At 36.8% G+C, this 143537-nt stretch overlaps 1 protein-coding gene across 2 annotated transcripts; it reads left to right on the plus strand.

Annotated features, from left to right (window-relative positions):
- The first annotated feature begins 282 nt into the window (after nt 1-282).
- On the plus strand, nt 283-62725 carry cntn3b (contactin 3b). Of its 2 annotated transcripts, none has more exons than XM_079882528.1 (23): nt 283-739; nt 13009-13146; nt 17164-17299; nt 25272-25447; nt 29062-29157; nt 34382-34585; nt 36550-36652; nt 38235-38419; nt 41373-41509; nt 42973-43102; nt 43565-43715; nt 43798-43925; nt 46322-46497; nt 50507-50624; nt 51280-51438; nt 52067-52216; nt 52557-52627; nt 54212-54446; nt 55892-56001; nt 58194-58380; nt 60089-60201; nt 61135-61300; nt 62308-62725. In XM_079882528.1, the coding sequence occupies exons 2-23, from the start codon at nt 13092-13094 to the stop codon at nt 62400-62402; spliced, it is 3081 nt and encodes a 1026-aa protein (XP_079738654.1). In that variant the 5' UTR covers nt 283-739; nt 13009-13091; the 3' UTR covers nt 62403-62725. The 2 variants fall into 2 exon arrangements, with proteins under 2 accessions (XP_079738654.1, XP_079738653.1); XM_079882527.1 differs by lacking the exon at nt 283-739 and adding an exon at nt 1730-1783 and having other exon boundaries at nt 62308-62513.
- The last annotated feature ends 80812 nt before the right edge of the window (nt 62726-143537 follow it).

Here is a 143537-nt window from a genome sequence, read left to right on the forward strand (position 1 = left end):
TTTATCCTGAGCTGCCCTTGCCATATCTGAGCATAGCACACATAGATAAGCTTTATGCAAATGTAAGTGGAATTAAAGCAGAGCCATTATGCTATTACAGTTCTAATATTGCAAATGAAATTCTTTAGGGTCCAGTCTATGACATTCCAATTTTTTAATTACAATATCACAAACCACAAATGGCACTGAGAGGTCAGGCGTTAGACAAGTGATGCAAATGATCACTATCACATACAAATCTTCCCTTTGAGGCACTTTGCTCACTGAATTTGGGGCGTGCTTACAGAGACACTCTGTTGTATGTTAGGTACCACAACTGCGCATTTCATCCACTGAGAGACTGCCGGAGGAGGGGATACGCATCATATATACCTAACCAACCGTCTTGTGGATCACTCTGCTGGTCGGAACCGATCACAGGGCACGCGTGTGCGGTGGATACGCCAGAGCGCTGTGATTCGTGGACTAATTGCGGGGCGCTTGCGGGAATACGAGGAGCATTTCTGTGCGCGAGAGGGAATAAATCTCGTTCTCCTGACCGTCTCCACACAGTCTTCGATTTAGAGGGCATTTATTTTGTACTAAAAGTGAGAGAACGATATCAGGAAAGATGTTGCCGACGACATTATGGGGTTAGAGGTGCCGAGATTCATCCCATCACTGAATATGGAGTAAATTCCCACGTCTTCTCTAATTTTGACTCGGAATACAGTGAACGGGAGCGCATCACGGTGACTCGGTGAGTTGATTCATAGCTAGTATGCACTGCAAGATTATTCAAAGTTAAACTGTTAGCCCAAGTTTTATTCGAGATGCCAAATAATGTAAATTATACATTATCGATTATTAATGAATAATAAAGTAGGCTATTAAATACGAAAATCAAGAGCAGTTTTACACATGGAAACGACCCCTATGATTTCTAGAATGCAATGAACTGATAATTAATGGGAAAGAATTCAACGTTTTTGAGTCTGACAAACCTTAACGATTCCACTAGCAATCTTTAAGTCTACTTTTAAAGAAGGCATATGAGGAAATAAAAAGAAATGAGATTCTTAATGAATTTAGCCTATATACTCTGCAGTCGTTGCAATCATTGATTTCAAAAGAACAGATCGTATACTATTTAAACAGAATTCTTTCAAAAGGCGTTTAAACAGACTTTACAGACTTTTTTTTTAGAGTAGGCTATTAATAGCCTACCAAATAATAATAATAATAAAAAAAAACACACAATGTGACATTCCATTCATTCAGTAAGTCATTTGATGCATACACTTCATGTGTAGCCTATCAACAACACTGACATTTGAGTCTCAAGAGCTGTACAACATAGACTTGCAGTTCCTGGTTTGTTTAGCGGACATAAAACGAATAACTTGCGATTCAGCGATTAGTTCAACTCACAACAAAATAATCAGATCATTAGAGTCGTTAATCGTTGGGGAATCGGGCTACCCTGGTGCATTTTATTCACTGAAAAGAATCGGATCACAAAAATGAATCGATTTTTTTTTTTTTTTTACTATAAAAAGAGAATCAGGAATCGTACAAAGATCATCGCAGGTTTTTTGATTCGCTAATCATAAACGCATCGTTCGGGAATCAATCAGACTAAACTGATCTAAACAAACTGATTGTGTGTGTGTGTAGCGCAGTAGAATAGCCGGGGAATTTACTGCAGGAAAATCTATCTCCGAAACCTCGTAGGCCTACTTTCAAAGCACTGAATTTAAGTCAGGACTTACTTCTTGATCGTTGATGGACGTTCTTACTTCAGGTATGCAGGTGTATGGTAGCGATAGCCCGTGAGTACTAGTAGCTAAATCCGCCATCTTGGCATGATGACCCTTATGTTCTTTGACCTATGATATATCAAAAACAGTGCAAAACAATTTAATCAGCTGTTGTTAAACAAATTTATACAGCTTTCTTTGGGGGAAATTAAACACTTAAAACAAGCGTATTTTGCGGCCATTTTTAATTTTCAAATTATATGTGGATTCTGACAGAGCCTTATGCTTTTGTAGCAGCTGCACGTGTGATTTATTAGGTGAACTGCATACTGATCTCAGTCATGTAGGGCAGAAGATCACATGGGGCACACACATCACTCTTACTGCAGATAACCTCACATTTCCTCAGACTCAAGAGACAATGTATAAGGGATAAAAATAAAAACTGGCAGGTGCTGTTCTTCAGCATCTCCATTCTGATACTAGTCGCCCGTAACACAATTCTCTTATAATGCATGTGGAATTCCATGAAGAGAAATTTCAAGGAATACTTCCATGCCCAGCCCATTTGCTCTGTTCTAAATATATAATTGGTTAGATATTGTTCTTTTTTTAAAAAAAAATTGAATATTACTTGTCTGCATGAAAAATCATTCTGTCTTTTGATGGCCCTGTTGAAGCCAATTGTACACTAGTTGTTTAATCTAATTCCATACAGTAACCAGGAATGTCTGGAAACACCATGGAAATTAATTTGTCAAAAAAATCTGAGAACCCCACAATTGTCAGTGAGAGGGTAAAACACATACTTGTGCAATACTTTTATGATAGTGATCTGATCTGGGTTGGTTGCTTTTGAAGTAAACCCTCAAACAAGTGTTAGGTGGATCAATAAACTATCAGCCTCTCCTCAGATCAGCCAACACTCCTTCTATCGCCTGGTTTATAATCTCACAAAGGTGTGACTAAGCTTTGAGAACTTTAGTGCCATTATGTATTGCAGGAGAGAGACGGAGAGAGGAAGGACTCACAGGAGAAAATACATTCGGCTCTCTATCCGCACCACATCTGCTATTCAAATAGGAATGGGATCCTTCTCTTGTGTGTTCATGTTTATTTATGGATGCATCTGGGATGCATGTCTCATCTCATTTTGTTGCTAACAAGCACAGCCAAATTAGAGGTGAGAACACTGGGAAGCAGCAATGTGCAGAATTCAGTCGAACCACTCCACAGCACAGCTTGGCTTCCTCCGAGACTATTTATTTCTCTCATTGTGGCGTATAAAGTTTATTTAAAGACAGACTAAAGATAAATTTAAACATGTGGGAGGAATTCATTAGAGATGAAAGTAATGTTAGTTTATATAACAGAGTTTTTTCCCCCCCTCTTTCTTAATATCCATCTTTCGAATTCGCTTTTTGCAGTCTGGATCACAAACTTTTTTTTCTCTCCTGTTATCTTTATGTGTTTTCCCTATCTTTTTATTATTTTAAATCTTTCATTGAGGCCTAAAGGAAAAGTTCACCCCAAAATGAAAAATTTGTCATCATGTTCTCTAAACCCATGACTTCCATACACTTCTTTGGAAGGGAAACAGAGAAGAAAGTCCATGGAGGAATTTACTTGGTGACGCTGTATTTTAAGTCTTCTGAATTCAAGTTGGTCATTTTTCACCAATAATCTTCCCCTCCAGTGAACTGTTAACTGATCAAATCATTGAGTTAGGTGGTTTATCTTGAGAACCGGATCAGTCTGATTCATAAATGAATCTTTCTGAGTGATTTAATGTAACAGATCAAGCAATTAACTGACCATTTGCCTCAAAAGAGCAATTTGTTCACAATTTCACATGAATGCATATCGGTACCTACCAAATCAGTTATCTGCCAATATTAGATTTTCAATTTTTATTTATTATAATTATCAGTATTGTTGGTGTTGCAAATTTAAGTGTTCATTTACAAATCTTTAGCCAACACAGTAATCTGTAGCCAATCTCAAAATAAATGTTTCACACTGTACATTATAAGGTTATGATGCTTAAATTCGCATGATTTTCATTTTTAGTGTTTTATTTTTAATGTACTTTAAAAAAATTGTGAATAATTGTAATATCAGCATTTGTATCAGCCATAATATAAAAATAATAATTTAGCATACTTTCTGAAGCTTGAAAGTTTGAGACCCCATTCATTGTTGCACAAAAAGAGAGGGATGGATCGCTGGCTGCCATCTTACTGTTAAGTGCACTTCCTCTCCTTGCCCCTCAACACTAGTGGTGGAAAGAGTAATGGAAATGTTTACTTAAGTAAAAGCATTGCTACTTAAGAAACAATTCACTTGTTTCATGACTCATGACTCAAAAAACATCACTCAAGTAAGAGTAAATAAGTAGTATGTTAAAAAGCTACTCAAGTTACTACATTATAGTACTTAATGTGATTATAAAGTGAAAGAAGACGTGAAAGGGAATTCAATTTGTCACTTGTGCGCTTTTTTTGTGCTGTGCACACATCCAAAGCGAGTACAGAGAGATGCCTCTCATATAGTGCACAAATGCTGAATTGATCATAAATATGCACAAAATAATGTCAAAATATCCTCGTATACACAGTCAGTTTTGTCTTTAGTGAAGGTGAACAGTTGGGAAAGAAAACGCGTGTACCAGTATACTGGATCCGTGCATTTGGCCTTAAAATGACAGCAGTCTAATTTATAAATGAAAACTATGCAGTGTTATTTTACATTTGATTACATTTGATTTCAGTTTCTGTACCTGAACTTTGTTCAGTAGCATTTATTTGTGCTATTGATACTTTTTTATTTGTTCTTATTTTATTACTGTTTACTTGTCTTTAATTATGTTTAGTGTAGTTGTATTTTTCTGGGTAGTTTTGGTAAAACCGTAGGCAACAGTTCCTCATGTAAGTGTTCTGAAGGCTGCTGATTTGTGTTCATGATATTCAGCTGCAACAAAAACATTTTTTACAAAAAGACACAATACATATGTTTGATATCTAAACAGCATGCTATGTTTTGGAAATGTCAAAAGTAAAATCTACAGAAAACAACCTTATCAATGAATCTCAAATTTATTTAATACAAATATACTGTATGTAACTTCAGGTTTAGTGAAAGAAAAAGATTGAGAAGCTCAATGATGTACTGCAGACTATGAAAAAGATCAGTATTATACATAAAACATATTAGATACAAAAGTAACTTGAACATATTTAAAAATAGGTTTTGTTAGTTATTCAAAGAATAAAGATTAAGACCGCCCCCACTTAGCCCGTCCCAACAAAAAACACCATAGTGATACATTGAACAACTGTTTAGAGTGAATGTTAAAAGAAAATGTGAGCAACATGCATGATGATGGTACAAACAGTACCTGAAGTGCTGTCAGGTTATCCTTCCTCTTTCAATGATTTGGGTGTCAGATGTCCACAAAGTCTTGAATCTTGACAAAAGAATGGGAGCTGCGATAAGCTCAGGGTCATCCATCATTTTCCCAAATCTCTTCTGGAGTCATTCTTGTAATGCTTGCATCAGTGACAAACATAATTTACTGGAGGCCTCCAGTCTCTTCAGTTTTGCCCTTAGTGGAACACAGTTGGGAGCAAACATCCCATGTGGATGTTGCTCCCAGACTGTAAGACAGTTTCGACAGCCAGGTGTAGTGAACACCACTGAGTTTGGTTTGTCTTATAAACTGCAGGTGGCACTCAGCGTCTACTAGCTCAGAAGCTGCTGAAGATCTTGCAGTTTTGTTCCATATAGCATTGCACTTAGAAAAAGCAGAGCATTATGCTTTCTGTAGATCACATTCTGAGTTTCAACTGCAGAAGCATAGCTATTGCCACTAGGTTTAACAGTTGGCATGCACATTGCTGGTGTTTTGGAAGATGATATTCTAAAACAGAATCAGCTGCCAAAATGATACTCTACTTCCTCTTCATGTTCAGTGCCATCATCAGTGTCATCATCAGCCTCAGTGTCAGCTACTGTCACGTCAGTCTCTTCAAAAAATTAGACCCACTGTCTGTAGTTGTTCTTGTCACGGATGCGAGATTGGCTGTGGATATAATCAAGGGTAGATGCAAGTATATCGAATGTGTGGCTCCCTCTGAGACGTTTGCAAGCTAAAGCAGCAGATCTCCGGTCTACTGTCTCATCAATCCAGTGAGCAGTGACCCTGATGTAGCTTCTCTGCCTCACACTCCGACAGTCTGTTGTTGTTGACACAATCTCCACGTTTCTAAGCGTAGCTGTTATGGCTTTTCTGACATGCAAGCTTCTTGAATTCTCAAACGCACCAGTTAACCAGGGTCTTGAAGGCAGGTTGTTCAACTACTGAGAATGACTGAAGGCCTTCACAAATAAAGCTGATGACCAGCTTATCTAGCGTGGTCCGATAATAAAACGATCTGGTCAATTCTGCAGTGCTTGCTTGAAGATGTTGAAGATGGAGTCTCTTTTTTTTTTTTTTTTTATTCGCTGAGCAATGCAGTTTTCATAACCTTTCATTTTCTGTGGGTGCTTTCTCTGTAATGACATATTTAACTTCATTAAATATTATTATGTACATTTTATAGCATTTTTCTCAATTAAACTGATAATTTACAGGGAAACATTTAAAATCTAGCCTACTTGTTGAAAGTTTTATTCCTCTGATTGATAACTAATACTAGTGCAGGATAGGCAGTTGCTTAAACTCTGCTAGCTATGTAGTTTTTTCAAGGCTTTTTTTCATGACGATGAAATGTAATTAAAAAGCCCTATTTCAGCTTTCACAAAATTAGTACTTTAGAGTAATGCATGCCCTGTTTCATTTTGCCCTACAGGCTCTAGGTGAAGTGGCACATACTGTCCAGTAAGCGCGGCAAAGTCGCACTAAGTCATGTTGGATTTGTCAATGTCATGTTTCACTGCAGGACAACCCCTGACAAAGAGTGTTTATAAGCAATTAACAAATAAACGGGTTCGGATCTACCAATTTTACAAATATAATTTACAGATAATGAAATTAATTCAATTAATTTTGGCTAACTTACTAACTTATTCTGCATATTTAACTTCAGCTTGCCAGTTTGCTAGTGACTTACCTCAATGGTTTGCGCAATTTCAGAGAGGAGTTGTGAAAGGCTGATATTTCCACATGAGTTTGCAGCTCATGAGAAAGCTTTTATCCTTACTGCCTCGGAAACTGAATAGCGGAGAAAGATGTGGCCAGGGATGCTTATCATCATCATAGGATCTGTTGGTCTCCTCTGCAGACATAGCCATTTCGCTGTATCTTTTTTCTCTTTTTTTTTTTTTTTTTTGCCAAGCCATACCTTATCGTTGGCTAGTGCCATTATTGGCTCATGAATCTTACAAACTTTACTGTTTCACTGAGTAGGATTAGAACAATGATGGATGTTTGGGGGTTTTTTTGTACTTTGTACTTTTGGTGAGAAATAAATGTGGCAAAGTTGAATACTTAGCTAGATTATTTCATGTTCATAGTCACCCTGGTGTGCTATTTTTTTTTTTTTTTTTTATATTAATGGGAATATACTTCAGAGATATTTTACTCATAAACAATTCTAGGGGTGCCAATAATTGTGGCCAACGTGTTTTGGAGATCCCATTTCATTTCAAAAAAAGGTTAGATTTTTGCTAATTTTTTGAATGGAAGATTAAAAGGATAAACAATGCAAATTTATTTTTACAGCCATCTTTGATCATATTTATCAGGGGTGCCAATAATTGACCTATCAGTAAGCCCCTCCCCTCGAATGCAGATGAGCCAATGCCAGTTGAATATCAGTTGCACAGGGACCGGAACTCGGACATCTTTAGGTTTCAGCGCCATAGAGAAACATTGGAAGATCCGATGCTCTCATCATTTTGATGGTATTTATACTACAAAAATTGTAAAACGATGTGCCTGGGGTACTTGTAACACTGATTCCAGGTATCCTGAGAGGATGGGCATGGGTATTCATGTTTTGAATCACCGTTCTGTGTGCGTGTTCACCAGCGCGTTTCAAAAGTCTAAAAGCCTACATCTCCGCAATGCTTTATTCAGACCAAAAATTATAATGAAATTTAAATACAAATAGCTTTTCATTCATTTTGGCTATTGTAATAAAACTGGTCTTAATAGATTCCTTTGGTCATGCTGAGAACACAGATACTAATTATGCCATATCGGCTGAACTTCCTGTCCACCATTTTGATTTTCTTTAAAATGATATATTTTTACAAACTCTTCCTAGACCATTTGTCCAATTTTCACCAAATTCGAGTCAGATCATCTTCAAACCATGCTGGCAGCAGATGGTCTTTCTACCTTGAATTGCTATGGTTTGATGCATGGAACATGATTTATTACCATTGGCTAAAAGACAATACAGTCAACTTCAGCACATTGTTACAAAAGCTGATGATTTATTGCATGAGTATGAAACCAGCTCCTACACCAAATGTTACTACCAAGCCGTTGATCTACAATAATTATGATTAAAAGTACACATAATGCTAAGGTTCAACTGACACTTTTTCCCAAAGCATCTTTAAGCACACTTATTAAAGAGAAAATCCCCCTGGAGTAACCTATAGGGTTAAGTGGCTTGCTCAAGAGCATGGCAGGATGGTTTTAGGGGCTGTTCCCTGTAGAACTTCAGCTTGTCAAGAGATGACTGAGTTTGCCAAGTAGGATGTGTTCATTAATCAACATTAGTTTTTGGTTTTGGAACAACAATCCAGCCAAAAACCATTGTTTTTCAGGGCTGTCTTGATGGGAACTCAACAGATGAGAACCATTAGCCTACACCTAACCCTAAAATCTAATTGACTAAAATTAATTTGGTTTATAAAAAATATGATGTTGATCTAGGAACACATTAGGGCTTGCATAGACTAGTTGGGTAGTCGATTACTTCAACCACTAGTCAGCGCTGTCGGAAGACATTGAGTACTTGAGCACGCAATAACCATTCTGCATCCTTGACATGTTGACAAGCTTGTTTTTCTTAACGCAAACCACTGAGCCATGACAACGACCTAAGAGAGTATGTGGCAGGAGGACGATGACAGCAATTAGACTACATGGATTTTGTCTTATTCTATTATGAACTATTTTGAACCGGTTGAGTGAAGATCTGATGAGAGTACAGATCCATTATTCTTATACTGAAGACCTGTGAAATGTTATTTTTTTACAATACATGTAAGAGAAATAATTGGGGCAAATATTGGGCTGACAATTAATAAACACTTGTTGACACAAACTTTTACTTTTTATGTCTTTTTTTAAACGCTAACATAAACCATGAGTACTGGGGTATTGTTTTGATAAGTAATCTACCGGTACTAACTGAGGAATCATTCAGTAGACGTCCTATACTTGACAAAATTGCCTAACAATGTTAGAATTAGATTGAAATGTAGGATTTATTGCATAACCAACCACAAAATCACCATCTATTGTGGAATCTATTTGATAGCTTCAAGTGGGAGATTTACTCAACGATTGGCTCAATATATAGTTTTCATCATCAACCAGTGGGCTGCTGGCCTATCATGCACCATAATGAGACCAACAGTGCTTGGCATGTTGATCATCTATGTAATACATTGTGTTAGTGGATTATAATTACATATAGACCTCATGTTGCATGTTGGTCTAGTCCTCAGATCTTGACATGTATGTAGAAATCAGCATGAATACCCACCTTTGATCCTTAACAATAATTTCTTGGGGCAATACATATGCCTAACCACTTCTTATATTAAATATGCCAAAACAATGCTCATGCTAACCAAGTAGTGATCTCATTTACTGGTGCAATAGAAGCATGCAATGGTGCATAGCACTGTTGCTGAGGTGATGCCGCATTGCCTCATTATATTTGCCAGTCAAATGCTCATAATTTTGCTTTATAAGTTGGTTGAAAGCTGGTGGAAAAATCACACCCCAGCTGATTTTTTTGGGAGGATCATGAGAGATTAATTGTAATTGCAATTCATGCCCTGTCTCTCGTGTTGCTGGATGTGACATGCAAGCTATTTGAAAACTACATCTATTTTTGTTAACCCACATTTTTTCAACAGAAATCTGCCCTTGAAAACCTTGCCGTGGGGTGTGAGTTGTCCTTTATTTTGTTGATGTGCCTGTCAGTGTACTTTTTGGGGGGTTGCATGCAAGCACCCCACCACTTTTTTTGCCATGGGTTGATATTGTCCCAACCACTTTTTTTAAACATCTCGCAGCACTGAAGTACATAATACAAAATAAACATCTCTAGTTGATTAGCAATTTGTTCGTTAGTGTTAAATAATAGGCGCTCTGGCGGTGGAATGTTTTGTTTTTGAAATCATGCTGAGTGCTTGTTGCCGCTGTTATCAGTGGCGGAAGGCAACAGTGTTCTCTTGGCACTCATGAAATGCATGTCTTCACACAGATGAGCGTTTCAATATATCGCTTAACTCTCTATTCATTCTGGTGAAATCACAAAGCAAAATGCACAAAACGCGATGAACATCTTTGGTTTTAATGAGAACAAATGTGACAACAGAACCTCTGGCACTCTTAACAAAAATGCAACCACCAGTCCAAACAAATCTATAATCTACATATTTACTAATGTAAATACTCTCGAGACTAACAATATATTGTATTATAGTAGTAGATATAAGGATGAAACTATGACATTAAACATGGGTTTTATGTCAATAAATTAAACTGAATGTACTACTGAAATTGAGTTTAATTTATTGTCATGGAAAAAATCCCCCCCTCCGCACACACACACACTCCTGTCCCACCGACTTTTTAAAACAAAGTTACGCCACTGCATGCAGGTTACATACAGAGGTCACAATGAGAAACAATGACAACTGAAATGCTTTTCATGGGAGGACTGTAGCTACACTTCCTCTTCCCTCTTGTCCTGTGTGAAAAGACGAGCTGTGTAATCCAATCTGACAGAGTTTCCTGCGGCATAATGCTTCCCCAAACTTAAAAGACGCCAGGCAAATCCTCCCAGAGACCCCCTGTCCCTGCAATTATGACAGACACCCAGCAGTTATCCCCACTAGGATACAGCGCTAAACAAGGGGCTCCTCTGAAGATTATGCAATTATAATGCAAAGATAGCAGATTACCCTTCCTCTAAGCCTTCATGCGTTTATTGATTTAAAGGGCCAGTATACCAGAAATGAGTAAGCTTTATGAATCTGAACTGAGAAAAGAGTGTATACAAATGGTTTTAAACCTCAGGGTGTTAAAAAAGGCTGACTAACTGGCTCTGTAGACAGAAAAAAAAAATCATATTGCCTCAGGCCATAGAGCTGGAACTGTGACAGTTAGGGATTTTCAAAGCAAAATCAAGCAAATAAAAATCTCAAATACTAACAGGAGCGAGCTCCTCATGAAATGTTATAAAAAATCCCAAAGTGCATTCCAGTCTGTCAAGAAAACATCTGAGTATTAATTAAATACAGTAAATGTAGCTTTTTGATCCAGATGCCCATATGATAGCATATAAAAGAGCATCGCTACTATATAGTGAATAATAAGTGAAATAGATGGTCTATCAATATACATTCTTAAATATAAAGGTTCTTTAGGCATCTGTGGTTGCATATAGAACCTTTAACATCCTGGAACCTTTCCATTTTACAGAGAGATCTCTATAGAGGAAAAAGGTTCTTTTCTTTAGAAATTAAAATGTTCTTCACACTAAGAAAAAATGGTTCTAAGAGCTGTTCACTGAAAGGTTATTTGGGGAACCAAAAATGGTTCTTCTATGGCATTGCTGTGAAAACTGATAATTCACTAAGGCTCTGTTATTAGGCCCTGGTATTAAGATGCGTTTTGGTCTATTATATCACAAGTGGCTTGTCCACTTTCGAACACTTTCAGAGGTAGTCGAAAATGCGTTTCGACCAGATTGCTTTCGTAGTGTAAAAGCTTGCGTGGTCAAAAGCGTTCGAATAGCCACAAAAGACTAATGCGAGGAACATCCAACATGGTAGCTCGCTAGCCAGATGGGATTTAAACTTGGGGCTCAAGCTGAAGACCCAAATTTGGTTTGACAAAAAACATAGCAAGCACAATGTTCTCTCACCATTCCTGATTTCTAACACACACTCAGAGCGTTCTTCATGGTCTTGAGGCTATCAGAGCAGAAACAAAAGCTGATGCCCTCAATATGTTTTTCCATCGTCCCTGGGCTCGTTCATATGTAATTTGCACAATTATTTATTTGCACTTATTATGTCCATTAGATCGAAAGATCTGGGAAAAAAAACATACATTTACCCACCCATAGACCCTCCTAGAAGAAATGAATGACAGATGAAAAGAGATGGATTAAAATACCAGGTGTAAATGGGTATTTTGAGGATGTGTTAAGTTTAAAGTATTTCAACTTTAATAATAATAAAAAAAAAAACTTTGAGGCCCCATTTCGAATGCAAGAATATTTCCTGCAAGATGGCATCACTTTGTAATTGAAATATGCATAAACCTCATATGTAAATGGCTGCATTTCTGGTAATCAAAATGAAAGGTCCTCTGAGAAGTCATTGCGAATTATTGTGTCAGATTCAACCCTACGCAGGGCCTCCGAAGATGTCATTTTGTCTGTATATGTGGGTGGAATTCTATGTGCTAGTGAAAGCGACTAACAGTATTTAGGTTGGCTTCTAGCTCCTATTAATAGTCAAGAGAAAGTAGCTTTTGAGGTCAACAAATTCCAGCCCCCTGAATTCTCTGATGTTGCAGGTTTCTGTTTGTTTCTTTGGTATTGTGAATAATAATGCATAATTTAGACTGCATCAGGCTTCACAACAAAAGCAGAAATTCTCAAAAGCAGTTGTTACTTTCTTTTAAATGTGCAATGAATATTTTTAAGGAGTTAACAGTTGGGGGATTCTAGCTGTCTGCTTTCTTGTTTTATTCTTCCATCGAAGCGACACTTCCATCTGTCATTTACACTCAAAATATCATTGCATTGATTTGCACATTTTTGACTCAGGGCTTTTGTTTGCAGTGCTTTAATATTTTAGTTGCCGTCACATTGAAAACAACTCGGTTGTTAACTTTCTCTTTGATCCAACAACATTTCAGCAGCATTTGTCCCTACAGTCAAGGTGATCACTTTTAAACATGAGTGTAATCTTTCAGATCTGTCGATAGAAGCAGCCTGTCTGTCATATATGATTCAAAATGTCTTATTTTAATTATTTCTGTAATTACTTTCCCCCACAGATTATACTTCTCACATTCAAGGGAGAAATCATTCTATTCACAAGCAATTGGATGAGAGTCGTACTTGCCCTTGGCAACTAAAGATGACGTTACTATGGAAACGACTTGTGGTGCTATCAATCATTGGCTGCCTCACAGGTAAATTATTGTCCTGCTGTTTTTTTTTCTTCTTTTTTTCTGAATGTGTTGCAATGGACTGTCATGCAAGAAATAATTTCATTATGATCTTAAGCCTTCGATTCATTCAGTCCTCGGTGGAGGTTTGAGACAAGGTGTGATGAGCTGATACACGCATTCATCTTGAGAATATTGTTGTTTTGAATATCGTTGAATTGAATTATCATATTATATCCAGAAAATATTGAGGAAGTAATTCTTTATTTTTAAGTATACTAAACTTTAACAGGATATTACCACTCACACACAATATGAATAAATAACACCTAACCCTAATTTTGAGCCTCAAGTTATTTTTAATTTATATATATATACACTCACCTAAAGGATTATTAGGAACACCATACTAATACTGTGTTTGACCCCCTTTCGCCTTCAGAACTGCCTTAATTCTACGTGGCATTGATTCAACAAGGTGCTGAAAGCATTCTTTAGAAATGTTGGCCCATATTGATAGGATAGCATCTTGCAGTTGATGGAGATTTGTGGGATGCACATCCAGGGCACGAAGCTCCCGTTCCACCACATCCCAAAGATGCTCTATTGGGTTGAGATCTGGCCATTTTAATACAGTGAACTCATTGTCATGTTCAAGAAACCAATTTGAAATGATTCGAGCTTTGTGACATGGTGCATTATCCTGCTGGAAGTAGCCATCAGAGGATGGGTACATGGTGGTCATAAAGGGATGGACATGGTCAGAAACAATGCTCAGGTAGGCCGTGGCATTTAAACGATGCCCAATTGGCACTAAGGGGCCTAAAGTGTGCCAAGAAAACATCCCCCACACCATTGCACCACCACCACCAGCCTGCACAGTGGTAACAAGGCATGATGGATCCATGTTCTCATTCTGTTTACGCCAAATTCTGACTCTACCATCTGAATGTCTCAACAGAAATCGAGACTCATCAGACCAGGCAACATTTTTCCAGTCTTCAACTGTCCAATTTTGGTGAGCTCATGCAAATTGTAGCCTCTTTTTCCTATTTGTAGTGGAGATGAGTGGTACCCGAGTGGTGTCTCACAAGTGGTCTTCTGCTGTTGTAGCCCATCCGCCTCAAGGTTGTGCGTGTTGTGGCTTCACAAATGCTTTGCTGCATACCTCGGTTGTAACGAGTGGTTATTTCAGTCAAAGTTGCTCTTCTATCAGCTTGAATCAGTCGGCCCATTCTCCTCTGACCTCTAGCATCAACAAGGCATTTTCGCCCACAGGACTGCCGCATACTGGATGTTTTTCCCTTTTCACACCATTCTTTGTAAACCCTACAAATGGTTGTGCGTGAAAATCCCAGTAACTGAGCAGATTGTGAAATACTCAGACCGGCCCGTCTGGCACCAACAACCATGCCACTCTCAAAATTGCTTAAATCACCTTTCTTTCCCATTCTGACATTCAGTTTGGAGTTCAGGAGATTGTCTTGACCAGGACCACACCCCTAAATGCATTGAAGCAACTGCCATGTGATTGGTTGATTAGATAATTGCATTAATGAGAAATTGAACAGGTGTTCCTAATAATCCTTTAGGTGAGTGTGTATATATATATATATATATATATATATATATTTTTTTTTTTATATATATATATATATATATATATATATACATATATATATAGTACTGTTCAAAAGTTTGGGGTTGTTAAGAAATGTATTGTTTTTGTCTCTTTTTCTCACTTATTTAACTAAACATACAGTGATAACAGTAATATTGAGAACATTTTTTACCACTTAAAGTCGCTGTTTTTTTTAAATACTGTAATGAGGAGTCAGAGGAGTGAGAATCCATCTGCAGCTTTATTTTGGTCAGAGTCAAACAATACCGCAGGTATTGTCAGAGTCAAACAATACAGCAGGAGCAATGGAGAAGGCAATACAGAATTGTAAACAGGGACAGGCTTAGGTCGAGACAGGCAGAAAACATACATATTTCAAAAGGACAGGCAAGTGGTCTGGGCAGGCGGCTGACAATCACAATCCAATTGACAGGCAATGATTAAGGCGGGCTAAAGAGAATCAAATGCAGAATAGCAGTCCATCAGAATTGACAACCTTAGCAAATCAAGACTTCGCAATGGTGGTGTGTGTTGTGTGATGTGCTTAAATAGTGTGTGTGAGATGAACTGCAGGTGTGTGTGCAATCAGTCCCAGGTCTGAGGGCCTATGGGAATTGTAGTCCGAATAGCAACAGTCAATATTCTGGTGAGAGCTCCCTCTGGTGATCCGGAGGAAGCGGAGAGGAAGCCTCACATGTAACAAATACATTTGAAAATGCAATTTATTCCTATGATAGCTAAACTGAATGTTCAGTAGCCATTACTCCAGTCTTCAGTATCACATGCTCCTTTAGAAATCATTAATTATTCCTCAGAAATCAAACATTATTATCAATGCTGAAAACAGTTGTGCTGCTGCTTATGAATAATGTGACAAAATCCGAAACAAAGAAGTTGGTTTCAATAAAAGCTGTTTTTTGAGTTTCAGGATGTTTTTATAGTACAATGACCTCTTACATGTCAAAATATTTAGTTTGTATTTAGTTATAATTTTATTTCTCAATTCAGGACCCTTTTAATTTCTTTCAAAAAGCGAAATCTTACTGAACACAAACATGCGAACAGTAGGTTATATATAATATATTTTTTCTTTATCCAGTCCTTTTATACGTCTATTTATGGTTGATCTCCACAAAGGCAGGTAGGCTGTGGCCCAATACCCGTGTTTGTCAAAGATGATTATGGGGTGGGATGGAGGCTTGTCTGTATCTTATTATAAACTGCTGCCTCTTCCTGCCTCTCTGGATGCAATGGATTACAAATGGAACACAGAGGTCACTTATTTTTGTTCATTGTTGGCAGTATTTATAACAGAAGTAACATTTGATTAATGAGAGTGCAGATGCTATTATGTGGAGAAATAAAGACTTAATCATTTTCTTTTCATCTTGTATTCATGAAACCAAAACACAGAACAATTATAACCAGTACATGCATCAAATAACGTATAGTAATGGTGTGTAATTTCAGAAATGAAACGCACAACTTTTTTCTGTTGATATTTCCACAACAGCAGCTGACACAGGAGTGTATTTTCCTGTAGTGAGGGGTTTCAGCATGTTTGCAGAATTCTCTGGCTGTCTCACAAATATGGCTGCAGGGTGTATCCCTGTATAATGTTAATGAATACAGAGAATATAATGGCTGCAAGTGTTTTGAATTTATTTAGATAAAATTCTTACAAATGGAGCTGCAAAAGATGTGTAAATAATGGCATTTACTGTAGTTCTGGATATGTTCAACTTTCTCAAATGAAAGCAGCTGTCAAAGCATGCACACTATAATCAAACAATATTGCCGTTTTGCATCATGTACATTTTTTATACATCTATTATAGCACTATATTTTATAATACAAGCACTATACTCTTTTGTAATAATGCTTTGATCCCTGTTTTGTCTTTGTGGTTAAAGACTTATCGCAACAAACACCAGATTTGGATATTGAATGGATCATTGAGATACATTTATGCATCCAATCCTTTGAGTTTCCTTAAAGGGATAGTTCACCCAAAAATGAAAATCTGTCATAATTTACTCACCCTAATGCTGTTTCAAACCTGTATTAATGTCCTTCTTCTGTGGAACGCAAAAGAAGATATTTTGAAGAAAATGGGTAACCAAAAAGTTAATGGGCCCCATTGACTTCCATAGTATGGAAAAAATAATACTATGGTAGTCAATGAGGCCCATTAACTGTTTGGTTACCCATATTCTTCAAAATATCTTCTTTTGTGTTCAGCAGAAGAAAGAAAGTCTTACAGGTTTGGAACAACTTAAAGGTGAGTAAATGATGACTATCCCTAACTATCCCTATACTGTAGATGTATAAATAATACAAAATAATAAACTTTGTAATAAACAATACAGTTCGACATTGGGTTCTAAAAAAAATGTTTTTTACTTCCTCTGTCTCATCAGCACAAGCAGAAGACACAAAGTTTATTGGTCCAAGCTGGAAAACAGAACCAGAGGACCTGATACTGCCCATCCATTCCCCTGAGCAGGAGGCTGTTTTAACCTGTGAGGCATCTGGAGTCCCTTCCCCTCAGTACAGGTAGGAATGCTAGCAGTTTATGCATCCTTTCATTGCTATTACAAACCATTTAAGCAGTTGGTTTTGGCAAATTGGCAGCTTACTCCCATAAGGATCAACTTGAAAAGGATTGGCACTGATTGCTATTGATTTCCAGGTGAGAGGCAATTTATCTGTCCTTCGGGTTTGCCATTGCATAAATCCAGTAAACTACTGTATTCCTAGCAGCCTATATCCCAGTGGTATTGACTGTGACCCATTTTCATTTGTGTTCCAGAGTTTCACCAGTGTCAACAATTTTAAATGTGCATCAACTAGCTTCGCTAAAGACTGATCTAAAAAAATTACAAAAAGGCAATTTAGCCTACTTCCGAAGATATGTTCAACAATCCATTACTCTGTGTACACATCTCAGCAAGAGCTTTAGGGATTAGCATTCCAAATTTATCTTTCTGAGAGGGGTATGCATGCTACTGTAAGGACGGAAATTGGCTTTGAAATTGGGAGGGATCTAAATGACTAATTTGTGCTAGAGATTCTAAGATACTGTCCCGCATATTCCCTGGTGAGGCGTCTGCTCTGAAAATAGCAGTGCGCTCTAGCTCTGTGGTATATTGTGTTTCGTAGCTTGGGTCAGCATCATGTAAATGCTCAGGCAAGCACTAGGGAGGGAAATAATAACCTTGTGAGTGACATTCGATTTAAACGCTTACATTTCCTTTTAGTGCATCTTTGCGGAAAACAACAATTTAACTGAACATTACGAGAGTATCAATGTTCAAAAAGAAGAAGAGCACACTGACAGTTTAAGTCATGATGCTACCTTTACTTTTGAACAAACAATACAGCTAGAGTCTCCAAGGTCGAATAAGTTTGACTTTCGACCCAGATCCTGTTTTCTTTTATGCAGATATGTAACCATAAATAAACTCTGGTGGAAAGGAAATGAAGAGGCTTATGCATATATTCAACAACATGCAAAATAGTCATTTCCAGCTTTGTCACACTGAAATACACTGCACTCCCTTAATTCTTTAATTCCCTTCTCACAGATATTAAGTATATTTGGTTTTGGATTGTCATAAAAATCATTTTCCTGAACCAGCTGAGTGTGTGATTGCTTTTAAATATTTTGTTTCATTTTTGTACAGTAAAAGAGAGGAAACTGTCTATCAACCATGAAGCAGCTAAAAGTAGTGGTAATATAGTGCTGCTAACTACATTTGTCAGTAGCATGACAGTAGGTCAGTTGTTGAATGAGTAATAATGTTGCATGACCAAACAGCCCTTTCTGATGGAAAATTCGATGTATTCGAAAATTCGAAGTATTGGAAAGTTGTAATGAATTAGTTCATACAGTTCTTGTAAATGAAAAAAAAAAAAAAAACATCGCAGATTTTCTGTGCACAATTTTAATTCTTTAATTCTTCATTTAATTAATTAATTATTTAAGTTTTTTAATAAAAATGTAAATGTATTTTCTTAATAAATCCTCAATATAATTATTTATAATTTTGTACATTGCTATCTTTTCAACTCTCTCTTTTTAGTTGCATCTGTTCAAGTGTCACATTTAAAAAAAAATCTGTACTTAGAGTAAATGTATCTGTTCAAGTTTAACATGTCACCCTAATTGACATTTTTTGGTGCCATGTTTTGATAATATTATAAATTGTCATTTGATAGTTATATATTTTTAGTAGTTTGTATAACTGATATTAAAAAAAAAAAAAAAAAAAAAAACTTCAACTACTGTACTTATTATGAAAATGTACTCTATTAATATTTTGGTAAGCTACAGTTTCAAAGAAGTTTCCCCAACATGCACCAGCTGTGTATTGTCTTGCTTTCTGGGAACATTTTCTCTTTCTGTGTGTCTGATAAAACCTACACCATTCATTCAATGAACTTTACAACAATACACCCAGACACTGATAAGATTGAAGACACTCTAAAGATAATTTCTTGACCTTAAAAAAGAAATTTGCTGAGTTCTCTCTGACATTAAATTCTTCAAGGCTTGTCTTATAACATCCAATCTGGTCAAGAGGCACCCGAAAAGTTCAGTCCTCCCCAGCAGTCATTTCAAGTGTGTTAGCAAAGAACAGTTGAGCCAGCTAATGTTGTCTGAAGGTTGTCCAATTCTGCTTCAAAACAGTAAGAGGAAGAAGACTCTCCAATGAGAATCCCGCTACTTTCTTTGTCAAAAGAAATAGTCAGTGTTCCAACAGAGACTGGTGGTATTTCAGTGTCTGCAGGGGCCAGTGTGAACTTTGAGAACACAACGCGCCAGGCTATTTTGCATCTCAGTTTCAGATTCCATAGAAAAGTAACTCAGAGCTGAGTCAGAGAAGTGCACTTGGCTGGCTTCGGCTCTTATCTCATGAAAGCTTTTTAAAGAAAATTGAGTTGCTGTAGTCTTTTGCACTTATAGGATTATATAAAAACCAAGAAATTATATACCAACATTTTTTTAAGAATTCCTTTATGCTCACCAAGGTTGCATTTATTTGATCAAAAATACAGTAAAAAATTAAGTAATAATGTTACAATTTTAAAAAAAAAAATACAGAAAAAAAAATCTGGCAAAGCCGCATTTTCAGCATCATTACTCCAGTCTTCAGTCTCACACTAATCAGTAATCATTCTAATATGCTTATTAGATGCTCAAGAAACATTTCTTCTTATTATTATTATCAATGTTAAAAACAGTTGTGCTGCTTAATATTTTTGTTTAAATCAATTCTTTGATGACTAAAAAGAACTGAAATAAAAAAGTTTGCAACAGTGTAAAAGTCTTCACTGTCACTTTTGATAATTTTATAGCTTTGAAAAAATCTTACCGAACCCAAAGTTTTGTACGGTAAGTGTATATTAGTGTATGTTAATTAAGTTAAATCTAGTTCCGACTGGACCCTTGACTAGACCACAACTGACTTTGCTTCTAATGAAAATGTATGTTTTCCTGAAGGCCAAAAAGCCTTCCTCCTAAATATCACAGTTGTAGAATCACAGATGTAATAAAAATTAAATAGATTTCCTCCTCCTCCTAATAGACATTTCTGTGAAAATAGCCCGGCTACTGTTACTAAGGTTTAACCATGATAAGTTGTTGTAAGGGTGGTGATGTGTAGTTTGAAAAGCCTTAATTTCTGTTGGTGTTTCTCCCCTTTTTGTCAATGCTGTTTGCTAAGGCTGTCTAGCTGTTTAAGGTGTTTAGCAGAGTTGTTTGACTTCCCCAGTAACGCTTTAAAGATAAAAAGTTTTGTTTCCTGTGATGTTTTTCTAAAGCGATAATATTTTAGCATATCTACAGAACATGCTGCTGTGCTTTATGTGACCCTTGCATGCAACAAGGCTTCATTCGCCCCACTTAGATAATTGCTCCGCGCTGTGAAGAACATTTAGCGCTTATCATATAAGAGCACAGAGCAAAAGCATGCCAACATTTAGCCGAAAATGTACAATGCAGTAAAAACCCTGACCTTTGTATCTCTCTAGTATTCTGTGGTTTGTTCTTTTTGGTCCAGCAAAAGTGAAGTTGCATTAATGTGGTAGTCTCGGTCCACAGGGAGGGATAAGGCAAGCTGTGAGGCAAATTGAGGCCATAGGACAGCCATGACTCCATGACACAATCCTTTGTGTGCTCTTGTGGTCGACAAGCACTCATACAGCAGGAATTTACATGCAAGTTTTACATTAGTTTTAACTACTTGCATTCAGGCTATATTCCTAGGGAATCAAACCCATGACCTTGGCGTTGTTAGCGATGAAAAGTTCTGTTTTACTCACTTTAATCCTCCCTTTGGTGCTGTTTTAAATCCTTTGAAAAAGCCAAGAATCTGTTTTCCCAACCTACACTTAACCTGACAGGTTTTTCAACCTGCCTAGCATGCTTTTGAGATTGTAAGGATATGAAACCTGGTCCATGGAGCAGGCAGTCATCAGAGACGAGAATGTGAAGGAGAGCTGGTTAAAATGCAGAGATTACACTGAGCAAGTCAGAGGTGCTCCTGTGTCGGCCCTCATTAGCTCGGCTCTACCGTGATCTTTGTTGAATGCTGGTTGCTTTCCCGGTTGTAAGAAGAAGTGCGGAGCATTCTTTTGGAAAGATAATTGGAGCTGACTGTTTTTATTTTGTGCACTTTTCACATCCATTTTTCGTGATACTTTTTTCTAATGACCAGGGGCCTCATTTATAACCGTTGCGTACGCACAAAACAGGCCCTGAAAAAGGCGTACGCCACTTCCGACGCATAAGTTTTGGAGACGGAGCAGTTTGGCGGCACCGGTGGTGAGCTGGAGTTAATGGCTTTTTGATCACTTTTAGACAGAAAATGTCAAGAAAATTATACATATATAGTAAGATAATGCAAATATAATTTCACTCACCAAGCCTATCACATGAGGCAAACATCCATCCCTTCTTAAATGTCCGCGCTAGCAAGCGCGTTGGGCTGTTTAGTGAAACTGACTGCATGTAGCATAGCCTATATCTAACTGCAGATGAAGGAAAACCGTAAATCTTCATTATGAGTCCTAATCATAAATACAGTGTATGTTCACAATAACAGTTTAAATAAATAAAATAATGTTTAAACTATGTTTTACATCTGATATAAACATTTAAATGAAATATGCCATTCTCATTAATGGAGTTAACACTTAAATTACATGAAATCATTACTGGGAAGTTACAAAAAAATATATATATTCTAATAAATATAAATATGTAGTAGATGCAATGCTTTCGAACACTTTTCCTGTGGCATTCTGTGTTTTAATGTTTAACTACAGAGAGAACTGCTTATCATGTTAATAGCAGATTGTCCGAGAAAATATTTTCGTGCAAACAATGCACAATAAGGCCTATCTGTTTCCATTAAAAATATAAAGCTATTAAAAATACTATTTGGCTAGTGGAAAAGACTGAAAAAAACTTTCTCTGAAATGTATTTGATATGATTTGATATTATATTATTATATTATTTATTCAAAAACAAGGCAAGGATAGGCTACTAAATTATTTTTATCAATGTAATGTGACAGCACATCCATATCTCATATTTTCCTAATGTCTTGTACCATTAAACATGGTATCAGATGAATATGCATATGCAAATGATATGTAAGATCCATATATGGTTATTTCGGGGAGGAGACTCATATGCGCACAATCTTCCGTTGACTGGGATTTATAAAGGGAATTTAGCGCAGGTCCTGGCGTACGCACGGTTTTATAAGTCTGAATATTTTTTACCGTATGCCATTTTTGGCTATCGGGCGTACGCACGCTTTTAGTAAGGATCCTACGCACAGTTTTATAAATGAGACCCCAGGTGTAGGCTTTGTCTCTGGGCAGTTTGTTAATGTAGTCTGAAATAACAGAGATTATAATGATAATTATGATGAGGTGACGTTAATAGTGACTGTAATAATAGCTGTGAGGATCATAACGACAGTGATGCTGATGGAGGCTTGGACAGTCTGCTGTGCGGGGGCAGCATAATTGTCCATTAAACTTCTCAGAGAACTTTTTTATACTCATTATCTGAAAATACTTTGGCTCCCTGTCACTACTAAGCCTTTTTGATTCTTGTTAAGGGGCTCCTTGGAGACTGGATTGTTTGTAATTCTTTGTCTAGCCTTTAAAAACGATCATTCATGCACCAATTACCATCAGGCTGAATTCTGTTACTTTAACCTACCACTGTTAGATGGCCAGATTAAACAAAAAACAAAAACAAATATATATATATATGTGTACAGGTAATGTTAACATGCAACTGTTAGTCTCCAAAAGTGTTCGAATCAGGTAAACAGCCAATAGGAGCACGGATGAAGCTATAGGTGTCATCGTGGAAACGGATATATGCACCATTAAAGTACTAATATGTACCCTTTATAGATAGATATGAGGGTACTGCCCCAGTAACAAGGTATTGCACCCTTAAAGTCTATTTTCCAAATGCATGTTATTGATTTTATTGTAACTTTTTATTATTACTATTCATCCATGCATTTTTTTTTTTACCTTAATCTTCATTGAGAAATGTATTTTTTCTGTAATGTACAGTATGTTGAACTTACATTTTGCAGTATGTTGAACTTACTACTCTACTTGCATTGCATTGCGACTTTAAAGATACTATTTTTTACTAGTAAACCCCCCCCCCCCCCCCCATAGAAAATATATAGTTAATAAAATTTGTTGCACTTTTGAAAAAAGATTTATTTGTATGAACACTTGCATAAGACAAAGAGAAAGGGGTATGAAAGAAAGGTTGGAAGAGGTCTGTGGATGTTCTGGTTTGATTAAAGTTGCCTAAATTGTTTGAGAACCAAAGAAATAGATGACAACATTATTTTGTGCTGGCGAATATGTACCAACACAGATGATATTATTTTCTTTCAGGATAATAGACTGGTTATTTCATTCATTTTATATATACACAAGACCCCACCGTATGTTAGATGTAGGAGCTTTGTTGATTTATCACGCTATTGAAAGTGTAATGGAAAAGTAGATTAGTGTGATGTTGTAATATAATATTTGACTACTTTGTGAGAACACAAATATTGTCTGTATTTACAGCAAGCAGCCTCGCAGTAATCAACTGTGTAACCCTGCAGGCCGAATGTCACAGTAAATGATATCAAATACAGTGGCTGGCTATGATATTAGACTCACAAATGATGACTAAAGGAGTCAGATTAACTTGACTGCCACACTGAGATCAATAAATAATGCAGTAGAAATGGGCTTCGAAGAGCTGCAGTAGATCTACGCTTTGTTGTCTGTCAGATCTGGGAGAAACCACGTCGTCCACCCCGCTCATTTGTTTTTCTTCACACAAGTGGAATAATGTAGATCCTGCCAACACCTTTTCCCCCATTGTTTCTGTCAATTCTAAGGTCTTCTGCCAAGTTTTGACTGTCTCAAACAACAAATGCCTGATTTAGCACAACAATTTTTAAGGTCAATTCTTAATTCTAGATATTGAATAACTTGAAAAGGTACAAATTTATTCAAATTTATTCAAGTTGGTATACATTTTATGATTGCACTAATTGATTATGTTGGTTTTCTGATGGAAAATGTTCCTCTTTGTAATATGAATTTCCTACTGTTTAAGTAGAAAACAAAATAAACCCACAAATTACAGCCTTCTTGGATGTACAGTGGCCCAGAAAGTAGGAATGTTCATTGCATTAGATAACAAATTATTAAACCAAATGGCACTTATTTTAAAGAAAGACAGCTCAAGCACACGTTTTAAGCATATTATCTTATAAAAAGAAGTTGAACATAAATGAACAAAATCAAAATTAACATAAACTGTATTTGTACATTTTTGTTTTCTGAATGTTATATGTCCATAGTCCATCATGTCTGCTACAATTGAGGGTGAACTAGCTTTATACTTCCTTTAATAGGTGGGATCAGATGTTCATACATTTTATATAAAATGAAATATATATATATATACATATATATATATATCATTTAGCAACCAGCAATGATTACTGCATTCCGAATATTCTTAAGATATCACATTATTTTTTGTCAAGCAGTCCGATTTGCTAATTTGCTCTTTTTCTTCACATTCCATGTTGAAAAGTTTGTATATTACACATGCAAGTGTAGCTACATAACTGAAAAATAATGAACCTTTCATAGTTGAGTGTGAAAGCTTTATTTTATATTTAGAAAGTAAAACCAACTCACAACTACACATTGCACATATTCAGGGTCAATAAATAATTAGGCATTTCTGATTCTTGAGAGCTGTTTTGCTTGCTTTCATCAGTTGTTAGTCAGGCTGTACTGCAGAAGAACAAAGAAGGAAAACAAATGTCAGCAATGAGCTTTGTTTTATGCTGAATCTGGCTGTATAATGAAGCTGGCTTCATCAGATCGATGCATGTGATGAATATTGGTTAGTTAGCTTCTCTGGAGACCACACTCCTGATTGTGTTTGCGTCTCTCCAGATGGTCTCTAAACGGAACGTTCATTGATCTTCATGGTGACGAGAGGCGTCGCCTGTCTGGAGGTAACCTGATCATTACTGGCCTGGATCGAGACCAAGACAGTGGTGTCTACCAATGCACTGCCTCCAATGCCCGGGGAACCATTCTCAGCAAGAGAGCCACACTACAATTTGCATGTGAGTAATGTAAATGCATACATTTTTAAAGATGTCAGTTTATGTATTCAACAATGCATTTTTCCAAAGCCACAATACATACATACATACACTTACATAGACTACCATTCAAAAGATTGGGGTCAGTGTTTTTTTATTTTTTTTAAAGAATTAAACCTTTTATATTGAGCAAAAGTGAATAAATGCTGATAAATATATTCATCAAGGAATCCTGAGAAAAATGCATCACAGTTTCCAGTAAAAATGTAAGCACCACAACTGTTTTCAAATGTTTCTTCATGATTTCTGAAGGATCATGTGACTGAAGACTGGAGTAATGATGCTGAAAATTCAGCTTTGCCATCACACGAATATATTAAAATACTTCATATTAGTACTGTTTTTACTGTATTTTTGATCAAATAAATTCATCCTTATTGGGCTTATAGGGCTTTCAAAAACTTTTCAAACCCAACCCTTTGAATAGTAGTTTATAGCCCCTTTCACACAGCAATCCCAGTAATTACCATAAAATTACCAGAATGACTTTTCCGGAAAATACACAAGCGCGCTGTAAAGCGCTTTTTACCAGAAATATACCATTCATGCCAACTGTACTTTCCCTTACAGAAAAAACACATGAACTTCACATGTGATAACAACATGTGAAAATCATGTGGTTTTTCTGTAAGGGTTACCAGTAATTTACCAGTAAAGACTGTATGTGTGAAAGGGCTTATGTGTGTATATACATTAGCTCAACCAATGCCATTGAGTTTGGGGCGGGATTCAAAATTTGTCCAATCAATGCATGTGGGAGGAGCGCTTGGATGTATATAAGCGACATTGTAAAAGCACCAGCTTTGGTATTTGGTATTCACATGGCATTGCTTAAGAAAGAGCAATCAAACGAGCTGTCAAATGTGACAATTTCACAGGGTGAAGCACCATTTCATCGACTTCAAACTCCATCACTCATTCTCATTACTCACCAGCTTCAACAGGATCTTTGTATGCTACGAATTGACTCGCAATATTAATACCCGTACTGTCTGCTCCTCAAAGTAAACTGCCAAGTATGAGAATAGCCATCTATCCACCTGGCCTCTGTGCCTTTGATTTAAAATGCTGTCCTTGTGCATGCTTAAAGAAATCAGATGCTCAAATCATCTTTTCTCAAAGACGGGATTGTTTGAGAAGAGAACACACCTGGCCACGGACTTCTTTTGTCTGTCGCGAAGACTCCTCACTCTCTTGCCGTCTACCTATTGATCCACACAGAGCATCATACGTCCCCCCTAGGAGACAGATTATCATCTTTATGGGTGGGATAATGAATCTCACTTTAGGGGATTGGTTAACAGGACTTGCTTGACATTTATTTCCTATATTGATCATTGGTTAGTCAAAGGGGAATTATGATTTTAATAAGATGATAATGCCGCTGGCTTTGATAATATGTCATTGTGGCATTTCTTATCTTTCAGACAGCTGTTGAAAACTGCATCCCATTGCGTTTGCAAGCCAGTGTGAAATACATGCTGTAAAATTTGTCATTGGGAGATTTATTCCATGGTGGCTTTCTATTGGCTGTGTATTGGGGTAATCCTCTCCTGGGGCGAGTTTGAAATGAGTACCTTTCTCAAGGGTGCAATAGCAGCAGAGCAGATTTGTGACCTGACAAACCGTGGCTCACGCAAGCGCTCTAGAATTCAAAGCCTAGTTGCGACAACTGGGATTAGTCGGATCATTAACCAGTAGACTCTCATATATATTGTGATGGGGTGGTCATATGCATGTTTAATTTGTGTTTTTGTATATTATCACCCCTCAATACCACAGCATCCACCCAGAAAACCTAGCAATGCACTAGCCACTCCACTTATCAATCGCATAATAATGATTAGAACAGCAACCACAATACCCTAGCAACTATGGTTATTATTGGTTTAATCTATTTCAATTTAATTCATTATTATTATTTTTTTACAACTTGCCATTTCAATTTATTTTTCGTTAGTTTCCAATTTATCATTGTTTGTTTAGTTTTCTCATAACATACATTGTACATCATGAGTCTGAAAACGGTTAGATTGAAGATTCAGTCTCTCTAAACTCCTTTCCACGACTCTACTCTGCTCTGATTGGTCAGACGGCCCAGTCTGTTGTGATTGGCCTACCGTTTGCTGTTCGTGTTGGAAAAAAAACGTCCGTTACCATATGTAAATTTCAGCTCCAGAAGCTTCCCGGGGCTCGATAACAGAGTTATACTAATGACGGCGTCGATTTTACTGTATCAATTCCAGCACAAGTACTTAACCTTTTGAAGTGCATGCAAAGTGGATTTACAGCACTGAAAACAGCATGTTCTCGACATGTCGACAACACGAACCGAACTCTTCCAGGCCTTTAGCTACAACTACAGCGTTTGAGGGCTGGTCAGAGTAGACATCTTTCATGGGCAGCCAATAAAGACCATAGGCTGGCGTTATGCAAATTTGTTACATTGTTACAACCGGAATTACTGATGACTCATTTCCGCATTTAATTCCTTTTAGGAGATAATAACTTTATTTGCCGTGAACTTTGATCTTTAAAACTTTGCAAACTTTGTACATTCACAAACAGCTATATTACACACTGCATGAAAGGTAATATTCGAAAAAGCATAAATGGGGGCAATTTAACAGCTAGGATCTTGAAGTTGAAGTTTCTGCAATCTCATTAGAAAGTATCAATAAAAGTTATCAGAATTAATCCATAAAACGCTCACATCTTGACCCTTACATATGAATGTTTTCCATTTATGAAGCAACGGCATTCACTGTGAAGATGTTTGACTTACCACCCAGTCTACAGCCTTCACATGAGTCCAACCTTATAGATTTTAACACAAGAGACCATTAATCAGCATCTGTGGCTCTGCCGCTCAGGCTCTAAAGCCATTCATCCTGTTACAGTACCATGAGCCGAGCAAGTCCTGCTCTTTCCAATTCCACCACGGCTCCGTACTGTGTGGGACTTATTTTCAGTCAGGACTCGGCAGGGAATCTCTCATTAATCTTTCCCACTGTTTTCCACCACCTCTCCCTAATCCTGATGTTTTCTTCTGCTTGTTTTGTTTTTCAGTTTTTTTCCCCGCTACTCTGTAATTTGTCTTATCGGTCACATTGACTCTATATTCTTTGTGTTGGGGAGCCTGGCTCTTGGCTTGTTTGCTTAAGGGTGTGGAATTGGCACAGCAGGCCACAGTTACAGAAGGCCCTCTCTGTCACGATACAAGGACGAGGTTTTTATCATGCCAGGTATACGAGCAGGCTGCCAACTTCCTCTCCTCCTGTTAATTTGCGAGGATGAATCGTGTGGACATGTATTGACAGGGAAGCTGCTGGCTCAGTGGGTGAGATTTAGATATCTCTGGTAATGATGCTGGTAGATGGAGGCAACGTTAGCATTCCTTTTTCCATACAGCCTCATATTGTTTCACTAGACTGCATTGTCAGACACCCACTGTATGCTTTGGACTTTTGATTCCGTTTCTTTCTTTGTACTTTCTCACATGTCAGCGCTACTAAACGATTGCAGTTAACATTGCTTTTTCATTCCTTACTTTTTTCACATTTAATCTGTTACAGATCTGGAAAACTTCAAAACGCAGACAAGAAGTGCTGTCAATGTCAGGAAAGGCCAAGGGGTTGTTTTGTTATGTGGCACACCTTTGCATTCTGGAGGTAAGTCTGTATATCTCGCCATTTAAAGCAATTTGAACAATTTGTCATATAGTGAATAATTAATTGGTTAGTCAAGCAAAAGATCTGTTTTCATAATCTTTAATCAAAATGCTCTTCCTTTTGCAATCACATTGATTTTCCTTTGATGCCACTTTTAGCATTACATACTATAATAATATTTATCCATATTTTCAATTACTTTATAGTTTTGTTTTTTCAGTTTTGATTTTATGTACAATTTTAGTAATTTTGTTATCAGTTTCTGATATTTTTTATTTTTTTGTATTACTTTGTAGCTTTGTCAAGGGAACTATATTTTATTTTATTTTATTTTATTTCAGCTTCATTTCAATCACTGAAAATTATTTTAAATGTTTAGTTTGTTTTAGTTAATAATAACAACACTGGGTTGCACAAGTTGTTAAATAATGTTAACCAATAGCCAAATAGATATTTATGCTATTGTTTTGTGAACTTTTTTATTCAGTCTGGCTACACTCTGGTAGGGACACACACTTCTCACAATTTTCTTGTTTAATAACCTGCTTTACTTGAAAATGTCAAATTATGGAAGTAAAATGGGTTTCAAATGGCGATTCACTTTTGACTTAAAAGTAGTTAGATTCTGTGAAGTGCTGCAAACATACATGCACTTGCTCTTAAAACCATAAAATGCTTCCTTTTATCCCATTGCATAACATGAAACCATTTTTTTTCCTTGTTTCATCATCCCTAGGAAATTATATGAAACTTGCAAAGAGCTTTTTTAGATGAAATGTTAGTGATAAATTGTAAAAAAACAACAAAAACAACAACAACAAAAAAAACACCAGCAACAACAACAAAACAATTGTTCATGTTGCCTCCATTAAAACTACTATTTGAGAAGTATAATAAAGAACACTCCAATGTTGTTTCCAGGGGCGGATCTACCGGGGATGGCATTCTAAGAAAAAGCATTGTCGCCTCATCTGCTACCTCAGCTTTATCCCAGTATAAAATATAAATGTAAACAGTGTTTTCTGTACTCCATCTTTAGCAGCTGCGCTTTAATGTGATGACATAAAAAAAGATGTACTCTGTAAAAATGGCATGAAAACACGTCTGCTCCATGGCTGCTCACGATGTGTGTAGTCAACTTCATTGACTCTTATGAACGGGTAATTTTTGTGAGTCAAAAACACACAGCACAACCAGTGTAGCTCAATTCACGAACAAATTTACTGTTTTTCCATTTGTTCGTGAATCCAATCCCGTTCGTATAGTCTGGTATTGCGGTATTATTTTGTGCAACGCTTCTCGCTATATTTTGACTTTGTTGTTACTGTGAGATGTTACTAGTTGAAAGTCTCAGAAGTCTCATATCTGCTTTGATGTTTTTGCCGTTCTTTTTTTCTAGCGAATTAAAAGTTTTTGTAGCTCTTAAACTTGATGCACTAAAACTTGATTTTTATGTCATCCAAGTAGCCTACATAATTTTAGTAAACTCTTCTAATTCTAATTCTAATCTATCAGCCATTTCAACTGAAAGATGAACAGGATAAGGAATCTTTTAAGCCACATTTTCTATAATTTGTCATTCCTTTGAATGAAAATAAATGCATTGATCTAGTTCATTTGTATAACTATTGCGTATATAATTAGTGTACATAGAAATATGTGAAATGCTTATAGATCATTAAATATTTAACTTTTATTGACAGACATGATTACGTCTTTTTCAAGATAATATTATAGCCTACATTTTCTATAAAGACACTTATTTTCTATTGTGGAATAATAAAGGAAACACTTAAACTGCAAGACTACACATATTATAGAAATAAATTAGATGAAATGGTGCTTAAGTAAGTCTTAAAAAATGCTTCAAGATTCTGAGCTACAAATGATATGAAATTGTTCTGTGACATCCTATGACATGTGATTAATCTAATTTTAAATGTTGATACACATACACCACATCTATTAAGATGACAGTAAACAGTTTTATACTGGGTTTGGGTTTCTTTTTTTTTCTTTTTTTTTTTTACTTCTCTTTTAATCTAACAGTAAGAGGAAGTGATTTCTTTTTAAATTCAGTTGCCCCTTTAGACACCAGTATATATATATGATATATGCTATATATGCTGTTGCCTAACTTTCTTTGAAGATTCGAGATGGACTTTTCCCACTTGAATCAAACCACATCATAAGATAAATTTCAATGGGATCATTAATCATTTACATGGGACATTGGTGCTTGCACCCCGATGATTGCCGCTCGCGGCTGAATTTTGCTTTTAATTATAGTATAGATGTAGCATATGATATAGATTGAGTATCGATGATTGAATGCTTGCTTGCTTTCGTGTTTCTCCCCCCACTCTCTCACAGTCCTCATGTCACCCCCATAAATAATTTTCTAGATCCACCCCTGGTTGTTTCACAGGCTGGAACCAGGAGTGGCGGAAATGCATGTTCGCATGGTAATTGTGCTTCTCTTAGGCAAATATGCGCCTATCCTTAGACAAGACTGAGGTTGTAATTCAACCATCTGTAATTGGACAGAAGTCATTAGACCCCAAGTGCAAACAAGAACCAGGCAGTGAGAAACATCAATATCAATTAGAGGTCGTGACTATTACTGCGACAAATGAGATGTCAGAAATTAGAAGATGTGAATTTGTTTGATAGGCTGGCAATTATAGTTTGCTGAGATAAATCTGTAATTAACCATTTGTTTAATTAGAGAACCCAGAAGAGGAGCATTTCATATGAGAATACTCTAATGTTTGGCTTTAATGTCACAAGCGATTGAAAACGTAGGCTAACTATGACTAAAAAGCCAGAAATAAATAATTCAAAAAAGCTCGAGAAGGCAGAAATTTAATCAAAATGCTTTGTTGTGAAGCAGACCCGTTTCTGAGCAACTGATGGTCATTTTACTTGGAGTAAGCATGCTGGTTAGCATTAGACCTTCTAAAGAAACTCATTTACTGTGGATCACAGATCCTGCCATCGTTTGTTTGGCTTCAATTTGTTTTCTCATTTGGATCACTTTCTTTCCAATCAGACCTGAATCTGGAGGCAAATGAAAATAAAGACCTGAAATTGAAATCTCAACCCAATTAGTAGGAAATATGTTTTTTTTTTTTTTTTTTTTTAATAGACAAATGCTTTTTTTTTTTTTTTTGTGCTGAGTAGGTAATCAATTGTTTATCACTGAAGAATGCAAACAAGAATGCTAAGCTTTGCAAATTTCGAACTGATTCTATTATAAAAGTTTTTGCTGTGCATAAGTTGAAGAATTACTATATTGCTTTTTATCTGTTTAGATTTAGGCTGCATATTGAACTCAAAAGACAAATGGGTTATTATTACCAACCTGTTTTATTGTGGAAGAAGCTATATTGTTTTACACTAGTAATATTTAAAACATCTAAGCTATTTTCCCTAAGAGCATTGCTGAAGATTTTCATTGTTGTAAAACTGCATGTGATCAAACATTTTAAAAGCAAGTTTTCTCTGCTCCACATTTGCAGTTTCCTGCTAGATCAAAATGTCTTGTTATCTTGGTACCCATGATCTAGCTGTCTATTGAGATTGCTGAACTCAAAAACAAATTGGTTATTATTACCAACCTGTTTTGTCATAGTGGAGGAAGCTATATTATTCTACACTAGTAATATTTAAATCACTTTTTCCCAGGGCAACTGTTTTATCTGTTGAAAATATAATGTGTTATCAAACCATTTTCTCTGCTCTACATCTGCTAAATCAAATGGCACAGTATCAATCCACATACACTAACGTTCAAATGCTCAAGATCAGTACGTTTTTGCTTAAAGAAATTGATCATTTATTCAACAATTGATCAAAAGTGGCCGTGAAAACAATGTAAGATTTTTATTTCAAATAAATGCTAACCTTTGGGGGTGGGAAAACTATCATGGTTTCCACAGACAACTGTTGGAACTGTTTTCTACATTGATAATAATAATAATCATTTCTTGAGCATCAAATCAGCATATTGGAATGATTTGTAAAGGATCGTGATCATGTGACACTGAAGACTGGAGAAATGATACTGAAAATTCAGCTTGGCCATCACAGCCGTAAATTGCATTTTAAAATATATTCACATTGAAAACAGTAATATTCTAAAATATTACTTTTCTTACTGTATATTTGATCAAATAAATTCAGCCTTCTTTCCAAAAGCATTCTTACCTACGCCAAACTTTTGAATGTAGCATTCGATTTAGCTATTTAAGACTTAGAGTAGGTAGGATTTTGTGGCTCTTTTTGTTTGCTGAATATATTTTTAATGAATTACGTGTATAGACATTCATATTTTGAATGAATTGTAGAGCATTCAGAGCATTTATCTCTTGACTTTGACCTTGTCTGTCAGTATTTTAAAGCTGTAGGCCATTTTGCATCACTTCCTTACATTGCCAGAATAGAGCATCAATACAGCTCTTATTATCACAATAACGAGGACATGTCATGTACTTTTCCAGTGGTGGCCTCTTTCATTGTAGTTCTGAACAGCAGGTTTGTTAGTGTTTTCAGGAAAAATTCTCTCTTTTCGATTGTTCGACGATCAGCACCGACGATTTGACAAAGAGCTCTGATGCAAGGGTTCCTGGGCCAACCTGATCATAAAGAATTGCTCTTAACTTCACGACATCCAGCCTGCCAGCGTGTTTCCCTGTCTTTTGATAGGCGGCCCGTTCTCGGGGGACACTTTTTGAGTGGCAGCCATCCTGTACACCTTTCCAACAGTTGCATCATGTGCACGAGCCTCTCTTTCCCATTCCCTTCCCCCTCTTAGTCTCCTGTAGTTGACATGCTAATGCACTGTGGCAGGGCCTTCGGTCTTCTCTGGTTCAGCCTTTTTCAGTAAGAGCCAGCCATGCATGAATGACGCCAGCAGAGAAGCCTTCGTCCCTAGCCACGGTGAAGCCGGACAGGGCATGTGTCATAAGAGTGCCAGTGAGGCGCTTTAATCTAGTTTGTTTCGCTCCCTTTCCTGCCGCCTCACAAAGGAAGAGTCACTCTGTTTACTGAACCTCACCTGCCCTAAGGAGGTCAGCCCGAGGCAAAGCGAGTGGTGTAATACAGACACTTTGTACGCTTTCTAGCTGAGATTATAGTTTACCAAACAAAGTGACTCTACACCTTTCTGAAAATATAAATGTCTGTGTCAGAATATAACTCTCTGTTTCTGACATCTTTCTAGACCTCACATTCACCTGGGTCTTCAACGAGTACCCTCACTTCGTCCTGCAAGACAGCCGGCGCTTTGTGTCCCAGGAGACGGGGAATCTCTACATAGCTAAAGTGGAACCATCTGACGTAGGGAATTACACCTGCGTGGTTAATAACACTATTACCAAGGAGAGGGTCTTCAGTTCGCCGACACCTTTAGTGCTGAGAAACGATGGTAAGAGGGTTGTCTGTCAAATACTGTACAGTTTATGAACCATATAGGAGCGTACACTGTAAAAAAGATTTTTAAAGATAAAAGACTGTAAAAATTATACTCGAAAAACCTGTTACTTGGTTAACGGGAAAGGCCCTGATATACTTCAAACGATATCTACAAACTGAAGTCATTACGAACAAAATCAGGCAAAAACGAAGGACGTTTGGAGTTGCCAAAGCAACCTTTTTAATAAAAGTTTGCTTGTTTGTTTTGTACTACCATTGGTCCGTGGCGATTACGTAACCGGTGTGCGATGAGGCTCTGCCCTTCTTTGACGTGGATATCTTCTGTGTTTCATTTGTTCTGTGAGGTTGTACATCCTGCTTTATACAAGAGCTGCTTTATAGTAGAAAATAAAGTCGTAATTCTAATTGAAAGCGACACTGTCACTGTTTATCATGTTTAATATTGTAAAGCTGCTTGCTTTAAAGCAATATATTGTATAAAGTGCTATACAAGTAAATGTGACGTGATGCTAAATTGCAGAGCTGGTGCATATACTGTATATTCACATCGCTATGTTCAGATGTTTTCTGAACTCTTATTTTCTCACTGCTGTCATTTTTGTTGTCTGTTAATTTTGTTGTTGGGAGGAAAGCGCGCAGCACGTATTAACATATTCATCTAAATGGCGCTCTCAGCAGCTTGGGCAGCATCAGGATGTTCATTAACAGTATACCACTGCTCATATATGTGACCCTGGATCACAAAACCAGTCACATGTCACACGGGTATATTTGTGGCAATAGCCAACAATACATTGTTTGGGTCAAAATGATAACTATATTTATTTTATGCCAAAAACCATTAGAATATTAAGTAAAGATCATGTTTCATGAAGATATTTTGTAAAATTTTTTGCCGTTAATGTATAATACATTTATTTTTGTGAGTGAATGCAGCACAATCGCGAACAGAAATGGACAACTTTAAAGGCGATTTTTCTCAATGTTTAGATTTTTTTTTGCATCCTCAGATTACATATTTTCAAATAGTTGTAACTCGGTTAAATATTGTCCTATCCTAACAAACCATACATCAAGATGATGTATGAATCTCAATTTCAAACAATTGACCCATGTGACTGGTTTTGTGGTCCAGGGTCACATATTTCTTTTTAACCCTCAGCAAAAAACGAAGACGACATATCCATTATGTATCGGGGCCTTATGCAACCTTACTCTATATTGTGAAAAACTGTAATAGATATAATGGGACATTTCATGTAATTTTACAGTAAAATACAGTTAAATCTACAGTTTTTGGAAGTGAAAAATCGTAAATAGACTTTTCCAGAATTCTCGGTGTGACAGCTCACGTTTTTTCAATGAAATATCTGTTTCTTCTTAGTTTTAGTTATGTACATTAAGGTTTTATGTTACATCTTATGCTGTTAAATTAATGTTTATTACATTATTTTAGTGTGTTACCATGATGGTGGTTTGTTTTAGATTGTGTGACTTTAGATTTTTTTTTGTATTTATATAGGCTACTAAAATATAAATATTTGGTATATCAACATTTTTTCAGTTTTCACATATATTTTTCAGTTGGGTCAAAAGAGCATGTGCCATTTTTCAGAGATCTTCATTCGTAAATGTCAGAGATGTATTTATGCAGCTGTCTTGAAAGCTAAACTGCCTCTTTTAAGAACACTAACCTGCACTCTTGACAATGTCTCAAAGGAGGCCGCATTTCCATTTGAGATGGATCCTGTTTTTATTATGTGTGTTCCATAAATCTTTAATAACGTGTCTCTGTATTTTTGGCACAATCTTCTCGGTTCCCCAGCTCATTGACAGGTCTTTGTGTTTTGCCATTTGTTGTTGTTTTGCTTGTATTCTGGAGTACAAAGCTTGTATGTTGTAAATCATGAATGACAAAGCCGTTTGCATCTGTGGTGTATTGTCTGCCCATGGCAGGAGCGATGGGAGAGTACGAGCCCAAAATAGAGCTTCATTTCCCAGACACCATTCCAGCTGCTAAAGGATCCACACTGAAGCTAGAATGCTTCGCCCTGGGAAAGTAAGTCCGACATGCACACACCTGGGTCTGTCTGCGTCCTCTATTTACAAACTGTTGCCCGAGTTCACACCCTTGCTTAGCTCTGTTTCATTTTTATCCTGCGTTATAAAATACACCAAATTTGTGATCAGCACTTCAGGTTCTTTCTTAATGCGATTTGCAATCTGTCACGGAAGCTTTTTACAGACGCCTTTTCACTATAATGGCCTGCTTTGCAGAGAGCAATGACCTGCAAGATTTCCTCCTTAAATAGTGTGGAAATAGAGCTGCAAGCTTCTTTTCAAAAGAAGAGCAGAAGGGTTGTCGTTTAGAAAGGGGGAAATGCAGGTTTTCAAAAAGCGGGAGATGGTGGCTTTTCAAACTATACATGGAGTGTGTCACCATAGATTCAATTCTGAATAAGATTCATTCACGCTCAGATTTTCTTAATGGGGTATATATTTGAAGAAATAAGGGGGAAATGGATTTTCTTTTGCCAAACATTATGGTATTTCAGTTCCTCAGTCAACGTTCCTGTAGATCGTTCTAGAAACTCTGCTGTCATGGATTTGATTCCTGAAATACATGAACTGATCAAATTGAATGAAATTTCAATCAATTTGGATAAAAGCATCAACCAAATGTATTATGTACACTACCACTTTAAAAAGTTTGGGTTCTGTAAGATCTGTTAACATTTCTTGAAAGAAGTCTCTAGAAACCATAATATTGTGCAATTTTATTACAATTTAAATTAATTGCTTTCTATTTTAATATATTTTAAAATGTAGTTTATTCCTGTGATGGCAAAGCTGAAAATTCCTTCAGAAATCATTGTAATATGCTGATTTTTTGCTTAAGAGATTTTGTGCTGCATTTTGTGGAAACCATGATACATTTGTTTTTGGATTATTTGATGATAGTTCAAAATAACATAATCTATTATAAACAGAACTATTTTATAACAATACACAAGTCTTTACTGTTACTTTTGATCAACTGAATGCATCCTTGCTGAATAAAAGTATACATTTAAAAAAAAAAAAAAAAAATCTTACTGACCCTGAACTTATAAAATGATAATAATTATTAACAATAATTAAAAATGATCAATGCATAGTTAGAATTAATTGTATGACACTTTAGATAAAAGCATCTGCTAAATGGATTTCCACTCACCAAACATTACATTTAACCATAATTCATGAACTAGACCATGTAATTCCTCAAATGGAATTGTGTGCATGAAAAAAATTGTGTTCCTTTAGCTGGTAGAAAATGAAGCTCGCAATGCCAAGGCCGTATATTTGATTCCTACAGAATACATTAATGATTAAAAACCTTGAATGCTTTGAATAAAAGTTTTTTCCAAATGCATAAATGTAAATGCATAATGTAATAAAATGCATATATTGGATGCAATGTATGTTGCTTTGGATAAAAGCGCTTGTCAAACATTTCTACCGTAGCAAAGCCAAGGTCATGGATTTGTTTTCCAGGCAATTAACATATTAATTAAAAAAGTATATTTGCTTTATAGGTGAAAGTATCTTTCATATGAATTTGTCTAACTACTAATGGTGGCTTTGCTTCGGTTTCACAGCCCAGTTCCTAAGATCAGCTGGAGAAGAACCAGTGACGTTTCATTCCCAAACAAGGTCAAACTGAAAAATTCTAACGCCATCCTGGAGATTCCGAGTTTTCAACAAGAGGACACAGGGACGTATGAGTGCATAGCGGAAAACAGTCGTGGAAAGAATGCTGCAAGGGGTCGCGTGTCTTTCCATGGTGAGTTGTTCTAACACTAACCCTTGATTTCTAGGTTATTTTCTTATATGTATTTGTCATTTAATACCTCTTTCTCTTTCCATCTTATATCATAAACACCTTTGTCAACATCATTTTCCCTAAATGTATTGTTTTTTGTGTATTTTTTCTACCTTTTGAATTTGTTATTTGATAAGTATAAATAGAAGCTTCTGTTGAGAGATCAACTTTAGATTTACAGTAATTTGAAAAAATATGTCTGTTGCCATATGGCAGTTCTGTCCCGCCTTGAAACTGGAGTAATAAATCAGTAGACAGTGGCATCAGTTATACTGCAGTTATGTATTCATTTGGAGGTGTTTTATAGAAATATAATTATATTTTTGCTGTAAGAACATTATGATTTATGTTTCATCTTTTGAGAAAAATGAACACAGGATGAATTATTATGGTTGACTTAATTTGAGTTTGTAGGAGATCCAACTGCCTCCATATAAATGTATTAAAAAGACATGCATTTAATCAATAAAAACATTTTATATTAAGACAGCACAGAATGCCACTTTATATTGTTCATTTTATTTATTTATTTAAAATAATATATTTGTATTTTATTTATAAAAAAAATACCTTTCTGTTACTGAAGCTATTTTAGAGCAAAAAATAAATAAATATAAAATGTCATAATGTTTACCAGAAAGAAAGCAAAGCTATTGTAAGTTTGACATGATTCACTAACAGTTTTGTAAGGTTCTGTACTACCTGGAGTGGCATAATTATGACATTGTCTACTGTCATTATGTTTAAACTGCACACAACCTCGCTATGCCAAATATGTCATAACTCACAGTGAGGATGTCATAACAAGTGTCTCATTTGACTTGTGTCCTTGAGAGACATGACATTTCATGATTCATGTGATTGTGACCTTCTGCAATGAGCACCTCATTGTAGAAGGTCACAGTGGCATTCCATGAAAAGTCAAGTTTAATTTGAAATGTATGGCATTGTTGTATTAATAACCTTTACCTTTATCCTCTCCTCAAATCATTTTTTTCTTTTAATTTTTTTAAATTGAGTGTTTATCAGAGTGGTGCAAAACTTTAGTTTTGAAATAGAAATTGGAACACACACAAAAACATATACTGGATTCAAGGAGTTTTTGTAGTTGTTCTAATAATAATAGTAACAAATTGTTTCCTCGCAGGCATAGGAATGAATGGGAAATTAAGAAAATGTTTTTTATTAGCCTATTTGCACTTTCCAGAACACACACACACACACACACACACACACACAAATGAAAGGATACGACCATAGAACATCCCAAATGCAGATTACACTTACATACATACACACACAAACACACACCTAGAAATTCCCTTTGTTTTTCTCAGAATTGGTAAATATAAACTTGCAATTTATCAGGTCCAGTTCTTAGGGGAGAAAGTCAGCTCACAATCCCGAGTTTTTATTGAGATTTTAAATCTTGCAATTACCACAAAAAAAAGTCAGAATTTGCAGATATAAACTCACAATTACGAGGAAAAAAGTTATATTTCGCAATTCTGAGAAATAAAGTCAGAATTGTGAGGCATAAACTCACAATTCTGACTTTATTTCTCAGAATTGCGAGTTTATATCTTGCAATTCAGACTTTATATTGCAATTGAGAGTCTGCGAGTCTTGCAATTCTGAGAAAAAAGTCATAATTGTGAAATAAAAAGTCGCAATTACCTTTTGTAATTTTTTAGTCTGTGGCGGAAACAAGCTTCCATAGATATCTAACACACACTCTGAAGTCTTTTTGGATTTTCTGTCTTTGCAATGACTGTATGAATAAATATGCATTTGTATGCCGTGAAACTGAAACGCAATTCTGTAGGATTAAAGAAAACGGGAGTTTGCCTTGCCAAAGTAGATTGTCTCTTCCACTATTTGACTTTGTGCAGAAAACAAGCAGTTTGAAAAGCACTGGATTGGTGTCGGTCTTAAAGGATTCATATGGTCTTATCCTAGGTTTATTTAAATGAACATTTGTGAAGAGAAATGCAATCATACGAATGTGTTAATTGATCTCAAGACTCTGTACGTGGCACTGGAGTGTTTGCCAGCCAAAAGGATAATAAAGCTTCCAGAAAGAGGTCAAAGGATTTGTAGCTCGGAACGGAGCATGTGAATTGTGAGCATGTGATCAAATTGATTTATTCATTGAACATCTTACTTCAGTAGTTAGATTCATATTCACATGAAATGGGTCGTCTATTGTTTGTTGTTATAGGAGTGTCAAGCATGCAGTCAATATTATACAGACTAGCGAATGAGTGTATGGCGAGCCTTTTTGGAGGTGGTGAAGCAGCTTATGCGGTTCTCATATTGCAGCCTTTTCTGAAAATGATAATTAATAATTCAGGGGTCACACTGTGTGATTAGAGCAATTTAATTAAATGTGGGATTTGCTGTCTGTAAGTCAACTAACTTTGAAGGAATAGAAATTTTTTGTCATCATTTGCTCACCCTCGTGAATCTGATTTATGGCACACAAAAGGGGTTATGTCCTTGTATACATTGATAAATTATATACATTACCATTTAAAAGTTTAAGGAGAAGTAAGATTTTATTTTTTTAAAGTAAAATGTAGGGGGGGGGGGGGGTGTATGTAAATGTACTTAAATGTATGGGAAAAAAGCAACCAGGAGAAGCCTATAGCATCTCCTTTAGTTTTGCATAGATGAAAGAAAGTCATATAAGTTTGAAATGACCTGTAGGGTGGAAAAACAATGATGGATTTTTCATTATTGGGTGAACTTTTACTTTAATTGTTTCTGTCATCAAGGCAGCCTTGGGAATCTATTAGCCTTGGGTAATGTGGGTGGTTTGAATATGCAAGTGTAACATTTCATTTATGTGTATTATGTCCATAATCTACCCTTTATCCATTGTTTGATTGATCAATGTGCTTTCTTTCCACAGCCACACCTCATTGGCTGCAAACAACGACAGACACAGCATTGTCCATTGAGGATAATCTGTTTTGGGAGTGCAAAGCCAATGGGAAACCAAAGCCCTCTTATAGCTGGCTGAAGAACGGAGAAACTCTAATATCTGAGGTACTTTAGGGCTTTATCTGCTCTTACTGTACTGTAGTTCAAGGTCAATGCAAACATATTCTCATTGCTGACATAAAAGCGAGGGGAAAAAAAGTTTAAGTAAAATCTGTTTAAGTAGGAGAGAATCCCATCAACCAACAAAAGCAGTTATAAGGCAGCTGAAAGACTCCATTAGACATGACCTGCATTCAAGCCGAGAGTGACCCGCACCTCCTCCCCTCCCTTCCATCACACATCACGTCAATCTCTCCTTATGACTCTTTGTGCTGAGGTCAGCCCTTAAAAACAGCCGATAGGCTTAAATGTCTGCTATGCCATTAGCAGAACCATCAACTCAACACCTCCCTTCCTGTCTCATATACTTTTCCGACTGGGCGCCCATGCCAAATGAATTGGCCATTAGTATTTTACTGTTATGTTCAACGTTTCTTTTCTGTTCATCGGAGCAGAGGGTCAGCATTTTTTTTTTTCCTCTTTCTGCTTTGTAGCCTCCTCCACCCTCTCCAAACCCATCCGCAGATGTTCAACTCGACAGACTTTCAGCGTTAAAGTGTTTTTATTGATTGATATTGGATATACATTGGCTGATATTGGATATTTAATTTTTCAGTTCCCATATTTTTACATTTAAATAATTTAATAACTCTGTCAAATGTATAATTTGTGATAAATCTTAAAATGAATATCCATTTTCAGAGTTTTAATGTTCAAGTTGAAAAGGATGATTTCACTTGTAGATTTTTAAATTATTGATTTTAGTTTTACATTTTTTATTTCGACAAAATCCCATAGACTTACAGTAAATAATGTTTTTATAATTTCTGTTTTCATTTTCATTTTTAAGTTTTAGTAATTTTGTTGTGTTTTTGTCATATTAATTACTTTTATTTATCATTATTTTATTAGTTTTTAAGCATATATACACTGTAAAAAAAAAAAGTTGAGAAAACTTAAAAGTTTAAGGCAACCAGCTGCAGGACATTTTTTGAGTTTTCTCAACTTACGTGTTTGAGTTATCTCAACTTTTCTCAACTTTTTTCATGTTAAATAGTTGAATAAACTTTAAAAACTGAATTTGTCATACAAAACGTAAGTTGGATTTTTTACAGTGTAGTTTTTCTTAGTTTTTATTTTAGTTTAAGTTATTTTAGTACATAAAGTTAAACTAAATGAAAACGAGAGGTTTCATGTTCAACTAGCTGACATAAAATAGGTTTTAAGTTTTTTAAAAATGTATAACTTTTTTTTATTTTTTTTTTTTATGATTTTAGTTAACTATAATAACCCTGCTTTTAAGGAGGGACCCAAACCATATCTAGTGACCAGAATATCAATTTAATCTTAATTTAATTCAAATCAAAATAATCTTTTGACTTTTGACCAGTAAGCAACCATGAAATTAAGCAACCCAGCAACCGCATAGCAACCATTTTCCTGTGATTTGTTTGTGAATGTGTCTACAGGGCCGAGTGCAAATAGAGAACGGCGCTCTCTCCATCTCCTCGCTAAACCTCTCAGATGGCGGGATGTATCAGTGTGTGGCGGAGAACAAGCACGGCATCATTTATTCCAGCGCCGAACTGATGGTGCTTGGTACGACCTCTGCGTTTCCACTGCCTGCTCTCCATCCTTCATTTGAATGATAAAATTTTGAGTACTCACAGCCCAAGCTCAAATAACAAGGCAGCACTGAAAACATCCATGTGATTAAGTGCTCCATTGTAACACTCATATTTCCCCTATATTGATTCTGAAATGTATTCATTTTAATCAGAACACATTGGTCAGTATTCTTCGTGCGAGGCCAGTGTCAAATAAATGGCGTCTTTTTTAGATACAGCACAGAATGGCACAGCAAAATGTAGGTTTAGTTAAAGACAAATGGCCTGGAAGCAGCCCGTGGAAGCGGACAGCTTTATTTGTTAAGTCCTTTAGACTTTTCTAAAAGGCTTTCTTCCTTTTTTTTTTGCCAGAGGCTGTTTGAACGTCAATTGCTGTTCATCACAGATTCCATTGAGTGTGAGTCTGAGGACTAAATCTCTCTGTCTCCTACAGCCTCTGCTCCCAGCTTCTCCCAGAATCCTTTGAGCCGAGTGCTTAAGGCTCGCTCGGGTAGTGACGTTAGCCTAGATTGCAGACCACATGCTTCGCCCAGAGCCATTAGCCTGTGGAAAAAAGGGACTGAGATACTGCAAAGAAACGAAAGGTATTTAGCTTTTGAGTTTATATTTGATCACATTGAAGACTTTGGCCAATTATTTATTTATCAATTATCTATTACTCTCAAGGATTTCCCTCTTCCCCAATGGAACTCTTAAGATTGCCAACGTAACGAAGCGAGATGGAGGTAGTTACACGTGCATCGCTAAAAATCAGTTTGGCACAGCTAGCACAACAGGAAGACTGATAATCACAGGTGAGTCATTATTTTATATTCTCGATCAAAGTGTTTTAGTGCATATTGAGATTCGAACTCTGCTTGCAATATTTTCCAGATCCGGTTTCTCCACTGTTTCTCTCACCCCACTATTTACTGTGCCCCTTTTCTATTTTCCATTACAAATGAAAAAAAAGTATTAAAAAATAATATATATATAAAAAAAGCTGATTCATTTCTCTCAAAAATGTTTTGGGATTCTTTTGATAATCATACATTTAGCTTTAGACTCTAAAGTAGCTTTGGATGAATAACAGCTTTATTTTTGCTGTGCAGAAAATACACAGCCCAGTTCACTCTTATTGTTGACTCAGATACTGTACTCTTGATGGCTTAACTATGATTAGCTTTGAATGAAATGCCACATCTGGCACGTATCAAAATGCATTGCTTCAGCTGTTTCAAGAAATGTATTAGCCAACTGACATCTTCATTCTTCTAAGTTTCTGTTGTCATCACTGTCAGCCTTTCAAGTCAAAAAATCACAAAGCATAAGATTTGTTTTATATAATCAAGCAGACTGAGAAGTCTCACACAATGCCTCTGCTCTGTTTCAAGACAAATAGCTTTTGTTGTCAAGTCTCTATGTCTAAAAGTTTTAAGAGATCTTTTCAAACTCTAATTTAAGTAATAGTTCACCCAAAAATGTTAATTCTGTCATCATTTACTCATCATCATGTTGTTCACAACTTGTATGATTGAAACACAAAAGGAGAAAAAAGGAAGAATGGACTCACTATAATTGCATGAAAAACAGTCTTCATTTTTCATTTCGTGATTCACTGATTGCTGATTTTGGATTGCTTTGGAACTACATGAAGTTGAGTAAAAGACATATTCTCTTTGGGTGAACTGGCCCTTTAAGTTAGCCGCCTATATTGTGGACGTATAACATTCTCTTCTCTAGTTTAGTTTATATGCCCTCTTGCTTCAATCTTCCACACAGTTCAGTCCATGTTACACTAATTACTCATTGTTAAGGTCATCCTTAATTGCTGTGGCCATTATCCATGTGGATTGTTATATCCTCGTTAAGCTATAGGATGAATGTTATTCCTCACTTTTGTTCTTCATCACATAGTTTACGGGTTTAATCAGCAGTATTTTCATGGCAAATCAGAAGAAACTCATTAGCTATGTACCATCGAGACCTCTGCGTGAGCACATACGTCTTTTGCAGGGTTTCTCTTTCTTCTCTTCCTTGTATTTTTCTCTCATTATGTTTTTGTCGTGCACCGGCAGTTGACCTCCTTAATGTAATTTAATTAAAATGACCTTTCCCTCACAAAGTGCCTTCACCCAACTGTATTCTGCACATAGTAGACATGCTGCCAATTCATTTGGCTCTTATTAAAATCTACTTTATGTTCTTCTCAAATTAATAGTCCCCATATGGAAAGACAGCGGCCAAAAATCTAAGTATAGCACCTAGAAATTATGATTATTTATTACAGCAATAAACCACCGCAGGCTGTGGTAAAATTGCTAACCCACAGCCTCGAGTGCATGCCCTATTGCTCATCAGGACCATAGCAATGTAATACACTGATTTTCAATACATATATTAATAATGATCAAAATAGGATCATTCTTACCATGCAAATTATTTTTATGTCCCAATCATACAGTATTTGAATTAATATATTATATAGGTATTTTTTGATGGACGTTTTTGTTTTATCACAAAATATTTGAATTAATTTATAAATAATGTTTAAATAACATTGGTGTCTAATTTTTTTTATTCTAAATTGTAAAAATGAAATGTATGCATATTTTATGTTATATCATATGTTATAAGCAATTTTTTCCTCTGGAATATGTTTTTATTATTATTGCTGATTAATTTATATGTTTTTTTCCCCACATGTCCTCAATATAATAATTTTAGTCTTTTGTTTACTTTTTAACAGTTTAAATGTGGCTCATCCAATCAAGCCTTGTATTACAAATAAATTTGTATACAATTTTGGGTTAAAATGTGACTTTTAACTATTTTGAAATATTTTTATTGATGCATTTCATTATTTAGTGAAATATAAATAATGATATATAAATCATTATGAAAATATAAATAAATAATATAAATATATTTATATTTAAATATAAACACATAAATAATGTATTTATAATTGACATTTGTCTCAAACGGATGGATTTTAGTATTATAATGCAGAATAATTATGCAGCCTACCCTTCTGGAACAGCCTTTGGGTCAGGATCATGATGCCTTAAAATGCTTTCAGAGACAGCTCGCTAGGTTTTTGGAACAGAGTGATTGTCTTGTTATTTGCCAGGTCACAGAAGAAGTTCTCTCGCTTTAGTTTGTGTCCCAGAGCTAAACTGACAGACTGTGTTGGCACTGTAACTAACAGAGCCCACGAGGATCAGCCAGGGCCCCAGCAGCACTGAAATCACTGTGGGGGAGAGCATCGTGCTTCTCTGCCAGGTGACTGCCGATCCAGCCTTGGACGTGGCCTTCTCGTGGGCCTTCAACGGTCAGCCCATCGATTTCCATCAAGACGTGAACCACTTCGAGCGAGTGGGAGGGGTGAGTATTGTGGTTTTAGGGCAATATGGCAACCTCAGCACCCTCATCCCACACCACCCACCTCCAAACATGAAACATTTATAGGGAGCGTATCTTGGAAAACAGGATTTTCCTTGCTGTTTTGAAAAAAGGGTTTGATGTACTGTGTAGACATAATCTAACATTTACAAATCATTTATGAAGACTTGACGGCAACAGTAGCAAACAGGTCTGAAATGAATGACTAAATTGCAGTGCAGCGCAACACAAGTGTATTTCATAAAAAAAAGAATTTGCTCCGAATTTGTAGAATATTACGCCCATAAGGGGACATGGTGGTGGAAAAAAATATGAGATGGGAGGAAAAATAATAAATCTCTGTTTTTGCGTTCTCTCGCAAAAGTTTTGCGTTCCCCTGAGACATTTTGCGTTCGCGTTTCTCGGGGGAACCCGAAACATTTGCGATTGAATGCAAAAGCATTGCCAAGTAAGTGATCCTCCCATCTCATTTTTTTCTTCTTCACCATGTCCTTTTAATGGCTCCGTATAATATGGTCCTTTTAATAAAGTACAAGAAATTTGTCAGGAGAAATCTGTACAATAAATTGCGTGTTGTAATTTCTTAACAAGCCGGAGGATATAGAAAAAATCTATTTGTTTTGTTTTTTGAGCTCATCAGTTGAATCAATCCAAAGAACCTGCAGTTCATTTTATTGAATAAATCTCAAACACGAGCACTTGGACTACTGTAACTGGGTTTTAATCTAATCATTGTGCTGGACAGGAACAAGCTATTTGGACTTTGAATGCTCTCCCTCAAAGAGATTTGCCAGCTGTTATGTCTGTCGTTTGATATTCATCCCATTCTTGGGATGAATTTTGCCTTCTTGTTCTGGGTCATTCTATTGCTGAACTACATTGAATGTGAATGATTCAACATGTTTACCAAACAGCTGTTCTTTACAAACTCAACCAGGGAAAGAGGCCAGATCAATTAAGAGTCTTGTTCCCATTTTACCCCTCCAGTTTCACAGGACGTTTTACATCTCAGGGTAGACAATTCCTTATTGCAGCAGGACTCCAATAAATTAAAATCCTGCCTTATAAGAAATGCTTTGTGTTGTCACATTCCATTTTGCTGTTTTAGTTTAGATTTTTCCTTGGTTGGCTTGGGGTTTGAACAGAATAATAAACAGCTCTTGATCATTTAGAATCAAGGATTTGAAACCTGGGTGCAGTCTAAGGTTCTTGAAAGCCTGTCTGAGATGGCCTTTAGATGGTTCATTTAATAGGCAAATCGTAACTTCCTAAATTTTATTATATTATATTATATTATATTATATTATATTATATTATATTATATTATATTATATTATATTATATTATATTATATTATATTATGGTTCTATAACTTATTTATTGAAAAAAATATTTGTAGAATATTATAAAATAAATGATTAAATATTAATATTATTTATTATAAAATAAATACAAATAAAATATTGCATTTTCCCCCCGCACGCCTTGGGTCCATTATCATGATCTTGATTCGGGCCACTCAAACCCATGGCCAGGCCCTGCCTTTTATTGTCATGTGATGGTGGCTCCCTAAAGTTCATACATGGGCTTCTCTCAAGGGCAATTACACATGACATTGACATATGCAGATGGGGGTTATAATGAGATATGGCTTTCTCGGATTCACACTTTCTCTGCCCCCAAAGATTACGCCTTCCGTCTTAGCAGCCTCTGATGAGTGCATTACCATAATTAAACATCACCCGCTCCACAGTCTTCCCTGTCCAACCCTGAAATTTTGGAGTCCATTGAACCATGGAATGGGCTCTCTTATTGATATTGATTGAGTTTAAGGCATTTTTTTTATAGGAATTGAACTTGATTGAGAGGAAACCACAGTCAAACATAAGTGCTGGTTGTGTTTTGAGAGCATGGAGGGCATCAGACACTTTTATGTACTATTACAGTAGAGTAGTGGTCTGTGGTTTGTGGATGGTAGACCACTAGAGACATCAATGTGATATGTAGGATTTAGCTTCTATGAACTTCTGGGCATACTTTATTTAAAAGCCAGGGAGAAACAGAGATAAATTGTGTCTGCAGTCTTGGAGTTTCATCATGTATTTTATTTAAGAAAAATGTTAATTGTTTTATTTTATTTTAAATATTTTGTTATCATCTTATTAATATGAAAAATAGCATAAATACAATGTTTATTTATTTTTTAATAGTATTATTTATTTTTAGAATGTCAATGTCGGTTCATCAAAACAACAGCATTTAATCAGAAAACCCTGTCAATTAAAGTCTTTACATTTAATTGAATTTGCTTCTTTCGCACGCTGTGCTGTCTTATGCTTAGCTGTGTCTTCATTTAAAATGAAGTCTGTAGTCTACCAGAAATGCAGAGTCTTTATGACTTATCTGTTTATGCTTATCTGGAACAATATTCACTCTCACTCTGCATGTTCTTTGTTCATTTACCTGGTCCTGGCTTATGTAATTGTGGAATAATTAGTATCGTCTTACCAATTAGCCACGGTGTGTGTGTTTTACTGAGCTCCTGTGTGTCTGAGAGAGCTGGATCTGAGTGAATCCCTGAGGCTAGTCACCGAGGCTGTTTATGAAGGTCCACACATATCTCAAGTGCACAGCAGCCATTTTAAAGGGATGGATGAGTATGCAGAAATCATTATTGCACCTGCCTTTATTTTGGTGATAATTACATAATAAAATGGTAGCACATATTGTTTTTGAAAACAGGTACTTTGTTACTCAAGCTATAATAACTCTGCAGTTGCAAGTGTCCCAAATATGTGTGTGACACAGATCTGGTTTGTTGGATGACCATGTAAACAGTAAAAATCACTGGATGTGACATTTGCAATTCTGATCTGGGCCACCTACGTATGTGGGAATAAATCTGAATTATATATTTTTTTTAGTAGTTTGACTTTAGTGTGAACACTTGGCTCATGCATTTTATTTGTTGTAAATCTAATGCCAATTTCAACTTTATTTTATGCTTGATTTACCTTTGGTGTGAATCATAAAATAATTTATATTGAATCCTGTTTAATTTCTAGTACCTGAAGACTAAAAAAAAATGTTATTTTTTAGTAATATTTTTCTTTATTAATTTTCATAATAATTTCAAAATGTATTTTGTGAAGTCAGAGTATGTTTGTACAGGTGTGCTGAGCAGAGATATGGGATGGGCTATATTTTGCATATACAGGAATGTGTGCTATGCAACGTTCACTGAGCAGAGATGTTCCAATGATGATGATACATCAAATGTGTACAGTTGGCATTTTCTTTACAAGTAAAGGAATGTTTTCAACTGATGCAAATGTACCAAGAATGTATACTGTACACCGAGGGATAGTTTCTTAATATGGAAAGTGGATTGTACCATGTGTAAGCATGAAGTATACGTTCCATTTTTAAAAATAAGCAACATGTTTTTCTACCTTACAAGGAAGTTGAAAGTCGCTCAGTGGTGTATATAAGCTCAATCTTACTGTGCTGTGGCAGAGAAACACCGGGAACACATAGACCTAGCACGAATACTACATCTTCTCAAGTTTCTCTCCAATGCTGACACGTGTGAAGAATAAAGATTTTTCTTGGCAAGATAACTGGTGTCCGGTTCCGTGAATCAAATAATTCCAAGTCTACAGTACCTGTTTGCATCTCCCTTTCTCTCATTTTTGGAAATAGTATCAGAATTGAATGGCACGAGCCAAAAATTACAGTGCTTGAGGTTATGCATTGATTCATGAAATATGCCCAGACAGCAACATAGGGGCCATATCTGGCCCACATCTTGTACGTGTGGATTCCATGACCGACTCTATGTTGCTGCCTGGGTATTATGAATAATAATGCATCACACTTATTATAAAACTAGTGTTTATCATTAGAGATAGGGTTTTGTGTCTTGTGCTGTAACAACATGATCAATTATTAAAGCAGTAATCTTTATATTGTGTTTCCACTTTTCCTACAGAGCTTTTCCGGTGATCTTATGATTCGAAACATCCAGCTTAATCATGGTGGGAAATACGTTTGCCTTGTTGATACAGACGTCGAGAGTTTGTCTGCTGACGCAATATTAGTTGTTAAAGGTAGGAACAAATTGTCTTCGGTTTATGTCTACTACATGCACAATATTTGCTTTCTTCCACAGTGAAGAGCTTCCTGCGAGGTGTGTATTTCAATAAAAGGGCACTGCTAATGTAGCAAGAGTTCAGAGAGTGCTAAATGTGTCACTTGGGATGTTTTATGGGGCCTCGTCTTTGCTGCTGCGTTTTTGTGAGTCACATTGTTATTCATGGTCATTACACATCACGGTTCTGTCCCAGGTGTTTGGAGAGGAGCTGTTTATCATAGAGGATGTCTTTAATTGGCTCATTTACACATCGGCTAAGCAGCACAACAGGCCCTAGAATGCAGTGCAAATGAAGAGAAAACATTTAATGGCAGAGAGTTATTTGGAGCAGAAATGAATCATTTAGTTGTGCAAATACAAGCGTACACACATACACACAACTTGTTGCCCTTGCTAAAACTGATGAAAACATACACAAGCACAAGCTTGCCATGTCTAACACCTTAGAACACACACTCCTAAACAATAGTCTTCTTCTAATCAGAGTGAGGCAGTTTCCAAGTCATCAATATGCACAGTGCATGGGCCAAATGTAACATTTGAGCAGGTGTGAAGTATAATCAAATGCTCCTAATTAATTCAATTCCTTATGGGCTATGTGATTGAGTCAGGTCCCCCCAGCCCCCCAGACTTGGTCGTGGTGGAGGAGGTCACAGACAGCACGGCCCAGCTGTCCTGGAGCCCAGGCCAGGACAACGGAAGTCCCATAACAGGATATGTCATCCAGGGCAGGACTCCCTTTACTGTCGGCTGGCAAGCTGTCGACACAGGTACATCGCCCAACTCTTTGTCTGTACATGGAAATAATAAATAAAATAAAAAATACAGTCTCAATGAAAAAGCTGAATTATGATTTTATTTGATAAAGTTATATATATATTTATAAACATATAAAGCCTACAATGTATTTAATATTAGTTTTTAGTATATTTGTTTTCTAAGCTTGTTTCTGCCACAGAATAAAAAATAAAAAGGTAATTGCAACTTTTTATCTTGCAATTCTGACTTTTTTCTCAGAATTGCATGATATAAACTTGCAATTGTGAGATATGAATCAATAGGATTTAATATACATTTTTATGAAAGTCAGAATTGTGAGATAAGTGAGAATTGAAAGTTTATATCTTGCAATTCTGACTTTATAACACGCAATTGCGACTTTATATCACGCAATTCTGACTTTGTAACTCACAATTGAGAGTTTATATCACGCAATTCTGAGAAAAAAAAAAAGCAGAATTGTTAGATAAAAAGTCACAATTACCTTTTTTAAACAAGTTTCCATCGTTTTTTTATTTCGTTTTATTTTATTTGTATTTCTGTTTTAATTTTAGTGCTTAAACTTGAACTTGTTTTAAGTTAGTTGCTATTGTATTTTACTGTTCTTCTTATCCTCAGTTCCTGAGGTGATCAATGGGAATACTTTGACTGCAACCGTTGTGGGTTTAAACGCCTGGGTGGAATATGAGTTCAGAGTGCTGGCCAGTAACAGTGTCGGCATGGGAGAGCCCAGTCCCCCGTCTACCAAGATCAGAACAGAAGATGCTGGTGAGTATGCTAGTGTGAGACTCCACTGGATCTCTTTCTATTTCAGACAGGCACTAAAATTGAAAGCACTGGAGCAAACCATACATCCTCAATTCTCCCGTCATCTGTCACATCCATCACTTTTACTCCACATGCAACACTCAAATCTATGCATTCTTTTATTCACAAATTTCTAAAGGGGGTGGTTTAAAGAAGGTAGAACCTCTGTGAGAGTGATGGTTTAGAGGCTTAATGTGATGAAAATTTAAATAAACTTTTAATGCTCAAACTTGCAATGAAAAATCCCAATCAGAGCTCTGCCGGCAGCTTTTTAATCTCTTCTTTGGGTTTTTGCCCGCAGTACCTGACACGGCTCCCACTGATGTTGGAGGCGGAGGAGGTACCAAATCGGAATTAGTGATAACATGGGAGGTAAGTCATTTGTCAGATTTTACTGCTATCTCGGCCAGCCTGGGCTAAATGCCGGTGCTTAATTGTGTAGAATGAAATGTAGCCATTTTATGATCGTTGTAGCTCTCCCTCCTGCCCTCTGGACTCCAGACTTTACTACTTCTCCAAATGGAAGTCAGCTCAAGAGCCAGAGAGTTTCTTAGAAGTTTATTTCACTCACAAATAGGCTTGATTCTGTTCAGATACAAAATGGAAGGAGTAAGGGTTTAGCAAGGGAAAATTCTGACATTCTTTTGCTGTTGGGCACAAGAAATTCTGCAGAAATTTGCTGCTATATTTGACTTTCAAAGCCTTTTGTGAACTGTAACAGTGATTTAGTGCATTTAAGCTAACCTAAATACCATCACATGTCGGAGGGCCATTTTTGCATACTATTCTGTAACTGTCCAGGTTCAACAGTGAGTGGCACAATAGCAATTTCAGCAAAAGTGGAGTAATAAAAACAGTAAAAGACATTTGAAATGCTGCTTATTCAACAACAATTCGATGTCTTACTTGATTTGATCAAGTACCTTTCAAAAGTTCAGATTTTTTTAAAATAAATTAATTAATTCTTTTATTCAGCAAGGATGCATTAAATTGATCAAAAGTGACTAATAAATTCATAATGTTAAAAAATTATGTTTCAAATAAATCAGCCCGGTCTCACCCCAAAACGTCACATACTGACGCGTCTTGACCAAACGGCAATATACGACGAAAAGGGTACCCCTAAAACGTCCATATGAGACGAAGACATAAGCGCACCAGCAGCGCATCTTAGCGGTACCCTAACGCATACCTAAACCTACCCATAACCCGAATAGTCACATACGGACGTTTTAGGGGTACCCTTTTCGTTGTATATTGCCGTTTGGTCAAGACGCGTCAGTATGTGACGTTTGGGGGTGAGACTGTGTTGAATAAATGCTGTTCTTTTGAGCTTTCTATTCAACAAATAATCCTAAACAAATGTATCACAGTTTCCACAAAAATATTAAGCAGCACAACTGTTTTCAACATTGTTTGTAATAATAAATGTTATCTTGAGCAGCAAATCAGCATTTGCTGTTTTAATTATTCATCTACAACTATTATTATTCATCATTATTTTTAAAGGATCATGTGACACTGAAGACTCGCGTAATGATGCTGAAAATTCAAAGGAATAAATTACATTTTAATGTATTGACCTAAAACAGATATTTTAATTAACAAAATGTAGCCTTGGTGAAAATAAAAGACTTTCAAAACGATTAAAAATCTTACCAACCCCAAACTTTTGAACAGCAGTGTATGTACAAAGTATTGTGGGGTTTTTTTAACCATATTTATTACCATATCGCTTTTTTTTTTTTAGGTGAGTTAATTCCTTTAAATGTTCCAAACCTCTTTGAGGTTATGAAACTTGCATGCATAACAATTTTTATTTTATTTTTAAAGACAATTGAGAAAGAAAGTGGTCTTTAAACTAAGTGCTAATAAAGCCCTGTTGTCATGTGGGTCATTTGGTGTGTTGACCTCAATTTGTTTTAATATCACTATAGTTTTGTGTTCCACTTTAAGCCTGTTCCAGAGGAGTTGCAGAACGGAGAGGGATTTGGTTATATCATTGCTTTCCGGCCAGTGGGCATGGTGACTTGGACCCGCGCTGTGATCTCGGCACCCAGCGTCACCCGCTACGTTTTCCGCAATGACACCATTCCACCATTCTCGCCATTCAATGTCAAAGTGGGAGCGTTCAACAACCGCGGAGAAGGACCTTTCAGCACTATTGCAACAGTGTTCTCCGCAGAAGAAGGTAGAGCTGGATTGATGTACATCAACACTCACAAACACATGTGTATATAATAACTTTCTTAACCTTATTATTTTACAGATTTGAAGTGATAACTGGTAATTACTCATCAGTCATAAATATATAATTAAATGACCATATAGCAATGTGATGGCCATTATTACAAAGGGTCCTGTAATGTCCTTTTCACAAGATGTAAAATAAGTCTCTGATGTCCCCAAAGTGTGTATGTGAAGTTTTAGCTCAAAATGCTCCACAGATATTTTTTATAGCATGTTAGAAATTGTACTTTTTGGGAGTGAACAAAAACATGTTGTTTTTGTGTGTGTCCCTTTAAATGCAAATGAGCTGCTGCTCCCGGCACAGAGGGCAGAGCTTTAAGAGCTTGGGTGTTAGCAGCTCCAATTACCTCACACAGACACGCACTGAAAATTTCAAAAACGTTTAGCCTTCTATGTTCAAACCGGAGTCAGACAAAATGGAGAGACTCAAGAAAAAGTGACAACATGTAGAATGCAGCAGGACATTTCTGAATGGTTAGTTGATGAATTGGCTGATGTGGAGTTAACTATCTTCTAGTCATTGATTAGCATATTCTGTCATGATAATCTATAAATCCCATTGATGTCACTAACCCATAAAGCTCATTGTAGTCCCTACAAGCCGTTTGTTGTAGTCCTTAAAAAGTGATTTCTGTAAAAGAAAATATCTCCCTTTGCTTTCAACTTTCAGCGTTGTAACTTTGCAGATGTTGCAAACAGCAATATTACACACTAACTAAAGTTAAAAAGTGAAATCATAATCAACCACCCCTTTAAGGTAAAATCATATATTGAAACATTTACAAAAAGCAGTAAGTTAAGAGAGGAAGTGTGGTACATTAATAGTAATATTTACTATAGAAAATAATAGCAAAATAGTACAATTAGCCCAAATTGCTAGTCCTACATACAAGCCTCATAGTCTAATCAACAGGAAATATTAATATAGGCCAGACAACGATACATTGTGTGGTCCTGTGGAGCTAAAATATTAGGACACATTCCGACTCAGCAATAGTCCCTTCACGTTCTCAAACACTCTTGGTTCCCTCCCTTCACGCATACAGGTGTGACCTTGAATGAGAATAATGGAATAAGTTGATTGAGACAGCTTTCGCCCCTCCTCTCTCGTTCAAGCTGCGAATGACAACCTCATATTAGTTATTGCTGCTATAGGTTACAACAAATCCTGCTAGACACTTACAGGCCTATTCATGTGCTAGAGTGTTAATTGAATTTTCCCAGCAGATTGTCTCCTTCTCTGTCAGTCACAGTTCCCATTAAAATGAAGTAGGGCCTCTCTCAGGTGAGACCGGGGCTTCATTCTCTGACTTAATCCAATTTTACCTCGTTGGCTTTGGAAAGCTTTTTGAATAAGAGCCTCAACATTTCTCTGTTCCTTCGCAGTGCCGAGCGTACCGCCAGAGAGGGTGTCAGCAAAAAGTCTGTCGGCGGCCGACATCGAAGTTACCTGGGAGCCGATTCCGGTCACCCCTGAAAGGGTTCTTGGATATGAGGTTTGATTCAATTGTCTTGCCGTTCGCGGTAACGTTAAATGTCATGTTTTTCCTGTAATAATGCAATCCCAGATCTCAGGCAATTATTAAAAGTGCTTCTCACCTCTCCCATGCCACCTCAAACATCGAGAACGCCAGTGTTTAGACAGTGCTTTGTTAAATGTCTGCGTCTCTCAGAAGCTGGATGAAAGCTCTCCGCTGGCCTTTCAAGAAAGCAAAGAGAGCCTTGCTTTCTCACAAGCCACTCTCTCCATCTTTGTCACCCCTGCCCTGAGGCACAAAACAGCCACGTTGCCATGGTAGCTGCCCTATTGTCTGGAAAGAATAGAACTATCATGTCACTGGATTCTAGATGAGGGGGATTCTAGATTTTATTTTTGTCTCGTCTTTGGTTAGCAAGGACTGAAAGACCAAATCAAAGCAGCATGGATCAAGGAACTGCGCTGTATGCCATATATACCATTTATTTGTGCTCAAGGTCCTTTGAAGCACCTGCAATATTTGAAATGGAAAATAAACCATCACTGCATTTCCTCTTTCACAAAACCAAAATGTGAGCTCCAAAAGTCTGAGACCACTAATGCAAATGCATCTATTTTGCATTTTTCTAATTTAATGCTTCTTTTCAATTCATGACTTCATTCTTTTCAGTCACACCCACAGGAAGCTGAATTTTAATTAAATTTGGAATAATTGAAACAAGAATTTACTTTGCAAACTTTGATTTACTTTGAATTGCAAAGTAATTCAACACAGGTAATGCATTCTGGGAAAGTGTTCGTCTTCCCTGATCTACAAAAGTTTGAGTTCAGTTTTTTAAAAGAAATTAATAACTTTTTTAAGCTAGGGTGCATTGAATTCATCAAAAGTGACAGTCAAGACTTTTACTTTGTTACAGAACAATATATAATGCTGTTCTTTTAAACGGTTTTTACAAAAAGATGAAGTGATTTCAACATTGATAATAATAAGAAATATTTCTTAAGCACCAAATCATCATATCAGAATCATACAGAATACATACACAATATAATACCTATTCTGAAGGATCATGTGACACTGAAGACTGGAGTAATGATGCTGAAAATTCAGCTCCATCAAGAAATATATTACATTTTTAAATAGAAAACAGTTATTTTAAATTGTAAAATAACTTTTTTCTGTATTCTTAATCAAATAAATTGGAGAGAGACTTCTTTCTAAAATATTTTCAAATATTACTGACTCACAACTTTTGAACAGTAAACAAAAATTTCTATAGTGTAGGTAGCATTTCAAAAGTCTGTCTGTCTAACAATCCGTTAGATTGCACTAATCCGTCACAAGACTTTATTTAAATTTGTTGATTTCTGCTTCCTTACATTCAATTTTGAATAAAAATTCTGCAACCTGTTTGCCGTCTCAGTTAAAATGGAACTGAATTGGAATGAATAACTGAATTCTCAATTCAAGTCTGAATGACGCACAACCCTGCTGTATGGACAACATTTCTAAAAGTAGAAAAGAAATAATTTAGAAATATTCCACCCTTGGCTGGATCTCATTATTATCTAACCAAATACTTAATGCCTCAATATTGATATTACTTAGGACTCAGGGTTAATAATTGATTATTTCATTTCCGCTATCTAATTGTTTTTCACCTAGCACACACAGCTAAAAGTTAATTGAAATTTCATATCCTTAAGGGAATCTCCATACAATTTTACAAAAATATCATATTACCAGACAGGCAGAGAAATGTTCTCAAGCTTGTAAGCTGTAGAAAAAGCACAAATGATAAGCTGAATGAAGTGAATGGTGAAGTCAAATATCGTGAAATCTCGTAAAACCATGTCATGTTGAAAGACTCATCAGAAATCTCATGCCAAGTGTAATGACTGTAATGCAATTTATGCATATCATGTCTCACCTTCTTTGGCAGCAGATTAAAAAATTGTGGCATTTACTTTGTATATTATCCTGATATTTAACACTGTAAACCCAGTTAACATATTTCAGTTTATAAGTTTTGAGTTAAATGAACATGCCAAAAACTCTTATCTGCGTAGTAGCACTTTGTGAAAAATCTGCAATGTTTAGGTTCACAGTGGGTTGCAAGAGTGAGTAATTATATTGGCAGAGAGCTATTTACATGTAAAAACATAGTCAAGGATATATAAAATGCCCTTGTTGTGTGTCCTGGCGAACAGGTGGTGTACTGGGAAGATGACACCAAGCCGGATACAGTGGGTAAAGTGAGGATCACTGGAAACTACACAGCAGTGAATGTCAGCGGCCTGCAGGGGAACACTCAGTACTATTTAGCGGTGTGTGCCTTCAATACTGCAGGAACTGGCCCCCAGTCTGTACCTGTCAATGTTACCACCAAAAAACCACGTGAGTCCATTTTTAGACATTTATTCAATGAATGGGATTTTACTTGGAAGATATTGGTAAAATATTCTTTGTTGGATGTAAGAAGACGGTTCAATGGAAGCCTTCAATCTCAGAATAAAAATAATAGTCACACTTCAGTTCAGGGTGCAATTCTCACTATTAACTAACTATTATGTATAACTTTTACCTCAATAATATCCTAATAACTGCTTATTAATAGTTAGTAAGGTAGTTGTTAAGTTTAGGTAGTGGATAGGATTAAGTGATGTAGATGTCATGCAGAATAAGACATTAATATGTGCTTTATTAGTACTAATAAAAGAGCCAATATCATAGTAGCATGCATGCTAATAAGCAGCTAGTTAATAGTGAGAATTTGACCCTAAACTAAAGTGTTACCAAAATTATAAATAATCTGCGACTTTATATCTCACAGGTGTGAATGTATTTCTTTTTTAATGGGGTCCTATTATGCCTTATGCCTACATTTTTTTACACTTTCTCTAGTGTGTTATGTTGCTGTTTGAGTGTGAAAAAGGTCTGCAAAGTTACAGAGTTCACTCCAAAGGGAGTAATTCTCTATATCAGTGCGCACTGATTCTGAACTCCCTGAAACGCCTCGATTGTAGTCTTGCGTTTTCTTCCAGAAACATGTCACACTATTCTTTATATAATTATAAAGTATATAAGTAGGCTACATATATAAGTAATTCCCATCAAAGGCATACAGTAAGGGGCGTGACATTTCCCAAACGCGCTTGAAGCGGTTGACCAATAACAACACACTGGTCCAGCCAACCAATCAGAGTACATTGCGCTTTTCTGAAGGAGGGGCTTCATACATACAGGAACTAAATAGAGTGTTACTGACTGAAGGGGAAGAGAGGTGCAGCAACAATATAAAAATGTGAAAAATAAGGTGTTTTTTGAACATTCAAGCATGAAAACTTATTCTAGTAGACGGTAGACCCCAAAAACAAAATCAAGACTTTGAAAAGGAGAATAATTGGTCCCCTTTTTTTAATCTTCTCTCAATTAACTTTTTTGTTTATTTACTCTGCTGCAGGAATAAACTCCCATAACATTCAGCAGAGTTTTTTTAAGGATCATCAAATCTTTTAAAGTTGTCAAAGACATTTTTGCTTGAGGCACCGAGTAGTAGATAAACTAGCAGAATTGGGCTGTGAGTTATGTCTGTGAAATATTCATAACTTATAACTTTTGGACAGATCTGCATATTGCTTGTAAATTTCTATTGTGTTGTTGTTGAAACCGTTCACAGAAATTGCTGAGACATGACTTGAAGGTGTGTTTTTTCCCTACTGAAGGAGTTTTCAACCATCTATTTTTGTAGTAGTCAAATGAAGTCAAGTCATGTTTATTTATAAATCATTTAAAAGCAGCAGAAATTGACCCAAAGGGCAGAACCAGATATTATACATATATACTGTATATCAGACAGTATCAAACTGTAGAGGCTTAAAACCAAAATCAATTCTATCTAATTAGTATGGTATGAATCACAGTTTCCAAGTCCGTCTATGAGAGAAACTGTTTTAGCAATGGATTTGGGCTGAAATAACTATCCCTGCTGATGGTACTAATGTGCTTGTCAAACATTTTTGTGTCATTGAACACAATTGATTGCACATTCTGAACCTTTTCTTTCTCCTTCTGTCCATATCTTTCCAACGCACGCAAACCTCAGCGCCTGGACAGCCCCCTCAGAATGTAGAGTGGAATCTGATTGACTCTCAGCTTTTGCTTCAGTGGGATCCCGTCATTGCTCTTGAAACTGAATCTGAGGTCACCGGATACATAGTGAGTGACATCTCTTTGCACCTGGAAAAAAATGCATTAGGATGTTTTATGAGAGTTTTACTGGAGGTAATTCATTGTTTTCCCTTTAGCATGCAGGCATATCCATTGCTACATTGTGAGCCAAACAATGATGGCAGGAACTACAATGCATTATTGCGTCTGATACTATTGATATACATAATAAGGGTTGTCGAGTGCAGTAATTTAGCTACAAAGATATGGCAGTTACATGCCCGAAACCCATTCATTTGTGTGTTTTCATAGATAAGGGCATAGCATATGCTATTTCATGTCTCGTTCCACCTCTCTCTTAATTACACATGCATGCAATTAACAGCTCTCACAGTACTAATTTCCCCACAAGGGAAAACAGTCATGAAGCTCAGGGGGAAAGTACTAGCCATTAGCATCAGTAAACATTATCTAGAATAACAGGGCATCACCTACTGTATATGTGTAACTCCTTTCATGGCAAACATCACTGCTATTGCTTATACTTAGGAATAGAGATTTTAATGAACCACTTTCTCTAAATCGTAAACTGCTACAGACACGAATGATGCCTCAAATCATGCAGCTTTTTGAGAAGAAGTATGTTATTATTTTTCAAAGCGATCTGACTTGGGCTAGTTCATAAAATAGGCTTGTATTGAAGGAGGAACGTGATTCATTTCAGTTTTTATTAGAGCTGTCAATTTAATGCATTAATTCAGTGTAATTAATAAAAAATAATAATAATAAGCACTTTTACAAGTCCGGTATTTCTATTATAATGCCACAATAATGTCTTAAAATTATATACAAATATGTGACGAATTACAATAGATCTAATTGATGAACTTATAACGTAATTAATTCATTTTTTTTAAACGATTAACAGCCCTAGTTTTAGTTGAATGAAACTTTGATTGATTGGGGTGCCTTCATCCGCAGGTGCTGTACAGAAGACACCGGAATAACGGCATGTACTCCGTCATCACCAACAAAACCTCGGTGGAGTTGACCCTCAATCCAAATGACAACTACGTCATTCAGATCAAGACCCTCAGTGAAGGGGGCTTGGGAGAAGGAAGCGAGCCTATCCACATCCACCAACTCAGTAAGTCTCTCATTTCCTGTTGCCGTCTTTTATTTCATCTTCCGCTGACATTGATAAGCTCTTAATGGGGATTCAGTCGGTTTGGACGCCTAAATATTTTGCTCTGTTCGCTTCAGTCTTTCAGCGAGTCATAGAATCCGACCTTTTAAGAAATGCACACTCCTCTGCTATCTATCTCTGTCACTGCGAAGCCCGAGTGGCATATAAATGAGTGAGAATCACCCCCAATTCCTTCGTTCCCTCAAATAGGCGGCAATCAAAACATGCTCTACTTCCCTCCCCCTTCTGACAGAGATCTGCTTACAGATTCAACCCGAGCATTATCATCACGGGATACTTTCCTCAATAATGGCCCTTTCCAAGAACAGGGTACGAATTGGTATGATGAGCATTAGAGGCACAAATCTCGTTTTTTTATTTTATTACTGTTGTGGTTAAAACCATTAGATATGCTAGATAAACTATCATCTATCTATAAAGTATCATGTTCCATTTCATTCGTCAAGCTCTACCATTCTATCCAGATATATATATTATTTAAAATCCAATTATTTAAAATAATGGAAATAATTCCTGCAACAAAATATATATAGTTTTTCAAATAAAATACGTAAACAAAAATGTGCATTGTATTGTCCATTTCATCGGGTCAATGTAAGTTAATAATAAATATAATGTATATGTGTGTGTGAGCGCGTTTAGATATATTTTGAAAATATATGATTATATTTATAAATTCTAATATATTAATTGATATTGGCTTTGACTCCCTGAAACTGACAATTTTCTGACCATTTATTTGGAAAAGAAAAAAAGTTATTTTTTAAGACTTTTTGTTCTTGGAAATTGCCTAATAATTTAGGTTGTGGAGCTGACCTTATATACAATTGCTCTTTGATTCAGGAAAGAGCTGTCTGCGAATTGAAACCACAAAGCTCTGTCTGTCTTTCTCTCCTTTGGGAGGTTAAATAGTGTTTCTTAATGGTTGTGTTTGCATTTGCTTACAGGCATGGGTGCACGTGGATCCAGAGCGGGAAGGCTGTGCACACTTTCTCTCCCTCCGCTCCTCGTCTGCGCTCTGTCGACGCTCAGTGCCTCCTGATGTTCACCTCCCATGAGCACCAGACCAGGCCTCACCAAGAAAAACATACTTTCTGCTCTTTGCTTATACAATGCTTACAGTATGTTTCTCATTACAGTCTGACTTGATGGGATTCCCCAGCTCTGGCAACATGTCTGAAAGAGCCGGATACTGAAATGTCATGGGAATCTTGGGAAATTCATCTTTAGTAAACATGGAAAAGGCCTGCACAAGAGTAATTAGGGTTTTTGGGATGGACTAGAACAAACTGCAAAAAAAATATTTTCTTAATGAGAATTTTTTTGTGTTTTTTTTTTTTCCTGTAAAAATATCTAAACATTCTTAAAAAAAAGATAAATTAAGGAGTTAAAATGAACTCAAATTAAAGTAATTTAACCATAAAATAAGACTCTTTACAGAGAATACAGCTCTTTTTTTATATAGCTTTTATTATTGTCTTACCCTCTGGAAATTTTTTATTTAATTTTTTTGCTATCATAATTTGTTTTGCTTAAAACAAGGAAAATGTATTTTTCAGTGGGGTAAGTATATATATATATATATATATATATATATATATATATATATATATATATATTATATTATATTATAACTAATATTATAATATACGTATTGTTTTACACAGCTAAAATGATCTTGTTTTCAGAGTGTTTAGATATTTTTATAATTGGAAAACAAGACAAACACACAGTTTAAGAAAATTATTTTTTTGCATATAATATGATATGTTTCTTTGGCACTCTAAAACCAGGGGGAAAAAAAGCTTTTGTTTTTTGTATAATACGCTTCTTTATGCAGTGTGCCAATGTGTGCAACATCTTTTCCTCTGATCTTTGAGAACAATCAATGCCTTAAATTCATGTTCACACCAAAGTAGATATAGAAAATAGTTTTGCAGTTGAGGACAAGGGCTAAGAAACCAGTGTTGGTGGGAAGTTGCTCTAATATAATGCAGATTTTTGGATCTGTTTGTGGCTTCTTTTGTGCTGAACTAAGTTCTGGGTCTGGGTTAACAAAGCTGAGCATTGATTTGTCTAAATGGAAATCTTCCATTAGTTAAGAAATGAGCGTCGCTGTCCCGTCCTGATTACAGTGCCATCGACTCCAAAGGCTCCCTCAGTCTCTTTGATGGGTATTAGCATTTTGTTCGACACTTCATGACAGTTAAATTATTGATGCATTAAGCATTAGACACTCTGCACAATTAAGGCTTACTTTTCCTGTGAGAATTTGCTCCTTATACGTCATCCAGCTGAACCAGTTTCACACTTTAATTTCCTTTTGTTAGTCCCACCCACACTATATCGCTATTCACAATCCATTCATGCTTTTTGAAATGCCCCTATTATACTATTTTAAGGTTCCTAATTTAGTTTTGGAGGTCTCCTACAATATGTTTACATGTATGGAGCCCCTAAAGGGACCTTTGCAAAAATAAAAATATACAGACTTTTACGTGCTCACGAGATAAGTTTCTCATGCGCACTTGATAGTTTCTCATGTGCATGCGAAAGTTTCTCGTGAGCACGCGAAATTCTGTATATTTTTATTTTTGCAAAGGTCACTTTTGGGGCTCCGTATACATGCATCCAAGGTATATATATATATAAAAAAATTATATTATTAAATTATAATTTTTACATAATATACATTAGCTTAGAAATCTAGACGCACCCTAGCAGCAGCAAATTTTATTTTGCAGCCAGGGTCGTCTAGCAACTCTCCGTTGGCTTGCGAACTAGAAAAACCAAACTCTTGTCAGGCCAATCATATTGTGTATGAAGTCGGTGGGCGGGCTTAACATAATGACGGCAGAGTTGTGACGGTTCGGCGGGAATTCCCTGCTACTTGAAAACAAAGAAGACGGCTGCTGCTGCTGGCGAACAGCGGTCTTTCAGATCGGCTTTGGCCGCAACTCTGGAAGACTTGGAGTTAAGCTTTTCTTTGAGAAAAGAACAAAGAACGGCACTGAAGTCATTCTTAAAAAAGGAAGATGTGTTCGGAGTTTTGCCGACCGGATACGGCAAAAGTTTAATCTATCAACTAGCTCCGCTGGTGGGAAAACGCTCTGGTTGGTTGTAGCGCTATCCTATTGTGTGCAGAGGGAATTTGAAAGACAACCGTTTATCCCGCCCCTCGGATTGAGCCCTGCCAATGGTGTGTTCCCAGGCCCAACATCTAGATGTGGGTCTGGCTTGACAGGCTAAATATACATTGCAGCATCACCTCTTTTATCACAGTGTCTGAAACGGTTCGATAAGGATTCGGTCTCTCGCTCCTTTCCGTGAGCCTACTATGCTCTGATTGGTCAGACGGCCTAGTCTGTTGTGATTGATCTACAGCTTACAGCGTGTGTCAGAAATGAAACAATTACCATATCTGAATTTCTGATCCAGAGGCTTTCTCAGCACTTGTATACACAGTGATAGGAACTGTAATGATGGCGTCAGTTTTACTGTATCAATTCAAGCCTGAGTCGTCATTCTTTTTGAAGTGGATTTTCTTTCACAAAAAACTTTTCCAGGCCTCATCTACAAACTATAGTGTTTGAGGGCCGGTCAAAGTAGATGTTGTTCACGGGCAGCCAATGAAGACCGTAGGCTGGGATTATGCAGATGTATTACAAACCTACAGAGGTTTGTGCAGGAAGTGAGACTGGAATTACTGACGACTTGTTTCAGGCAGTTCAAGCACTCATACATGTCTACCTGTACTTGTCTCTGTGCATGTTAGTAAACTGGCATAAACTGCAAAACAATTTGTCAAAAACTAAGTGGCAAGATGTGGAACACTGCTGGAAGTGGGACTCGTATCAAATTTTTATAGCTCTAATGGCCTTGCGGATGTGAAAAGATTTGAAAGCCTTGCAAACAAGTACAATGTGGGACCCCCTAGAGGTCCCTACCAAGGTGGTTATCCTTCCTGATCCTGTATTACTGTGCAAATGTCACATTATGATATTGAATTACCAAAATATGGAGATCATATCTCATGTTGATGCCCATATAATGCGCCTTGAATTCAGAATTTCTCACAGACAAGAGGCCGGGACGCTTCGGGGGGTGACCTTTTAATGCTGAGGTTCGCTGCCAAGGAATAGTGCCTTCACTGGACAATATGTTCCTGGCTCTGTTGTGGCAGTATCAGGCTGTAGAGTCCATAATTTGCACTTGTTCTTCTCAAAGTCATAAGAAAGCACAAGGTAGTGAACCACGGTGACACAGCCTTTCTGTCCAAGACTCCAGAACAGGTGCAGAACAGCTCATGAAGACATGTTTAAAAAGTTAGTGAGGGAGATTAAAAAAGAGAGGCTGCAGAGTCCAAATCAGGACAGCCTATCTGTTCTCCTTCAAGCTTTCATAAAGGTCTGGGCACCTTGATTAGGCTGCAGTGGCCCAGTCAATGGGATATTGATTTTTCTGCTCTGTCACAGTGCAGACTCTTGATTGACTGATGTCGGTGTTTCTGTCAGCCATCTTGTGTGGAGTTTGTGCTTTTGAGTGTCTGAGATGTCCTTGCCCTCTTCTCCCATCAGTTTTCGGATGGACTTGAATTTGGCAAAAAGATACTGAGAACAAAGAAGCGTTTCTTGAAGAAGAATTAGATACATATAACAAGTCAGTGCGAGGGAAAAATAAGTACATTTCAGGATTTGCAGACATACACTACCATTCAAAAATTTGGGGTTGGTGAGATTTTTGAACGTTTTTGAAAGAAGGCTCGTATGCTCACCAAGGCTGCATTTATTTGACCAGACAAGACAGTAAAAACAGTAATATTGTGAAATGTTATTACAATTTAAAAGAACTGTTTATTATTGTAGATTTATTCCTGTGACAGCTGAATTTTCAGCATCATTACTCCAGTATTCACTGTCACGATTCTTCAGAAATCATTCTAATATGCTGTTTTGGTGTTCAAGATACATGTCTTATCTATGTTGAAAACAGTAGTCCTGCTTAACATTTTTGTTGAAACCTTGATCATTTTTTTTCTGGATTTTTTTATGAAGTTCAAGGAAGTTCAAAAGAACAGAATTTATTTGAAATAGCGATCTTTTGTAACATTGTAAATGATTTGCTGTCACTTTTGATCAATGTAATTAATCCTTTCTGAATAGTATTTCTTTCAAAAGAAAACCTTACTGACACCAAAAGTTTGAATGGCAGTATGCATTTAAGCATCATTGAAGTCATTTAATCATTTCTTAATACACATACCTGTTCATTGTGACTTATTTCAAATAGGCTTCGCCCCTTAAACAACTTTCTCACCAAGTTCTCTTATTTTTCCTTTAATATGAGATGGCTTTTGGTCTAAGTTATCCCTGATGGATAAATTACATACAATTCTGCCCTATGTTACATTACAGAAGTAAAGTGGGTTGCAAACACTTTTCATTTTAAAGCCAGTATCATGAATACTTTTACATTTATTTTATGGTCCAGTGTTCTTTATAGTTCTGTAGTTGAGTTTATCTCTTTGGAATTACAGTTGTCTTATTTCAGACATAGCATTCATTGTTGTTTTTGTTGTTTTTTTCAGCATAGGAAAGTGAAAATAGATATTTGATATGTACTGTAAGTATTTCATATTACAGTAATTAAAAAAAAATAGTGCTGCTTATGACACCCTCTTTACAAATAACATGTTAGTTTTTCCATTTGCTGTTTTTCTCCAACTAATGTGCCCCATCAACCCTCAGTTACAGTCTCTGCTTAATGATGCATATAAACACTGAAACAATAATTGTTGTTTAATAGCAATGATTTCTTTGATACTCTTAAAATTGTCAAGTCTAATTTGCCTAATTTTGTGTATGCTGTATAATCAGTGAGTTTCATTTCTTCACATTATGGTTTTCCTTTGGCAAAACTTTGATATAATATGAAAATCTGAGCTGTTAATGACAGATCTTATCGCTACAATCCAATTATGTTTCTAAGTAATCTAAAATGAAAAATGACGAGACCTTGGCCTGATGTAAATAGTGACTATATATTTTTAGAGTCGGCCAGCATTGATAAACTAACGTTTTCTACTGCACACGGCCCTAGGAATTTAATACTGATGTATTAGTGAATGATCTCTGTGAGATGACTTGCATATAACATGAAATTTTCACATTGAAAAGTAACTGTTTTGTCTTGTATACTAAAACTGTGCATGTGGATAAATGTTTGGTGCATATGTGTTGAATTTTATAATTCTGTTAAAAACTTAATAAAAATGTCAAAAGCCTGGCTCGCTGCTTGCCACATCTCATTGGGGGCTGAAAACGGCTAGAGTTACATTACAACAATTGGTCTAAAGTTCTGTCTTGAAACTCTAGATGGCGCAGGCTGATAGGTCCTTAACTCAATCTGCCTACAATCACAGCTGATTGGTTCCTGCTGTATCAGTAGCCAATGAGCTCGCTGCTCAACCTTTAAATACTTGGTCAGCATTTGCTTCCAGAAACCCTCCACCTTCCCCAGCTCCACCTGTATAGATCTACTACAGGTAATTCATGTACTGTACACTATATTGTGCAGCAGCATGTCTTACTTGCTCACAACAGCGTTCTGTGTATACATTGCAGTAGAAAGTCCAGTATTTGCTCTGCAGCAGCAATAACAGCAGCAGCAGCGTATATTCTGCCAAGATCAAACATATTGACATTGTCCTCTTTTTAAAAAGAGGATATAATTTAAGAAATTATATCCATTATTTTGCAATCAGAACAGTATTCATCTTGTATAAAAACAATGAGGATCTCAGGTGATGCCATTTGTTTTACACCAAATACAACCAATTAAACAGAAAACTAATAAACCTGAAACAGTAACTACAGGCATCATTCGATTTAATATTCTGCAATTTTAAAAAAACGTTTAAATAATGTTAATAATAAATTATAAAGATAAGAAATATTTTTAAAATAATATTAATTTATATAATTAATCATTTTGATACAGTTTTATTTTTAAATTATTTTGTACATTACTACAAAAAAGACTTAAAATGTTGAGCATGCATTAAAATAATACAATTATTATTAATTGGGGGAAAGTACCACTACTTTTAAAACACTGTATTGTAAACAAATTTGATCAAGGGAAAATCCATTTAAGCACTGATGTCATGTCTTTATTCACCATGTTTCCTGTGCAGGACAGAGAAATCAATGTCTAATTAGCTCATATGTAGCTTCTTAGATGTAATCTAATGCAAGATTGTTTAATTCAGAGCATCTTTCCTGGGCCAGCCTCAAACTGTACATGAATAATACACCGGCCTTTTTTAATCTGCAGGACTTAAACTGGATTAAGCTTTGCCATGGCTGCTTGTACAACAAAGTAGAACAAAGAGTCATGTGATTGCTTATATTCATTTTAAATGTCAAGAGTAGTTAAAGAGTTTAATAGCTCCTTTGAGAAGCGATATTATCCTGATAATAGTATAGCCTACTAATGGTAATTTAATTAGCTGGACTTGCTAATCAATATTTGAAGCAGTTTGGGAGCTGATGTCTGGACTCTAACCTTCGCTGCAGATAAAGCTGAGTCACACCGACTTATTTTTGGCCAGTTATCGCCGCTTTGTTTGATATGCAGTGATGTATCACTCCCCAAACAAGCCTAATTTCAGATGAGTGTGGAAAGGGTTGGTCTGGGTCATCTCCAGCAGCTGGATGAATAGTATGTAATTAAAGGTTCAGCAGACCAGAGTGTTTTCCTAATTAAGTATAAATGCCAAGCTCGTCAGGAAGACGCCCAGGCTCCATCTTAATGCCAGCGAGAGATTTTATTACTGAACGGCATGTCTGGAGGAAGTCTGCATCTCTTCCCTAATTGCAAATACACACTGACGAAACACACACCACTGCAGTTGGTCAAGACTGGCATTGAAAATAAATAGTGGTGGTGGTAACTCATTCCATTCAAAATGTTTGTTTCAGTGAACCAGTTATTTTATGTCATGCTCCTTTATATCCTTAATATTCAATTAATTCAATTATTTTTAAATTAAACTTCATTATAACCAATAAGTCACAGTTTACTTTTTCTTGTTCATTTCAAGTCAAACATGATGGTCAGATCATTGACTATGAACTGGAAAACTACAATATCTGAACAAAACATTGGTCTAATTTGCGAACCATTTCAACTGATTCACAGAGCAGAATCTGAACAACAGAATGATTCATTCACAAATCAGACATCACTAATCAGATATGGGTGGCAAAATCTATATTTTTCTCATCACATATACAAAAAGATGATAACCAAAAGTGTGTGAACTGTCTAAAGAATAGAAGGACATTTACAAGTTTCCTGAATATAATAAAAACTATAAAATGATAACTGCATTTGTGTAATTCCGCTGGTGCCACAGAAACTACATACTGAACTTCACCATAAAAAAAAATAAGAAAATGCATTAAAAATGTGCAGTCTCTCAAAATGGACCAAAAATATGAAGGACTCATCTTGCACAACAAAATCGTTTGTCCAATAATGACCTCTACATCCCCTCCCCCTAAATTATAAATAGCCTATCAGCAAATCATAGTTTGTCGATGTGTCATCATTAGGTACATTAACACTTAGACTTTATTTCCCACCCATTGATCAGTTGCATATAAGTGGCTGGAATTTATTTAAACTGAAAGTGTATTTTTAATTCAGTTTAAATTGATTTAGACAGAACAAGCTGTCAAGTCCAGTTTTGACATAAACTAATATGAGCCCTTCAGTGTGTCCCGTTCCAGCCCCTGCATATGATAATGGATGTATCATTCCATGCTGATCTTACAATTACTCTACATGATATGTACACTTAATTTTTTCATCTCAAAACCATAACAAGTTTGTGTTACGGAGTGAAAGTACATTGAGTGGTTCATCATGCTGCTGTCAAAGTGAGTTGCCCAAATGTCCTTATTATCCAGATAAAATCTCTCTTGTAAGTATTTCGCTGTCTGTCTCAACGGACAGATATATTCACTCATTAGCCTTAAGGTCTTCAGGCATGCACTCTGCTTGCAGTTTAAATTCAGCATATGATTCATGACAGATTCTATCATATGCTGGCACCAGTTTCTCTTGGAAAAAGCCTGACATGTTGGCTTTTTGAGAGCTGCTTTAGGGCTCTGCTAGGGTGAGGGCTAACATTCTTAATCAACATGGTCTGCTGGCACAGACGTAGATCCTTTGAAGTAGTCGTATGAGTGAGGATGTCGGGCGATGCTCCTCGTTATCATGGCTGGTTCGTATCTGGCGCGAGAGACTCTTTAGTGTGGGTTTTAAGAGAACTACATCTTTAGTTTGACTCTGCAAGACAAGATCTGCTAGCGTTCCTGATGTGCATTGAGACAATCGGCAGTCATTTGCTCAGACGACCCATCACTCAAATTCATTTCTTTAAATTCTTGTCAAGTTTGATTTTATTTCATGGCAAAAAGTATGGATACTACTGTGAAAGGTTATTTGGGATTTTGGACGTGGGAACCCTTCAAGCACTTTTTGTAGGTCTACAATGTTCTGGTATTTTATAAACATTTTGATTATTTAAAAAAATATTGTACAAAAAATTATAACAGAGTAAATTAATAGATAAAAAAAAGAGATACTGCTTTACAGGAACAATATGAATGGAATATTTTTTCTCAATAAAAATCCTGTCATTTACTGTACCCTATTGTTGAATTAACAACTGCTCAAGTATGGTTTTGCTAATACAGCTAATTTTATTATTCAACCAGTATTATTATAATTTATATACTATTATAATTTTGAATTAGATTTTGGTTTTATATTTTCTGTTTTTCATTTTAGTTTTAGTTAACATTTTATTAATTTTGTTGTAAGTTTTTGTCATTTTTATAATTTATTAATATGTCTATATGTCTATAGGCTATTATATTTTTTTATTTAATTTTTTTTATTTAGCTATTTTAGTACTTCCAACTCTGTCTCCCCTTTGGCCAAATAGGAAAACTTCCAAGGCCACTCCCACCAGTCTGTTATGGACAGAGTAAAATACCGCCTTGCTTTAGTAGGAAAAACTTCTTAGCAAACTTTTAGTCATAATGGTGTCAACTTGTGTTGTTCCAGGGTGCAAGAATTCAAAGAGTAAACGTTTAGCGGGAGTTTCGGTTTCCAGCGAAAAATCCAGCACGTTGTAGGCAGCGGTTAAAGGCTGCAAAGGACTGGAGACAGAATGGAGAGAACACTACGATGGAAAATCCGAAAAACCTCCATTAGTACTCAGCATTTCAAACTGTATTACCATGAACACAGTGTTTTAGGCCAAAAAGAGGGGAAAAACTGAAAGAAACTGCCGTTCAGTCAGAAGCAAAATGTTGTCGCGAACAGGTACGAAAGCTATAGCGTGACATTATACCATAATGCTGTTTAAAGAGTATACTGTAGTACGATACGGTTTTCAGTTTTCAAACCTACTCTTACAATAACTGTTCTATTAATAACCCTCTGTTAATCTGACTGTCCGTGGGCGCTTGGGCCAGGATACAAAAATGCAGAAATACTGTTTAATCTGTAGCTTTCATGAAAGCCCTGGGGCCGGTTTCACAAAGCTATTTTAGACCGGTCTATAGTGTTAGACAAGTCTAAAATTTGCTCATAGAATTTGCTCATAAACACATATTTTCCACTGGGGTAAACTGCACTGAGCGGTTGAATGCGCCTACTCGATCTGCCATGTTTTTTGTTTTGAAAAGTGTCTTAATTTACCCAGAATGCATTGCAGTGTAGTCCTACTTAAGATAGTCAGTGTCTTAAGTGCTTTGTGCAACGGTCTGATTTAGATGTCTATCTGAAGTCTGACTATCTACTATATCTAAGCCATAGTCAAAGTCTATCTTTGTGAAACCGGCCCCTGGAGCTGTCAAAGGCTGGATTTTGCTGACAAATAAACGTGAATTTCTCAGTCCAGGTAACACAGAGAACAAGTAAATATAGTTCACTTACGTATACTACCGTAATTGTAACAATACAAAGTGGGCTGAAAATCGTCAAAAAGTCACACTTTAAGTTCTAAATAAATAGATTATGAGTCAAAGCGCATGAGGGTGTTAGAACATACAATCCCAAAGAGATCATTCAAATCTCTTTCTCATAATCAATATATTTTCTTTTTGGGGATAGATTAAATCTTAATTAAGAAGAACTTTCCTTAGAGCTACTCTGAGGAATCATTTACATGTGCCTCGGTTTGTGTGAATTCATCACAATTGTCTTTCTCCTTATTTACTGTCAAGCCTTTTATTACTGGGTTTTCATTACGATTTACTGTCCCCTCTGATGCGACCTGTATATAACAACAGCAAAGGCTTAATACAGATCATAGGTTTTTGTTTGAAGCATCAATAAATATACTGATTTAGCATTGTGCATGTTATTCTGGCTGACATGAAGGAGGCAGTTTACCATATTGAGTGTTGAAAGACTCCCCACCAGGGTAATTATCTTGCAGATTGCTTCTTGCTAGACATCCTGATACCCTTTCTTGACAACATGCTGGCACCATTAAATCAAGAGAGAGAACAATTCTCACACAATGAACTCATACTGACAAGGATGAAAACTTGATATTGCTTAAGGTCGATACATGCTATGCATACATCTAAACGGGACCAGAACCAATTTTAGCCATTCAGATGCTGAACGTCTCTTCGAGTTAATTTTATCCCCTATGAAATCGCTCAGGGTCTGTAACAATCTGCTTAAGGGCAGATGTTATTTGAGGATGAAGGTCGTACGTGTACACCACCTTAAAGAAGTGTACAAAATAGCAACACTCAAATAAATAAATAAATAATGCACAATGCACAACAACAACAAAAAAATTCCCAGGAAATAATTATGTCTGCACAGAACAGAAAAACATTGAACAAGGGCAAACCTAGACTGCCTTGAACTTTCCGTCCTTAGCTATGACATGCTGCGTAACTCAATAAAACAATCCAAGGACATTTCCCAAGTGAAAAAAATGTACTTGGTACAAGTCATGGCATGTCTTCTTGTTCTCAGGGCATAAAGAGCTGCCTTGTTTTAAAAATGGTCGTGCCTGTTATCCCATTGAGTATTCTGTGATGTTAACCGTGGGGCGAAGTAAGCCACACACGGCACACAGGTGTAAGTTCTGAGGTTAATAGGCTGCGAGCACCTCTCATCTCTTCTTTTTGTATATGATTTAAGTGCACACTTAAGTTGCTAGTCATTTTATTCTGATGTTCATGGATAATGCTAACTGAATTATAGGGATATACTAGATGTTTTAATTAAGTGAATATTTAGTGAATATTTTCATAGTGAAAACAATAAACTCTTGAGTCATTTATTAGCAGTTTTTTAAATGAATATTTCAAAAAGACCATGCCAGTTTGAATCAGTCCAAAGTCCCTTTAAGGCAAGTCATTTCACTTGGTGCAAGTTGGCGGCCATCAATGAAACGCATCTATTTAAGTCATGCAAGTACAGCTCCTATCTCTTTGAATGGGGAAACATCAATTTCTCCAAATCTGTTCACCAACCTTACAAATTAATTTAATCTAAATCACCAATCATATCTGACAACAACTTTCTAATAAATGTTTTTTTATGCTCGAATAGAATTTAAAAACCTATAATCCTGCCAATGCACATGTGCAGTCCTAAGCGTGCGTCTCAGGACATTGACGGTTTCTATAGCAAGCCTAGCTTCTAAAGGCAGCTGCAGTGAAGCAATGACTTAACCAATTAGAGATGGGCTCTTTTATTTAGAAAGCAGGACTATTCCGCCATATTGCGCATTGCACTTTGTCCTATTCATGGTAATATGAGTGCACCATCTTTGTATATCTAAAATCTTTGATCAGTCTAAGGCCCTGTTCACACCTATTATTAAGATGCCTTCTTGGTCAAACAGATCACAAGTGAAAGACACTAAATTAAACGGGATCAAAACCATTTTGAGCTTGTCCGATTTCGACCACTTCCAGAGGTTGTCAAAAACACATTTGACCAGACTGCTTTCATAGTGTAGACGTCTTGGTTATGACTGTAACTCTGGTTCCCTGAGAAGGGAACGAGATGCTGCGTCTGATGACGATGCTATGGGAATGCCTCTACGTGATTGCGTCTGAACACTTAAAGTTCTGTAATGAAACTCTAGATGCCACAGGCTAAAAGATCCTTAACTCAATCTGCTTGCAATCACGTCATTCTCTATAGGGCACAGCTGATTGGTTCCTGCTGTATCATTAGCCAATGAGTTTGCTGCTCAACCTTTAACCCCCTGGGGTCGGCGGTATCGCCGGCGATACCAGCTCGCTTTTTTTTTTTATCAGTTCAAAAGAGATTAATTTTGCTCTGTTGACTTTGATATTACAAACACGTTTCATACATCAATCGATTCTGTTAAATGTGTATTATTTTTGTGTATACTCACAATAAAAACAAAGTGTTGTGCTTTTTGCCAAATAAAGAAAAATAAACATGATGTGAGTTCTGCTTTCTCTCTGTCAGTGAAGTCCATTCTGAAATGCGTCCGAAAATAACTCAGCGAATACTCAGTCAAACAGACATACAGACACACAGGCATGAAGCTTGAATTCTCTTCTTTTAAATTAAGTAATTTATATAAAAAACAAATATTCTCAGTTCATGTAATCTGTAAGAAAAGAGCGAGATGTCAGTCGTTCTCATCTCATCTAATTATTTTTAATGTGACTCCGCCCACGGAGAGTGTGCTATTCAAACGCAAATGACTGAGGCAATCCACGCAAACCTGTGAACGCCCCCATATCAGCTCGAGAAAACACAAGTTTAATCAGATCATGGTACTTGTTTACACCGTCTCGCGGCGCTGTGAGGAATAATAATAATGGAAAATGTACCTCAGAAGTGCTGGTATTTCGAGGAGCAATGCATCCTGAGAATATGTAGTAAGTTTTTTTTCCTTCTCAAGTGAATCGCGTTTCTGTGTGTGAATGAATGAACGGCAGAGATGCACGCTGTTTACCACAGCTCGCAAAAAGAGAGTTTAAATTTGAATCGCGTTTCTGTGTGTGAATGAATGATGATGTTTTAGCAAACTGTATTGCTATACTGAGATGAGTAAAAATCGACTGAAATATGTTGAAATAAAATGTAGGCTATTTGTATAAGCAACGTATTAAACTGCAAATTAACATTTATATGCCCTAATATTTCATAAAAACAACGTTACAGTCAGGCGAAATATGAAAGACAACATTTTGTTGACTAGATTTGGGTACAGTTTTTACTGTAGAATATACTGCCACATCAAATAAGCTTTTGTTTAACAATTTCTGCTCATATGTTATATATATATATATATATAAAATACTATTTTTGTCAAAAATAAAGTCATCAACTAAGATGTTAGCTGTTCCAATGTTGGCTATATTCAAACTAATGAATACATTATGATAAAATGTAGGCCTATAATCATTTTTTTACAAAGAAAGAGTACACTTGAAATATTGTTGAAATTGTAATTATTGTTGTAATTGTAACCTTTTTAATAAAATAGCAAAACATATTTACAAGATAGATGTAAGCAAAATCTTAAATGGTCAATATAAGTCTTCTTCTAAATATATATTTTGTCCTTGCACTGGCTCAGTCAGTGTCACACCTGAATGAATGGCTCATTATACAAGACATTACGCATAATGGGGTGGGACATTGTATTCTCAGGTGTAAACTACTCCTCCTTCACGCCCCCCTCGCATATTGGCTTTCCAAGCAAAACCTGTTTTACACAATTTAAATCAATGTATTGTTTTATGTGAACGATAAAGCAAGACTATTTTCACATAATTTTGAAGCCAGAACTCGAAGCGACAACATCCATTAGTCAAAAGTCTTGTGGACACATATTTAGTATGAGTTTTGTGGTCTTATTTCAGCAACTTTCATTTTTATTTTTTTTCAATAACCACGCATAAACATTATTCTCTTAAAAATACAAACATCTACATTCATGTTGATCACATATTATGGTAGCCCTGTTTGTGCTATATAGAGTGAATTTACACCTTTGCCATTATCATGTTTATAAATAACTGAAAAAAGCACAAATGTCAGGGCATGTCAAAACATCCCAAGGGCCCCAAAAACACCTTAGACCCCAGAGGGTTAAATACTCGGTCAGCATTTGCTACAGCAGTGCAGCGCACTTCCAGAAACCCTTCACCTTCCCCAGCTCCACCTGTATAGACCTGCTAGGAGTAATTCATGAATGTTATTTTGGATAGCAGCAGCATATCTTACTTGCTCACAGCAGCAGCGTAGCAGATCCAAGACCAAACAAATCAACATTGTCATATCCATTACCAAGCCAAACACCCAGAGAGTTGTCATGACAGAAGTGTAATCACTCATTGGTTGAACGCCATCCCATAGGGCATGACATCTTAACCAGGAAGCTTTAAAGGATACCTGGACCTTATTTCGTTATGGTCATTGTCATGTTTATTAGTTTTGTCTGTATGAAATCTACCAGATAAAAAAGGCAAGTCTAATTGCTAAGTAGAAAAAAAAATTGGACATTTTTGAAACATTACATATTTTTGTTCTGTGTACCTTTAGCTGATGTGGTAGAACATGGCACAAGTACACAAGCACAAGCTTATGGGTTAAGCTGAACTTAATGTTTACCTTCAATTCACTGCAATTTGCTTTGCATAAAATAGTCAGCCAAATGAATAAATGTAAATGTAAGCAGTTAAATCTGTTGAACGATATTCATACTGAGCCAGGGGTAAAATGACCACTACACAGCAAGTCTGGTTTGGGCATGCATAGGGCATTTTCCATTCTATTTGCAAGGTCAGTGCTGCTTGTCTCCTGTCATTTGTGTTAAACAAGACACAAAAGAAGTGATGACATTGGATTTTCAGCAAAGGGTCACAGACTACCAATATCTTTCAAAATTCTGTGACCCCAAAGGGACATAAACAAACACTGGATCGATAAAAAGGAAGGATTCTTGCTGGGGGGAACGCAAGTGTCAATAAGAAACAAATTGAATCACCTTCATAAATTTGGTCCCCATGGTGCTGATCATATTTAAAATTCTTTATTCAGCCACTGTGGGAAAAGTACAACCTACAAACATATATTCCTCCCCTGCTGCTTAGCTGTACCAATAAAGACTGGATGGCACAGGTCAAAGAACAAAGGACAGTGTAATAAATTGAGGTGAAGCATAGCAAGATTATACATTAAAACAGTATAGTGTTGGTGTTTTGATCAATAGACAAATACTCCAGTAGGAAAGATGAATGCATAACTGATATGTGGTGTGATGAAGGGCTGTGGTATATAGCCAAGACTAGACAATTTAAGTTATTTTACTCAAAAGTTTGTTTCGGTCCTGGAATTTGACAGGCTATCAGTTAGTGCATTAGTAATGGAGACATCCAAATACATCCTATAGTATAGCAGCAGTGAGGCCTCAAGATTTCAGCAACAATTTTTGTGATTTTGATATTTAACGATAACTGTGAGCTATGAGGTTGTTAATTGATAGTATTTGCTTCTGTTGAAGCCGTTAACCCACCTCATTTCAACTTAGTTTTAAAATAATCGTGTTTAACAGCAGAATGTGTGGTGAAAAACTACATTACCCCTGATGCTGAAAATACTTAAATATTTGAATATATATGCATATTTTGCAATAAACTTAAACTATGTTTGTTACTGACTTTGAATATCATTTAGTGCTCCCAGCTTTGTAGCTGTAAAAGCAACAATGGATAATTCACCTCAGATTTTTAAATTAAACAAATGAAACAAGAACGTTCAAACTGTTAACAAACAAGTGTGTTATTTGACAAAGATTGTTTTAGTAACTCAGTAGCCTATGTATTTTTAATAATGTTTAAATGGTGTATTTTTTTAGAATTTGCGATTGCACTTGCCACAAGACTACCCACATGCTGTTCTGATTGGCTGTGGGTTTTGATTGATTTCGACGCATCTCGCAGTCGCGTCGCATTTGGTGTGGACAGACAAATTATTTGTCACTGGAATCTTATCTTAATCTTATCTGGTGTGATTAGTCTTTATTATTAATACTATAGTGTTACAACAATAAAAAGCTTTGTTTTGTTTGTTTCTTTGTGTGTGTATTTTCCCTATACTGCTTCCACATACTTCTTTAAGGGAGGTATTTCTAAGCTGTCTAAGATGTCTGTTTGAATTTTTCCTCTTTCACAGCAGGTGGGCAACATCTACACCACTGAAGTCTCAACAGTGGGTAAGCTACCAACATATTTAAAGTAATGACATATTTCAAAAAACATAACAGCATGTAAAAATAAATCATATTGAGGTCCACCAAAGATCAAAGCACACTGTAACTGTGTTGTACCCTTGTTCTGTTTAACAAAGCACCCGTAACCCAGCTGCTGACTGAGAAGCGGCTGGTTTTCTGATGCGTAGGAACATGTGGGTGGACAAAGAAGTTTACAGGGAGAGTGTTGTGCATATTTATTGTTTTATATTCATTGTGTTCGAGCTTTTATTGAAAACTGAGGATAATGATGGCGATGATGATATTATATATTAATGAGCACGACAATAGTGGAGCTTCCCAAATCTTTTGATGTGGCCGTCAAAGTCTGAACGTAGCCTACATCCAGTCAAACTCTTAACAATAGTCAGCCTAATTTGGCAGATGCGCAGCACATCTGCATATTGCATCACCTGCGCTCATCCAAGACCATGAACAAAACTACAAACCAGGAAAAACTAATATAAAAATACCAAGGGATATTTAAATGGTTCAGGTTCACTTGCAGTGAGGATAAACTGATAATCTGTACAGAATGGTATAGGTCATTGAAATCCTGAGAAAATCCTAATAATTTTTTTTTTTTTTTTATGAAACACATCCTGTGTTTATTGAAAGTGCAACCTCTGAGATATAGGCTATCCTTAAAGTTCTTCTGGTATGCTAGAAGACTGTTAATTAACTTAACCTGGTCAGATAGATCAATACAGACTTCTGCTCTTGTTTATTTGGTCCTATCTTTTGGCACATGTCCACCATACATGTTAATGTTTCTGGGCATGATTTCAGAGTGTGAAGAAACACCAGCTGTTCATGCTAATAAAGACTGAGAGGGAAGAAAGACGTGATACAAAGAGAGAGTGTTTGAGAGATGGGGGGGGGGGTAAAAGAGGGGGGGGGGTAAAAGAAATAGCTGCCATTTTACAGAAGCTATTTTAAGATTTTGTAACAAGGGATGTATTTTAATACTGCATGGCATTTCAGCAAATCATTCTGATTAATATTTCCACAACCTTTCTCATCGTGACAGTCCCTCGGGCACAGATGAGACATATTTATGAAGTCTTGTCAGAGGTCAGTGTTTTTATACAATGCAATTATTTTCTCTTTAACTTGTCAGACAAGGGCACTACTTAGGGATCAAATGAGTCTGACAAAATGATGTACTTATTATACTTCATGCACATTTTAATCATGAATCATTTTCATGTGTCCCCACAACATTTGCATTGTCACCAAGTATAACCTACAATGTTGTTCACTCACCTTTAGACATATGAAGTTCTCTGACTCCATCAGATATTCACTCTCTTCCAAAACCTAGTGAGCTTCTTACAGCATTTTATGCATCTCAGGCACATGGAAATGGCAGCCCATATAAAACATTTTAGACTTGTATACAGTATATTTTGTATAGAACATTTTAGACATATTTCAAATGCATATACTCCTCTTTAAAGCTGCCGTCGGCAACATTTTTTTTATCATATTCAGTGAAATCGACACTATAATCCGACAGAACAACATAAATAAGGTGGTTTTAGAAAAAAACCCGAGCTTCTAACTCCACCTGGAGCGTGTTATTTGTTTTGCAAAAATCCACCGCTCCCGGATCATCAGGTCCAATCAGCGCAGGGGGGTGTGAGATCTGACTGTCAATCACAGGTCGTGCACACGCCACCGATCCCCCCTCCCTCGCGCACGTTACAATACTACATGCACACGACACGCCTGAAGTTCGCCTGAAGATTGCACGAAGCATGATGGCGGAGATAAAATCTACTAACAAGCTTCAATTCGGTTATTGCAGAGAATGTCTAATAGGAAGAGAATTGGCACTCTCTGCTTACTTCCGGTTTCTGGACTGGCTGCAGTAACACGTCTCTGTCCATGCGGGAGCGCTCGCAGGCGAGTGCAGAATGAATGGAGGTCTATGGCGAAATACCCCTCAAAATCCACTTTTCTCAGGATATAATTTTTTGTCTAGTAATTTGAATGTTGTATTCGAAAGGAGATGCAAAGAAATTACACATTGCTGGGTGTTAGATTTTTTAGAGTCACTTATTTGCTTTAAAAAGTCTTTTAAAATGTCAATGACGTCAGAATACTGACGTCATTAGCAGAATGCTAGCGTGTTATGGGCAACAACAACTCAACCTGTAAGAAATCGAAAAGAAATAAGTACTCGTTCATTCAACTTTCGACCTATAACCCATGTTGAACTTGCAAAACCTACAATAAAATCTGAGATTTCTCAACGGCAATCGGGTGAAAGAGACACATTTAGCCGTCTAGCCCCATAGACTCCCATTCAGTCTACACTCGCCCGCGATCACCTCCAGTGGAATTCTAATGGAACTGCAACCGAGATCGATACAATGGGGCTAATAGGAAGTGCCAAGGCTCTCCGTAGACGGGCTCTGGTAATTGCTATCTATGGGTAGATTAGCCAGGGCAGCCTACCTCCGAGTCCATGGTGTTGATCGATGCTGAAGAGAGGACACGTTCACAGAAAATCAGGTACACACGCACTGACCAGCACGACCTCGATGGGAGGGTGCTCGCTGGTAGTGGGGGAGGGGCATGAAAGTTGTAAATATTCAAAATTTTGGACTTGCCGACTGCAGCTTTAAATTACATGATAAACTTTATATGAATAGTTTATAATTAGTTTGAATTAATATATTCAAGCTTGCATAGCTTTTGTGTTTAGTGTCCATTATCAAATGTTGTGGACACAAGTGCACTCCTTGTTGTAGTTTAGATAAGTTAGGACTGCTATTTGTATGACACAGACCCTGCGTCCCAATGTTCTACTGTCCATCCTAAATAGTATGAGATTAGAATAAGTATGTCCGAAAGCATACTATATTGAAAAGAGTGTCAAAATTCCCCGGTTGGTCTACTATTTCCAGTAGATTTTCTAAGTGTGGATCCATGCACACTTTAAACGCGAATATTGCCCACAACCCATTGAGCTTTGGAGAAGGATTCAGTTCAGAACTACATGGTTCACAACTACACGGTTCAGAACTAAAAACATGGCGGAAATGCACAACCAATGGTGAGAGGTTTAGATACAGGGTTTGAGTGACTAATAATCAAAGTTTAACCTGAAATATTTATTTAATGTTTATACGTGTTATATTTCATCTGCAATAACAATGTGGACCTTTATAAAGATCAATTTGGCCATTACCTTTTAAATGCATTATGCATTAATATGAAGAGAATTCTCTGCATGAAATACCTGCGACTGTAGATCAAAGTGCTACTGCATTTCTCTCTAATATGGTAGGAAATGAAATGTGGAGGTTTTTAACAGTGACAATATGATTGACAGGCCAGTTTACAGTGACAGGATGCAACAGAGAGTGACTGTTAAAGACGAAATTGTATGACGTGATAATATGTCCCAAAGCTTGTCTACTCGTTTGCTACACACTCAAAAATATGTACTTTTTCTTCACAAAAAGAGTACATACTTTTAGGGCATAGTATAAGTAGGCGAATTGGGAGGCAGCATGAGAGTTACTACCATAGTGTTCCAAATCAGCGACCATTTCAGCTAAGATGATGCCGTAGGGGCTGTTCATGCACACGACGCACTCTTGCATTGAAAAACAGCTTGACAGAGTGCAACAGTGTGGAACAGAATGCAGGTGTCACAAGAAAGTTTCTAAAAACATGGTGTGCTTAAAAACTACCAAACGTGTAAAAACAGTTAGCAAACTTCATGTAACAGTGGTTTGCTCAACCAGTAAACTTCCAAGGGGTCCAGAGGATGACGTTTTAAAAATCACAATCGATTCACAAATTTTCACAAAAATTTTATTTAGAGTTATAACTAAAATATCTTAACCAATATTGGGCCTGTAAACATTGTCAAGTAAAAAAAAGTTTGAGAACCACTGATCAAGTCCCAGACAGCAACATAGTGTCGGCCCAGATTCGGCCCACATCTGGTATGTGTTGTATCCACTTGTACCAGATGTGGCCCGGATCTGGGCCGACACTATGTTACTGTCTGGGGTGCATGTTTGCATAGTGTAGAAAAAGCAGTACACAAGCACGGATGTTCTGTAGGCAGTACACAAAAAGGCAGCTTGATAGGTTTTAAGACCAAGCTTCTGTGAGCTGAGATTCTTTTAATCGGGAGCCAGGACACTTTAATACAGGGAGGACAGCTGGCTGTAAAGTTTGGTGGACACACCGATGGCTTGCAGTGTGATTAGTTCCATTGTGTTAATCATGGCTCACAGAGCATCTGTCTGATGACCGTCAAAGCAGAGAGAAAAAAAGGAAAGCCGTTCAGTGAGTCGCAACAACAACACAGAAAATAACAGGACCAGGCCAAGCATTCTTTGAGTGTTTCTTTTTCAATCATTCTCAGAGCAAAGCCTCGAGTAGTGATCAGACATCCTTGTCCCAGTTTTTATTTTATTTTGAATAGTATTGACCCCAAACACACACTGAGACATGAGAACTGATTTACATTCAATGTACTAAAATTTACAAACCCTTTATACACATTTGAATAGGCCTGCATAATGTCACATGTTAAATGCATAAAACATGTTTAATGTAATGCATATGTAATTTTATGAAGCTTTGAGTTATGATCATTGATCATTAGGTCTATTAAATAAATGCATGTTCACTAAGCAAACTGATGGGTAAATATATCAGCCATGAACATTACACTGAATAAAAATCTATTAAACGCTGTGGTTGTATTCACAGGCAACATAATTATATTGTTTGCTCATAAATTAAAAATGGCTTTTAACATTTAAGAGGGACACTTGCAGTGGTTTGCATTGAAATGAATGGCACAAACCCAGAACACATGGGTTGACATATATGTTAATATGTTCTTTGGCTACACTCTAATTCGCTGTTCTGCACATAAGCCTCAAGCGAACAAAACTCAAGACGTGAATTATACATGAATTATACATATTCAACACACACACAAAAAAAAAAATGCAAAGTCATTGGCATTCACATTCAAGTCACAGACACTAAAATGCTGGATTTTATGAATCTGTTTGAATTCAGAGACAAAAATGTTAGAGTGTACACAGAGCATGTTTTATTGGAGTGATCGCAAAAGGTCACACGTGTCCACTACAAAATACCATCCTGCCAGCATGCCATGAATTTAATCAGATTCAGTTAGAAAGAAATATTTAGCTGCCACAGTGGATGGTGGACAAAAAAAAAAAAAAAAAAAAGTGCCATGTGTTCCGTTTCCTATTGATCAGTTTAGGACATGTCAGGGAACAAAGCAGAAAATATGTATGGAACGTGGTAAATAATTTACATGCAATAAATAAATATATGTGAGTGAATCACTGAATCATTCATTCATCGATTTATTCAAACATAGGCGACTATCGTGTTTCATTCAGGCACCGGCTACTTATTATTGTAGGTACACCTGTTCAACTGCTTGTTAACACACGTATGTAATCAGCCAATCACATGGCAGCAACTCTATGCATTTAGGCATGTACAAATGGGCTTCATCCAAAAACGTAGACAGCTGACTTGTTCCCTCGCTGCCCTATCAGAAAATGACTTTGCAGGCAGCGTTTGCACATGAAGTTACCTCACGAAACTGATTTCGGACAGGCTTCTGATGCAGTGTAACGGTTTAATGATCTACAGTTAAATAGAGTGAGCTTTGGTGATAACTGAGCAAATATTTAATTACTACAACAGAAATTTCTCGCTAGAAATTACATCAAAAGTGGAAAATGTTTGCACACAAACTGACCACCATCTGCAACTTTCAGACGCAATCCTTATTTTTTTAGCTCAACTGTCACAGAATGGAAGGCACAGGATTGTGGGATATCAAAGGCAGCGAAGGATACATCTATGCTGCCTTCAAAAACCGATCAGATGAAGGGAGACCGGAAGTGAAGCTAACATAGTATTCGGACATGCCTTGATGTCTTACCTTGGAATGCGTCCTTCGAAGGCCGTATTTTTCAGTTTTTGGATGCAGCCATGGTCAAGACAATTGGCTGAAGTTCAAACTGAGCATCATAATGGGGGTGAAAGGTAATTTAAGTGACTTTGAATGTAGTATGGTTGTTGGTGTGTAATTCAGAAACCACTGATCTACTGGGATTTTCACGCACAAACATCTAATTAAAATTAGACAACAGAAGACTGGAAAAGCATTGCCTGGTCTGAGGAGTCTCAATTTCTGCTGCAACATTCATATGATAGGGTCAGAATTTGACGCAAACAACATTAAAGCATGATCAATCCTGCCTTGTATCAACGTTTCAGGCTGGCGGCGGTGGTGTAATGGTGTGGGGGATATTTTCTTGGTACACTTTTAGGCTTAGTACCAATTGAGCACTGTTTTAACGCCACAGCCTACCTGAGTATTGTTGCTGACCATGTCCATCTCTTTTATAACCACTGTCTCTGATGGCTACTTCCAGCAGGATAATACGACATGTCACAAAGCTCAAAACTGGTTTCTTGAACGTGACATTGAGCTCACTTTACTCAAATGGCCTCCACAGTCACCAGATCTCAATCCAATAGAGCATCTTTGGGATGTGGTGGAACGGGAGATCTGCATCATGGATGTGCAGCCGACAAATCTGCAGGAACCAAAATCTCTGAGGAATGTTTCCAGATTTTTTTCTGTTTTCTTTTTTAATATATGTTAAAGTTTTATTTATTCCTGTGATGGCAAAGCTGAATTTTCACCAGCCATTACTCTAGTTATCAGTGTCACATGACCCTTCAGAAATGATTCTAATATGCAGATTTGATGCTCACAAAACATTTATTATCATCAATGTTAAAAACAGTTGTGCTGCTTAATATACTCAGCAAAAAAAAAAAAAAAAAGAGAGAGAAATGTCCTCCCACTTTCAAACATAAGCTGTTCAAACATAAGCTTCAACAACTTAGAAAAGACATTTGATGAACAGAAATGTAATAATGAGTCTGTGATCAGAGCGGGGGTCAGTAGTGGCCACTATAGACTTAATGGACTGAGACAGATTTGCCAGTTCTTGCTATGAGATGTTACTCCTTTCTGAATAAAAGTGTGTGTATACATACTATACAGTGTGTATACACACATATACCGTATAGACCGCCCTATACATCTAGGCGGTCAGTGAAAGTGTGTGGGTGGTCCGTGTATGTGCCTTTTTATGATCTGACAAAGGTCTCAGATACAAAACAAGATATTTAACAAGTGAACAGCCATGAAAGCAAGAGACTGGGTAGCTTTTGAAGGTATGCACAGGTAGCTATAGCAACAGAAAATTCCTTGTGCAGTGGCTGAGACCTCTTGTGACAGGCCCACTGCTTACTGGGTGATTGGATAACCTGTGATGCTTGTTTGTTTGGAAAGCAGCAAAGGCAGCAAAACTCCTGAGCAAAAAGAATGCAGTTCGGCTGTAAACCTTGTACTACAGAAACAAAATTGTAATTTAAATCCCTTTGTCCACATCACTGCATATGCATTTTGCTCCAATTTTAGCAGGCATTTCAGACATTTAGACTTGAATTCTGTAGCAGGTTAATAATGAAAGCTGACAGACAAGAAGAAAATTCACGACAAGCGGTGTAGGCAACCATTTACTGAACAGCATAACAGACAAGAAAAAAAACGTAAAGCTATCCGTTCAAAACACCATTATAACATCTCACAGATTGAATGCAGTCATTGTTAGCTGTAAGTGGCATCATTACCCGGCGTAAGGCATGAGAGAGCTTGGGATCAGAAGTGTCTATCATGATCCAGAGCTCCAGGGCACCAAGCGCACTGTGACTCAGAAAAGATCAGTACTCTAAGCTGACTTTAGCACTGCGGCCTGCTCATAACACTAAATAACCCACTCCGAGCGGCCGTGTATGCAAGCGTTGATAATGAGGATGCACATGCCTTCCCCTTTCGGGCCCATGGGATTGATATTTTTCCCAGGCAACAGGCGAGACATCATTAGAGTCAATGTGCATGGTTACACATGCCGAGGTCATGATGAATCTTTAATGGAGCAACGTTTACGGCATAAGACGCGCAGCACAAGACATTTACTGCTCAAGACATGCAGCAGGTGAAGGTTTCATAGTAATTTCATAAGGAAATGCATTCCTCTTCACCCAAAATGTTTTATACTCCACACACTTGAGCTGCTCTGCAATCGCAAGCTGTCCGCAGTTTATCGCGAAGCCTGATTTCCTAGTGTCTGATTGGCATGAGTACTGATCTGTTCTAATGAGGATGCAGTGAGATTCATATATGGTAGTTTCAATGATGAACACTTCTGACCAGATCACAAAACGCTTTGGACCCCGTTTACACCTCTAATTAGAGTTGTTGGCTTGTGATCCGATGTTAAAAGCAGAGAGAGGCCAAAGGTAATGGAGCACCACAAAATCTTTGTTGTTTGACAAATGGTTAGCGGTTCAATAGATTGCAGTGTGCAAGGGAAACTAAATTCTCTGAGCCTTGTAAACTCTCACAATGCCTCTTAATTTCAGAGCATCTTATCTTTAAATGGTTTTCTTTATCTCACCACAATGTCAGAGCTAAGATTTCATACTCCACCTGAACATTGTTTTGGCTGCAGTTCTTGGCTCTTAAAGTCATCATGGATGCGGTTGGGTGTAGCTGTGCAGACAGTGCAGGGCTGTGATGGTGGATTCATCCCCAGTGACAGGTGTTTGATTGCAGGCCATGATTAGAAGCAGCTCTGCCTTGGAGAGAGCGCTCCCTTCTCAGATGACAATATGAATTAGGAAGTCCAGCACATCCGAGCCCCTGAACGCACACACATAAACCTGAGCTTTAGTGGGATCACACCTGCATGCAGATCCATACGTGTCCGCATACTCAGAGGCTCTTCACTGCCACTGTCAAAGCTTTCAACATCATAATCACGAGCTAAACTCATGAAACTAAGAGGAGGGGCTGGAGCTTCACTGTGTATGAGTGAAAAAGTTCATTAATTCATTACTTTTTTCTTTTAAATTGATGTTATATACTAGTGAGCAATTTTTTTTTTCTATTTAAAAAGGTTACACATACATATATATATACACACACACACATACATATATATATATATATATATATACATATATATATATATATATATATATATATATATACACTCACCTAAAGGATTATTAGGAACACCATACTAATACTGTGTTTGACCCCCTTTCGCCTTCAGAACTGCCTTAATTCTACATGGCATTGATTCAACAAGGTGCTGAAAGCATTCTTTAGAAATGTTGGCCCATATTGATAGGATAGCATCTTGCAGTTGATGGAGATTTGTGGGATGCACATCCAGGGCACGAAGCTCCCGTTCCACCACATCCCAAAGATGCTCTATTGGGTTGAGATCTGGTGACTGTGGGGGCCATTTTAGTACAGTGAACTCATTGTCATGTTCAAGAAACCAATTTGAAATGATTCAAGCTTTGTGACATGGTGCATTATCCTGCTGGAAGTAGCCATCAGAGGATGGGTACATGGTGGTCATAAAGGGATGGACATGGTCAGAAACAATGCTCAGGTAGGCCGTGGCATTTAAACGATGCCCAATTGGCACTAAGGGGCCTAAAGTGTGCCAAGAAAACATCCCCCACACCATTACACCACCACCACCAGCCTGCACAGTGGTAACAAGGCATGATGGATCCATGTTCTCATTCTGTTTACGCCAAATTCTGACTCTACCATCTGAATGTCTCAACAGAAATCGAGACTCATCAGACCAGGCAACATTTTTCCAGTCTTCAACTGTCCAATTTTGGTGAGATTGTGCAAATTGTAGCCTCTTTTTCCTATTTGTAGTGGAGATGATTGGTACCCAGTGGGGTCTTCTGCTGTTGTAGCCCATCCGCCTCAAGGTTGTGCGTGTTGTGGCTTCACAAATGCTTTGCTGCATACCTCGGTTGTAACGAGTGGTTATTTCAGTCAAAGTTGCTCTTCTATCAGCTTGAATCAGTCGGCCCATTCTCCTCTGACCTCTAGCATCAACAAGGCATTTTTGCCCACAGGACTGCCGCATACTGGATGTTTTTACCTTTTCACACCATTCTTTGTAAACCCTAGAAATGGTTGTGCGTGAAAATCCCAGTAACTGAGCAGATTGTGAAATACTCAGACCGGCCCGTCTGGCACCAACAACCATGCCACGCTCAAAATTGCTTAAATCACCTTTCTTTCCCATTCTGACATTCAGTTTGGAGTTCAGGAGATTGTCTTGACCAGGACCACACCCCTAAATGCATTGAAGCAACTGCCATGTGATTGGTTGATTAGATAATTGCATTAATGAGAAATTGAACAGGTGTTCCTAATAATCCTTTAGGTGAGTGGATATACATTAATATATATATTAATTCATATATACAAAAAAATTCTTAGTTCTCATAACAAAAAGTGATTTGCTATACAGAACAGTAACCAGGGAAAGAATATTCTCATTCTATAGAGTATTTTATTAGCATATGCCCCTTTGATACTAGATGAGTCATCAATATATTTGGTTCATTTTCCAGGAAAAGAAAGACTGTAAGTCTTAATTACAGATCTGCAATGCTTGAATGCATTGACTGAAGACCACTGCATTCCAAGGTTGGAATGGGGTATCAAAATCACTGTACAATAAAATTCAGTTCAAAATTATTTGAATATAACTTTACAATACAAACGATTCAAAAGCAGATTTACAAAGAACAAAATTCAAACCAAAGTGAGCGAAGCCAAAGTCAACTATAGCAAGAACAAACTCCGTTAGATGTTTAATTAAAGAAGAAAACTTGTAATGAACCACTGGAGAATCGCTCTCACATTAATTTAAATTCTATATTATACAGGATTTCATATTTCGGTAACACTTTAGAATACTGTTCCTTCATTAATGAATAATTACACAGGAACAAATGAGTAACGAATTATTAACATTCTAGTAACTACTATTAACTAACAAGAAACTCTGATTAACAAATTAGTAAGTAATAGCGCTCAGATGAATGTAGTAGTTCACTATTAGCTAATCAATAACTACTATTTTTTTCATATCTCCCAGAGAACTACTATCTACAGGTTCATAATTAACATGAATAATGCATAATTTACAATAAAAGGTAATGGTAACCCACTAGTAATGACTCAAGTATTACTACATCATTCTAAAGGAACTACTAATTATTTGGATCAGTATTATAAGTGAAAAACATGATAACTACCTAATATTGACTGAAGTCATTGTAAGCTTTTGAGATTTTTGTAAGATTTTGAATAGCAATTCCTTCCAATGGATTTGGTAAGACTTTAGTCATTACTAGTGTGTTCCCATGATCTTCACTTTAGAATACTGATCCAAATAATGAGTAGTTCCTTTAGAAAGATGTAGTAACACTTGATTCAGTACTATCCAAAACCTTACAAAGGCCTTAAAAGCTTACAATGACTTCAGTCAATATTAGGTTGTTATCATGTTTTTCACTTTAGAATACTGATCCAAATTATTAGTAGTTCCTTTAGAATGATGTAGTAACACTTTATTCATTACTAATGGGCTACCATTACCTTATATTAAACATTGTGCATTATAAATATTTATTAACCTGTATATAGTAGTTCTTATAGTCTTTAGTGAGGTATGAAAAATAGTAGTTATTGATTAGCTAATAGTGAACTACCACATCCGACTGAGCGCTATTACTTACTAATTCATTAAACAGAGTTTCTTGTTAGTTAATAGTAGTTACTAGAGTGTTACTAATGCATTACTCATTTGTTCCTGTGTAGTTATTCATTAATGAAGGAACAGTATTCTAAAGTGTTACCCATATATCTAATATCACTTACAGATTTTGTATATAATATGACTCCCAGTAGGTTGGGACTTTTTTTTCTCAAATTCTGGTCATTAGTTTGGGCACAGCAGCGTCCTCCTGCAACCTCCCGCAGTTATATTTTCTGCTTTCAAGGCATCCTCAATTTTCCTCAGAAGACACTGATGAATTCTGACATGTTTATGTTTGTGGTTCAGTGTCAGGGAGGCAGCATTTTACCTCTACCTGACAGTGTTGCATCACTTGTCTTCCAAAAACACATCTGAGAATATTCCTTTGGGAGACACCGCTCCATCAAAAGATGGAACAACATTTCAGATGTTTGGAGGAAGTGAGTAATGCTCCCCTGCATCTCTGATACAGTACTGCTGATGCTCTGCTAAAAGAAATTGGCAAGAAAAATGAACGCCTTTCTGTTTACACTGACAATCCCAGTAGAGTTTTGGCAACATTTGAGGGGAACCTGACGGTCACATCATGAACAGGAAATCTTCATTTCATGCACTGATTGAGAGATGACTGCTGAAATCCTTACAGAAAAAGTACTCCCAGACAGCAACATGGTGTCGGCCCAGATCCGGTCGACATCTGGTACACGTGGAATCCACACGTACCAGATGTGGCCCGGATCTGGGCAGACACCATGTTGCTGTCTGTGGCAGTACTGTGGGAGAGATGGTGGTAGAACATCTTTGGTACTTTTTTTTTGTATTTGGCATCCATGGTTCCATGAAGAACTTTTAACATCCATGAAACCTTTCCCTTGCACAAAAGGTTCTTTAGATTTTTCAAATATTCTTTACACAAATGGTTCTTCACTGAACGGTTCCGTTGCAGAACCAAATATGGTTCTTCTGTTGCATTACTGCAAAATACCCTTTTAAAAACTTTATTTTTTTAAGAGTGTATAGCCACTGATTACCATGATAATGATTATCATATTAACATATGTTATTTACTTTAAGATACTTAAATAATAATATGGTATTACAATACTTACAAAAAATATGACCCTTACAAAAAAGTATTTGGTAACACTTTACAATAAGGTCTCATTTGTTAAAGGTGCGAAATCGTTGTTTCCCCCGCCCCCTCCTCCTCTGACTCGATGCTCACGCGGGTTGCCAGTTTGAGGACACGCAACATGAATGAGCGCAATTGACAATGAAAGCCGAGGAGACTTCCACACTGTAAGTTGATGAGTGAATTTAACCACGTTTTAATATGCTCTCGTTCATATAGATTTTTAGATGGATACCGGGGCTTTTTAGGTTGGGTAGAATCTGCCATCTCTGACCCAGTTTGTTTGCTGACTGCAATGGCTGCAATACGCTGTGTTTCCTGCCAACTGGCATCCCGGGGTGTCGAAATACTATTGGGTGAACTGGCAGTGGGTGAGATCACACAGACCAAAACAAAAACAGACATTCCAACATGGAACGCACATTTCAAAGTAAAATAACTGGCTGTAGAAGTGTTTTTCAGAGAAACGATGTGAACTCAGCATGTTTCCTAAATATCTGCAAACATATTATGGTATTTTTATACTTTAGTAGAGTGAAAAAGTTACATACAGCACCTTTATCATTAGTTAAAGGTATAGTGGAGGATTTTCTTTTTCCGGGTGGATCAAAGACTATTGGTCCTCCTAGTTGCCAATCATTCTGGTGATATGTTTACGTCAGGCTGCCGTACGCGCTCGTCCCTAGGTAGTTTTCGCTTTCTGCGCATGCGCACTTTCAGGTGTATATGTGTGGTGAGCTACGGTTTCAGCCATTCATTGAAGCTCGCCGTTCTCACCGGGTTGTTTCAAAATGTCTGAGGGTCTCAAGAGAAAAAGTGTCTACGAATTGTAAACAGAGCGTGCACGAGGAGAACTAGGCTCGTGCATGCTCTCTCGTGGCATGGCAAGGCAAGGCAAGGCAAGGCAAGTTTATTTATATAGCACATTTCATACACAATGGCAATTGAAAGTGCTTTACATAGAAGAAATTAAAATAATAAAAAGAAATAAGAATAATTAAAACAGTTTAGAAAAATAAAAAAATAAAATACAGTACAGTACAGTCGGATGAACATTGGCACAGTGCTCATTCAGTAAATGCATAGCTAAACAGAAGTGTTTTGAGTCTGGATTTGAATGTGACTACTGTAGGAGCACATCTGATCTCCTCTGGAAGCTGGTTCCAGCTGCGGCTGGCATAATAGCTAAAAGCGGACTCGCCATGCTTAGAGTGAACCCTTGGTATTTCTAGCTGATATGATCCTAGTGATCTGAGTGATCCGTTGGGTTTATATTCAGTGAGCATATCTGCAATGTATTGAGGTCCTAGGCCATTGAATGATTTATATACCAGTAATAATACTTTAAAATCAATCCTAAATCTAACTGGGAGCCAGTGTAAAGACCTGAGGACTGGTGTGATATGTTCATATTTTCTGGTTCTGCTCAGAATTCTGGCAGCAGTGTTCTGTATGAGCTGCAACTGTCTTATGGTCTTTTTGGGAAGGCCAGTGAGGAGTCCATTACAATAATCCACCCTGCTGGTGATGAAAGCAAGTTTCTCTAAGCCTTGTCTGGAAACAAAGCATCTAATTCTTGCAATATTTTTCAGATGATAGTATGCTGATTTAGTTATTGCTTTGACATGACTACTGAAACTAAGGTCTGACTCTAGTGTCACACCAAGATTCCTGACTTGATTTTTAGTTGTTTGACCCCTAGAGAGAAGGTATGCGTTCACCTTGAGAACTTCATCTTTGTTTCCAAATGCAATGACTTCAGTTCTGTCTTTGTTTAACTGAAGAAAGTTTTGACACATCCAACTGTTGACTTCATCAATGCATTGGCACAGGGAGTCAATGGGGCTGTAATCGTTAGGCGATAGGGCTAAGTAGAGCTGTGTGTCGTCTGCATAGCTGTGGTAAGCAATTTGGTTCTTTCTCATTATTTGGCTCATTGGGAGCATATACAGGTTGAACAGCAGTGGCGCAAGAATTGAGCCTTGAGGGACTCCGCATGTCATGGATGTCCACTCAGACTTATGGTCTCCTATACTCACATAATAACCTCTCCCATCTAAGTATGACCTGAACCATATTAGGACTATCCCAGAAAGCCCCACCCAGTTTTCCAGCCTGTCAAGAAGTATGTTGTGATCGACAGTGTCAAATGCAGCACTGAGGTCGAGTAGCACCAGCTCTGATAATTTGCCTGAATCAATATTTAGCGAATATCGTTTATTATCTTTATGAGCGCTGTCTCTGTGCTGTGGTGCGGTCGGAAACCAGATTAAAAATTGTCAAGTATCCATTCGAGCATAAGAATTTGTTCAGCTGATTAAAGACAACTTTTTCAATGATCTTGCCTATGAAAGGAAGATTTGAAATCGGCCTATAGTTGCTTAATATGGTCTTATCCAGATTGTTCTTTTTCAGGAGGGGCTTGACAACTGCAGTTTTCAGGGAGTTTGGAAAACTCCCAGAGAGAAGTGAGGCATTTACCACTTCTAGAAGATCTGCTTCTAAACTGTTTAACACACTTTTGAAAAATGATGTAGGAAGTGTGTCAAGAGCGCAGGTTGATGTTTTAAGGTGCTGTACGGTTTCTTCCAAAATTTTGCCATCAATTTCTTTGAAATCAGACATAGTAACTACTTTCTCAGGTGGTCTGATCTGACTGACCCCAGAGCAACTCAAGGATGTGCTGATCACCTTTCTGATATTATTGATTTTCTCAGAGAAGAAAGAAGCAAACTCACTGCACTTGTTGTCTGAGAGCATTTCACTGGGAATTTGGCTTGGGGGGTTTGTCAGTCTCTCTACAGTAGCAAAAAGAGTGCGTGTGTTGTTTAAATTACTGTTTATAATATTTGAGAAGAAAGTCTGTCTAGCTTTGCCTAGTTCCATATTGAAAGCATGAAGGCTGTCTTTGTAGATGCTATAATGGACTACAAGTTTTGTCTTACGCCACATGCACTCTGCTTTTCTGCATTGTCTTTTCATATTTTGCACTGTTGTTGAGTTTCTCCAAGGTGATGCACACGTTTAATAGGCATTTCCTCTCGGGTGCAGGTAGAGTGTTGCACATGTGCATTTTTTTCAAAACGTGGAGAGGGCGGTTCTTTTCTAAAATTCGGGAAAATCCTCCACTATACCTTTAATGCATTAACTGGCATGACATATGATCAATATATTCTTGCAACATTTATTATCCCTTGTTGATGGTAGTACATGGTAGTAAAAAAAAAAAGCCAGCAGCCATATCACCCTGTAGCCCAAGACTGGTTGCCCACTGAAGCTAAGTAGGGTTGAGCCTGGTTAGTACCTGGATGGGAGACCTCCTGAGAAAACCACGTTGCTGCTGGAAGAGGTGTTAGTGAGGCCAGCAGGGGGCGCTCACTCTGTGGTCTGTGTGGGTCCTAACACCCCAGTATAGTGATGTGGACACTATACTGTCAAAGAGCACCATCCTTCGGATGAGACATTAAACCAAGGTCCTGATTCTCTGTGGTCATTAAAAATCCCATGATGTCCTTCGAAAAAGAGTAGGGATATAACCCCGGCATCCTGGCCAAATTTGCCCCTTGGCCTCTGTCCAACATGGCCTCCAAATCATCCTCATAAATACTGATTGGCTTCATCACTCTGTCTCCTCTCCACCAATAAGCTGGTGTGTGGTGTGCGTTCTTGCTCAATATGGCTGCCGTCACATCATCCAGATGGATGCTGCACATTGGTGGTGGTTGAGGAGATTCCCCCTTCCATGTAAAAGCTCTTTGAGTACTGAGAAAAGCGCTATATAAAGTTAATTTAACAGATACAACTTTTGATCTTAAATCAGTGCATTGGTAAATGATTGAGATTGAGATTAACATGAGCTTAGAATAATAAATGCTGTGGAAATGTTTCATTGTTAGTTCATGTTAACCAATGTAGTAAGGCTAACTAATGTTAACAAATAAATCCTTATTGTAAAGTGTTACTAATTATGGTAATTCTATAATCATTTTAAAAATGCCATGGTACTAAAATTCCATCAAAGTACTATGGTACTTCCAGGAATACTGTGGTAAACCTGATATAATTTCTGTATCATGGTACAACCACATTACTTTTTATATATTCATGTCCAAACAAACATGAAAAGGTCTAAAACACAACCTCCAAAAACATGAACCATGCAGGTCTGAAAAAAATTAGATACATTTTTGTTAGCAATTTTCCAGCAGAAATCTGATGTAATTATTTACATATTATTTGGTAGGGGGTTGGAGGATGAAAGGGCTGAATTCTCTCCCATCCTTGCTGCTAACTCTGTTGTTTAATTGCCCTTTGATCATGATGTCTTGAGATTTAAAATACCACAAAGATCCATCATGCAATGAGCCATGTGAGCGATACTTAATATTTCCATTGATGTGAGAGATTTAGATGAGTTAGATTATAAGCTTCATGTCACTTGAGAGCCTGTGATCATGCAGCTATTAATAAACAATAAACTACAACTATTTTAGAGGATTTTGTGCTTCAAAGTAGACAATGTTGAAATCTACACCCCAAAAGCTCATTTATCTCTTTTTGAGTTTTTTTTTTTTTTTTTTTCACAAAACCATGCCTTGAATATTAATGTTTTTTATTATTTTTTTATTGCAAACATTCACAACCAAATAATCCAAACAATAGGCTCACCATCACTAAAAAAAAAATTATAGTCAAAGGCTGTGTACCAATTTGCATCTGTCCTAAATGTGTGTTTGTGCAAGGCAGTTTGTTTTTAGACATTGCAGTGTTGTGCATATATGCAGATTAGGACACAACCAGTGTCTAACTGAGGTTAGATACCGGTTCAAACAGTTACAGGTATACACTTGAGTAAATGTTTTGTAACATCTTCCAGTCACATCAGGAGGTAATAGACCTCTGAGTATCAACCTAACCACTAAATGTGAATGAGGACATGACCCTGTATTATTTCATAAGCTTGCGATTGATTACCTGCCATACTGACTCTGACTGAGAGATATTTTCCGATTCAAAGATGTTGCTGCTTGTTTTCACATAATCTTTGCTTTTTGAAAGACTCCAAATTCATTTAGAGTCAAACCTCCCTCTCCTTTTTCACAGCACACTATCTTTCTCTCACTCAGTGTTTCTGGGACACAGCAGACAGCTCAGATGAATGACCTCTGCCATGGCATTGATTCACACATGGTGCATGCCAGTATAAACACAGACTTGTCATGCCAGCAAGTCAAGAATTTGATAGAAAATGGTCCTATTAGCTTCAGATGCTGATCCTGAATCCATGTAGAAAACAATAAAAAAAAAAGAGAGACATAAGCCCAAAACCTAAAAAGCTGTTCAACTGGGTGTGCTCTCAGATTCCAAAATTAGGTTGCAAAAAAAGAATGATCAATTCTGAAATCTCATTATGGCCCACATTAAGACATTGCGATCAGTGTCTGAATCCAAAGCTTCCTGTGGAAATTAAGTGGAAATTAAGTAGTTGCATCACTGAACAACTAAACTACTTACTTCTCTCACATAACAGCAAGAAACATCGGTGAATGTGATTTTACTAAGTACAAGAAGTTCCTGGATCAGTATCTTTGTTGATACTGGAATAACATTTCAATCAACCAATCAGATTTGAGGGACATCTTTACAGTTAAGGCTATGTCAAGTTTTGGCTTACAACCAGGGTTATGTGCTTCTCTCAGTGTTTTCACCTCATTTCCCTCTGATTTTAGAGAAAAGTTATGGGTAGGAAAAATGTTCAGACAGAAATTTTGTTCCAGGATCAACAAAATATGTTGATCCAGGAACGTGTCTTACTTGACAAAACCACAGTGGCCAAGAAGGATATTTTTTAAAAGTAAAAGAAATAAATTCAATCATTTCAGGTTTTGTATTATCCTCTTATTTTATATTATCAGCATAATTGCATCATATTTTGCCTGTCGAAACAGTTTGGTTTACTGTGGTGGAAAAACAATTCCATTAGACTGAACTTAGCCATTTTATTTTTAGCTGTACTTTGATTTTAGCTGTACTTTGTACTTTTTGTTATACAATCTGCAAAATAATGAAATACACATAAATACAAATATTGTTCAGAAGTGTGGGGTCGGTAAGATTTTTTTAATGTTTTTTAACAGTCTTTCATGCTTACAGAGGCTGCTATTTTAATATATTTTAATGTATTTTTTCCCCTATGATGGTAAAGCTGAATTTTATCAGCAGATTTTACAGTGTCAAACGATCATTCAGAAATCATGTTAAAAAATGTTCAGGATTCTTTGAGGATGTCAAAAGAACAACATTTGTTTGAAATAGAAATCTTTTGTAACATTATAAATGTCTTAACTGTCACTTTTAATTGATTTAATATGTCCTTGCTGAATAAAAGTAAAAAAAAAAAAGATATATATATATACTGTATATATACTTAGATGTGTGATTCCATAGTGGTCTTATTTCTGAATTGCTGATGTCCACTGCAGTCTTCTTATAGCTTATTGTTTTACATTTTAACTGTAAAGGAATACCACAAAATGAAGCATGATTTCCATTCTTAAAATACCCAAATCTATTGGAAATTTCTCTTCATATCTCCTATAGAATTTATGTATAACTATGATAACCGTGATATGATGCATTGCCAACTAGATCTGTAACAGAGACCATTGTGTGTTTGTTGATTATAATATCTCCATTACATGCCGTTTATGTAGATCACTACCCACGTAGGCATTAGGCAGCAGTGACACTGAAAAACTTGGGTAGTTGCAATTCAAATGATGTTTAATAAATAGAAAAGAACTGCACGAATGTATAGTGCATGACATGTGCCTCACGGGCTGATATGCCTTAATCTCATTAGCTAAAAAATGAAGTCTTGATTATTTTCATGTTGTCAAGCATATCCACCTCCATTACTGGTGGCAGGCAGCCTGTTCATCTGTGCCTTTGACAGATTTAGTGTGCGGATAAGAAGGCAGCACTAGCTAATAAACGTCAACATGAATACCCGATATATCTTATTCACATCACAGTTAGAAAAGAGTAAAAGAGTGCGTTTGTAATCCATAGACAAGCTGCTATATTTGTGCATATCACATCTCAGGTAATTAACCACCTAATGGCAGAATCACACAGGGAAAGAAAACAGTTGCTCAGTTTGTTGTGATAGGCAATGGCACAACCCTTGTGAAAATATTTCTGATGCTATGTTCGAAACTGAATACTTCCCTACCATATTACAAGCGATATCATAATATTACAAACTTTTATGTTAGATGCGATTAATCTCGATTAATCGATTTGACAGCACTAGTACAAATACATATTCGAAAAACAGTCTAATTCTGCAGAGATTCTGAAGTGTGCATTCGATGGACACTTTATTATCCCGTGAGAACACAGAGGAGTTGTGAATGGCAGTGAACCAACTCAACTGATGCAATAGGTCACATGACAGTGATAACATGGTGGATGTAGTATGTATGAATTTCATCTATAACACGCATTCATAGAACATACCAAATGTAGTACCTATACAGCATGTGATTTTGGATGCAGCGTGAGAGCGTGGTAGAACGTTCTTTACTAGCGCAAGTCCTAATACAGGGAAGAGATTATCTCTTCAATATAAAATGTATCATTTTATCGCAATTCATCACAAATCTAAACTTGTTTTTCCATGCGCAAGGGAAAAGTTGTACATCCAATCACTCTGACCAATGCAACACACCTCTTTGCAACAAGCCACATTATTTGAGGTATCTGTAGCATAACCACAGTTAATTTTTTAGGACTAGAGGTTCGTTCAATACATTCACATAGATTCAAAATGGAAACGGGTATGCATTTTGACCCTCTCTAGGGATTCCTTCAAGAATTTCTCAAGTTTTTAACGCACGTTTCATGTTTTATCATTTCTCACTCATGTCATCTCTTGTGTGGCTGTCAGTAGAAACACTGCTGTGAAGCTCCCACCTGGGAAAATTCGGAATAATTTTTATGGCGAGACACTGAATTGCCTCCACTTACATCAGTCTTTCTATCCTTGAATGAGAGCACCTCAAAACGGTTAATTATCATCTAGACTAACAGTTCATTCAAAATATTAGTCCTACTAATTATTTTTTAAATGTAATTCTGGCCTGAGAGTGGTGGTTATTCACGGAAAGAAGTCTTGAAAGAGGATTATTCATGAGTGTAATGCATTCCTGTAGATTACAGGCCAAGCAGACTCCTCAATCTCAGCCACACCATTCTTTGAGAATGTGTTCGTCTACCACCAGCTGCAATCTAACATACCGCACTTCTGCATTATTAACCACTCCGATGGGGAAAGAAAGACTTATTGTCAAGAACGAGGAATCCATAGTCACCCAGTGAAGCTGAACCCTGTCAAATATCGAATTTACAGTCTTGTTTTTGGAAGACAGCGGGCAATCATTTACATCTTTAAGCAATATTTTTATTGTGGCTGTAATTTAACACCCAAAGAAAATTCTCCAAGTGTTTCAAAATCTGAAGGCACCATGAAAGCAGCAGATATCTGGTGAACGCTAGATGAGCCAGTCTTAAATTATTCATTCTACACACTCTCTGCCATCAAAGCCTTTGAATATACACGCAACAAATAAGAATGGAAAGGGCCTGGAATTGTCTCCCTTATAATAGTTCTGATGTGTGGCTCTTAATTGTTTGGGATTTTGAACGGAGGATGATCTAGATTTTAAATGTTCATGGCACATTTCCCAGGTGCTCCATTGATTTTTGTTCAGCCCATTGATTTGTTCGTCTCTTCTTCAAATTATTAAAATTCCAAACAGCTTCCACAGTCCTGCATCTGTTACTACCAGTGAGAAATTCATATCAGGAATCACACAGCTCACATTCTTTAAATTTATTTGTAAATTATATTATATATATATATATATATATATATATATATATATATATATATATAATAAAAAAAAATGCATACCTTTACAAAAAAGAAGTTTAAGTGTTCTATTAGTATATTTCTTTTAAACTGAAAATAAGAAAGTATACTTTCAGTCTACATTTTATATACTTCTCAGAACTTAAAATTACACTTAAGTGTACTTGACTTACTGAGAGAAAAGTCCAAGTATATTTGGCCTGTACTTGTACTCAGTCTTTTGATCGAGATATACTTAAAAGTATAATTAAGTATTCAAAGTATACTTGGCTTGTAGTTGTGTTTACTCTTTTGATCGAGTAGCCTGTTAAATATACTTTTTTTTACATAGTTTTTCATTATGAAACTTACATTGTTTGAAAATATTGATTAAAATATTGATATAAAACATATGCATCTAATTCTGCGTATCTGAATTTTTGTGTAGGCTAGTCCACTGGTAGTGTACATAGGGATTTACTTTAATTCTACTTTACTCTTTCCCCACCACTGACTGAATTTTCCAGCTATCCATGTTTTCACTCTTACAGTATATGGTAGGGGGCGCTATGACATCTTCTAGTACAGAATCTCCAATTCAAAACACAGGAGAAGAAGCCGAAACAAGTTATAAAAGATTGCATGTAAATCAAAACTGCTTAATGTTACCAAATGAAATGTCGAACCCATGAAGAGAAAATGACTGTGAAGCTTTGCACAACACCCCGTTGGACTCAATCTACTCCATCTGTGTTTTGATCATCTTCATTGATCAGATTCAGAACCATAACAAGTTTACTACAAGTACACATTGATATTAGTATACTTACATAAAGTATACTTAAAAATATACTTGAACATTACTTAAGTATACTTCATAAAATGAACTTGAAGTATACTTTTTTCGTAAGGGTTATCATACACACACACAGGGTTGTGCTATATTATTTCATTTTCTTCAGCAAAATGCATTTGTATTCAGGGCAAACATGTTGAGATTGTAACAAATTGTGTGAAAATCACCCATATTTCTTAGCAGTTTTCTTCATAAGACAGAGTGCACCATACAACGTTGCTTCCATGTAGACTGTACAATCAGTTTCCTGACCCATATCCTACAGTTTTCAAGAAATGGGTCACCCCCTTTTCCCTCCCATCTCTGATGAAAGCAAATAGAAAGACACTTGTGTGCACTGAGGTATAATGTGTACATTGTCAAAACTGAGTCTAAAAAGTCTGCATCAGCCACTTCCCCAGACCTGCATCCTGGAAACTGACACAATGGGGCTGCAGTGCTGTCACTCCTCTTAGAGCACGTTTAATTAAAGCAGAAACACAGGAGAAGGCTTTGCCATTGTAACCAGCCCATCAGATTTCGACTACATCATCTGAGAAGAAACCAAAGAAATGGAAAGCCTTCAACAAAATGCTCTGACACTGCTCTGGCAATGAGATTTTTCTGTCGCCATTGTAAGTTAATGGGGAAAATGGCTGGTTTTTATTTAGGGGCCATTTACACAACAGCGTTTTCAACTAAAAACTATATGCGTTTTGGCTGTTTATTTACGCGATAACGGTGATTTGGGGTCCTGAAAATGCAAACCGGCTTTCAAAATGCAAGTTTTTGAAAATGCTATCGTTATTGTCTCTGTGTAAATAACAAACGGCGACGTCATGCACATTCCGTGCATGTTCAGTCTATAAGCGTGTAGTTTTTCTTTACAAAGTGACATGTTTAACTAAATGTTTTTAATTTTCGTGGATCCGTGTGAACGGGATAGTTTTGAAAACGTTGTCGTCTGTATGAGAAAATCACAAAGCAAAAATTTTTAGTATATTGTTGTCATGTAAACGTACCATTAGTTAAAATAAAGCAACACAAATCTTGATTGTTTTGTCACAAAGTAATTTCATTGTTGACTGAAATTGGAAACTGGATTTGCAGTTTGCAGCATGATTTGCATGGGACTGGATCAGGAGCGTTAATGTTGAAATAATAGTAAAAAATAGTATATTTAGCATAATATTTTGTTTAACATTAATATTAAATAGTATCGTTTAGCATTAATATTAGTTAGATTTAGCACGCAAAGATATGCTGCCATAGAAGGTTAAGCAGCTCCCATAGAACAATCTTCTAAAGAAAAAAGCTCAGTTTATGTAAGTCAAGCAAGGCAATAAGAGAATGCAGGTTATTTTTGTCCTTTAGGCATTTGTCACATTTACCAACAAGTAATGTTTTCACCCAAGGTCAAATAGAGCTGCTTTCTAAGGAAGCTGACCTATGGTGGTCTGGTCACCTGCAAGAAATTCTGCCCCAGTCTCACTCACATTCATAATTTAATTCCTGATGCCCTTTTACCACAAGACCTTTAAAATTAGATTATCCTTAGATGCCACATTCCATCTTGGAACGGTCAGTGTGACGTCATTCATATTAAGAATCGATGATGCCACAACAGTGTGCTGCTTCTAGTTATGAAACCGATGAGATTATTCCTGAAGAAAAGGGGACAACCTTTCACATGTGAGAATGTTTTGGTTTGTGTTTTTATATGTATTAACTACAAATTACAGGTTTTTACTATGGTACTTGTATCTTTTTAATGTCGTGTTAGCTGATGCCCTCGTCTTGTTGTATTGTGTTAGTTTAGCAAAGTCACCTGCTCAAGTGTCTAACTATGGTTGCAGACGCTCAGTCAACTAATGTTCTCGGACCGGCTTTGACCGTTCCAATATGGCGGACGGCTTACGTATAGTGGCCCATAGAAACCGCTGCTAATGAGGAATCCACACACACACACACACACACACACACGGTCTGAAATGGTATTTGAGAGACTGGTTTAAACAAAGCCCTTTCCCACAGTCACTGTTCTCAAGCACAGTGTTCCCAGATCCCTCTGGAGGCCTGGCCTGGGACTCAGCGTGCCCATCACAGTAAAACGGTCAGCAGATTTTCAGACAATATGGAGCTTTTTGACTCAAACACGTTAACAAAATATTTGGCTAAACTTTACTCAATTAGTGGTTGCACACAAGGGAAATTGGGTTTCTTAATACTAAATTAACTTTAAAGTGTACTTAAAAACCTTTCCATATAGGGGGAAAATAATGGAATATAGTACACACAGTAACAACAACTCAACTGAAATCTTTTGCAGTTAACAACTAGAAATAGCACATATTGTGAACAAATTCAATTTCATTTTAGACTTGCAGACATGCACATTATTGCCACCTACTGGCATAAATATATTCCATCAATTAAAAAAATATATTTTATAAACAAAGACTCACTGGGATGAATCGAAAAATGAATATTTTGTGAAGTATTTGTGTTGTAAGTGTTAGGAAAAGATTTAAACAGCATACAAAACTACTACTCAAGTCTGTCATCAGTCTGAACACAAGCTCCACTCTTCACCACAAAATAACAAACCCTCTTCTGAATCCCAACCTACTGTAACAAAACATTAAACACTAACAAGTCTCCTCCAGCTCTCGTCTTTCTCAAAAACACATACAATAAAAAATGGTTTTGCATTCTGGGAACTGAAAATTCCTTGACTAAACAAAACCAAAAAATATATCATTGCGAATGGACTAAGTAAATGACTAGTTTATAAATTTAAACTGCATGCAGGGAAATTAAGTTGTGGAAAAACAGAATTGTGTTGCATAGGCTCATATATAAATATCTGTATATTTGCTAAAAAAAAAACATCAGTTATTCTCAATAATGGAATTGATAACACAGCTGTAAGCCCTTACAGGGATAATTCACACACACAAAAAAAAAGAAAATGCTGTCATTTACTCACCCTCATGCCCTTCTAAATGATAAAACTAAATGATTTTCTCTTTTGCGTGGAACAAACTTTTTGATGCCTCGGATCCCAAATATGACAATACCCTTGCAAAAGACCCATCTGCTGAAAATAGTAAAAAAATATGTGTACAATATTATCTGCTAAACATTTACTTTCTATGAAGTGGAAAATGTATATTTTTGTTTTACCTTACTGGTCGATAGAATCATCATTTATGAATAATCACGATTTCAAGCGTTTAGAAAGAAGAATGAAATGGTAAATGTCAAACATGTAACATTTCATTATCATTATACTTTTCTGCAGACTTATTCAGGTTTGGAATAACATAAGTGTGAGTAAATGACAGAATTAGCATTTTTAACTAAACTATCCCTTTAATACACATTGCATCAAGAAAATGGCTTTCTCTTTGTCTACCAAAATCATCACGACCACACATAATGGTGAGCCAACTTTTCTTTTTTTTATTCCGTAATAAGTAATCAGAGAAGCCAGAATGTTTCTCTGACAGCACGCGGGTAATACTTCAAAACAACAGGTTCTGTCAGCTTTGAGAATGGCACTTTGAATTAAAGTCCAACTTCATCAGACAGAAATGAGCAGCTGGATCAAAAAGGCATAAAATGCATGCAAAGCTTTTGTTACCAATTTCCCCCGCCCCAGGGTACAGATGCTGAAGTGGAGGAAGTCAAATTAGACAGTAAACTGCACATTAAATTGATGCATATTCTGAGGCTGGTGAAAAAAACACCAGGAGAGCATCATGAAATCTGTCAACCTCTAACAAGGCCTGATAATGACATCCACTTCTGTCTACAGTATAGTGTCTGGTTCATAGGATGTGCCATCATGCACCAAGGGATATAAATTAAATGTAAAGAAAGCGTACTTGCTTATGGATGTGTAATTGTATGTGTCATTGCTGCTAAGCTCATTAGTGAAAAGGTGACATATAATGCAGAGATTTATGTGCAACAGCATGATTCGCCATAGTAAACATCATAACTCACAATTACCCTGCATTGAAAGGCATTGAATTTTTTGCCCCTAAAATGTCTGCCATCCGTTGAGTTGTGTGATTTGTGTCTTACTTAAAGATGTGCTAATGGTTTCCACCGTCTATGAAGTCCAGTTGAATCATCACCGCCTTATGCTCAAATCAATATCAGGATGTGAGACTGAGGCCTTTTTTCTCGCACCTGCTGATTTGAGACGGCCTTAATTGCTGAAAGCTATTCAATTGATAAGGAATCACTCCCATTAGTGTGCAGCTCATTAACTCACAACTAATTAAAGGGGTGAAATGAGAGACAAAACTGGCTAATTAATTGGATAGGCTCGCTTATATCCAAACACAGTTGCAGCAGTGATTGTTTCAACAAAGTTAGATCTACTGTATACACATTCTGAAATGAGGCTGGCTGTGTAACAAAGAAACAAATAGTGCTTTTCATCAGATTAATTAATTACATATCTATTTTTCTTACAAACACACACTTTGACAAGGTCTATCAGCAGAGACATGGCGGTGACTGTTTGACATCCTTAAACAGCCTTATGTTGTTTCAAACCCAACATGACAACTCTCTGAACATTTTACATTTTTACATTTACATTTAGCAGACGCCTTTGTCCAAAGCGACTAACAAATTAGGACTAAATTAAGCGAGTCATCGTGAAGAGACAAAAACAATGCAAAAAGTGCTCAAAATACAAAGTCCAGGCATTGCTCAGAGTAGCATATGCCAGACGAGGGAGGATTAAAGGAAAAGGAATTTTTTTTTTTTTCAGTTTTCAGTTGTCTTTTGAATGTTGTTAGGGATTCTGCATTCTGGATGAGGGTGGGGAGATCATTCCACCAGCATGGAACCATGAATGAGAATGTTCTGGAGAGTGATTTTGTGGCACTCTGTGATGGTACAACGATCGCTCATTGACCGAAGGCTTCTGGTAGGGATGTAGACTTGTAGGAGTGAGTGAAAGTAGAATAGTTTTAGCATGTTATTGTAAATGGCAATGTAATGTATTTTGTCTTGGCGGACTAGATCTGCTACGCTGCTGCTGCTGCATGCAGAGCAAGTACGGACATGCTACTGCTAAAAGATACGCAGACATGCTTCTGTGAGCACAGTGGCAGTGCTAGACTGGGGCTGTAGGCCATCTTTGACCGTTATTGCATCTCTTCTGCTTTTTCAGTTTCTCGCGCCATGCTTTAAAACGCCTTGTCAAGTTAAAAGTTCAACTTTTGAAAACACGTCTCGACACCAGCGCTCTTTTTCCATTTTGTTTGCGTTTTAAAAGTTTCAATAAACCGTTATTGATTCAAAGCGCTGAAAATGTATAATAAAGGTGTTAAGCAAAAATGTAAAAAGTATGCTCAGTAATACCTTTGGCTTATTCCAAATTGCACACTTTGTCTTCAATGACAAATGCACATTAATATACAAATATTACTTAGCTATACTTTGTACAATATACTATTGTATACTATAATGTATTTTGAAAGTATAATTCAATGCATTGTTATTGATCATTTCCAGTATGCAGTTAAAATATACCTAAAATAAGTGAAGTGCAAATAAATACACTTTGAACTGAAAAAATAAACAGAATTTTCATTTCCAAAATATATTTTTAGAAAATATACTAAAGTACAATTATTTTAAAGTGTTATGAGCTGTATTGTGAAAATAGGTAAAAGCATGATGCTAATATACTTTTAATATATTTAAAGATAGTAAAAAAATGTTGTTAGTATATTTGCAATGTACTCCCAGCCCATATGACCTGTGCACTACAATCCATGTCTTCTGAAACCGTATGATAATTTTGTCTGAGGTACAGTGTGAAATAATTGTCTAAATTAAGAATTGTGTATCTTTTTCATAATTATTAGGGTTGGAGAATCAGTTTCAGATTCAAGAACAAGTAAAATGAATGAATAAATGAATAAATAATACCATAACTGAATGATTATCATGATGATCAGTTTCAGTAACTGCACTGCTAATCTAAATGTTTAACTGAGCTGAGCTGATCTGAATTGTACATACAGTACTTGACTCTTATAAAACATTTCTTTTTAATGAATCAGTCAAAAAGATTCATAAATTGTTAATGAACTTATGAACTGGCCATTTGGATCAGTCTAAAGAATCACTCACTGAACCAAAATCATTACTTCTTACCAACTTAAAAAAAAAAAAAAAAAAAAAAAAAGATGTAAAATTGAAATAAAAAGTATTGTTTTTTGTTTTGTTTAGTATATACAGTAGTTAAAGGTGCTGTAGGACATCTGGGAAAATGCTATCTTTAGCCTGATAGCAGTAAAAGCGTACGTCCCACTCTCCCTGCAAATCGCCGTCCAAAGCCACGCGCAGCAAGTTTTCAGTTTGTTTAGCTAGCAAAACTTGTCAGTGTGTAGTAATATTTCTTGCATGACAGGGTTTCCACGATGAGAGTCTGCTTGGCTCCGATGAAGATATATAGATCGTAGATCCTTTGCCAGTGCCACTTGTTGTCGGTTCAGAAGAAAAGTTAGGTTGTTGCTGCTTGCCTGCCATTCTCGCTCTGTCTGCACAGCTTACGTGAACGCACTGATGATTAAGTCTGCGTGAACAGCCTGCGCAATGGTATGCAAACAATTGACCGACAGGGAACACAAAATAATTCACAAAATTAACGGAATGCATAGCGGATATAAAAAATTGGATGACTTGTAATTTCCTACTTCTAAATTCTGAAAAAACAGAGTTTCTAATTATTGGACAAAAAACTTCCTCACGTAATAACCTAGAATACTGTCTAACACTTGATGGCTGCTCTGTTAAGTCTTCGTCGTCGGTTAGGAACCTGGGTGTGCTCTTTGATACCAATCTTTCATTTGAAAGTCACGTGTCTAGTATCTGTAAAACTGCATTTTTCCATCTTAAGAATATATCTAAACTACGCCATATGCTCTCATTGATAAATGCGGAACAATTAGTCCATGCGTTCATGACCTCAAGGCTAGATTATTGTAATGCTCTACTGGGTGGTTGCCCTGCACGCTTAATAAACAAACTACAGCTGGTTCAAAACGCAGCAGCTCGAGTTCTTACCAGAACCAGGAAGTATGACCATATTAGCCCAGTTCTGTCAAAACTGCATTGGCTCCCTATTAAACATCGCATCAATTTTAAAATATTGCTGATTACTTACAAAGCACTGAATGGTTTAGCTCCGCAGTACTTGAGCGAGCTCTTAACGCATTATAGTCCGTCACGTCTATTGCGATCTCAAAATTCCGGCCAGTTGATAATACCTAGAATATCTAAATCGACTGCTGGCGGTATATCCTTCTCCTATTTAGCACCAAAACTCTGGAACAGTCTTCCTACCATTGTCCGGGAAGCAGACACACTCTGTCAGTTCAAAGCCAGATTAAAGACACATCTCTTTGACCTAGCTTTCACATAATACATTATAGACTTCTATAATTTAATGTTAGGCTGCATATAGTAGGTCAGCCGGAACCGGGAACACTTCCCAAAAATCCTGATGTACTCGTTACATCATGAGAAGAATGGCATCTACGCTAATTTTAGTGTCTGTGTTTATCCCGAGGTTTTCCTGCAGCCTGCCGGATCCAGGCCGTATCCAGATCTGACGAAGGACCTGTGCCTGGACCCGATGACAACGCAGTGCTGATGTGCCAACTAGTCTCTCCCTATGGAGGATCCCACTACCACTCTACAGATAAGGCGTTGTCGGGAAAATTCGTCTCGCGTTCCCACCCCAAAGCAACAAATAAAATAAAATTCTTTATCAAAATTTATAAGGAAAGACAAGTATTTTGTTTAGGCTTGGCTTGTAGGGAATTCCAAACCTGCGTATATTCAAACGCACATAACTATAGAACCCATTCTAAATGCTCATGTGAACGCCATCAGCGTTTCTCACAGGTTCGCGTTTAAAGTCTGTGTAGAGAGAATGGTGTCGTCTTAGCGGCCCCTAATTTAATAACAAATGATCATTGCGACGGAAGCAAATCAATCAAAACTAACTTTAGATGGAAATAACTTAACTCTGCTGTAAAGCCGAAACAATCTCTGTTACCTTAAATTATACGCTTATCTCTGTAAAGCTGCTTTGAGACAATCTACATTGTTAAAAGCGCTATATAAATGAAGATGACTTGACTTGACTTAACACATGCTATAGGACCGTTCGGACCGAAAGCAACGATTGAATGAACATTTTATGGTCCTACGCCTTCCACAGACGACATATTTATAAAAAATACATTTAGACCGCTTAACAGAGTGATTGCTATCAGGATATGAGGAGACTTTCAACCAGCATAACAAAAAAAAAAAAATCTCTGCAGAGAATCACCTATGGCACCTTTAAGACTAGGGATGGGTACCGAAACCCGGTATTAAACGGGCCCCGGTGCTGAATTTTGAAATACCGCTGGATCGATAAGCTCGGACGTTATCGGTTCTGCTGTCGGTACTGGAGAAATTAAGAAAGTGCTATTGCTATTAAGAAATTATTATCTTGCAAATTTAATCTCGCCAGCCACTTCTATATATAATAATATTGAACTATTTGACTGTGATGCATTTTTGCTAAAGAGAGAGAGAGAGAGAGAGCGAGAGAGCGATCTTTCACGTGGAGCGACGGCGCGCACATCACAACAGCCCTGCTTAATGAGTAACGATGTGGACAGAACTAAACATTCAAACGGTTAGGCTACACTTTAGATCTTTGATATTAAACTAATTTTATTTTAGATTTAGATTTTGGCTTCCAATGATTATAAAAAAGATATTTGATGTATAACCATTAAAAACTAAAGCCGCATTCTCTCCAGCGCAGCTTCCTTCCCTTCACAGCGGTGCGCTGTCATTTCTCCCTAAAACCCAAACGTAACTTCAGAATCTGCATGATCGGTGATTGTTGTAAAATGTAGTCTATACTGTTGCTAAACTGCGGGACGCGTTTGATAATAAAAGGCTATTAAAATTACCAAAATTGAGCAATAGACGCTGTTCCAAATGCGGCGCGCGCTCCGAAACACACCGCAACGAGACAAGCAACGTATATTTTGGGCTTCGTGTGCGCATCTAAACGATCAAATATACACAAAAATATGTCAAAATGGCCGTCTTGGAGATTCACTTAAACAGTTTATTCACTTAAATACAGTTTATGTCTTAAATGAGCGTAAATAGTTGGGAGAAAATATGAGGCTTAATGATTAGATCTGCATTTGGTCTTAAAGAGGCAGCAGTCTAATAAACCTGCTGACGATTGCTCCATTAATGTGAATCAAACAACAAAAGGCAAAGAGAAAATCAGTCGCAGCTCTTGAATGAATAATTTTGGCTTTTATAAGCTTTAATCTATCTATGATAAACTATGCAGTGTTATTTTACATCTGACTTTATTAGATGTCTTTTTAGCCCATATTACTCCTGAACAGTAATGTCAGTACTGAAATTAAAGCACTGGGTATATAATTTGTTTTATTGTATACTTTTTTTTTGTTTGACCATGTGTTTGTAGTTTGTTTTTGGTGTCCTATGTCTTCTGTATATAAAGCACAAAAGCCTGCACCCTTCTGCATAACATACATGTTCTATTTGTTTTGTTAAAGCATTGCTTTTTCTTTTGCTATAGATATTTATTTAACATTTCAAAATTTAAAGCAATATTAAGTATGTTCTAAATTATTTTTTTCCTTTTTTTTAATATAACAAAAAGAACCGATAAGAATACCGTTAAAGTACCGGATCGATAAGGAGTATCGGTAAGAGTAGTAATACCGTTAAAACCTTAGCGATACCCATCCCTATTTAAGACCAATAGACCAATACTAAAAGAGTTGTTAATGGAATCGTTAATGAATCACCATTATTATTTGGAACGAAAAAAATACCCTAAAAAATTATCTTCCATAAATGAAATTCCTTACTATTCCCATTCCTATTTATTGTCCAAATACTTTTCAAAATGGCTAAAAAACAAACAAAAAATAAATAAATAAATAACCATATGCTGTTTCCTATCCTCAGACACAAAATACGTGCAGTGCAATTACACTGCAGGAAAGTCATATCTGGGTGCTGCTGTGAGGATTATAATAGCAGTCATTTTATAAATATTAGTGCTGGTGCATATTTTCAGCTTGGCTGGTTCCATTCATTCTTATTAGATGACAAACAGGAACAGACTCCCTTGTTTTGGAGGCAAAAAGCTATGCCTGCTTTATCAGAAAAAAAAAAATTTTCTGAAATTAATGCTACAGTGCTAAAACCTGCAAATGAAAATAAAAAAATAAAATGTATGGTTAATATGATGGAAAATAGATATTCTAGATACATTCTCTGCAAATTACTTCTTCGTTAGTCAGATTTAATATGGTAATTACTGGGGTCAAATGATCTAGCTCTGCCCAATGTCATTGGTCCAAAATCCTGGTTGGTTCACCCAAAAATGAAAATTCTGTCATTAATTACTCACCATCATGTCATTCCAAACCCAAATGAACACAAATGAAGATCTTTTTGATGAAATCTGAGAGGCTTCTGTCCCTCCATTGTAACACAGTCTCACCCCAAAACGTCACGTACTGACGGGTCTTGACCATACGGCAACATACGACGAAAAGGGTACCCCTAAAACGTCCATATGTGACGATTCGGGTTATGGGTAGGTTTAGGTATGCGTTAGGGTACCGCTAGGAGGCGCTGCTGGTGCGCTTATGTCTTCGTCTCATATGGACGTTTTAGGGGTACCCTTTTCGTCGTATGTTGCCGTATGGTCAAGACCCGTCAGTACATGACGTTTTGGGGTGAGACCGGGCTGTCCATTGACAGCTACGCAACTGACACTCTAAAAGAGTTCATAAAGAGATCGTAAAACTAATCCATATGAACTGAGTGGTTTAGTCCAAATTTTCTTTATGTGATATCAGATTGAATTTAGGCTTTTATTCACATATAAACATTCATCAACATCAGAGGTAAACGGAAGCTCAAGAATGTTTATTGACGTGTGGAAGAACCAATGAGGTTCATTCTTGTGCAATGCAACACGCACGTTATAACATTTGGTTGAGCTTCTGTTTATGTTTGCTGATCAATGTTTATGTGTGAATAAAAGCCTAAATTAAATCTGTTCATCTTTAAAGCTATTGTGTTTCTTCAGAAAATTTGGACTAAACCTACGATCTCTTTATGAACTTTTTGAAGCGTCGAAGTGGTAGTTGTGTACTGTAGCTGCCAACAGAGGAACAAAAATCTCTCCGATTTCCCCAAAAATATCTTAATTTGTGTTCCGAAGATGAAGGAAAGTGAGGGTGAGTTATTAATGACAGAATTTTCATTTTTGGGTGAACTATAACCCTTTAAGAATAGCAGCAGTTTTGTGGTCAGAATGAACAGACAAACTGCATGTCGCATTGCACCTAGTAATGGTTTCTTGCTGATGAATTACAATATATATATATATATATATATATATATATATATATATATATATATATATATATATATATATATATATATACATATATATATATATATATATATATATATTGATTAAGACTGACCACGAACTGAAAACAGTCTGGTAAACAGTACAGAATGCCATTCATTGTGCATTTAGGTCAACTTCTTATTGTTTTTCTCTTTCTCCAAAGGTTGTGTCAATAATTTAATAACAAATGCTGCTTTTAATGTCGAAAAATGACCCACTGAATCATTTACAATGAGTTCTGAGATTTGACTCCAAGGCCTCACAGTGGCACTTTTCATTTCGTTTCTCTCGATGCTGCGGGTGTTTTCATGCCTCCCTTTCCCTCCTTTTCCCTCCTTTTCCCCTTGAGGATGTTTCATCCTCAGTTAATCAGCTCTTTTTTCTCCTCATGAAAAATTTGTGAACAGATGTCCGTTAGAAAAAAAAGAGCTGAGAGGGAGAGAGAGAGAGAGAGAGAGAGAGAGAGAGAGAGAGAGAGAGAGAGAGAGAGAAATGAAGATAAAAAATGAAATAAATAAAACAAAATGAAGTCCTGAACTGTGGTTCCATGGACACACATGCCAGCTCAGCTATTTTTAGGTGCTGGTATTGAGCCAGGGGACGTGAGCTGTGGCAGCCAAGGTGGCACGGACAGAGAGAGAGAGAGAGAGAGAGAGAGAGAAAGACATTCATGAGAGCTGTTCCTTATCAGGGAGTTGGAGATTACTCCTGGTACTTTTTACTGCAGCCCATCACCTCTGCAGCCCTGGAGGCTGCACTCATTTACAGAGTTCAGACGTAAAGGACAGCAAGCTGAGAGAGTAAACACATAAACAGACCAGCACTCTCCCTCCCTCGCTCCTTCTTTAAAATACCGCATGCGCTTCCTTTACCCACAGCAACTAATGCCCTTCTGTGGACGAAAAAAACATCCATACTGCCTGGAGTCTCTTTGTCTAAAGCTTCTACTGTCACAGATTGTGTGTGTTTATTCTGGCACACTGTATGACAGTTAGGAACAGAATGTTTTAGGGTTTTAATATAATAAATACCTGTGCGTGAAATGATGTTGAGGCGACAGAATAGCTAGTTGGCATACTTTTTACACTAACTCTTAAAGGCAGGGTAGGCAGGATTTTTCTAAAAAGCTTTTTCTTTAATTTGTTTAAACTGTCTTTACCAATACATAAAATGTAAGTACTCTGAAAAATAGAGTATAAAAATAGAGTGTCTGTAATCCTCACAGGACTACAATAAACACAGCTACTTATTTCCATTCCCTCCCTTCTGGGCTCCTTCCAAAGCCACGCCCCCAAAACACATGAACGCGCGATGCCGACCGCTCAGCTTGGAGAACGCATTTGCCAGCGCTGAGCGGAGAGGAGCGCAGTGCATGTAGTAGCATCATGTCAGAATCACATGTAATAAAATACCTAACTTTATCATTATGAATATAAACAACTAACATGGCTGTTAGTACTCACTATCAAGCTAGCATATTGATACTGGTAAAGTTTAAAATATATTGAGTTTGATTCAGTAACGAGCTAGTAACATAAGCTAAAAACAGGTTGCATTGACACACGTTTTCCCATTACCATCAGTTACACTGTGATGAAGGTGAATTTTGTGTAAGATTCATAACATATACGGTGTTTTGCATGTAAGAGCTTCTACGATGAAAGCACTGTTGGCTCTGATAAGAACTAACGTTACACTCCGGTGACAAGTAGCCTACCTTTCTACCTTACTCGTTCCTTTTTTTTTGCCTTGGCTGACTGTATATGCAGGTACTGGGAATTTTGACTGCTCTTTCTCTGCCATTATTGTGATTCTTCCTGGCTTCCGTGCCTCTCTCCGTGCCTCTTCCCCTCCTCGAGTCAAACGGGTGTGCGCATGTGGGCAGCTCCTGTAGCAGCAGGGGTGGTAGCCATGGTAGCGAGGGAGAGTGACAGTCGCCCAGCCAATCATTTCATTCGTTCCGAATGGAAATAAGTAGCTGTGTTTATTGCAGCCCTGAGAGGACTACAGACACTCGATTTTTATACTCTCTTTTTCAGAGTACTTACATTTTAATTATGTATTGGTATATAAAGAAAGTTTAAACAAATTTGGAAAAAACTGCCGACCCTACCTTTAATGTAGGTTTATATGCAAAGATTGAAAGTCTACAGGTCATGTAACACTTGTTGTCACAATGTGGATGCGCAATTAAATAACATTATAGGTTATTTAATGGGTTTTAGCTTAATTTACAGTGTTTTCATACTGATAGCAAATTGTGACTTTTGCATGTACAATATGTGAACAATCCAAATGTATTTTTTTAAAGAAAACTGTAACTGCGTTCAATTAATCATATTACTATAGCATGATTAAAAATTTACTGCGATTATTTTTTGTAGTTACTGTGACTGAATTAGCTTCTTTTAGTACATAGAAAACAAAAATGTTTTAATGATGTCAAAGATCAAAAAATCACAGCCCTAATCACCGTTAAATATTCAATTATAGCAATATTCATCATCGGTATTATTTTAGAATAATATTAAAAAAAGCTGCAGGTTCCATAAAAACATGGAACATATTTCAGAAGACTACCAAATTTCAAGTAAATTTAATACAATTACCGCATTTAAAATGTGATCACTTGAACTTTTTCAGTTAAAATCTGCTTTCATTATATAGCTGGTCTTTGCCGAATAACAGCTAGTGAGCTTTTTTTTTTTTTTTTTTATCACTAGCAAGAACATGGCACATTTGTCTAATTGGTTTTGTTTTTTGTTTTTTTGTTTTTACATTTTTTAGTTTCTGAGATGCAGCTGCTGTGACAACTACCCCGGTCTCACTGTATAGGTCATATCTGCTCAGATTCCCAAGCATTGCTTGTGTTTATTTCTCTACGGTTTTGGCCGACATTTTAACTTATCTCATTAAGATATGGGAGACTGACATTTTTACTGGAAGCAGGCAGGCATCCTTCTGGCGATTCCCACATGAGAAAGTGAAAAAAACACACACAAGCATAAATCCCCGGCTCTTGAGACACGCACGGCTGTTTATGCGATAACGACAAACTAGCTCGGTATTTCAACACACACCACTGGATTTGCAATCCTCTCTCTCGAGATGAGATTATATCTGTCTGGATGTGTGTATGCGCCTGCGTGTGTCAAGGGGCGGGATAATGTCGATGTAGGTGGCCAGAGCTGTGTACTCACATGTTATTTGTGTTATGGGTTCAAGCCCTGACAAGACATGTCAAATCATATTGTGTCTAATGAGACACCAGCGAGCATCGGGAGATCAGTTCTCTCTCCCTCACCAGTCATCCATCCCATCAGCCCCAAACTCCCACCCCCATCATGACAGAATGTCAATCCTTTGGGAAGACCTTCTGGTCATTAAAGTATAAGGGTGGATGGACATTATTCACAGAGCATAACTGTGCTCCAACTTAACAAGATAACATCGAGCCTCTTGAAGGGTGAATTTCCCAGTAGGCAAGTTCTTAGTCACTGACTTGCACTAATTGATCTTAACAAGTGATAATGCTTAGTTTTATGTTATTTATTCTAAATGACAGGCGTCATTAGTCATTCCCACAGACTGTGCCTTGACAGACTCAAACCAGCTGTTACCTTCTGAAAAACTTCTTATCTTCTGCCTAGATGTTAGCTGAAATGTAAAATGTCAGTTTTGAAAACTGTAATTCCTAGAAAAGTCATATTTCTATGCTGCAAGGCACTCAAAGTACAGATAAATTAGATACGACAAGCAAAACTTCTCTCACTTATGGAACTAAATCCAAAAACGGCGAATGTTTATAAGACATTTTAATTGCCAAATCACAGAGGTTCAAGGGTTTATTTCACCCAAAAATGAAAATCTTGTCATCATTTACTCATCCAAATGTCAAATGTCATGTCTGTTGTACACAAAAAGTGAGATGTTTTGAAAAATGTTCAAGAAGCATTCTGTGCCTACAAAGGCTGCATTTATTTGATTAAAAATGCAGTAAAACATATTTAAATGAAATGTTTTCCATTTTAAAATGTAATTTATTCCTGTGATGGCAAAGCTGAATTTTCAGCATCATTACTACAGTCTAGTGTTCCATGATCCTTCAGAAATCCTTCTAATATGTTGATTTAGTGCTCAAGAAACATTTCTTATATGATCAATGTTGAAAACAGTTGTGCTGCATAACATTTTTGTGGACAGCGAAATACTTTTTTTACAATACAGGTTTTTTTTTTTGGTTTTTTTTTGTTTTTTTGCATTTATTTGAAATAGAAATCTTTTGTAACATTAAAACATCTTTATTCCTTTAAAAGAAATATTACTGACCTCACATTTTTTGAATGATAGTAGATCTATATTTATTTTAAAATGGCATTAAAAGATATTCAATTCTGTAAATATATTTTTTAAAATTCTTTATGTGGAGAACAAACAGATGTTATATTAGCTGAAAATCTAATTTATACTGTCTTGTTATCAAACTTTGCATGGCAGGTAAGACAACCAATACTTTTTGGCATTTTTGACTTCAAAACAATATTTCTTGTATTTGAAAACATGCTAAAGTGAATGAGTTCTGAAAGCTACAGTACAGAAAAACATTGTCAGTGAATCATTTGAGGTGAGAAACTGATCATAGAACGAGCCTTTAAATTACATAATCTTCTTTACAGATAAAACATTGAAAGAAAAACTGTGCTTCATTCTGACTCCACACTATTTCAAGGCCAGGTTCTTTAATAGCTCTTGAGGTGATTTGTAATGGACTTGAGTACACACTCAGCATTCAGAAACACCTTAGAGACAGAATGAAAGAGCATGGGGTTGGCCAACAAATGCATTTTGTGCTTGAGCCACAAGCTACTCGTCTGGGGAGCTGTCTACTTTTGTCAACATTTCCCAGTGAACTGCCCCATGAAATGATCTAAAGGTATATTTGCACAATACTGTCATGTGAAGTACGATAAGACTTCATCAAGGTCCTCCAAGTCCTTGGTGCAGAACCTTACCCATCATCCGCGTCTAACACGCACAGCCATAACACACAGTGACATTCATAGTGCAGTCTTGCTTTAGAAAAAAGTAAGCAGTTAGACCTCCTTTCAGATCTACTGTTTCATGCTCATTCTGCAGAAATATTGCTTTGACCCAAAGCCAGCAGCCTTCAAGCAGAACATCCATCAATTCATTTCAATAGGCAAATTCTATAATTGGATCATTATTGCAGTGATTATTATGTTTCTATCATGTTATATGTTTGGTAACAGTTCTTCTAACCCTAATTGATGGAGTGTGTAGCTTTTCATTTCTTAAACAAACATGATGGAAATAAATGTTGTGATGTTATTTCCATCAAGAGGTGTATCCATATTTTGTCAAGATCTTGTATTGACAATGCAAGAGTCCAGCACTCTGTAAAGTCTCCTCCAGCACATCCCAAAGATGTTCAATGAGTTTAAGGTCTGGACTCCAAGAGGTGCCAATTCATGTGTGAAAATGATTCTTCATGCTCCCTCTTAACCATTCTTTAACAATTTGAGCCTGATGAATCTTGGCATTGTCATCCTGGAATGTGGCCATGATGTGTCTTCCAACATGGTTGTTTAAAGTCCCCCTGTAGTCAGTAATTGTCAGTGGCGTACCGTGGGATTTCAGGCAGGGCCTTCAGTAACGATAATGATTATTTTCTGGACATCGTAATGTTATTTTTCACATAAATTATTGTTGTACACATGTATTGTATCTGATTTAGCATTGTATAGCAACCTCCTCCCCCCATGTTGAGTGCGTGCGTGTGTGTGTGTGTGTGTGTGTGTGTGTGTGTGTGTGTGTGTGTGTGTGTGTGTGTGTGTGTGTGTGTGTGTGTGTGTGTGCGGAAAGGCCAAAACAACATTGGACCACGTTGACTTTCATTGTATGGACAAAAAAACACTGAGACCTTCTTCAAGATATCTTCTTTTATGTTACACAGAAGAAAGTCAGAAATGTTTGGAATGACATGAGGTTAAGTAAATTATGAGCATTTTCATTTTGGGGTGAATTATCCCTTTGAGCTAAGGCATTGTTTGTAAATCTTATTAAACAGCCAATTGGGGACTTTCCTGCAGGGTGCTGTATCTTCCCTGTTTTTATCAAACATTAGGAAGATTCCCTCCTGTTCTCATCATACTTTCCCTTCTCTTCCAAACACCAGGCATATTCTCTCACTTTCTTGTTTTCCTCCTCCCCCCTTTGCCCTGAGAACCCAGCTGTGTCGGTGGAATTGAGACTTCCATGCTCACTGAGACACTGCTAACCTCGCGCTAGACTCCCGTCTCCTTAATTGGCCTCATTGATGATACGAGGTAAACAACACTGCACACACAAACCCCAAACATAGACCTGCTTCTCAACTTAAACGAGTAGTTCTGTCATTATTTGCAACCAGGTGCTGGGTTTTTTTCTGTTGAACAAACAAACAAAAATCTCTGATTTTTTATATACTGAGCCAGGGCTGTCAAGCTCCAAAAGGGACAAAAAGAGCACCACAGAAGCACTATAAAGGTAGTCCGAATGACTTGTGCACCACATTTGGAGCCTTCTGATGTTATATGGTAGCTTTGAATAATGAAGAGACATCCACTGTGACTCCCAAATCAAATTAGGTGCCTATGGAACAGCCACACCATTTTTTACTTTAAATAACTCAAACACATGTGACACAATCTCCCTATAGTGGACTTCTTACAGAACAGTGGAGTGGATTGAAAGACCTCTAAAGAGATAAAGAGATAGTTCACACACACACACACACACACACACACAGAGAGAAAATCATGCCATCATTTATATATCCATGTCATTCCAAACCTGTACAACTTTCTTCTGTTGAACACAAAAGTTGATATTTTGAGAAACAATTTTTTTTCCTCCATACAGTGAAAGTCAATGGGCACCAATGAGGTTTACCACTCTTCTTCAAAATATCCACATTTGTGTTCTGTAGAAGAAAGATAGAAGAATGTTTTAGGTCTGTTCATCACACAAAGCTAAAGATGAACGGATGTTGAACAAAGATGTAAAGATATGGGGGTTATCAAATAGTGATGGAATTTTCATAATCATTTTTATTACAAATAATTTTTCATTAAAGGAGAACTCCGGTCAATTTTAACATTGAGCTCATTTTTTTGTACATTTGGAGTGCTGTCAATACAGAGAACAACGACAAAAATCGGTGTTGCCTACACCGTGTTATCTTCTTTTTAAAATTTGCACCCTGTTGACTTCAATGGGGCAAGTTTTAAACCTGCTTTTAGCCTCTTAACATCCTTGATGTGTCATTACAAGTGCACAGGTCATGTGAGTGATTCCTTCAGAGTGAACACGGGTGAATCTGACTGCAGTAGATGTGAAAGATATGAATAAAAATGATATTTATTTAGCCAGCGCTCATACCTGTATTTACATCCTGTTTTCGGTCAAAGTCCATAGTAATCGATTGTCGAGTTCACGCTCATGATCATAGGTACTAAACCAATGCGCGTGAACTCGACAATCGATTACTATGGACTTTGACCGAAAACAGGATGTAAATACAGGTATGAGCGCTGGCTAAATAAATATCATTTTTATTCATATCTTTCACATCTACTGCAGTCAGATTGACCCTCGCTCACTCTAAAGGAATCACTCACATGGCTGGGCACTTGTAATGACACATCAAGGATGTTAAGAGGCTAAAAGCAGGTTTAAAACTTGCCCCATTGCAAATTTTAAAAAGAGGATAACACGATGTAGGCAACACCGATTTTTGTCGTTGTTCTCTGTATTGACAGCACTCCAAATGTACAAAAAAAATAATTTTCTATTATTTTTCAACACGTGCTAGACTGACGTCTTTAACGGTTGCACTCGTATCTTTTGTCTTTTGCAGCATCTTGCGCATGACACGGCATTCTAAAAACGTGGCGCTCAAGTTCCCTTTTTCCATTTTCCGCCCTTTTTTCCGTTTTACTGACCTGCGGCTTGCATTTTTAACGGCAAAAACACGTTCTGTGTGAACCGGCCCATACTGTGCACTTACAGGGTTCTGATTCAAATCCTGTCCGCATGATGTCCTGCCCCCATTTCCTCATCTAAACTTTCCTATTTATTAAAGCTGTTAAATAAAAGAAAAACAATCCATTATCATCAGCATTTTTGTCTGTATGAAATCATAAAGTATGAGCTTGTTAGTTTATGCTATATTTTGTTTGCCAATGAATAGCGATTAATCTTCTCTTTGTCATGATTAATCTGAGAGGGGTGCAGTGCAGCCGGCAGAGTTAGATTGAAGCCGAATGTGATCACGTGACTCTGAAACCCTATGATAGCTTGCACTCAGTTAATGCTACAGCATGTTTCCCAGTCTGTTGTTCACAGCTTTGAGACACTTCTGTCACTGAAGTGAACATATCAATCAACATCAGTTAATGAAATTGCTGTGCTGTGTTTTAAGCCATTATGTGGCATTGATATGCTTGCAATATGAAGATAAATGCTGTGATAAAATGATAGAAGGGAAAACGGCAGAAGGAAAGAGATGTGTGTGGTGTGTTTCTTGTGTGGTGTGTTTCTTGTGAGTGTTGGAGCTCTGGGGGTGGCAGAGAAAAAGAGATCATACAGCATAGAGGATGATGTTTTTTGGGAGTGATACAAAGGCTACAGTATTTGAGGATGTCTCCAGAGCTCCAGCATCAGTTTGAGGGAGATGGATAAATATGAACTGATGGAAACCAAGATCCCTGTGGCATGTGAAATGTGCTATGCTGTTTATAGTGCAGGATGGTGCCAGTTGAAGAGCCAAGCACATTTTTTGAGAGCTTCAGGAGGTAGATCCAAGAAGGGTGAATCCCAAGAATTTGTGAATAACTGTACTCACCATTTTATTAGTAATACAGCCCCCCTCCCCTCCCCTCCCCTCCACAGATTATCTGATTATCTGTTATCTCCACAGACATGATATTTCTAGTTATTTTTTACATTTGCGTGATAGTTTTGAGTAAATGTTGCATATAATATTAAACAAGAAAGCCTTCTGATTCATGTCAGTTCTGTCATTTAATATGCATAAATCACATTATAACAGACACAAAATCTACCATCCATATTCTCACAGTGCTCATGTACCTTATTTCAGTTACAACTCACCTTATGTTACAATCATCCCTGCTCTTCTCAGTATTCTCTGAGGCCGTCAACAGTGACGCAAACTTCTGCAAGAAAGTTTTACAAAACAGAGTGTGTTGTTAATTAGTCAAATCAAACTTTGGATTTATGGCAATGTCTGTAGATGATGTCCTAGAGATTAATCTAGTGCCACACCGATCATGATAGATGTTAATATCAGGCAATTATCGTTCATATAATTCAAGTACAGCTCCTGAGAAATGCTGACTGTGTGAATCAATCCCTGTGATGAATGATAATGCCTCTTTATTCAACATAGCATCTGCCATTGTTCCCTTTATGAGCTATGAGTTATACCTACGGCTGAGAATATTTCGTACACACTTAACAGTTTAATCATGCTTGGCTGTTCTCTTCTGCAAATTTATCATACCCTATTTGTACATTACGGAAAGTATTTGTGAGTAAATTTCAGTGCCACTGCCCCATACAGTATAGCAAGTAGATTTCCAACATCACTGAAAAAGCCAATTCCTCAGTGTTTTATGAAAGGCCCCTCCCCTAACGATATATTATTTCTCATTACCGACAGAGTTAACCACCAGGGCATTATGTTTGGAAGAGCAGTGCACTTAGGTGATTGGCTTCCCTCGCTTTCTCTTTCAGTCTCTTGCTGGAATTGATTACGTTTGTTCTCCCACGGTTTCTATTTAATCTGAAACTCAAAATGCATTGACCTCAATTTCCATGAGAAATACTCTGTTAATGGATATGGCCATGTGGCAGGTTTGGGCCACTTTTAACACAAATGAATACTTAATTTGCAAATTACACCTGCAAAGAGACCATGTGGATATTGCATTACACAACAGCAATAACAGTGGAGTGTGTTGCATTACACAGATGTAGTCCTACTGATTGAATTCATATTACAAGATATCTGATTATGATTGGGGAATGAGGCATGCTGTTATATTTTAAAGGTGGTGATGAAAATTGCCCATCCCTGTTTTAGACACAATATTTCTTTCAATGAGAATAGTTCCAAACGAAGCCACAGCAGAACCAGTCTCCGACTCAACACAAACCAGTAGTGTTCCTGAATGAATTATTGAACAAATCAATTCAGTGAATGATTCAATGAGTGTCACCAATTTAGTTTCTGAAGGAATCAGTATTTTAAACAAAATGGTTAAATTTATATATATTTTTTTTATTTTATTCATGAAGACATCAAGTCATTTGTCATCACAGTGTAACTATGTAACCTGCAGGAAAAGTCATTAAAAATCCTCACCACTAATACACAAAGTCTACCTAGAACATCTTCAGGCTAAAATATGCCATCAATGTTGTATATCACTGTAATAAAGGCTGGAAATTTGAAAGCAGAAATAAAAGATGGCATAAGATATAGAGTTAGATGGAGATATAAATGGCTTTTCTACATGAAATAGACATCACAGCCAGTTTTGAAGTCAATAGCTAGTGATTCACCATATTGCATCCAGTATTTTTGTTTGAAATCTGGTTCAGAACTGCAAATACTAAATGTTTTGAAAAAGGTTAGTGTACCGATTAATATCTTGATCCAGGTAATAATTTCCCTGCAGTGACATAAAGCAAGCTTTTATGAAGTCACAAAACTACTGATCAGGAAAATGCTGATTATATTCACAGAAGGAGATCCCCTGGAGGGAAACTGAGATATATGGAGAGTGGTCTGTTGCATGATGAAAAACCAGACATTACCGACGTCAGAAGGAATATCAAACTCAGACATTTCTTCACTCCAATGCTCTTGCACATAGAGACGTATTTGGAAACTTAAAGGAATTTGAATGCATTAGATAACAAAACACCAAACCAAATGGCATTTGCAAACAAATTATGCTTGACCTTTCCTTAGAAACAAATTATGAAGTCTTAGCCTCTTTTGCAATTACTTTTAACCTCATGCCAAATTGCCAATGTCATTTTTAGTGGATGTGTAAGAATAATAAGAGCATGAAATAAATTAAGCTTTCTGACCACACTGCTCCCATTTACAGTATCTAGGGCAAGAGGCACACTAACAATTAGGCTCACAAGTTTTTTTTTGCAAGATTAATAGGCAAGTGTAGCCAAACATCAAGACTACTGTATAGGGATTTAGTCTTATAGTCAGTTAGAGCCTTTAAGCAATAGATTATGGCAAAGTATTAAAGTATCTTATGTGCTGAGCATTACACACTTGACACTTATGTCAAAGCTATAATTAAAATTCATAACATTATATAAAAGCAGCAAAATTCAACAACATAAAAAGCACTGCTAGGTGACACAGCATAATGTTTGAGTATCAAAAGCGTACCTTTAAAAGGGCAATATAACACCAACAATAAAAAACTCTTAATATTAACCTTCCCTTCTTTTTCTTGTTAGATATGCAAGCACAAACAGCAAATGAGAGAGTGCAATTGAGCATGCATATAGAGTAATATGCAAATTAGGACACTTACATTTTCTCACAATATGCATTGCAGCATCACCTCTTTTCTCACAATGTCAATAAAGGATTCAGTCTCTCTAACCCCTCATCTCTAGTGTTTGAGGGCAGGTCTAAGGCTCAATCCCAATTCACCCCTTGCCCCTACCCCTTGGCCCTACCCCTCTGATTTGCGCGTTCCCGTGAAGGGGTAGGGTTGTCTCGATTCTCTTTTGGTTGGAGGGGTAGGGGTAGGGGGAAGGGCCAGATAGCCCTTGAAACGAAGATTTTTCGGGACCACACTTCAAACAAAGGGGTATGAGAAATGTACCTGCATACACCGGCTACAGAGGCAACGTGACTGCCAATAATAGCCGCTTTCCGACCAAGTAGTTACAGGAACTTAGTTCTAGGAACTGTCCACTTCTAAACAGTTCTAAGAACTACTCTCCCTCAAACTCGGTTTTGCTGTTTGCATTCGCACTGGCCAAGTGACCATAGGAACTGGTAGGAGGGGTAAGGGAGTGACGCAAGCACGGTGACTTTTATTTTGACGGCGCGACAGACCTTTATTTTGGCGGCGCTGAGAACGCCAGAGCAAACAATGCTCGCATTCTCTGTGTTTATTAGTTAGCGATCTGTCTAACGCTAATGTTTAATATGTTATTAGATAGAACTGTTATAGAAAGTAGACAGTATATGAAAAAAAAGGTTATTAGCCTATGCCGTGTGGTTGATGTCCAGTGTTGCTAGCTAGGCAGATAAACATAATCATGTTTGGCTTGGTCCCCTCAAAGTTGCGTTGGATTTTCTCTTCAGCATAAAGGTTTAGAGACCCATCTATCAACGTTTGAGTTTATCCATAAATTTGACCCAAAATTGGGTTAAAACAACCCAGCATTTTTTAGAGTGTATAGTTAGTTTATGGAGTAAATATATAGGCTATAATCTGTGTGTTTACATTCTAGCTGTTTTAAAAATGGCGGGTGCTTGTGTTCCGCGTGCGTTCGGTCAATCAGCGTACACTAACGTCACGGGTAGTTCCTATAGTGCTGGTTTAGACCCTACTCTGAAGTAGGACCTAAATTAGTTCCTCCAAATGGAGTTCCTAGAACTAAAATCGTTCCTAGTTCCTGCGGTGCGAACACGCCGACATCTGGGTACTTTAGCCAATAGTTCTAGGAACTGTGAAAAGGTTCCTCCGATCGGAAAGCGGCTAATCATTTTCTTTATGTCACATTCAATCTTGTGTTCGTATTTACGGTCATGTTATTCAAATAAACGGTTGCAAAAAAACGCTACAGTTCGTTAACAATATGACGCGTGTAAAAAGCAAAAGTTTGAAGCGAAGTGGATGCGCGAATGAGGCGAATTCGCGTCCACCGCGCCGTGCTAAACACCTCATTCGCGCCGCAAGACCTCCAGACGCGTCTTAACATTGAAATCACTCACGCCAGACGCTCTATTCGCGTTTGGTGTGAACGCAGCATTAGGCGTCGAAGATATCGTCATCTCCGTTGTTTTCTGCGAACTTCAGAAAAAAAATAGCTGTAACGCATGCAAGACTACAGCTGACGACGGCATCTTGCAAGTTTGTGATAAGCATTGGCGCATCTCAGGCGCTAGAAACGACGTATAATGACGTGTAACGGTGTAGTAGTGGTGTCCCATTTCTTAGGGGAATATTTTCACCCCTACGCCTTGCACACTCTGTTTCAAGGGGCAAGGGTAAGGGGTAGGCGAAGGTTTAGGGGTAGGCGAAGGGGTATAAAATAGAATTGGGATTGGGCCTAAGTAGACATTGTTCGAGGGGCAGCCAATGAAGACCATATAGGCTGGAATTATGCAAATTTGTAACAAACCTACGTAGATGTGTGCAGGAAGACTGGAATTACTGATGACTCGTTTCAAGAAGTTAAGGGACAATAAGCAGTACTTGAGATACATTAACCTTTTGTCTTTAAAACTTTGCAGACCTTTTACATTCACAAACAGCTATATAACACACTACATGAAAGGTAATATCTGAAAAAGCATAAAGGGGGCACTTTAAATATTTTTAGTGTTAACACTTTATTTTACAGTGTCATTGTTACATGTTCCTGTAATAACTATGCATTATGCATAATTACATGCAACTAACACTAAACCAAACCCAAACCCTATAGTAAGTACATGTAGGCTAGTTCATTAATACCACTCTGTACTTAAATGTATCATTACACTGTTATAAGGACACCTTAAAACAAAGTGTAACCCAATTACTAACTAAAAACCGATAACCCACCCACAGCAAACAAAATAATTTCAAAAACACTATACCACTCATGATAATTACCACAAAATACCTCTTAATCCACACATACTTGCTATCTTATTTACAAACACCACTTGCTTTGATACTTTATGTAATGCAATGATATTCATACATTTTTAAGTCTCATCCTTTTCCATTTTTAGCATGTCTCATGCTTTGGTTTTAGTCAATAAACTGCATTTATATTTTCTGCAGAATGTGACATGGTGTCATTTCAGCTGGAATTGCATGTATCATTAAAGTGAACTCTATTAACCCCACTCACACTACATGGACTCACGCTATATTGAGATCAAATACCCCTCGTAAAGTCTCTCGGACTTAGGCCGGGCAGTCTCAAAGGAAAACACTGCAGAAGCAACTTTTATCTTGCACCGCCAAAATGATGCTCTCGTGACATTCTGGATCCTGACAGTGAAAGTCAGTGTCTGTTCCACAAAAGATACGAGCACTCACACTCTTTCAAACTTTCCACTGAATATAATTACTATGCAATTTCTCAGATACAGAAGCAAATGTAAAAACAGTAACAGTAAAAAATTAGACTTCTTAATATTATATACAGTTTATTTTAATTAAAGGTTAAAATAACAGCAGAATCCATAGATAGATAGATAGATAGATAGATAGATAGATAGATAGATAGATAGATAGATAGATAGATAGATAGATAGATAGATAGATAGATAGATAGATAGATAGATAGATAGATAGATAGATAGAAGTGTTAACTCTACAAGTGTTCTCTGACACGTCTTTGAACGTTCTGAAAGCTCTCGCATCACAAGGCCAGCAAACAAACTTGACCTGGTTCTTCAGGAGACGTGCCACCCCTGAACACACTGTCGACCTTTGCCCACTCACCCCCTGCCACTTTAGTCGTACAACTAACTGCTGTTGGCTTTTAGAGGAGAAGTCTGTGTTCACCCACTTCTTTTCTCCTTTCTCTCCCATGGTTTCTGTCAGCTCACACACACAAACCTGCAGGCTCTGTGCCGTCTGTATGGTTTACTCTTTTTCGTGACTCCAGATAAATAGAAATATCAAGTTTAAGTTCAAGACATAGTCCGTCAGATTCAAATACACACTGGCACCAAAAAATATTTGGATCTAAAAAATACTTTAAACATCTAGGGCCAGATGTACTAAATCTGGCGCAAACTGTTAGTAAATCTGGCCCAAAATTGGTTTATTTTATTATAATATATAATGTATAATAATATGTGATTTGAAATCGGTTGTTTTATGAAATGCATCTTATTTCACAATTTAAAGTAGTTTCTTTCTGTGACTCAGGATGTTACATCTATGTAACTCATACAATGTGTTTTATTTCGTTTAATATTTATTTTTATTTCATATGACATCCACTATGTAGTAAACAGTGAATGAGTGCATGATTCAGCAGTATTGGACACAGTATATGCATGAATGAGTAAAATGTCTCTGCTACTTATGTTCCCTCACGCATCTTGTGACTTCAGCACTGCTGTGACATGATGAATGTACTGTAAGCAGAATTCAGCAAATGTCCAGTTTTGTCCTAGTATGAGAAAATCTCTTAGCATTGTGCTGATGCTTACATCATTATAGCAAATGATGTAGATACACAACAAACAGTTCAGAATTCATCATTTGCAAAATGACAGTCAGTCCTAAAGATCGGACTTAAAAACCCAGATTGGTTTTGTGCGCAGTGTGAACAAAGTCTTAAACAATTGGCAACACTAATAAAGAAAGTGTAGTGTCAGTTTAAATTTCCATTTTAAGGACATTTTTTAAGGCACGCTCCTGATGCAAAAGCATTTCCAAAAGGCAGGAATCTTAAAGGGATAGTTTACCCAAAAATGAAAATTGTGTCATTAATAACTCACCCTTATGTCATTCCAAACCTAAACGAGTTTTGTTCATCTTCTGAACACAAGTTAAGATCTTTTTGATAAAATCTGAGAGATTTCTGTCCCTCCATTGACAGAATTACCACTTTGCCGCTTCAAAAAGTTCATAAATGATGCTTTATTAACAAGGTTCGGGAGGAGCAGGTGCAGATAATTAACCCAATCAGCACAAGTGGAGATCAATCAGTAATTAACTCAGGACAAGATAAATAACAGCAGAACCCACCTCTGTTTCTTGACAGTTTATCAGCATCCTATCTCCACCCCATCTCCTCACTTTAAGTTCCATCTCCTCACTTAGTTCCATCTACTCTTACCAACGGGGGGAGTACTCTGGGTTCGGGCAGAAATTCCGAGCTCGGAGCCCTCCACCCGGACAGCACGCCAAATATGCATAACCTTTACCGTAATAATTATATGTAGATGTGAATTCATGAAAGAGATCGTAAAACGAATCCATATGAACTGAGCGGTTTAGTACAAATTTTCTATAGAGATCCGATCGCTTTATATGATGAACAGATTGAATTTAGGCTTTTCACATATAAACATTCATCAACGTACACATCAGTTGTGGTAAACGGAAGCTCAAGCATGTTCCCTTGATGTGCGAGAACCAATGCAGCACGTTTGAGCTTCCGCAAGAACCAATGATTTAGTCTATTTTTTTATTTTATTTTTTTACAGTGATTCATTAGAGCTGGCAGATATTACCTTGAGAGCGATGGAACTCTCTGGCTTTTGTATCACTATTGCACACAGGGCCATACGTAGGGTTTTTATAAATATAAAGGTCCCAAAATGGAGCTTGCTATAGGGGCGTTGGGAGGCCTAATATGATGAAAACGGCTTTGTTAATGTGTCTTGTCTCATCAAATTGACAGTTACAAATTACATTACATGAATCACATAAATGACATATTTTCAATTCAAAATGACGAAATTAGACAAAAGTTAATTAGTTTGCATAACTGATTATTTCTGTCAATCGTTCAACACTTCTAATGTAAAACCGCTGTCAAATATTAAATGTTTAGTTTAGCTTACATCTATCGCACACTTTATAACCTTTCTGTGAACAAAAACTGGCTAATACTGGTGGGTATGGCCCTGACCATTTAGCAGAAGCCTATTGGTGGTGAAACAGTGAAAAACACAAACAACTGCGATTAGAATAACTATTTCAGTGTCTATCAAGTAATAATACAAGCAATAATACAAGCAGGCAAAACATAGTTTGCTCAAGTTGGCTAATGAGGTCAGAATTCCCGGCAAGACCACCCTGCTACCCCAAATTTGTCATGGAAATTAAGAAACACGAAGCAACATTCGGTTTCTGCCAACCGAATCAGGTTTGAGAAATTAGAGCATTAAATGACTTGATTAAGTTCATTCCAATACTCCGCGTGGGACGGCAGCCATCAAATTGATTCTGCAGACACAGAACATTAAACATGATGCATACCAAGCAGACTGTATGATGTGTTGCATTAGCATTTAATTACTTCTGATTACAATTACAGAAACATTGCAACCAAAATTATTTCTCAAGACTAAACCTATTCAATTTCCCTATTAGGTAAAAACATGGAATAAGAGGTAACTTACTTACCATCAATTTGTAGACGACATAGCATAAACCGTGTAAAATTGATCAACCCATCTGTGTGGCACCTCAGAAATAGCACTTCTCTATCAGTGTCGCTGACAGGCTGCAAGTGCTAAAATATGAGGTGTGCCCAGAACAGCATTCCATATGGTGTGTGTTTTTTGACAGAACTATGACCTTAAACAGATGTGTCATTTTTTCAGGCGTGCGTGCTGGGTGGGTGTCACACCTGTTTTACAAAACAACACAAGCACAAGAACGGCAATCTGTGTAAAATGACATCCCAATGAATCACTGGTTCGCAACTCATCTTGCAAAAGGACGCAGATTTTAAGATGCAACACAGAACTAAATTTGTTTCATACAAATGTACTATTACTTTTGTATTTGATATGACTTACAGAATACCGAAGATGATAAAATATGCCATTCTCTCTCTCTCTTTACAAGTCAGATCAAATACAAAGGCAGAAGTACACTTCTCTTAACAAGCCTCATAATTTCAGGTCACTTCATGTATGTAGCACAAATGATATGGGATTAGTTACATGCTTATGTTTAATAATTAATACTTAAGTATGAGCAGCAGTGTAGTAATGCTACCCAACACTAATAATACTGAATATAACATTCAGCACAGGAAGCTTTTTTCCCACATTTATTGCTCATGTGTCAGTGATCAAGGCATTTTGGTTCATGACTGCAGTATATTTTCCAGGAGACTGATGCTGTAAATTATGAAACCTGTCAGTCTTGATTTAGTGCATTATCTCGCTTTCTAACATAAGCGTGTTAAAAATTCATAGGGCAAGCTGACTGTTTATGACACTTTAGCGATATTATATTGTGAATGCACACAACAACGTGGCTAGTATTCTAATTTTTTTGCAAAGAGCCAGTCTTTGGCTAAATATATATATATGAATAATATAGTTCTTCACTGCTTTAGGTACTTTAGCCAGGGGACAAAAATTAAGCATTATACAGTTATATGGGCAATGTAATATGAGAAAATGTTTTAGTGCTCAATGTAGATACAAAGGCAAACTTAAGCAAGTGAAATGGCAAAGACATTAAATATATTAGGCCCATGAATTATATATATGTATAAAGGATTATTAGGAACACCTGTTCAATTTCTAATAAACGCAATTATCTAATCAACCAATCACATGGCAGTTGCTTCAATGCATTTAGGGGTGTGGTCCTGGTCAAGACAATCTCCTGAACTCCAAACTGAATGTCAGAATGGGAAAGAAAGGTGATTTAAGCAATTTTGAGCGTGGCATGGTTGTTGGTGCCAGACGGGCCGGTCTGAGTATTTCACAATCTGCTCAGTTACTGGGATTTTCACGCACAACCATTTGTAGGGTTTACAAAGAATGGTGTGAAAAGGGAAAAACATCCAGTATGCGGCAGTCCTGTGGGCGAAAATGCCTTGTTGATGCTAGAGGTCAGAGGAGAATGGGCCGACTGATTCAAGCTGATAGAAGAGCAACTTTGACTGAAATAACCACTCGTTACAACCGAGGTATGCAGCAAAGCATTTGTGAAGCCACAACATGCACAACCTTGAGGCGGATGGGCTACAACAGCAGAAGACCCCACCGGGTACCACTCATCTCCACTACAAATAGGAAAAAGAGGCTACAATTTGCATGAGCTCACCAAAATTGGACAGTTGAAGACTGGAAAAATGTTGCCTGGTCTGATGAGTCTCGATTTCTGTTGAGACATTCAGATGGTAGAGTCAGAATTTGACGTAAACAGAATGAGAACATGGATCCATCATGCCTTGTTACCACTGTGCAGGCTGGTGGTGGTGTAATGGTGTGGGGGATGTTTTCTTGGCACACTTTAGGCCCCTTAGTGCCAATTGGGCATCGTTTAAATGCCACGGCCTACCTGAGCATTGTTTCTGACCATGTCCATCCCTTTATGACCACCATGTACCCATCCTCTGATGGCTACTTCCAGCAGGATAATGCACCATGTCACAAAGCTCGAATCATTTCAAATTGGTTTCTTGAACATGACAATGAGTTCACTGTACTAAAATGGCCCCCACAGTCACCAGATCTCAACCCAATAGAGCATCTTTGGGATGTGGTGGAACGGGAGCTTCGTGCCCTGGATGTGCATCCCACAAATCTCCATCAACTGCAAGATGCTATCCTATCAATATGGGCCAACATTTCTAAAGAATGCTTTCAGCACCTTGTTGAATCAATGCCATGTAGAATTAAGGCAGTTCTGAAGGCGAAAGGGGGTCAAACACAGTATTAGTATGGTGTTCCTAATAATCCTTTAGGTGAGTGTAGTAATGTGCTATTGACCATTTTAACTGTTTAAATATTTTTTTTTATAAATGTATAAAAATCCCCACTACAAATATATCAATTACAGATTTGCTATAAGATTATTTATGATTTAATAGTAAAGTAAAAAATATCTGAGCAAATGTAAAAGAGCAATAGAGTGGTGCAGGTATGATGTCACTTTGTAGGCCAACCGGCAGTTAGCATCACGCTTGTTCCCTCTAAAAAAAAAAGAAAAAATTATATATATATATGTTTTTCCCATTGGCTTTTGGATTATCTTTTATTGATCTCTGTGATCAATAAAAGTTTATTATACTTGCAAGTTTTGTCCATCAAGATTATTATCACACAACTTTTATGAATTTTGAAGCCTAAATGCACCACGGTCGCTCGACTTCAACGTCACCATCACTAAGCTTTCGACAACTCTTTCAGTTTTTATCTAAAAAACATTTTCCCAGAACATTTGAGTTATAGAATAGTTTGTAAGAGCACAATTATAAGACTGAGCTCACTGAGCTCACCTTTTCGGTGTGATGACGTTTAATCTCCTCGAAAGCCATCCCATTTAACCACTTGTTAGCAACCACCTTTTTCAAGACACGTTCAAAAGCTTCAAAAAATCATTATATTTTATGTTGTAGAATAAAACGTGAAAGTGTCTTTAGCTCGTGTTCACCACAGACCTTATTTCAGCCATTTAACCAAAACCCCATTCAAAAAACCCATTGACTTCGGGGACGATGGAACCGGAAGTGCTAAAATGCTATCTCACTTCCACATTCTGGCCTTCAAAGTGATGTCATACCTGCACCACTCTATGTCAGTGCAAGCTAATTAATATTCATGAGCTCAGTAAAATTGCCTACCTTTTGCCCTCCACACTAAAACTCCAACACTGCTGGTTGGACTGAAACCAAGAAAATATGATTTGCACTCTCACCTATATGCAACTATTTTGACAACTTTTCATGGCACACTGAAAATTTTCAAGGATATAAAACTCGTTCTAGTAAAAAAACAACCTTAATGGTTGATTAATAAAAACAGATCCAGATCTTTCCAAGATTGAATTATTATATCCAAAGGTAGTACTTTATTTTACAGTCCTGTTCCCCATGTACATACTATGTATTTATTATAGTAATTACAATAACTGGGTAATAACTAGGTACCAACCCAAAACCTACCCCTAAACTTAACCTTAACCCATGTAGTTACATTATTAACCAGTACTTTCTTAGGTAAGTACACTGTAAGTACATGAACTGGAAAATAAAGTGCAATCCATCCAGATCTAATCCAGATCGATTTGAAGGATGTGTCATTTCACATATCATGTAGCTGTACACCCGCGAAGGACACTGAATGTCACTTTAATCCTTTCGAGGTTGTTGTGTGAATACTAGGAGCACAAGCAGTGTGCTTAAAACAAGCTTCACGGTTTGATACGCCCACCATGTGAAGTACCATCAGACAGGAGATACTGTCCTGTGGATTCCTTGGATCCATTGTGTATTCTACGCACAAGAGTTGAGTGTTGTGAACAGGTGTGAAGTACTCCGGGCTTCACAGCATAATTTGTCTCAATGACACATCTGTCATCCGCAGCTCTTTACTGAGGTGTGTCCGTTATACCTCAGAGTGCATCCGACAATTTTCCTAAAAAACTGAGACAGAATCTGGAGCCAGTTATGTATGACGAAAACATGGAAGATAGATTGACAGCTCATTGAGAAATGAAGATTTATAAATCTTAATCAGTATTTTATCTTGTTTTTCAGTGATAATATATAAACATCTTTAAAACACAATACAGTTACTTGACAAGCAAAACTGTGCTTGATTTTTATGTATTTTGAATTAATAATACAAAAAAGCATGAAACAATAAAATCAATTTTGTAAAGACATTTACAATGTTACAAAATATTTATATTTCAAATAAATAGTTATTTTGAGCTTTTTAGCAATGAATCCTGAAAAATGTATCCTGAACTGTTTTCAACATTGATAATAATAAGAAATGTTTATTGTGCACCAAATCATATTAGAATGATTTCTGAAGGATCATGTTACTGAAGACTGGAGTGATTATGCTGAAAATTCAGCTTTGCCATCACAGGGATAAATTACATTTTAAGATATATTAAAATATAAAACAGTTATTTTATATAGTAATTATATTTCACAATATAAGAGTTTTTACTGTATTTTTTATTAAATAAATGCAGCCTTGGTGAGCACAAGATAATTATTTCAAAAGCATTAAAAACTCTTACCGACCCCAAACTTTTGAACATACAGCACAAATACGTATTATACTATTCTTCTCAGGCCAAATATTTGTGTTTATACTCTATGCATATTATATGAGCTACCAAGAAACAAGCAATTCCACTGTGTACGAAAACATGACATAGTCTAAGAGAGAGGGAATCTCATTTGAATAATGAGGTATATCACCTGTTGGTGGTCTCAGATAAGGATATCAATTCGTGCTGTATCCAATTTTTAAAAGAAGTAAAGAAAATTACATCGATACCGTGTCCTTATATCAGACAGCTGTTCGTCACATAACACTCTCGTTTTAGAAATTAGGTACATTCTGCACTTTCTATAAATGAGGAGGAGTTTCTTATTTAAATTTAGTAATTAAAGTACAATTAAGGTCTACTAATAAAACCTCATCTGATCCTTTGATGATCGGCCAAGTCAATTAGGCTACTTCGTATCTATGCATTTTATTTTCTCATTACAATTTCCAGCGCTCCCCTATTTGCCACTTTTAAATTAAAGCAAGCACTCTGTGCATCAAGCTCGGGTTTAATCAAGTGGAAACCTCCAAAGCCCCTCTGACTCTGCGGCAAGCAATCAAATCCAGTCTCTCAACCTATCACCAGGAGCCCGAGCCTCATCAGGATCAGCCACACTGTGGCATATCTGCATTACGACTTGCTGAAAAGGCCCTCGCTGTGACTAATGTCCAAAAAGTGAGCTGGAATCTGGCCTGACTTTCAGAGGAAGATGAGAGGAGAGGAGATGACCTCTCCACATTGTTTGAAGGCTATAATAACTTAAATGATGGCAGGCTGAGGTCTCATTGAATGATTTATGGCTGGCAAAGAGTAACATCTGTGGCGAGATGTCAGCTGTCAGCTGTCAAGAGATGAAAGCTTTCAGACGAGGCTTGCTGCATTTGTCAATATGCCACAGTACCCTGCAGCCTCAGGATAGAGTAAGGGGCATGGGGTGTCTCGAGCAGATGTCATGCTTGAACGCAGACTCCGTAACACATTATGATGTGGGACGTCGTGGGAGGGAAAAGGCTGGAGGACGCTGGCCGGACAGACTAGTACTCTTGTAGGCATTTTGTAGAACATATCGCATTTCCCAACGGCGTGGTAATCCCATACTCGCAGGAGAATCTGCAGGTCGTAAAATCCCTAAATGCCACAACAATGTGATGCATCTACACAATCAGGTGTACAAACACCTCCCCACAACATGCCCGTGTGTAAAGTCGGAGATAATGATATTCAGATATCATAATCCTGATGATAATCAAAACTTCCTGATTACTTAATACAGATGTTTTTGCAAAATATTTTTTTTCTATCTTTTATTAGTACTAATCTATAATAACGGTAACACTTTACAATAAGGTTCATCAGTTAACATTAGTTAACTACTTTAGTTAACATTAACTGAGAATGAACATTATTTAATGCACTGTAAACAAACAATGAACAGCTGTCTTTTTATTAACTAGCATTAACAAAGATGTATAAATACTGTAATAAATGTATTGCTCATTGTTAGTTCATGTTAGTTAATACATTAACTCTGATTGTGTTCTGATGTCCCGTGCCGCGGGACTTCACTTGTCGGACTTACAGTTGTTTATAAAGGTTTTCTAAGGGAAAACTATGTGTTGCATTTATATTGTGGGTTCATCTGCTTGCCTGTGATAATGTTAACAAATACCAAATTATTTAAGGCTACTTCTGTAGTCTGAATAGCCTTCTTAAAATATTCCAAGTAATTTGATGCTGATTAAAGTTAATAACTGTTGTAATAATGAAGAATGACAGATTTGGAAAATAATGCTTCAACCTCCATTTCATGGTCAAAAAGTATTAAAGTGAGAGTGGTGTTTTAGTAGGGAAGTAGTCCTCCACACTGCAAAACTTCATTTTGACATTGTAACACCTTTCATGATCCAATCAAATCCCAATGGATAAAATCAAGTCGTACCCTACAATTTTGTTTAACGTTTAACGTGCGTGTTACTCACAAATCCATCTTATTTAACCAAGGCTCATTGGAAACAAGATAAAATAAGATTATGTTGCTTCTTGCACGTTTCGTGCACTAAAAGCACTTTCAGTTTGTTCCGAAACAGATGAGCGTGAATGGCAACGTTTTATTATGTTGGTTGATGTACGTATTGCAGCAGTTCGGGAATTAAAAGACTGGTGAGTGGAGCTAAAAGGGTAAAGCTCTATTACGTTTGAGCTCTTTTATCGTACCCAAACGCTCTGCATTGCAAGTGAGCTCCCAATTAATTTTTGTACTTGTGAAAAGCATACATATGGAGCTAGTTATGTGATGCAAACATCAAAATACATTAGTTTACTGCTCATGAACTATGGTAAAAGCAGTAATAACAAATAATAAGTAATAAAAAGTATTAAAAATTGTTGGTGTTTTACTCTGAATTGTAGGCCTATATGTAAGTTTTTGGAGTTTTGCAGAAATGTTGTTAGACGTAAGTATTTCAAGAGATCCTAGTTTGGTCACATTACAGTAGAATGGGTTGCAAATATAATTTCATGTTGACTTTAGAAGTAAAACTTTTTAAAGAAACTACTCAGTGTTCCTTTGACACCATCTTTATTCCTGAATTAGGTGTTTTCCTATTCATTTCTGCAGAAAAGATTCCGCTGCAACTGGCTATAAAGTCTAAGTTTATTTGTATTGTATGACACTGCTTTATTGTGACTTATGTAACATCTGTATTCAGCTGCAGGACAAACACTGTAGCACAGCACATATACCCAATAAAAGGCTTGTAAGAACTGACGGATGACCATTAGATCAATATGACTGCAGAAAATAATTTCACTCAGACATTTATTTCACCTCATATGGGGCTGCAACAGCGTCAAAACATTTGCATTAAAGCACTTTAACAGCAAAAACTAAAATGATGAACAGAATCAGAATATATATATATATAGTGCTGCAGGTTTTATATGGAAGGCGTCCTTGCCCAAAGCGTTCTTCATATTTGTTTAAACCTTGGCACTGGAAAGACATCGGAAATCAGTAATAGGCATAGCAAGGTCAGTATTATCCAAGGGTTGTGAAGCGGTCAGGGTGCTGAATGCTCTGTCTGAAGCTTTGGAGCATGTTGCCAATGCTATTTGTATGTCTCTTTTTTAATTGTGAAGAGTCATTGCCTGGAGAGCTCTGTTCAAAAGGGGGCAAGCTGCTGAAGTCAGTTTTATCAGACGCAGAATGCATGATATGTTAATTTAGAGTGAGCAGTTTGCATGAAAATGTCATGGCAATGTTCCTCTCATATTACGCATTAGTCTGTACACTCGTGAATATGGACAAGGAATATTTTTAAATTTTAAGGAATATGTGCCAGTGTTGGAAAACTACTCAAAAAGTTTTTTGTTTTTTTTCAATGTCAAACCGACAGTTTGGTTACCCATATTCTTCAAAATATCTTCTTTTGGATCAACTTGAGGGTGAGTAAATGAAAGAATTTTCATTTTTGTGTGAACTATCCCTTTAAAGGGATACTCCACTTTTTTTGGAAATAGGCTCATTTTACAACTCCCCCAGAGTTAAACAGTTGATTTTTACCGTTTTCGAATCCATTCAGCCGATCTCCGGGTCTGGCGGTACCACTTTTAGCATAACTCTTTTAGCAAAACTCTTTGGTCATTTTTTTGAGAGAGATGCTAATGGTCCTGTCCGATTCAATGATCTATGCTAAGCTATGCTAAAAGTGGTACCGCCAGACCCGTAGTTTGGCTGAATGGATTCGGAAACGGTAAAACTCAACTGTTTAACTCTAGGGGAGTTGTAAAATGAGCCTATTTCCAAAAAAAGTGGAGCCTGAGAGAGCTATCTAAAATGATTTACACTGAATCTAGAAATGATTTATTTTGCCAACTTGTCGGAAAGTACTGTGATTCATTTAACAAATCACTAGTTCTGATTCAAAACAGACAGAAAATACACACAATTGATGAAATATTGGCATGGAAATGGTTCATTTTATCCATAACAAACATTAGTACTAAAAACTATGATTTAAAAACCAAGAAATTCAGTTAAATGAATATGTTGCCATTGTAGCAACAGCATTGATGTGTAAATCCCAAACAGAGATAAATACAGATAGTTAGTCCCTCAAAGATAAGGGAGCAGAAGTTCTCATTATATTGTGGGGCTTTTTTCTGTTCCTCCTACCATCCTGCATCCAGCATCATCAATAGACTCAAACACCTTTTTTAGGGCTTCTATATAGAAGGTGGTTCTTTAGGGGCCAGACCTGAGCATTCCTTCAGAAAAAAATCCAAACCTTTGGAAGTGTCTCGCTCGAGTTCTGGCATCAGGTTCAATCCCCCAGTGCATCTCAGAAGGAATATATAGCATCTGCAGACATGTTTGATGCAAGCAGAAATCCTGGTGCATAATTTAGTGATCTGATGCAAAACGTCCAGCCATTCCTTCTCATCAGTTTACTAGCCACTCAAATGCACCAGACAAATGAATACATTTATGATCTTCTCAAACCAAAAGAATCAATATGCGACTAAAATTTTAATAACAAGCTGAGACAATAGGCTTCTAAAATACAAAATAATATTGTACCAACAGTGCGCTTTTCTAAGATTATCATGCAGTAAAAATTAAGTACACTACCATTCAAAAGTTTCTTTTTTTTTTTAAAGAAAAGTATACATTTATTCAGCAAGAATGCATTAAATTGATCAAAAGTGAAAGAAAATACATTTATAATGTTACAAAAGATATCTATTTCAAATGCAGTTTTTTTTAACTTTCTATTCCTCAAATAATTCAACAATGCATCACGGTTTTCACAAAAATATTAAGCAGCACAACTGTTTTCATCATTGATGATAATAAGAAATGTATCTTGTGCACCAAATCAGCATATTAGAATGATTTCTGAAGGATCATGTGACACTGAAGACTGGAGGAATGATGCTGAAAATTCAGCTTTGCCATCACAGGAATAAATATATTAAAATAGAAAACTGTTGTAAATTGTAATAATATTTCTCAAAATTTGTGTTTTACTGTATTTTTGATCAAATAAATACAGCCTTGGTGAGCAAAAGAGACTTTTTTCAAAGTCATTTGAAAAAAAAAAAATCGTACTGACCCCAGACACTTTTGACGGTACTGTTTATACCAATTTTCTCAGGCACACCCAGACATTCAGAACTGTTCCACACTTCCAACATAACCATTAACATTAACATTTATTGGTCTAATATTTAATTCCGTTGGCTGTTTTATTCTCATACTGAATTTTCAAGATCACACAACTTAAGAAGCACTCATGCTTCATAAAACCATCTGTCTCTTCCAATAAAAGAGTAAGACTTGAGGTGTGTTTTTTTTTAGCTGACATTAATATTCCATAATAAATGCTTCAGAGCCACTGCTAGACATCAGATGCCTTTTTAACACCTCTAAGAGATGTACTGGATAGGGACCCAAGCCTCCCAACGAAGAAACATGAAAAATACTGCCTGACAGAAAATGGAGGGATTTAGCAAAGATTTTAAAATGAATCTTTGGTTCTGTTATCAGGCAGGATCAGCTGCAGCAGAGATCTGGCCCTTCCCCTGTAACATAAACCCTCACATTCTCTCGGCTCTTCTCTTGATCTGACGACACACATATCTGCTCAGCAGTGTGTGGGGAACGTGTTGTGCAGAACAGTGTGCAGATCAAGTACATCGATCTGAAAAGAGATTAGTAAAACAGTCTATCCACCAATTAGCTCCAATTAAATGCCTTCATTTCTCTGACATGTATATTTTAATCTATATCTATCCCTTTCGTTCTTTTTTCTTTCTTATTTTTATTCACTCTGACTATTGATTATGCTTTTACTTTGCTGTATCTATCTATATATCTATCTATCTATCTATCTATCTATCTATCTATCTATCTAAAAAGTTCTGTTGATAAAACAGCTTCAACCAAAATTGGTCTGAACATTGTTTAAATCTGTTATATTAGTATAATTTATATACTACTACAGTTTATATATATATATATATATATATATATATATATATATATATATATATATATATATATATATATATATATATATATATATATATATATATATACACACATAAATTCTCTTTTATTTTCATTTGGTTTTGGTTCTGTAATTTTGTTGTGCTTTTGTTATTGTTCTTGTTTTTAATTATTTCTATTTAGCTTTAATTAAATTAGTTCCGTTTTAGTTTTTAGTAATTTATTTAGATTTTTATTTCAGTTATAGCTTCTAAAGCAAAATTAATTTTCATTCAAGTTTTTCCAAGTTTAAGTTTTTCATATGTATATTTTAATTTATTTCTGCTTTTACTTAAGTTAACAAAACAAATTATGCATAATTACATACAATTAAACATAATCTAACCTTATAGTAAGGACACCTTAAAATAACGTGTAAACCATGTTTTTTGTAACATTTTGCTTAATGTTGTGTTGTTGTTTCAGATCTGCCTAATTGTATGCATTATTCATTTGAGTTTTTAAATAAAATTAAGTTTTATTTAGCATTATCAAGTTAAACCAGTAAGCTACATATAGGAAATACCCAAGCCTCTGTATTTGATCTGTGATTTGCTTGACAGTTTTGACGTCAGGGCAGCAGGCGTAAAGGCAATGCTTGGGTTTATAGGCTTGCATAACTTTCTCATCAAATATCCACTATTAGTATGCACCAATAATCTCCAACAATATAACATTATGTGTCATCTAGAGTGCAATCACTAACATTTGAAAATTACAGAATCATATCACTCAGTACAACCATCATTATCCTGATTAAAATCATGGTGCAATTTATGTGAGCTGTGAATGTCCTCTTGAGCCCTATTAAGTTCTATTGTGTTTTTACCGCAGTGATTTTACCCCAGCTTAAGGTCAAGCAGTCGGTAGAGAATTTAGTCAATGCTTAAGTTGTCAAAATTCAGCACATACACACACACACACACACACACACACACAGAGAGAGAGAGACATTCAACAAATACTTCTGGCTGGGTACCAAACCAGAGTCCTATCCTTGTACTATTGTGGGCCAAGTAAGAACTAATAAATCAGACAAACCCATTTGGAGACCCCAAAGCTGGAAAGAAACTAAATTGGATCTTAAGAGAGATAAGAGTGACAGAGAAAACAGTGCCTTACAAAGATTACCAGAAGTCACTTTTTGGGTGAGTAAATGGAGAAACTTCTAAATCAAGGTGTTTTCTTGGCCAAAGATCACAGTCTGTTAAAAGTTTCTTCTAAGAAAAAACAGAGTCCATTGTAATGTGCAAAGCAATCAGCCTAGTAACAAGATGAACACAGCAACAATATTGCAATAATATCAGTGTTGCAGTTCTCTGCGTTCATTTCCACTACAATCAATAGCTGCAATGGAAGATGGCGAGAGAGAGAATGCATCAACGGTGTGATACGAGAGACGTGAAAGCAGTGTAGATTATCCAGATGAGAAGATTGATATAAAGTTGGATGACTCGGCATGGAACCCATAAACAAACCCAACACTATCTCACAACAAATTCGTACAAGTGATTAAAAGGTGGCTAATTCGTACTCACTCATATGAATTCGTACGATTTGTCTAAACCCAAGTGATGGGTAGGTTTAGGGACGGGGTCAGGGATAGGTCATTCGTACGAATTCATACAAATTTGGCTACTTGTAAAATATGTAAGATTTAGCAAAAATCGTACGAGTGAGGTCGTATGATTTGGTACGAATTAGCCACCTCGTAAAATTCGTACGAATTGCCGTGAGATCGGGTTGAGACAAACCCATATTGTGCCTACATTGGCCCCACCATGAAATGTTGGCTGGTATAAATCTACTGTGATGAATATTCAATTAATTAAAGTGAGACAACGGTGGTTGATTTTAGTCAGTTGTTAATGTCATTGTTGTATCTGTTAGCTTTTATGATAAGTAGTGAATGAATATTCATGTATGTATACATGCAGACTCATAAGACCCTATAAGGCCCTGTGTTTTCATCTAGAACGTATTTGACTTACTATAACACCATGCTGGATGCCTGTAAAGTGCTAAATAGTTTAAAAATCAGAACACAAGTCGTATATTTCAATGTACCCATTCAGTTGTACATGTCACCCCAACCTCTGCATTGGAATGAAAGTTAAACATCCTTGAGTTTTCACACATTTGCCCTTGCATATGTTCAGCTATGCTATGCCAGTGCTTTTGGACTAAAAATGTGCCGTTTCTATTCGATAAAGAAAAGTAAAGGGTTAGGCTAGTCCCTCACACAACTATACCTGACAGGGTTTAATCCCCGCAACCGATTCTTTTCTTTTTTTCACACCTCAACCGGTCTTTCCCTTCTGCACCTGACTCTGACTTGAAATGGAATTTCGTCTCGTCAGCCTTGAATGTATAATACAAAGGGATACCTTTGTCCTCTCTGTAAGTGCTGGGTAATGAACTGTGTGGAATGCAATCAGGCACTAACTAAAAACCTCTTTTCAGCCCTATTTTAGAAGGACAGCACTTTAGACTGAAGAGCCCCTGACTGACTCTCTACTATTTTTTTTT

This window comes from Squalius cephalus (assembly GCF_949319135.1).
Source record: "Squalius cephalus genome assembly, chromosome: 10".
Classification (NCBI taxonomy): domain Eukaryota; kingdom Metazoa; phylum Chordata; class Actinopteri; order Cypriniformes; family Leuciscidae; genus Squalius; species Squalius cephalus.

Excerpts from the sequence above, each read along its gene's own strand:
- cntn3b (XM_079882527.1), top strand. Across the intron at positions 17,300-25,271 it reads GTCCCTTCCCCTCAGTACAG|ATGGTCTCTAAACGGAACGT; the intron begins GTAGGAATGCTA and ends GCGTCTCTCCAG. Across the intron at positions 41,510-42,972 it reads GAGAAACTCTAATATCTGAG|GGCCGAGTGCAAATAGAGAA; the intron begins GTACTTTAGGGC and ends ATGTGTCTACAG.